Source organism: Ranitomeya variabilis, chromosome 1, assembly GCF_051348905.1.
Source record: "Ranitomeya variabilis isolate aRanVar5 chromosome 1, aRanVar5.hap1, whole genome shotgun sequence".
Lineage (NCBI taxonomy): Eukaryota > Metazoa > Chordata > Amphibia > Anura > Dendrobatidae > Ranitomeya > Ranitomeya variabilis.
In genome coordinates this window covers 1165952783-1166086684 of record NC_135232.1, presented here as the reverse complement: position 1 = coordinate 1166086684, position 133902 = coordinate 1165952783, and the positions used below count along the sequence as shown (strand labels likewise).

At 51.3% G+C, this 133902-nt stretch overlaps 1 protein-coding gene across 2 annotated transcripts; it reads right to left on the bottom strand.

Moving 5' to 3' along the window:
* Positions 1 to 22494: 22494 nt before the first annotated feature.
* On the bottom strand, positions 22495 to 122558 carry CCDC142 (coiled-coil domain containing 142). 2 transcript variants are annotated; one of them, XM_077280471.1, is made up of 12 exons: positions 122431 to 122484; positions 44058 to 44219; positions 42345 to 42454; positions 34497 to 35432; positions 34130 to 34252; positions 30383 to 30523; positions 30166 to 30311; positions 29971 to 30081; positions 29326 to 29440; positions 24994 to 25171; positions 23507 to 23712; positions 22495 to 22785 (listed from the first exon to the last, which is right to left on the bottom strand). In XM_077280471.1, exons 3-12 carry the CDS (start codon positions 42394 to 42396, stop codon positions 22592 to 22594), a joined length of 2202 nt encoding a protein of 733 aa, XP_077136586.1. In that variant the 5' UTR covers positions 42397 to 42454; positions 44058 to 44219; positions 122431 to 122484; the 3' UTR covers positions 22495 to 22591. The 2 variants fall into 2 exon arrangements, with proteins under 2 accessions (XP_077136586.1, XP_077136585.1); XM_077280470.1 differs by lacking the exon at positions 44058 to 44219 and having other exon boundaries at positions 122431 to 122558.
* Positions 122559 to 133902: the final 11344 nt, after the last annotated feature.

Here is a 133902-nt window from a genome sequence, read left to right as displayed (position 1 = left end):
TTACTGCTCTGACTGGCGTATGTGGCCCATATCGGGCCCCCTCTCCTCCTCACTGGGCCCCAGGGGCACGATTCTGCCGATGCAGTAACTGAACCTGAATCTGAGATGCAGGTTCAGTTAAACTATTGCCCTGCTGTCCCTGCATGGCAATAGTTAAAAGCCGCTAGCCAATCTGAGGCTGGCAGCTGACGTCACCGCACACTTCACTGGCGTATGACATCATTGTCATTCGCCAGCGAGTTTGCTTTTGAAATGCCTGGGATGGACGTCGGCGCTGGAGCGCAGCCAAGTAAGGAAAAAGGTTTTTTATTTTTATTGAAAGCGGCAAGCCGGGGACAGGATGGGAGACACGGGGCAGGATGGAGACACGGGGCTTGATGGAGAGATGGTGGGCAGGATGGGAGACACAGGGCTTGATGGAGACATGGGAGGCAGGATGAAGACAGGGCTTGATGGAGACACGGGGCAGGATGGAGACACGGGGCAGGATGGGGACACGGCGCAGGATGGGAGACACGAGCAGGATGGAGACACATTATGCAAGATGGAGACAAGGGGCTTGATGGAGACACGGGCAGTATGGAGACACGGGAAGGATGGAGCTACAGGGGGCAGGTTGGAGACGGGGCAGGATGGAAACATGGGGCAGGATGGAGACACATGGTACAGGATCATGGGGCAGGATGGAGACAGATGGGGCAGGATCATGGTGCAGGATGGAGACATGGGGCAGGATGGAGACAGATGGGGCAGGATGGGACATCACATGGGGCAGATTGGATACTCATGAGGGCAGGATGAGAGAACATATGGCTGGAGCCAGGAATGAGACACATGGGGGCCAGGATGGGGAATATTATTATCATAGGACCCAATTAAGGGATATTATTACTGCAGTGATGTATTTATTTCATTTCTTGAGGATACTGTTTTAAATGGGGGGTCCTTTTACTGTGCAGAGCGACACTATGTCGCCTTGTTTTCTTAATTTGGTGTTGTGTAGAAGTTGGGAAAAAATTAAGTAATGTGTTCTGCAAGCGGAGCTCTAGATAACTGTTATTTCCTGCAGAGACGAGCCCTGGCTGGAAGAAGTGATGCGGTCTGTGCTGGATGAAGATGAAAAGTGAAGAGAAGTGACTTCACCTAGAGGTGTCACTCGTGAGTCAGTGTGTTACCTGTACACTGACACTAAACACTGTATACTAGATACAGAGGTCCTGTGTACAATGTCACCAGTGATCACTGTATTACCTTTACACTGACACTATATACAGAGCTCCTGTGTATAATGTCATTGATCACTGTATAACCTATACACTGATACTGTATGTAATGTCACCGGTAATCACTGTATTACCTGTACGAGGACACTGCATACTAAGTACCGATCTATATATAATGGCACGGTGATTTTAGTATTGTGTTTTTTTATTAATGATCAGTATTGTCATATTCTGTCACTATGTGGTGGTAATATGTTGACTGGCCATTGTGTGGTGGTATTTGTTCCTTGTATGTGGTATTATTGGTCACTATGTGGTGGTAATATGTGGTCTGGTCATGGTGTGGTGGTATTTGTCCCTTGTATGTGATATTATTGATCATTTTAAAAATTTAAAAATAAAAATATACCCAAATTGTATTGGATATTTTAACAAATGTTTAATAGGTTAGAATAGAGTAGAGCGCGGCCAAAAGAGTCGACCTTGTTGTGGTGGTGACTTAAAAAATCTTTTGGGCAAAACAAAAGCTGCTGGTTATATGTGATCTGGTGATGGGAACTGTTAATGTGTGACTGGTGAGGATGTGGTGCATAAATGGAGTTTTTCTATGAGCGGGCAGTGGGACTATGGAAGGTTCGTGGGGTGGAGGCAGGGCTGGGGTGGAGCCTGGTGTCATGAACTGGGGGTGTTTGGTTGCCCCCACTTCAGGGATTTATTTGTATCCCACTTTCCAGTTCCGGTTTGGAACTTGCAGCTCTCTGGCTTCCCCCTTACCCTCTGGTCAGTCAGGGAACTGCACATAGGATAATTAGTCGCCAGAAAGGCTGCCATTATATGTACTGGCTTTTGGGCACATTGTAGTGAAGGCGATATAACTACTCCCACTCAGGCGGGAAACACAATTATCAAACACCATCCATCGCTGCCAGTTTCCCCAAAAGCTCAGGACACTTTGCTGCCACCAGCTCCTATTACTATGATTAATAGCAGGTCAGGAGCCAACCCAATCAATAGCGATGACTTAGTTCAGAGGATGTTGGGGTACATTTTAGAGCAAGGAAAACAAAGCTAGTAAAGTTTTATGTTTTACTCCAAAAAGATTAGGCAGTGTTTACAAAAGTATAAAAAGTTGTTACAAAATGAGACAAATACAATATGTACACGATTACAAAATAAAAGGGATTACAGATGAAAAGCACTTACAGTTCTCTCAGACAATGGTAAACCATGTGGTGTTGTGGGAGAACCATGCTCTAAATCATCAGGTCAGATTGCACAGCCTCTTCTGACTGATTCCCCAGGCAAAAGATCCCATCTAAAATGAGGTGCAATATTTTATACCCTCTGATTCATGACCTCACTGAGTGGGCTGCACCATTGGTGCACTCCCCCTTTCCAAAGAGACTCAGAACACCATTAAAAACTTCTAACCATCATAACTTGAGCTGGAGACCTCGTAGAGTGACAATAATAGAATTACATGTCTTCTCACGAGGTTAGCTTACATTTAAGTCTAAACATGTGGTAGCCGTGTGACCCGGGTAAGTAGGAATCCATTTTTTGGATTCTGCTGAAGCTGGAATCTAGAAAACTAAAGGGTGGGTAGCTCTATCGAGGCAAATGCTAAAAGTGTAAGTTTCAAACCTATATCAATAATTGGTGCCAGGATATTTACGTTTAAAAAAAAAAAAAGACTAAGAAATGTGTTTCTGGCAGTCCGGATTTAACTGGTCACACTGGGGGTCTCAGGTTACACAGCTGCATAGCAGGAGATAGGGAGAAGTGTATTCACACACACAGTGTGGAGAATTACACAGGCAGACTGAGGGGGCTGTACGGGGTGGGGGAAGCAGCTGCAGTGTGTGTACTTTACACAGACCTAATGGGGGGTAGAGGGAGACAGGATTACATGCAGGCTTGTGCCAGTGAATGCAGCGGAAAGTTCCAGAAGTGTAATTGGAACAACCTGACATTCTTCATATTTCCTGACATTGTTTGTGCTGGATGAAGATGAAAAGTGAAGATGAAGGACTTCACTTAGAGACGTCACTGGTGAGTCAGTGTGTCACCTGTACACTGAGACTATACACTGTATACTATATACAGAGATCCTGTATACAATGTCACCAGTGATCACTGTATTACCTTTACACTGACACTATATACAGAGCTGTGTATAATGTCATTGATCACTGTATAACCTGTACATTGATACTCTATATAATGTCACCGTTAATCACTGTATTACCTGTAGCAGGACACTGCATACTAAGTACAGATCTCCTGTGTATAATGGCACTTATGGTGATATTAGTATTGTGTTTTTTTATTAATGATCAGTATTCTAGTATTCAGTCACTATGTGGTGGTAATACGTTGTCCGGTCATGGTGCGGTGGTATTTGTACCTTGTATGTGTTATTATTGATCACCATGTGGTGGTAATATGGTGTCTAGTCATGGTGCAGTGGTATTTGTTCCTTGTATGTGGTATTAAAGGTCACCATGTGGTGGTAATATGTGGTCTGGTCATGGTGCTGTGGTAGTTTTCCCTTGTATGTGATATTGTTCGGTCACTGTGGTGGTATTATGTGGTCTGGTCAGGGTGTCATGGTATTTGTTCCTTGTATGTGGTATTATAGGTTACTATGTCATGGGAATATGGTGTCTGGTCATGGTGTGGTGGTATTAGTCCCTTGCGTGTGATATTAAAGGTCATTTTAAAAATTGAAATATAAATATATACCTAAATTGTATTGAATATTTTAACAAATGTTTAATAGGTTAGAGTAGAGTAGGGCTGGGCCAAAAGAGTCGACCTTTTCGTGGTGGCGGCTTAAAAAATATTTTGGCCAAAACAAAACCTGCTGGATATATGTGATCTGGTGATGTCAACTGTTAATGTGTGATAGGTGAGGACGTGATGCAGAAATGGAGTTTTTTTTTATGAGTGGGCGGTGGGACTGTGGAAGGTTCGAGGGGTGGAGCCAGGGCGGAGTGTCAAGGGGGCCCTGAAAATTTTACCAGTATTTGGCCCAGAAATTCCTAGTGGCAGCCCTGTATCTATCTATGTAATATAAATACATATATGTGTGTGTGTCACTGACATCTATATATTCTATATGTACAGTACAGACCAAACGTTTGGACACACCTTCTCATTTAAAGATTTTTCTGTATTTTCATGACTATGAAAATTGTACATTCACACTGAAGGCATCAAAACTATGAATTAACACATGTGGAATTATATACTTAACAAAAAAGTGTGAAACAGCTGAAATTATGTCTTATATTCTAGGTTCTTCAAAGTAGCCACCTTTTGCTTTGATGACTGCTTTGCACACTCTTGGCATTCTCTTGATGAGCTTCAAGACGTAGTCACCAGAAATGGTCTTCCAACAATCTTGAAGGAGTTCGCAGAGATGCTTAGCACTTGTTGGCCCTTTTGCCTTCACTCTGTGGTCCAGCTCACCCCAAACCATCTCAATTGGGTTCAGGTCTGGTGACTGTGGAGGCCAGGTCATCTGGTGTAGCACCCCATCACTCTCCCTCTTGGTCAAATAGCCCTTATACAGCCTGGAGGTGTGTTTGGGGTCATTGTCCTGTTGAAAAATAAGTGATGGTCCAACTAAACGCAAACCGGATGGTTAGCCCTGTGTCTCTGCCGTTCCTGCCAGCCCTGTGTCTCTGCCATTCCTGCAAGCCCTGGGTCTCTGCCAGCCCTGTGTCTCAGCTGTGCCAGCCTACTCGTCTGAGTTTCATCCGTGCTCATCTGCCAGTCCTGCCTGACTGATGCCCACACCTGTCCTAGCGTTCCTGTCCTCCAAGTGGGATCAGCAGCCACAGCCAGACACCACCCTGTAGTGGTACCTGGCAGCTGCCTGCCGCACAAGCCTGACCTCACCATCAGAGGCTCCAGCGAAGACCAAGGCAGCTGTCATAGTTACACCCCTTCCAGGGTAGTCTGGTTCGTGGCACAGTGGGGCCACAAACCCCCCGAGCTCGCGCCCACCAGTCAGGAACTTTTTTCCTGCCCGTATGAGTAACCTGAAAAATTTGTTCCACCAAGGGTGGTTCAGATTGAAGAGACTTCTGACCCAATTATACTCTCTAACACTCTCTTCAAGCAACTTCAGGCCTATAAGGAGGAGCACGACCCAGGAGACCCGCCTAGGTTCTATGGGAATCCAGAAGAATGCCAAAGCTTCCTGGAACAGTGCTTGCGCTACATCCTGCAGAATGTAGCTTGTTTCCCCTCTGACTGGGTTAAGGTGGGTTACATTATGTCCTACCTAGCAGGAGATGCTTTATTATGGATTTGTCCCCTCTGGGAAGCAAGGGATCCTATCGTCATGAACCTAGGGGCCTTCCTGGTGGCCTTCCGTAGAGTCTTTGACATACCTCTTCCTGCTGCTCCTGTGAAGTCTTCCCCATTTAGATCCGAGAGGCGCTCCTGACGGGCAAAACCCGTGAAGAAACCTCCACGTCAAGCTATGATCATCTGTGATCCTCCAGTTCCTCTACTTGTTAAAGCAGCTACCCGAGTGAAGCCTAAGAAGGTTGATGAGAGTGGGCTGGCAAAGCAGCAGCCTGAAATCAGCCATAAAAAGGGCATACGGTGTTGCTGCAGTTGTGAGAAACACCTGGATAGTCTCTGTTCAGGGGATCTAAAGCTCCAAAACCTTGGGTCAGTAGGAGAGGCTGCCCTTGGTGAGAATAACTCCCGTCCGTTCAAGTCTGTGCCTGTTCTGGTGCCTTGTGGGAGCTTCGGCCCTGCAGATGTATTCAAGCTGCTAACCAGATGGAGTCTAAGTGTGGTTCCTGTTCCACTGCTCCAGAATCCTGTGAAGGTGTTTGGTGATGGCCAAGCCCTACTTATGAACAGTCCAGTGTTGAAGGGACAACTACAGCTCCAAATTGAAACATTATATTTAAAGAAATATGTTTTCCACTTGTTGACCAGTCTGCTCGTCGGTCGTTCTGAGCCGGATACTCTGCTGCCCGTTCCGGTCCGAAGAACCAGCGTGGTTCTGCGTTTGGAACTGTCAAGTCTCCAGAGTTTTCTTGTTCCTGAACTGCAAGGTCAATCTACAGTGTTGACATTCTCTCCACCTAATCAGCTTGCTATAGAGTCACAGTGTGCTGACCTTACTGAAGTAAAGGAAGCAGTGACACCCTCTCCGCACACCTCCAGTGACCAGTTCCCAGGAACATCCCTGTTGCTTAAAAATTTTTCTCTGAACTATGGGCAGAAGATGCTTCCTGTAAAGACGCCTTCAGACTCCATGTGGCAGGTGGATGAAGAAGTTGAAGCAGAAGCTCTTGTATCTCTGCTCTTCACCAATCCGGAGGAAGAGATGGTCCAGTTTTGTCAGAGTAACAGGCTGATGGGACTTCCTGTATGCCTCCAGCTTCCATCTGGCTGTTGGGTGAAGATCCCAAGACAGAAGTGTTCTCATTTCTGCTTTCCACCAGTCTAAAGGAGGTGGTTCGATTTTCTTGTGATGATGAGCTTAAGTTGGATCCAGTGAAGGTGTCTTCAGTTTCCAAAGAATCGGATTATGTTGAGGTCAAATCATAAGCTTCAAAGTCCCTGCTTTCAGTAAACCAGGAGAAAGAAGTCCTGGACCTCGTATCTTCAGTGTGGGTAGCTGATCTTGCTGGACTCAAAGAGACTGGGCAACCTGTGATCTCTAATGTTTCATCTACCTCATTCTACCAGAGGAATGTTGTTCTGACTGTGTGCTCCTATCCTTCTTCTACAAGTTATTCTGGCGGGCTAGAAGAAGAGGGTCCATAAACGGGGGGGGGGATACTGTAACAACTCTGCTGGCATCACGGCATGGCCTCTCATCTCTCACACTATCTTAACCACTGCTCCAGGTCATGGTGTGATTTCTGTTCCTTGCCAGCTCCATATTCCCATATTCTGTGCCTCTGCTCTCTGCATGCTTCCTGGCTCTGTGCATAGGGGGGCGGCGCCTGAACTCTCTGGTCCTTATAGGAATCAGGTGCACCTGTCTAATCTGTTGCTGACCAATTACCAAGAGGCCTCCAGTATTTAGTGCAGCTCCACCCAGTGGACTGGGCCTGTGCAACGTGTAAACTCTGTTTAGCTTCTGAGTTGCCAGGCCTTGCTCTGTGTTCCTCCATCTCTGGAGGCTCTACTCTTAGCCTTGCCTTGTTCTTGTTGGTCTGCCCTCCAGGAGGCTGTATATCCTGGTCTCTGTGTCTGTGTCCTTGCTTTGCCTTGTTTAGGTTTGCCCGCCCTCCAGGAGGCAAAATATCTTGGTCCCTGTGTCTTTGTTCTTGTACCGTGTCTTGTTCCATTACCTTGTCTGAACTTTGTCCTACCTGTTTCCTTGTCTGTGGTTTCCTTCCCTGCTGTCTTTCCTTGCGTCCTTTCTGTTTGCTTATGCTCTGCACTCTTGCGACTTTGCCTGTGCTCCGCTCTCTTGCAGCTTTACCTCGACTCCGCACTCCTGCAGTTCTGCTCCGTTCTACTCTGCTCTGGTTGCTGCAGGAATCTCTAGCTGCAGCTCCTCTCCACATTCCTTGCGGTTCCGCTCTGTTTAGCTTCTGTTGCTGCTCCATCTCCTGCTGTTCTGTCATTCCTATCCGCAGCCTTGCGGTTCTCTTCCTGTATGAACAGGTCCCAACCTGTTCCTTCATTCTCCTTTCCGTCTGGCTTGTTTCCGTACCTGCACCTCCTGTGTGAACAGGTCCCTACCTGTTCCTTCATACACCACACCTACCTGCCCTGTGTCTCTGCCATTCCTGCCAGCCATGTCTCTGCTGTTCCTGCAAGCCCTGTGTGTTGTAAATTCCGTTCTCGGGCTCCCTCTTGTGGTCATGAGTGGTACTTTGTGAGTTCTGTTCATGGGCTCCCTCTGGTGGCTTTTAGTGTTACGGCTGGTCTGTAGCTGGACTCCAGCTGCCTCGTTTCCTGCTAGGCCTGCTGCCTATTTAACTCCATCTGGACCTTTACTTGTTGCCTGCTGTCGTTGTATTCAGTACTGGTTCGATCTTTCTGGGACTTCCCTTGTGACCTGTCTCCTCGTGAGAAGCTAAGTTCATGCTAGTCCTTTTTTGCTCATTTCTATTTGAAAATGTTTCTCAGTATGTTAGGAGTTCAGTCCAGCTTGCTTATATGCTATTTGATTGCTAGCTGGAAGCTCTGGGGTGCGGAGTTGCGCCCCTCACATCGTGAGTCGGTGTGGGGGTCTTTTTGTATTCTCTGCGTGGATACTTTTGTAGTATTTTATACTGACCGCACAGATTCCTTGCTATCTTCTGACTTTTTAGTTATTAGCGGGCCTCATTTGCTAAAACCTATTTTCATTTCTATGTTTGCGTTTTCCCCTTAAACTCACCGTTATTATTTGTGGGGGGCTGCTTACACTTTGGGGAAAATTTCTCTGAGGCAAGTGAGGCTTTGTTTCTCTCTAGGGGTAGCTAGTTTCTAAGGCTGTGAACGAGGCGTCTAGGCCGAGTTAGGAACGCTCCACGGCTGCCTATAGTGTGGTTTGATAGGATCAGAATTGCGGTCAGTAAAGTTCCCACATTCCCAGAGCTTGTCCGTATTTTTGGGTTTACTTATCAGGTCAGTTCATGTGTTCTAACCACCAGGGTCATAACAGTACAGCAGGCCCGTAAAGTGTTAATGCATCGCAAAAGAGGGATAAGAGAAGCTCTGAGGTTTTTTTTTTTTCCCTCTGCAGTGTGTTTAGTGTTATGATCCTTAGTGGTTGAGGATCACAAATTACTCCAGCTAAGTAACAAACATAGGACAAGCTCTAGGGAGGTGGCAAACTGGACTGACCGCAAATCTGAACCTATCCAAACACACTAGAAGTAGCCGGTGAACGTGCCTAAAAATCCTAGACGTCTCAAGCCAGCCCGAGGAACTAACTACCCCTAGAGAGAAAGAAAAGACCTCTCTTGCCTCCAGAGAAATAATCCCCAAAGATATAGAAGCCCCCAACAGATAATAACGGTAAGGTAAGAGGAAGGCACATACACAGGGGTGAAAGCAGATTCAGCAAATGAGGCCCACTAATACTAGATAGCAGAAAATAGAAAAGGGAATCTATGCGGTCAGTAAAAAACCCTTACAAAATATCCACTCTGAGATTTCAAGAACCCCCGCACCAACTAACGGTGTGGGGGGAGAAACTCAGTCCCCTAGAGCAACCAGCAAGCGAGGAAATCACATTTTAGCGAGCTGGACTAAAAAACATAATGAACACTGATAATCAAAAAATGATCAAACAAAAACTTAGCTTGTCTTGGAGAGACTGGGAGCAAGGTAGACACAAGGAATCTGAAGAGCACTGAATACATTGATAGCAGGCAAGGAACTGAGTCTCCAGGTGAGCTAAATAGGAAACCAACCAAGGATAACGAACCAGCTGATGCAGCCAACCTGCAGAAAGACAACACTACACAGTACCGCTTGTGACCACTAGAGGGAGCCCAAAAATAGAATTCACAACAGTACCCCCCCCTGAGGAGGGGTCACCGAACCCTCATCAAGACCCCCAGGGCGATCAGGATGAGCCGCGTGGAAGGCACGAACCAAATCGGCCGCATGAACATCAGAGGCGACAACCCAGGAATTATCCTCCTGACCATAGCCCTTCCACTTAACCAAATACTAAAGCCTCCGTCTAGAGATACGAGAATCCAAAATCTTCTCCACCACGTACTCCAATTCGCCCTCGACCAGCACCGGAGCAGGAGGCTCAACAGAAGGAACCACAGGTACCACATACCTCCGCAACAAAGACCTATAGAACACATTATGAATGGCAAACGATGCTGGGAGATCCAAACAAAAAGACACCGGGTTAAGGATTTCCAGTATCTTATAAGGACCGATGAAGCGAGGCTTGAATTTAGGAGAGGAGACCTTCATAGGAACATACCGAGAAGACAGCCACACCAAATCCCCAACACGAAGTCGGGGACCCACACCGCGGCGGCGGTTGGCAAAGCGCTGAGCCTTCTCCTGTGACAACCTCAAATTGTCCACCACATGGTTCCAAATCTGCTGCAACCTATCCACCACAGAATCCACCCCAGGACAGTCAGAAGGCTCAACCTGACCCGAGGAAAAATGAGGATGGAAACCAGAATTGCAGAAAAAAGGCGAAACCAAAGTAGCAGAACTAGCCCGATTATTAAGGGCAAACTCGGCCAATGGCAAAAAAGTCACCCAATCATCCTGATCAGCAGAAACAAAACATCTCAAATAAGTTTCCAACGTCTGATTAGTTCGCTCGGTTTGGCCATTCGTCTGAGGATGGAAGGCCGACGAAAAAGACAAATCAATGCCCATCTTAGCACAAAAAGTCCGCCAAAACCTGGACACAAACTGGGATCCTCTATCAGACACAACATTTTCAGGAATGCCGTGCAAGGGAACCACATTCTGAAAAAACAGAGGAACCAAATCGGAGGAAGAAGGCAACTTAGGCAAGGGCACCAAATGGACCATCTTGGAAAAACGGTCACACACCACCCAGATGACCGACATTCTCTGAGAGACTGGAAGATCCGAAATAAAATCCATGGAAATGTGCGTCCAAGGCCTTTTCGGAACAAGCAAAGGCAAAAGCAAACCGCTGGCACGAGAACAGCAAGGCTTAGCCCGAGCACAAATCCCACAAGACTGCACAAAGGAACGCACATCCCGCGACAAGGAAGGCCACCAGAAGGACCTGGCCACCAAATCTCTGGTACCAAAAATCCCAGGATGACCCGCCAACATCGAAGAATGAACCTCGGAAATAACTCTGCTGGTCCATCTATCCGGGACAAACAGTCTCTCTGGTGGACAACGTTCAGGTCTATCCGCCTGAAATTTCTGCAGCACTCGTCGCAAATCTGGGGAAATGGCAGACAAAATCACTCCCTCTCTGAGAATACCAGCCGGCTCAGAAACTCCCGGAGAGTCAGGCACAAAACTCCTAGAAAGTGCATCAGCTTTCACGTTCTTCGAACCAGGCAGGTATGAGACCACGAAGTTGAAACGGGAGAAAAACAACGACCAACGAGCCTGTCTAGGATTCAGGCGCTTGGCAGATTCAAGGTAAATCAGATTTTTGTGATCAGTCAAGACCACCACACGATGTTTAGCTCCTTCGAGCCAATGTCGCCACTCCTCAAATGCCGACTTCATAGCCAACAACTCCCGATTACCAACATCATAATTCCGCTCGGCAGGCGAAAACTTTCTTGAAAAGAAAGCACATGGCTTCATCACAGAGCCATCAGAGCTTCTCTGCGACAAAACAGCCCCTGCTCCAATCTCAGAAGCATCAACCTCGACCTGGAAGGGGAGAGACACATCTGGCTGACATAAGACTGGAGCTGAAGAAAACCGGTGCTTCAGCTCCCGAAAGGCCTCCACGGCCGCAGGAGACCAATTAGTCACATCAGAACCCTTATTGGTCAAATCCGTCAAAGGTTTAACCACGCTAGAAAAATTAGCGATGAAACGACGGTAAAAATTAGCAAAACCCAAGAACTTCTGAAGACTCTTAACAGACGTGGGCTGAGTCCAGTCATGAATAGCCTGGACCTTGACTGGGTCCATCTCCACAGTAGAAGGAGAAAAAATAAAACCCAAAAAGGAGACCTTCTGTACTCCGAAGAGGCATTTTGAGCCCTTCACAAATAAAGCATTAGCACGCAGGACCTGAAACACCATCCTGACCTGCTTCACATGGGACTCCCAATCATCAGAAAAGACCAAAATGTCATCCAGATAAACAATCATAAATTTATCCAGATATTCTCGGAAGATGTCATGCATGAAGGACTGAAACACAAGGAGCATTAGAGAGTCCAAAAGGCATCACTAAGTACTCAAAATGGCCTTCGGGCGTATTAAATGCTGTTTTCCATTCATCTCCCTGCTTAATGCGCACAAGGTTATACGCACCACGGAGATCTATCTTGGTGAACCAACTGGCACCCTTAATCCGAGCAAACAAATCAGACAATAGAGGCAAAGGATACTGAAATTTGACTGTGATTTTATTCAGAAGACGATAATCTATACAAGGTCTCAAAGAACCGTCCGTCTTGGCCACAAAAAAAAAACCTGCACCAAGAGGGGAAGAGGATGGGCGAATGTGTCCCTTCTCCAGAGACTCCTTTATATAACTCCGCATCGCGGCATGCTCTGGTATAGACAAATTAAAAAGTCGTCCCTTAGGGAATTTACTACCAGGAATTAAATTTATAGCACAGTCACAATCCCTATGAGGAGGCAGGGCACAGGACCTGGGCTCATCAAATACATCCTGGTAGTCAGACAAAAACTCAGGGACCTCAGAAGGAGTGGAAGAAGCAATAGACACCAACGGAGTATCGCCATGAATTCCCTGACAACCCCAACTTGACACAGACATAGCTTTCCAATCTAAAACTGGATTATGAGCTTGCAGCCATGGCAGACCCAAAACGACAACATCATGCAAATTATGCAGAACAAGAAAGCGAATCACCTCCTGATGTACGGGAGTCATGCACATGGTTATTTGCGTCCAATACTGAGGCTTATTCTCAGCCAATGGTGTAGCATCAATTCCCCTCAGAGGAATAGGAAATTCCAAAGGCTCCAGGACAAAACCACAGCGCCTGGCAAACGACAAATCCATCAGATTCAGGGCAGCACCCGAATCCACAAAAGCCATAACCGGGTAGGACGACAAAGAACAAATCAAAGTAACAGACAAAATAAATTTAGGCTGTATAGTACCAATGGTGACAGGTTTAGATTTCTTTTTTAAGCGTTTAGAGCATGCTGAGATAACATGAGTAGAATCACCACAGTAAAAGCACAACCCATTTTGACGTCTATGACTTTGTCGCTCAATTCTGGTCAGAGTTCGGTCACATTGCATAGACTCAGGTCTCTGTTCGGAAAATACCGCCAAAGGATGAGCAGATTTGCGCTCCCGCAAACGCCGATCAACCTGAATGGCTAAAGCCATAGAATCACTCAGACTTGCAGGGGTGGGAAACCCCACCATAACATTCTTAACGGCCTCAGAAAGACCTTCTCTGAAATTTGCAGCCAGGGCACACTCATTCCATTGAGTAAGCACCGACCATTTCTGAAATTTTTGACAATACACCTCTGCTTCATCCTGACCCTGAGAGATAGCCAGCAACGCTTTTTCTGCCTGATTCTCAAGATTAGGCTCCTCATAAAGCAGTCCAAGAGCCAGAAAAAATGCATCCACATTAAGCAATGCAGGATCTCCTGGCGCCAGAGAGAAAGCCCAATCTTGAGGGTCGCCGCGCAACAAGGAGATAACAATTTTAACTTGCTTAGCGGAATCACCAGAGGAACGAGGTCTCAGAGATAGAAACAACTTACAATTATTCTTAAAATTTAGAAACCTAGATCTATCTACAGAAAACAACTCAGGAATGGGTATCTTTGGTTCTGACATAGGGCTATGAATAACAAAATCCTGAATACTTTGCACCCGTGCAGTAAGATGATCCACACTAGAAGTCAGAGTCTGAACATTCATGTCTGCAGCTGAGCTCAAAACCACCCAGAGTTCAAGGGGATGAAAGAAGCTAAACAGACTGCAGCAAAGGAAAAGCGGGAGGAAAAAAAAAAATGTACTCAGGTCTTCTTTTTATCCCACTTCTGCGATGCATTAAACACTTTTTGGCCTGCTATACTGTTATGATCCTTAGTGGTTGAGGATCACAAATTACTCCAGCTAAGTAACAAACATAGGACAAGCTCTAGGGAGGTGGCAAACTGGACTGACCGCAAATCTGAACCTATCCAAACACACTAGAAGTAGCCGGTGAACGTGCCTAAAAATCCTAGACGTCTCAAGCCAGCCTGAGGAACTAACTACCCCTAGAGAGAAAGAAAAGACCTCTCTTGCCTCCAGAGAAATAATCCCCAAAGATATAGAAGCCCCCAACAGATAATAACGGTGAGGTAAGAGGAAGGCACATACACAGGGGTGAAAGCAGATTCAGCAAATGAGGCCCACTAATACTAGATAGCAGAAAATAGAAAAGGGAATCTATGCGGTCAGTAAAAAACCCTTACAAAATATCCACTCTGAGATTTCAAGAACCCCCCGCACCAACTAACGGTGTGGGGGGAGAAACTCAGTCCCCTAGAGCAACCAGCAAGCGAGGAAATCACATTTTAGCGAGCTGGACTAAAAAACATAATGAACACTGATAATCAAAAAATGATCAAACAAAAACTTAGCTTGTCTTGGAGAGACTGGGGGCAAGGTAGACACAAGGAATCTGAAGAGCACTGAATACATTGATAGCAGGCAAGGAACTGAGTCTCCAGGTGAGCTAAATAGGAAACCAACCAAGGATAACGAACCAGCTGATGCAGCCAACCTGCAGAAAGACAACACTACACAGTACCGCTTGTGACCACTAGAGGGAGCCCAAAAATAGAATTCACAACAGTTTAGCCTCTCTTCTCCCCTTAATCTCTTGGTGGTTCAGGACTCAGCTGCAGATATGGACATTCAAGGTCTGTCCTCTTGTGTGGATCAGCTTGCTACAAGGATACAAAGCATTCAGGATTATGTAGTTCGCAGTCCTATGTCAGAACCTAAAATACCAATTCCTTAGCTGTTCTCTGGAGATAGATCTAGGTTTTTGAATTTCAAAAATAATTGCAAATTGTTTCTTTCTCTGAGACCTCATTCCTCTGGTGACCCTGCTCAGCAAGTTAAAATTATTATTTCTTTGTTGCGTGGTGACCCTCAAGATTGGTCATTCTCCCTGGCGTCAGGAGATCCTGCATTGCTAAATGTGGATGTGTTTTTTCTGGCGCTTGGATTGCTTTATGAGGAACCTAATCTAGTAGACCAGGCAGAAAAGATTTTGCTGGCTCTCTCTCAGGGTCAGGATGAAGCAGAGGTTTACTGTCAGAAGTTTAGGAAGTGGTCTGTGCTCACTCAATGGAATGAGTGTGCCCTGGCAGCGATTTTCAGAAAGGGTCTTTCTGAAGCCCTTAAGGATGTTATGGTGGGGTTCCCCACGCCTGCGGGTCTGAATGAGTCAATGTCTTTGGCCATTCAAATTGATCGGCGTTTGCGGGAGCGCAAACCTGTGCACCATCTGGCGGTGTTTTCTGAACAGAAGCCTGAGTCTATGCAATGTGACAGGATTCTGACCAGAATTGAACGGCAAAATCACAGACGGCAGAGTGCTTTTACTGTGGTGACTCCACTCATGTTATCTCTGATTGTTCTAAGCGCACAAAGAGGTCCGCTAAGTCTGTCACCATTGGTACTGTACAGCCTAAATTCATTTTGTCTGTTACTTTGATTTGCTCTCCTACTCTGTTATGGCTTTTGTGGATTCAGGCGCTGCCCTGAATTTGATGGATTTGTCATTTGCCAGGCGCTGTGGTTTTATCTTGGAGCCATTGCAATTCCCTATTCCACTAAAGGGAATTGATGCTACGCCATTGGCCAAGAATAAGCCTCAATACTGGACTCAAGTGACTATGTGCATGACTCCTGCACATCAGGAGGTTATTCGCTTTCTGGTGTTACATAATTTGCATGATGTTGTCGTGTTGGGTCTGCCATGGCTGCAGGTTCATAATCCAGTCCTTGATTGGAAAGCAATGTCTGTGTCAAGTTGGGGTTGTCAAGGGGTACATGGAGATGTTCCTTTGGTGTCAATTGCTTCTTCTACTCCTTCTGAAGTCCCTGAATTTTTGTCGGATTACCAGGATGTATTTGATGAGCCCAAATCCAGTGCCCTACCTCCTCATAGGGATTGTGATTGTGCCATAAATTTGATTCCTGGTAGTAAGTTCCCTAAGGGTTGACTTTTTAATTTATCTGTACCAGAACATACCGCTATGCGGAGCTATATAAAGGAGTCTTTGGAGAAAGGGCATATTCGTCCGTCCTCGTCACCTTTGGGTGCAGGGTTCTTTTTGTGGCCAAGAAGGATGGTTCTCTGAGACCCTGTATAGATTATCGCCTTCTAAATAAAATCACGGTCAAATTTCAGTACCCTTTGCCTCTGCTGTCCGATCTGTTTGCTCGGATTAGGGGGGCTAGTTGGTTCACCAAGATAGATCTTCGAGGAGCTTATAATCTTGTGCGTATAAAGCAGGGCGATGAATGGAAGACAGCATTTAATACGCCCGAAGGTCATTTTGAGTACTTGGTGATGCCTTTTGGGCTTTCTAATGCCCCTTCCGTGTTTCAGTCCTTCATGCACGACATCTTCCGAGAGTATCTGGATAGATTCATGATTGTGTACCTGGATGATATTTTGGTCTTTTCTGATAATTGGGAGTCTCATGTGAAGCAGGTCAGGATGGTGTTTCAGGTCCTGCATGCCAATGCCTTGTTTGTGAAGGGCTCTAAATGTCTCTTTGGAGTCCAGAAGGTTTCCTTTTTGGGCTTTATTTTTTCCCCTTCTACTATCGAGATGGATTCAGTTAAAGTTCGGGTCATCTATGACTGGACTCAACCTACATCGGTGAAGAGCCTTCAGAAGTTCTTGGGCTTTGCTAATTTTTACCGGCGCTTCATCACTAATTTTTCTAGTGTGGTTAAGCCTTTGACGGATTTGACTAGAAAGGGTGCTGATGTGACTAATTGGTCTTCTGCGGCCGTTGAGGCCTTTCAGGAGCTGAAACATCGGTTTTCTTCGGCTCCTGTCTTGCGTCAGCCTGATGTCTCTCTTCCCTTTCAGGTCGAGGTTGATGCTTCTGAGATTGGAGCAGGGGCTGTCTTGTCACAGAGAAGCTCTGATGGCTCGGTGATGAGACCATGTGCTTTCTTTTCTAGAAAGTTTTCGCCTGCCGAGCAGAATTATGATGTTGGTAATCGGGAATTGTTGGCAATGAAGTGGGCATTCGAGGAGTGGCGACATTGGCTTGAGGGAGCCAAGCATCGCGTGGTGGTCTTGACGGATCACAAGAATTTGATTTATCTCGAGTCTGCCAAGCGGTTAAATCCTAGACAAGCTCGATGGTTGCTGTTTTTCTCCCGTTTTGATTCTGTGGTTTCATACCTTCCGGGCTCAAAGAATGTGAAGGCTGATGCCCTTTCTAGGAGTTTTGTGCCTGACTCTCCGGGAGTTTCTGAGACGGCTGGTATCCTCAGAGAGGGGGTGATCTTGTCTGCCATCTCCCCTGATTTGCGGCGGGTGCTGCAGGAGTTTCAGGCCGATAGACCTGACCGTTGTCCACCGGAGAGACTGTTTGTCCCAGATAGATGGACCAGTAGAGTTATTTCCGAGGTTCATGCTTCAGTGTTAGCGGGTCATCCTGGGATCTTTGGTACCAGGGATTTGGTGGCTAGGTCCTTTTGGTGGCCTTCTTTGTCGCGGGATGTGCGTTCCTTTGTGCAGTCCTGTGGGATTTGTGCTCGGGCCAAGCCTTGCTGTTCTCGTGCCAGTGGATTGCTTTTGCCTTTGCCTGTCCCGAAGAGGCCTTGGATGCATATTTCCATGGATTTTATTTCGGATCTTCCAGTCTCTCAGAGGATGTCTGTCATCTGGGTGGTTTGTGATCGTTTTTCTAAAATGGTCCATTTGGTGCCTTTGCCTAAGTTACCCTCCTCCTCTGATTTGGTTCCGCTGTTTTTTCAGAATGTGGTCCGTTTGCATGGTATTCCGGAGGACATTGTGTCTGACAGAGGGTCCCAGTTTGTGTCCAGATTTTGGCGGTCCTTTTGTGCTAAGATGGGCATTGATGTCTTTTTCTTCGGCCTTCCATCCTCAGACGAATGGCCAAACCGAACGTACGAATCAGACCTTGGAAACTTATCTGAGATGTTTTGTTTCTGCTGATCAGGATGATTGGGTGACTTTTGCCATTGGCTGAGTTCGCCCTCAATAATCGGGCTAGTTCCGCTACTTTGGTTTCACCTTTTTTTTGTAATTCTGGTTTTCATCCTCGTTTTTCCTCAGGTCAGGTTGAACCTTCTGACTGTCCTGGGGTGGATTCTGTGGTGCATAGGTTGCAGCAGATTTGGAACCACGTAGTGGACAATTTGACGTTGTCACAGGAGAAGGCTCAGCGCTTTGCTAATCGCCGTCGCTGTGTGGGTCCCCGACTTCGTGTGGGGGATTTGGTATGGTTGTCATCTCGTTATGTTCCTATGAAGGTTTCCTCTCCTAAGTTCAAACCTCGTTTCATCGGTCCTTATAAGATTTTGGAAATCCTCAATCCGGTGTCATTTCGTTTGGACCTCCCAGCATCTTTTGCCATTCATAATGTGTTCCATAGGTCATTGTTGCGGAGGTATGTGGTGCCTGTGGTTCCGTCTGTTGACCCTCCTGCTCCGGTGTTGGTCGAGGGAGAATTGGAGTATGTGGTGGAGAAGATCTTGGATTCTCGTATTTCGAGACGGAAGCTTCAGTACTTGGTTAAATGGAAGGGCTATGGTCAGGAGGATAATTCCTGGGTTGTTGCCTCTGATGTCCATGCTGCCGATTTGGTTCGTGCCTTTCATTTGGCTCGTCCTGATCGGCCTGGGGGCTCTGGTGAGGGTTCGGTGACCCCTCCTCAAGGGGGGGTACTGTTGTGAATTCCGTTCTCGGGCTCCCTCCTGTGGTCATGAGTGGTACTTTGTGAGTTCTGTTCATGGGCTCCCTCTGGTGGCTTTTAGTGTTACGGCTGGTCTGTAGCTGGACTCCAGCTGTCTCGTTTCCTGCTAGGCCTGCTGCCTATTTAACTCCATCTGGACCTTTACTTGTTGCCTGCTGTCGTTGTATTCAGTACTGGTTCGATCTCTCTGGGACTTCCCTTGTGACCTGTCTCCTCGTGAGAAGCTAAGTTCATGCTAGTCCTTTTTTGCTCATTTCTATTTGAAAATGTTTCTCAGTATGTTATGAGTTCAGTCCAGCTTGCTTATATGCTATTTGATTGCTAGCTGGAAGCTCTGGGGTGCGGAGTTGCGCCCCTCACATCGTGAGTCGGTGTGGGGGTCTTTTTGTATTCTCTGCGTGGATACTTTTGTAGTATTTTATACTGACCGCACAGATTCCTTGCTATCTTCTGACTTTTTAGTTATTAGCGGGCCTCATTTGCTAAAACCTATTTTCATTTCTATGTTTGTGTTTTCCCCTTAAACTCACCGTTATTATTTGTGGGGGGCTGCTTACACTTTGGGGAAAATTTCTCTGAGGCAAGTGAGGCTTTGTTTCTCTCTAGGGGTAGCTAGTTTCTCAGGCTGTGAACGAGGCGTCTAGGCCGAGTTAGGAACGCTCCACGGCTGCCTATAGTGTGGTTTGATAGGATCAGAATTGCGGTCAGTAAAGTTCCCACATTCCCAGAGCTTGTCCGTATTTTTGGGTTTACTTATCAGGTCAGTTCATGTGTTCTAACCACCAGGATCATAACACCTGTGTCTCTGCCATTCCTGCAAGCCCTGTGTCTCTGCCAGCCCTGTGTCTCAGCCGTGCCAGCCTACTCGTCTGCGTTTCATCCGAGCTCATCTGCCAGTCCTGCCTGATGCCTGCACCAATCCTGGTGTTCCTGTTTCCCAAGTGGGATCAGCAGCCACAGCCAGACACCACCCTGGAGTAGCACCTAGCAGCTGCCTGCCGCACAAGTCTGACCTCACAATCAGAGGCTCCAGCGAAGACCAAGGCAGCTGTCATAGTTACACCCCTTCCAGGGCAGTCTGGTTCGTGGCACAGTGGGGCCACAAACCCCCCGAGCTCGCACCCACCAGTCAGGGCGTGAGCGTGACATCTTACACTGAGGAGTCTGTGCACGAGATACAGAAGAACAGGGGGGTGAGAGGGGAGCACTGTGGTGAGCTTACCTGCCAGAGTGCAGGACCTGAAACATGTGACCACCAGGGGAGGGGCCGGAGGCGGAGCCAGACGCCGAGCAGTGAAACCGTAAAGTAGTCTGAACATGTTAAAGTCAAGTAAGGAGGTCGATGAAGTACTAAAGGACGAGACGCTGAGAGTGGTCAGGACATAGAAAAAGATCAGGTAACCGGAGATAGTGGTGCAGTACAAACAGGGCAGACAGGAGATTAGTAAGAGTACCAAGCCGAAGGTCAGAGCCAGAAACAGACAGTAAGCACGGAATGACAAAGCAATGCACAGAACGAGAACACGGACCAGATGATACACGAGAAGGCAAACAGACTACACAGTATGCAAGCACACCAGGGGGTCAGACACACAGCCAGAATAGATGTATCACTGACAAGGATCCCCAGACGAAGAGGGGTAAATATAGCTCTCCCCAAACCAGGAGGAGGCTATACAAATTAACCCAGAGAGGACAGGGAAGGAACCCCGTCCACAACCATGACACACCCTAAAGCAGGGACGGCACACCGGGGAAAATAGTGGTGGCTGTGGACCGAGTACAGAGGGATGGTCGCCACCATGAGGTTGTGTAAAGCTTTCGTCTCCACAAGCCTAAACAGCAACATTACCAGGACAAGCAGTCTAGAAATGTAGTTTAGTATTGTGGCCTGTGGGTGGGTGGCTGGCTGTGTAATTATGCTTGCGTTCCAAGGACTGGGGTAGGGACAACTGAACACTGCACTGGTACAAGGACATGGACACTGACGGTGGTTGCAAGTGTGCAATGACAGGTGCAGGGTATGTCACCTTCCCAGGTTGGGTTAGTGACTTCATCGTCCACCACCTTGTCTTCCACTTCCGCACCCTGGTCCTCCTCCTGACTTGCTATCATAACAACATCACTTGTTGGCAATTGTGTCTCACCATCATCCACCTCTCAGTAATTGGATTTTCTCACTGTCGCCTGCTTGTGACTGTGGCTGCTCAAAAATTTGGTCATCGCTACCTTGGATCTCCTCATGTCCCGCTTGAAACGGGCAGAGCAAGAGGCCAAAATCCATAAATGGAAATGTGAACAGCTCTTCAGAGAGTCCAATTGTGGGATCACTTGTCTCCGGGCACTAAGCATGGTGGGAGGAAGGATGATCAGGATGAGGTTTATGTGGTCCAGAATTACATCTACTGATACTGGACCGTGTGGAAGACAGGGTGGTGCTGGCAAAGTGACTGGAAGCATTATATGCTATCAATCCAACAAACTTTTCACACTGGTCTAGCTTCAAGAGTGGTTTTTCGCACCCCCCTACAATAAGTGGGACAGGAAGACAGATCGACATGATGTGTGTGAGTGTTGTGCTCTCGCGGCAGGCAGTTTCACCTTGCTATTGCTAACCAAGCAAGTCTGGCTGTAACTTTTGATGCACAACTGCCGCAGTATAAATGGTGTATAATATTTCTCTGCTCAGAAAAATATGTTGGTTTAAGAGCAAAAAGAATATTCTTAGCCCTGAGAAGGGGTTTTGGTCTGAGTTGCAGCAGAAAGGACAAACAATTCCCTGTATCAAGTCCTACACAATCCCTTCAGCACAATCTCTCCTAAGTGCTGCTAACAGCAGTATTACTATTATCATTAGCCCTAAGAAGGATGGTTGTTCTGACTGAAATATGAATTGTGTTTTATCCCTACCTATATGCAGCTAACTCTGTCCTTCGTTCAAGCAGCATCTCTCCGTGCTCAGTCTGTTTCCATTGGTACACTGTGCCGAGCATAGCGTCACAGGTCTTATATAGACCCGATGACGCTATGCGGCCAGCCAATTACAGTAATGCCACTACCAACATGGCTACCACATAACAGTGACTGGCAGTCAATCCCACAAGTTTATTAGCTAACAATTGCCAAACATGTGAGGCACGGACTCGAGCTTGAACGCGAGCAATCAAAAATATTCGCAGAGTAACAAGAATCTCAAGCACCCTGATAGTCAAGTGATTAGCGAGCAGAGACCAGCACGCTCTCTCATCACTACTGAGCAGCATTTCTGCCCATACAATGGCCACTGATGGACGGTCTGGTCACACCTGAGCACGGGGCAGTGTGTGATGGAAGCTGCACTAACAGACAGTGAACGATGCCTTTAAAGTGCAACATCTGATAAATATGGAGTGACGTGAGCAGACTGGTGATACGGTGCAGATTACACAACGAGGGACATTGACTTTTTTCTTGTCATGATGTGAACCACAACGATGCAGGCTGCATGCGACCGTATTGTTATTGGAGACAGCTAGCTTTCGTGCCGACATGTGATTTGTCATTGCCAGTGGGAAGCACTCCGCCATCATCATACACCCTGCGGCTCTTCCTGCCCTTCTCACACCTTTTGGCCAGCATCAGCCATCCACGAGAGATGGGAAGACAGTGACAACAACGATGGTTATCAGAAATATAAGAAATATTTAATAAAATAGACTTTTGGGGTATAAAATAATAAGTTATTACAGGCGATTGTCTCCTTCGTCCACGGCCCCTACCACAGCTCAGCCCAGCCCTGTCCAGCTCTTGTGGAGGCGCAGCGAGAGCCACTGGCGCTGGTTATGCGGAAGGTAGGAGTCATGGCTGTGCCTTGGCCGATGTGCTGGATAATTATGGCTCCATACTCTGCGGCCCAGGCTGTCTAGGCTTTGCAGGCTGTCAGATACGCTCTCCACAGCGGTGCGACACAGGGGAGGACCTGCATAGGGAAAAAACAGAAATCAGAAATCAGTACCTTCTATGGTGGCAGGATCTGAGCCTCCATCATACCTGGGAGATGACGGCCATAACATGTAAGCATAGCCAGATCTGCCAGTAACACCTATAAATGCTGCTGGCAATCTCACAGTGGCATTTAATTTGTGAAGTTCTGAGGAGTAAAAGTAGCTCCACGAAATCGTGGCATGCCAATGCGTTGCCATGACACCTGGAAGCATGATGAGCATCCTGTGCTTGCTCTGCTGGTGGTCTTCTATGAAGTCCAGCCAGAGGCTAAAAATAAATAGAAAATGAATTCAAATCACTCCATTTCTCTAGAAAAAAAAAAACAACAACCTGACAAGAAGCGAGTAAAAGGTTGGACCCAAAATGGTATCACAACAATGGCAAAATGCAACTCCAGCGACAGAAAATGGACATGTTTCAGGTCTCAGGAGTTGGAGACTTTTTTTTTTTTTTAAAGAAAGAAAAAAAAAAATAAAACCCACACTACAAGTTCAGCAACATCACTGTGGTGTGGACGTAGACGTCCCCCATCCTCATGTATCATTTACCAGGACACTGTATGGAAAAACGTGTTCCACAAAACAAGCCCTTCTAAGGCTCCATTATCAGAAATATTAAAAATCAGACAGACAATATGTTAAGGATTAACAAAAAAATGACACGAGAGACACAAAGACGATGAGTGTCTTACTCACAGCAGAAGACAGAGCAGCCGGAAGACTGCAAGTACGCCTTATGAGACGGTTGCTGCAGGAGGCACACAATGGCATTATCTGCCTGCTGGAAAACTGGGAGAGACAGTGCCACCTGGACAACCTCCGGAGACATTCCCGATGCTGGAGACTTCAGCAGCTCGCGCACAAGCTCAAAGTCACACCGAAGCTGGAGCGCCCCCTGCAAACTAAGAGCACAACTTGTGAGGTGAAGAGACAGCGGACATGGAAAGAGTTAGCCTTCCCCAGAGCCAGCAGACAGCAAACACAGCGAGCCTTCCCCAGAGCCAGGAGATGCCAAACACAACAAGCCTTCCCCAAAGCCGGCAAACACGACAAGCCTTCGCCAGAGCTGGTAGATACCAAACAGGACGAACCTTCCTCAGAGTCCGCAGATGCCAATCATGACAAGCCTTCCCCAAAGCAAAACACGACAAGCCTTCCCCAGAGCCAGAAGCCACCAAACATGACAAGCCTTCCCCAAAACCAAGAGACACCAATCACGATGAGACTTCCCCAGAGCCAGCAAATGTCAAACATGAGCCTACCCCAGAGTCAGCAGACACGACAAGCCTTTCACAGCACCAGTAGACGCCAAACACAACGAGCCTTCCTTTCCCAGAGCCACCAGACGCCAAACACTAGCCTTCCTTTCCCAGAGCCAGCAGATCCCAAACACCCTAAGCCTATCCCAGAGCCAGCAGACACCAAACACGAGCCTTCCTTTCCCAGAGCCAGTAGACCCCAAACACGACAAGCCTTTCCCAGAGGCAGCAAACCCCAAACACAACAAGCCTTTCCCAGAGCCAGCAGACGCCAAACACAACAAGCCTTTCCCAGAGCCAGCAGACGCCAAACACAAGAAGCCTTTCCCAGAGCCAGCAGACGCCAAACACAAGAAGCCTTCCTTTCCCAGAGCCAGCAGACGCCAAACACAATGAGCCTTCCTTTCCCAGAGCCAGCAGACGCCAAACACAACAAGCCTTTCCCAGAGCCAGCAGACGCCAAACACAACAAGTCTTTCCCAGAGCCTGCAAACCCCAAACACAACAAGCCTTTCCCAGAGCCAGCAAACACTCCAAACATGACGAGCCTTTCCCAGAGCCATCAGACAACATAGACAAGACTTTCCCAGAGCTAGCAGACCCTAAACACGACGAGCCTTTCCCAGAGCCAGCAGACACTAAATACGACGAGTCTTTCCGAGAGCCAGCAGACGTGAAACACAACAAGCCTTTCCCAGAGCCAGCAGACGCCAAACACAATGAGCCTTTCCCAGAGCCAGCAGACGCCAAACACAATGAGCATTCTCAGAACTGGAAGACCTGTCTTCCCCAAACACAATGAGCCTTCTTCGGGACAGGACCCAGGATACACAGAATATAGCTGCTCTTCATACAACAAGGGAAACAAATTCCTGAGATGTATTTCCAGGGTCTCGGGACATGATGCTCCCACTCATTACATACCTGAATCTCATCCTCTCTTGCAGAATATGTCCCAGCCAGGCTTCCATAAAGGCCCCGACAGCACCAGACACCGCAGACATTTGCTCCTCTGATGTGAGTTTATGGACTCCTTCCAGAACTGGCACCAGCACGGAAGTAATGGCGGCTTCGGCATACTCACTGGGAACCAAGTCAGGAGCTAAGAGGAAAACATAGGAGGAAGATGTCAGCCAGTCTCATTCCACGGGTTATACAACAACCCATCTCCATGACACTTACCAGGGGCGGACTGGGCCGTGTGGCAGAAATGCATATGCCCCCCGGGCCGGTGTCTAAGCAACTCCACAGGGCCGCTGGAGGACTGGCAGTGACTGTAATACATAGCACACCTGTAGTGCGCGGTGGTGTCATCCCGCCAGCAGCCCTGACATGCAGGCTGCAGGGGTATGTGATGAGCAAGCTCCTATGCGCCACTGCCACTCTGAGGGAGAGAGCCAGCAGCCAAGATGAAAGGTCAGCACACCGGCCTGTGTGTGCACGGAGCTCCGGCTTCTCCTACTCTTATCTGCTATCCCGGCAGAGGAGAGACGGGGGAGGTGCCGGGACAGTGCAGAGCTGTGAGCAGGAGAAACTGAAGAGCTGCACACGGACATCAGCCGCCCCTGCACCAGAGGAGAGTGTGTGATGTGTGTATGAGGTAACTGGTGTGTATGAGCTGTGTGTGTGTGAGCTGTGAGCTGCATGTGTGTGAGCTTCGTGTGTGTGTAAGCTGCGTGCGTGTGTGAGCTGCGTCTGTGCGAGCTGTGTGTGTGAGCTGCATGCGTGTGAGCTGCATGTGTGTGTCATTATACAGTGGGGCTGTGTGTGCCTGTCATTATACAGTGGGGCTGTGTGTGTCATTATACAGTGGGGCTGTACATGTGCGTCATACAGTGGGGCTGTGCGTGTGTGAGCCGTGTGTGTGAGCTGCGTGTGTGTGAGCTGCGTGTGTGAGCTGCGAATGTGTGAGCTGTGTGCATGTGTGTGAGCTGCGTGTGTGAGCTGCGAGCGTCAGCTGTGTGTGAGCTGTGTGTGTGTGAGCTGTGTGCATGTGTGTGAGCTGCGTGTGTGTGAGCTGCGTGTGAGCTGTGTGTGTGAGCTGCGTGTGTGTGTGAGCTGCGTGCGTGTGAGCTGCATGTGTGTGTCATTATACAGTGGGGCCGTGCGTGTGCCTGTCATTATACAGTGGGGCTGTGCGTGTGTGTGTCATTATACAGTGGGGTTGTGCGTGTGCCTGTCATTATACAATGGGGCTGTGCATGTGCCTGTCATTATACAGTGGGGCTGTGTGTGTGTGTGTCATTATACAGTGGGGCTGTGCATGTGTGTCATTATACAGTGGGGCTCTACATGTGCATCATACAGTGGGGCTGTACATGTGCATCATACAGTGGGGCTGTGTGGGTATGTCATTATACAGTGGGGTTGTGCGTGTGTGTGAGCTGCGTGTGTGTGAGCTCCGTGTGTGTGAGCTGCGTGTGTGAACTGTGTGTGTGAGCTGTGTGTGTGAGCTGCGTGCGTGTGAGCTGCGTGTGTGTGTGAGCTGCGTGTGTGTGAGCTGCGTGTGTGAGCTGTGTGTGTGCGTGAGCTGCGTGTGTGCGTAAGCTGCGTGTGTGAGCTGTGTGTGTGTGAGCTGTGTGAGCTGCGTGTGTGTGAGCTGCGTGTGTGTGAGCTGCGTGTGTGTGAGCTGCGTGTGTGTGTGAGCTGCGTGTGTCATTATACAGTGGGGCCGTGCGTGTGCCTGTCATTATAAAGTGGGGCTGTGCGTGTGCCTGTCATTATACAGTGGGGCTGTGTGTGTGTCATTATACAGTGGCGCTATGCGTGTGTGTGTCAGTATACAGTGGTGTTGTACGTGTGTCATTATACAGTGGGGCTGTGTGGGTATGTCATTATACAGTGGGGCTGTGCGTGTGTCATACAGTAGTGCTGTGCGTATGTGTCATTATACAGTGGGGCTGTGCGTGTGCCTGTCATTATACAGTGGGGCTGTGTGTGTCATTATACAGTAGGGCTGTGCGTATGTGTCATTATACAGTGGGGCTGTGCATGTGCCTGTCATTATACAGTGGGGCTGTGCGTGTGCCTGTCATTATACAGTGGGGCTGTGTGTGTCATTATACAGTAGGGCTGTGCGTATGTGTCATTATACAGTGGGGCTGTGCATGTGCCTGTCATTATACAGTGGGGCTGTGCGTGTGTCATTATACAGTGGGGCTGTGCATGTGTGTCATTATACAGTGGGGCTGTGGTGCATGTGTGTCATTATACAGTGGGGCTGTGCATATGCCTGCCATTATACAGTGGGGCTGTGTGTGTATGTCATTATACAGTGTGGCTGTGCATGTGTGTGTGTCATTATACAGTGGGGCTGTGCGTGTGTGTCATTATACAGTGAGGCTGTGCGTGAGTGTCATTATGCAGTGGGGCTGTGCGTGTGTGTGTCATTATACAGTGGGGATGTGTGTGCCTGTCATTATATAGTGGGGTTGTGCGTGTGTGTGTCATTATACAGTGGGGCTGTGCGTGTGTGTGTCATTATGCAGTGGGGCTGTGGTGAGTGTGTGTCATTATACAGTGGGGATATGTGTGCCTGTCATTATACAGTGGGGCTGTGGGTGTGTGTATGTCATTATATGGTGGGGCTGTGTGTGTTTGTCATTATACAGTGGGGCTGTGCGTGTGCGTCATTATACAGTGGGGCTGTGCGTGTGCCTGTCATTATACAGTGGGGCTGTGTGTGTGGGTCATTATAAAGTGGGGCTGTGTGTGTGTCATTATAAAGTGGGGCTGTGTGTGTGTCATTATACAGTGGGGCTGTGCGTGTCATTATACAGTGGGGCTGTGCGTGTGTGTCATTATACAGTGGGGCTGTGCGTGTGCCTGTCATTATACAGTGGGGCTGTGCATGTGCCTGTCATTATACAGTGGGGCTGTGTGTGTGGGTCATTATAAAGTGGGGCTGTGTGTGTGTCATTATACAGTGGGGCTGTGCGTGTCATTATACAGTGGGGCTGTGCATGTGTGTCATTATACAGTGGGGCTGTGTGTGTGTCATTATGCAGTGGGGCTGTGCGTGTGTCTGTCATTATACAGTGGGGCTGTGCGTGTGTGTCATTATACAGTGGGGCTGTGAGTGTGTGTCATTATGCAGTGGAGCTGTGCGTGTGTCTGTCATTATACAGTGGGGCTGTGCGTGTGTGTCATTATACAGTGGGGCTATGAGTGTGTGTCATTATGCAGTGGAGCTGTGCGTGTGTCTGTCATTATACAGTGGGGCTGTGCGTGTGTGTCATTATACAGTGGGGCTGTGAGTGTGTGTCTGTCATTATACAGTGGAGCTGTGCGTGTCTGTCATTACACAGTGGGGCTGTGCGTGTGTGTGTCATTATACAGTGGAGCTGTGCGTGTCTGTCATTACACAGTGGGGCTGTGCGTGTGTGTGTCATTATACAGTGGGGCTGTGCGTGTGTGTCATTATACAGTGGAGCTGTGCGTGTGTGTGTCATTATACAGTGGGGCTGTGCGTGTGTGTGTCATTATACAGTGGGGCTGTGCGTGTGTGTGTGTCATTGGTGCATTCACTCTGTGTCATTATACAGTGGGGCTGTGCGTGTGTGTGTCATTATACAGTGGGGCTGTGCGTGTGTGTGTCATTATACAGTGGGGCTGTGCGTGTGTGTCATTATACAGTGGGGCTGTGGGTGTGATTATACAGTGGGGCTGTGCGTGTGTGTCATTATACAGTGGGGCTGTGAGTGCGTGTCATTATGCAGTGGAGCTGTGCGTGTGTGTGTCATTATACAGTGGAGCTGTGCGTGTCTGTCATTACACAGTGGGGCTGTGCGTGTGTGTGTCATTATACAGTGGGGCTGTGCGTGTGTGTGTGTCATTGGTGCATTCACTCTGTGTCATTCTATGGACTGAAGACTTGTGCTTCTCACATTGCTCGCAGAGCTGTGGTCATTTGGCGGGTGTGTGGTTGTAAGTTTGTGATTTGCATACATGCGGTCACATGTCGACTAGACTTGCATGGCCTAATGCAACTGTATTGAACAAGGCCCAAAACAGTCTAGTCGAAATGTGGCTGGGAATATATATATATCGCATGCTTGCAGTCACAAGACCACCTGTTGCCAGCACCAGAGAATCTTCACAGCGCACAGTGCGCACGATATGAGGATTCACACATAGTGTCTGTAGACATGTAGCATAAGATCCAACAACCCCTTCAAGGATGAGCCGCTACTCATGGGCCACTGCTGTGTGCTTGCCCCCCAGGCCAAAATTTGCCAGTCAGCCCCTGACACTTACCACGTGTAACCTTCCCTCTCCAGTGACGTCCGGCTGGCATCATGTGCTGGAAAGCCTCCTGAGCTTGATGAGAGCACATAGAGTCCAGAAGGCGGGGCAAACTCAAGGCCACACCCTACAAAGGAGAGGACATAATAGCGGCCCTAAATCACTAAAGACAGGCTCTGCCTTCTCATCATAATAGATGACATGGGCTGTCCATTTCCACAGCCACATGTCGGACCCTGGCGACTGTCGCTGCTCTCCTACATCAGTGCAGAAGGGACGTGTGAACGCCTGCTCTGATCATTTCATTGTGGACCCCAGTGTTCTCTAACATGGCAATAAATCCCCGGAGAGCTGCGGGAGGAAGAGCACAGACGTCTGTCCAGAATGCAGAACGCAGCTTTCCTTCTAATCTGTTGTCACTTAGAGCAGAGGTGTCAAACTGCATTCCTCGAGGGCCGCCAACAGGTCATGTTTTCAGGATTTCCTTGTATTGCACAGGTGATAATTTAATCACCTGCACAGAATGATTCCAGCACCTTGTGGAATGCTAAGGAAATCCTGAAAACATGACCTGTTGGCGGCCCTCGAGGAATGCAGTTTGACACCTCTGACTTAGAGGCAATGAGGGCACAAGTGCAGCAGGGGCCGGTCACTCACCTCCAGGCTCTCGGCCACGTCCTGCAGCCTCACGCACAGTTGTTGACACACAGAAGACCGATCCATGCTGTGTGCGGCAGCGGTTACTCTGCGCAGCTGCGCCTTTATCACCTGAGGTTACATCAGAACCACAAGATCACATCGAATATCAGGACCCAAGAGGAAACTACAGCACCCCCTCCCCAGACGTCTTACCGGCACGTCCCCATGACTGATCAGCAGCAGGTGACGGACGGAGCCGGAGCTCACATACAACTGAGAGCGGCTCCTCAGCCACAGATCGCAGAGCTGCAGAGACGTCACAGAGCGGCTGAGGACACCAAGATGACCAGAGACATCACCTGCCACAGAAACAATGAGGTCAGAGGCTCCAGGTGACACTGGCACAGACCTCGCAATGGTGGCATCTTACCGGAGCTCAGAGCGCGCAGCAGCACCGTCACCTCCTGACACACTGTGACGAGGGCTGCAGAGGTTCTGCTGTGCTTCCTGTCGTCTCCATCATCCATCACACATTTATCTGTAAGAGCCAAGCTCAATGCCCGACACATCCCTGTAGAGCACAAAGGTCAGAGCCTGTGGCAGCCACATGTAACACAATCCCCCCAGAGGCCTCTCCGCGTGCTGAAGACAGCCCAACACCCACAGATCTCAAATGCAGGCTGCACCCATCTCCCCGAACTAACCGCATGCTGTACCCCCCTTGAACTCACCGCATGCTGCACCCCCACACAAATCTCACCACATGCTGCCCCGCCAACAGATCTCACCACATGCTGCACCCCCAACAGATCTCACCACATGCTGCCACGACCTCTTTACTTCCCACCTTTCCTTCCTGGCCCTCACTGAGACCTGGCTGAGGCCCCCCAACACAGCCTCCCCTACTGCACTGAGTTACGGTGGCCTCCACTTTACCCACACTCCTCGCTCTGGCAACAGACATGGCTGAGGAGTGGGTTTTCTTCTTTCTAAAAACTGTTACTTCAACCCTATCCAACCCCCACCCTCCCTTATTTCGAGGCTCACTCTGTCCGTATCTACTCTCCCTCTAATCTCCAAATGGCTGTCATGTACCGACCACCGGGCTCAGCCACCGCCTTCATTTACCAATTCTCCACCTGGCTTCTTCACTTTCTCTATGCTGACATCCCCACCATCATTGTGGGCGACTTTAATATCCCTACTGACACCCGCCAGCCAGTAGCCTCCAAGATCCTGTCCTTTGGACTTACTCAGTGGTCCTCCACAGCCACCCACACAGACGGACATACACTAGACCTCATCTTCACCCGCCTCTGTTCCTTATCTAATCTCACAACCTCTCACTTCCCCTTATCTGACCACCATCTACTCACCTTCTCATCCCTGTCCTCCCCACCCACCCCCATATCCAGCCACTAACACATCCTCGCAGAAACCTTGCACACCTAGACATTCATAGACTCTCAGACTCTCTTCTACCTATGTCCTCCATATCTTCACTCCACGACACGGACAGTGCCACCACTTTCTATAATGCTACCCTCACATCAGCCATAGACTCAGTCGTCCCTCTCTTGCATGGTAAAGTGCGACAAATCAATAGCCAACCCTGGCACAACAATCTCACCAAAAAACTTCGACAAGCATCCAGGGATGCGGAGCAACATTTGTAAGAAAGCACACCTGCCAGACGACTTCACTGCTTTCAAACAAGCTACACTTGCCTTCAAATTAGCCCTCACCTCTGCTAAACAGACCTATTTCACAAACCTTGTATCTTCATTATCCCTCAACCCAAAATAACTGTTCTACACATTCAACTCTCTCCTCCGCCCACCACTGCCACCTCTAACTCCCCTCATCTCTGCCGAGGACTTTGCCACCTACTTCAAAAATAAGATCGAACAAAGGCGGCAAACCTTTACTGTTCCATCACCCCAACCACTCCATATACCAGACCTCTGCCCTTCCCTAATAACCTCCCTCTCCAACATCAGTGAAGGAGAGCTGAAGGAGAGCTTACTCCCCTCCTATCCAAATCACACCTCACCACCTGTGCACTTGACCTCATCCCTTCCCACCTGCTCCCCAACCTCACTAACATGTCATTCCAGCCCTAACCCATCTCTTCAACCTATCGCTGCTATCTTCTGGTACATTCCCCTTTGCCTTCAAACATGCCACCGTCACACCTATTCTCAAAAAAACTAATCTTTACCCAACTGCTATGCCAAGCTATCGCCCCATATCACTGCTCCCGTTTGCTTCCAAACTCCTTGAGCAGCATGTCCATGTTCAACTTTCCTCCCACCTCTCATCTAACTCTCTCCTTGACAACCTCCAATCTGGCTTCCACCCCCACCACTCCACCGAAACTGCCCTGACCAAAATTACTAAGGACTTACTCACAGCCAAAGCTAACAGACAGTTCTCCATCCTCCTCTTTCTCGACCTGTCCTCTGCTTTCGACACAGTCGACCACTGCCTACTGCTACAGATTCTTTCTTCCCTTGATATTAAAGACCTTGCCCTGTCCTGGATTGCTTCATACCTTTCTGACCGCACATTTAGCATTTCCCACTCCCACAATACCTCCTCATTCCGCCCTCTCTCTGTTGGCGTCCCTCAAGGCTGTCCTGGGACCCTACTTTTTTCCATCTATACCCTTGGCCTAGGACAACTCAAAGTCCCATGGCTTCTAGTACCACCTGTATGCTGATGACAATCAGATCTACCTCTCTGGCCCAGATGTCACCTCTCTGCTGTCCAGAATCCCGGAGTGTCTATCAGCCATATCCTCCTTCTTCAACTCTCGCTTCCTAAAACTCAATGTAGACAAAACTGAACTCATCATCTTTCCTCCATCTTGCGTATCCCCCCTACCTGATCTATCTATTATGGTAAACGGCATCACGTTCTCTCCTGCACCAGAAATCAGCGGCCTCGGAGTAACACTTGACTCTGCCCAGTCCTTCAAACCGCACGTCAAAACTCTTGCCACCTCCTGTCGCCTCCAACTCAAAAATATTTGAATCCGTCCCTTCCTCAGCCCTCCATCTACTAAAACTCTTGTGCATGCCCTCATCATCTCCTGCCTCGACTACTGCAACACCCTCCTCTGTGGCCTCCCCGCTAACTCTCTTGCACCACTCCAGTCCGTCCTCAACTCTGCTGCCCGACTAATCCATCTCGCTACTCCCCTGTTTCTCCCCTCTGCAAATCCCTCCAGTGGCTCCCAATTTCCCAACGAATCAGGTTCAAACTACTAACACTGATCTACAAAGCCATCCACAACCTGTCCCCTCCCTATATCTCTGAACTAATCTCCCAATATCTTCCCTCACGTAATCTTCGATCCTCCAAAGACCTCCTACTCTCCTCCACACTTATTCGTTCCTCACACAACCGCCTCTAAGATTTCTCCCGAATATCCCCCATCCTCTGCAATTCTGTGCCTCAACAAGTCCGATTATCCACCACTGTCAGATCCTTCAGACGGAACCTGAAAACCCATCTCTTCAGGAAAGCTTACAGCCTGAAATAACCATTCTGCCGCCTCACCAACCACTTGAGCTGCCACGTCACCAACCACCCGAGCTGCCGCATTCCCAACCTTTTGTCTCTTCCCCATTATCCCATAGAATTTAAGTCCGCAAGGACAGGGTCCTCTCTACCCTCTGTACCAGTCTGTCACTGTAAATTTGTTTACTGTAAATGATATCTATAACCCTGTATGTAACCCATTTCTCATGTACAGCACCATGGAATTAATGGTGCTATATAAATAAATAAATCAGTGTGCCCCTCACACTGATTTCACCGCATGCTGCACCCCCCCAAACTCACCATATGCTGTGCCCCCCTCACAGATCTCAATCTGTGCTTCCCCCATTTCACCACATGCGTTGTACACCCCCAACACGCAGATCTCACCGCATGCTGCATCCCCCCACAACAGATATGCCCGCATGCTGCACCCCGCACAGATCTAAGTGTGCTTCCCCCATCTCACCTCATGCGGTATACACTCCCCCAACAAACACGCAGATCTCACCGCATGCTGCATCCCCCCACAACAGATCTCAACGCATGCTGCATCCCCCCACAACGGATCTCACCGCATGCTGCGCCCCCACACACAACAGAGGTCACCATGTTCTGCACCCCCCCTTACCTCTGTCCCAGGAGATTAGGGCCGTGGTACAAAGTAGCTGATGGCAGAGGAGATGGCCCCACTCTCGGCTCTGCTCTCGGTCCAGCTCTCGGCTCTGCTCTCGGCCCCGCTCAGGGACAGCATCTGTGATAATCACCAGACATGACTCAAATCACAACCCAATATAAGAGATAATGACGGGTGGTGTGCTACTGCCCAGGTCCACTGCAATGAGAGAAGCCCCCCCACCCAACCTTGGGAGGGACTGACAATAGGGAGAAGGAGCCCCCCCCAGGACAGCTATATAGAGGGGCCCCTGACCTGTCAAAGACTACGATAGCCACATCAGAACCAGGACTCCGGCAAGTTCTCCTGTAACATCACCTACCGGTTTTCAGCAGGCGGATTAGTAGTTGGATGATGGTTCTAACCCCCACCGTACATGGCGTCAGGGCAGGCAGTGCATGGACTCCTCGTCTACCTGGGTACAAGGCCTGGTACAGATGGGCACATAGGAGGGGCCACAGGTAGCTGCAGTACTTCTCATACAGGAGGCTCCATACCACATGGTCCGGACCGGCCAGCATCTCCAGTAGAGGGGAGACCTGACCCAGATCTTCCCTGATGAGGGTCTTCAGGCAAGAGAAGAGAGTTTCTCCCACCTCTGAAGACCCCGTCTCTCCCTTCAGGACATCCACCAGCCAATGTCGCAGGCCAGCCTGTGAGGAGAAGCGTCCAGCCAGCAGCCACGCACGCTCCTCCGCCACAATCTCCAGGGATGTGGTGACAGATATTGGCAGCATCTCTGCCCCCGACGAGGCCCATGTTGATACATCAGCTATAACTTTGTTGTAAAGGGTCAGAGTGCGGAACAGACCCCCCGGGACCTCCTCAGGTAGACGGGCCGCACATCGCACTGCACTCAGCACCAGCTTCCCTGCCACAATGGTGGCCTTCACAGAAATGAGGTGCAGCTTTCTGTGCATGGTCTGAAGGGCCCGACGTACAGGGGCGGAGAGCGGGCACAGGAGCTGATTCGCTTGGACCCTCCTCTGCAGCACTGCACCGTCATGACACAGTTCCCGCAGCCTGAGACAAGCGGCCTCCAGTCCAGAGAGCGGCCTCCACACCACTGTCTTATAATACTCCAGTACTCGCATCTGATGGACCACAAACTCCCGCGACAAAGAGAGCAGGTGCCGCTGCTGGCGTAGGAACCGCAGTGATGCATCGTGTCTCCCGACAACACTCGATGTCAGCTCTTCCCCTTCACCGATGACATCACACCGAAACAGGACTGGAGACAGGGGCGAGGAGGCGAAACCTAAAAGGTAAAGGACGCAAACAGTTCACTGAGAAAACAAAGGGCCACTAAAGATCAGGACCCTCAATGGACATCAGAAGACCGCCCTTCTGTAGCGCTAAACACCGCCCCCAAAGAAACAAGATGATCCACAACCCTCCCCATCTCAAGAGAGCAAAGGAGCTGTGACGACACAGCATTTCTTCTTAATTATGGCAGACGTAAATTGTGTTGTCCCAGAATCATAAACTGTTCTCTAAAGTACTAACTCTTCTTGTAGGACGAATATTTAAGTCTAATATTATTTCCTACAGTTTATCTTCTGTTATCTTTGCTTAAACAGTAATTTGCATGGCCACTGAACAATGATGACGGCTGATGTGTTGATTACTTACATTGTTTATGCCAGCCAGTTTCTTGGCCTTCCCAAAAAGAGGAGGAAAAACTATGCAAATAGCTGACATAATGAAACAATGCAGGTTGGCCTCATTCACATCTCTCTCTGACATCTGGATGCTGGTTGTAGGCCAGTTGTGAACTACAGGTGCTTCTCACAAAATTCGAATATCATCATGACTTTTGGGTTTTCATTGGCTATCAGCCATAATCATCAACACGTGAAATAGATCACTCTGTGTGTAATGACTCTATAGAATATATGCGATTCACTTTTTGTATCGAAGAACTGAAATAAATTAACTTTTTGATGGTATTCTAATTTGGCGAGAAGCACCTGTATATAAAGACACTTTTTCTTCTGGTCGGGGTGACTCTTCAGGAAGTCCGCTTAGGGGACCACGGCCCCAGCTGGAAGAAAACAGGACTGCTTCATTGACCATCACTGAAACCTCAGAGACATCTTAAAGAATCCAGGTTGGGACAATCGGGTCACCTGGCCACATACCTCACCGCTCTCGGTTAGCTTCCTAAGCTTGTCATTACCTCTTTGCTGTGGGGTCCTGCCAAAAGCGAGGAGCCACTGGTGTGTGGGGTGGGGTATGCAACACGAAGCAGCTCTAATCCCGGCGAGCCAGCGGAAGGGTAAGACTCTGGTACTGTTCTGTTTGCTATTGTGTGTTGTGGTTCAATAAAGTATTGCCATATTGTGTTACCCTCACCCTGTGTTGTCTGAGCAGAGTGCTGCCCACGGGGAGATAGAGCGGGCATTCAGTGGTATGAGCCCTGGTCCATGCAGTCTTTCTAAAGACATCTGGGCTAGCGGACAAGAGCACCCACTGACCCCCGTATCTCCACAGGAGCCCTTAATCACCCCCTCCCCACAAAAGAGAGGAAAACCGGAAACAGCAAAGTTTCACCCCAACACCTCCTACACTGAAGGCCCAGAAAGGCTACAGGAAACCTCAGACAGTGCAGGTGAACCTGGGATGGCCCAGAAGAACACATCATCCAGAGCAGTGGATACTCTCCATCCCTCTCCCATTTATACTATGGGGAGTGCCCGACGCTGAGCCGAGGACTCTGGCGGGTGTATTATACTATGCGGAGGATTATGGGGTGTGCATTATACTATGCGGAGGACTATGGGGTGTGCATTACACTATGCGGAGGAATATGGGGTGTGCATTATACTATGCGGAGGATTATGGGGTGTGCATTATACTATGCGGAGGAATATGGGGTGTGCATTATACTATGCGGAGGATTATGGGGTGTGCATTATACTATGCGGAGGAATATGGGGCGTGCATTATACTATGCGGAGGATTATGGGGTGTGCATTATACTATGCGGAGGAATATGGGGTGTGCATTATACTATTCGGAGGATTATGGGGTGTGCATTATACTATGCGGAGGAATATGGGGTGTGCATTACACTATGCGGAGGAATATGGGGTGTGCAAAGGGTGAGAGAAACGCCACCTCCGGTACAGAGAGGCGAGAAGCCATCTCACCCCAGAGAGAAATGCCACCTCCGGTACAGAGAGGTGAGAAGCCATCTCCCCCCAGAGAGACACGCCACCTCAGGTACAGAGAGGTGAGAAGCCATCTCACCCCAGAGAAGCAGAGGGCGACACCACCTCCGTTACAGAGAGGCGAGAAGCCATCTCCCCCCAGAGAAGCAGAGGGCGACACCACCTCCGGTACAGAGAGGCGAGAAGCCATCTCCCCCCAGAGAAGCAGAGGGCGACACCACCTCAGGTACAGAGAGGCGAGAAGCCATCTCCCCCCAGAGAAGCAGAGGGCGACACCACCTCAGGTACAGAGAGGTGAGAAGCCATCTCACCCCAGAGAGACACGCCACCTCAGGTACAGAGAGGTGAGAAGCCATCTCACCCCAGAGAAGCAGAGGGCGACACCACCTCCGGTACAGAGAGGCGAGAAGCCATCTCCCCCCAGAGAAGCAGAGGGCGACACCACCTCCGGTACAGAGAGGCGAGAAGCCATCTCCCCCCAGAGAAGCAGAGGGCGACACCACCTCAGGTACAGAGAGGCGAGAAGCCATCTCCCCCCAGAGAAGCAGAGGGCGACACCACCTCAGGTACAGAGAGGTGAGAAGCCATCTCACCCCAGAGAGAAACGCCATCTCAGGTACAGAGAGGTGAGAAGCCATCTCCCCCCAGAGAAGCAGAGGGCGACACCACCTCCGGTACAGAGAGGCGAGAAGCCATCTCCCCCCAGAGAAGCAGAGGGCGACACCACCTCCGGTACAGAGAGGTGAGAAGCCATCTCCCCCCAGAGAGAAACGCCACCTCCGATACAGAGAGGTGAGAAGCCATCTCCCCCCAGAGAGAAACGCCACCTCCGGTACAGAGAGGCGAGAAGCCATCTCCCCCCAGAGAGAAATGCCACCTCCGGTACAGAGAGGTGAGAAGCCATCTCCCCCCAGAGAGACACGCCACCTCAGGTACAGAGAGGTGAGAAGCCATCTCCCCCAGAGAGACACGCCACCTCAGGTACAGAGAGGTGAGAAGCCATCTCCCCCCCAGAGAGAGCAGAGGGCGACACCACCTCCGGTACAGAGAGGAGAGGAGCCATCTCCCCCCAGAGCAGAGGGCGACGCCACCTCAGGTACAGAGAGGCAAGAAGCCATCTCCCCCCAGAGAAGCAGAGGGAGACGCCACCTCCGGTACAGAGAGGTGAGAAGCCATCTCCCCCCAGAGAAGCAGAGGGAGACGCCACCTCAGGTACAGAGAGGTGAGAAGCCATCTCCCCCCAGAGAGAAACGCCTCCTCAGGTACAGAGAGGTGAGAAGCCATCTCCCCCCAGAGAGAAACGCCACCTCAGGTACAGAGAGGTGAGAAGCCATCTTCCCCAGAGAGACACGCTACGTCAGGTACAGAGAGGTGAGAAGCCATCTCCCCCCAGAGAAATGCCACCTCCGGTACAGAGAGGCGAGAAGCCATCTCCCCCCAGAAAGAAACGCCACCTCCGGTACAGAGAGGCGAGAAGCCATCTCCCCCCAGAGAGAAATGCCACCTCTGGTACAGAGAGGTGAGAAGCCATCTCCCCCCAGAGAAGCAGAGGGCGACACCACCTCCGGTACAGAGAGGCGAGAAGCCATCTCCTCCCAGAGAAGCAGAGGGCGACACCACCTCAGGTACAGAGAGGCGAGAAGCCATCTCCCCCCAGAGAAGCAGAGGGCGACACCACCTCAGGTACAGAGAGGTGAGAAGCCATCTCCCCCCAGAGAGAAATGCCACCTCCGGTACAGAGAGGTGAGAAGCCATCTCCCCCCAGAAAAGCAGAGGGCGACACCACCTCCGGTACAGAGAGGCGAGAAGCCACCTACCCCCAGAGAGAAACGCCACCTCCGGTACTGAGAGGCGAGAAGCCATCTCCCCCCAGAGAGAAATGCCACCTCCGGTACAGAGAGGTGAGAAGCCATCTCCCCCCAGAAAAGCAGAGGGCGACACCACCTCCGGTACAGAGAGGCGAGAAGCCATCTCCCCTCAGAGAAGCAGAGGGAGACGCCACCTCCGGTACAGAGAGGCGAGAAGCCATCTCCCCCAGAGAAGCAGAGGGAGACACCACCTCCGGTACAGAGAGGCGAGAAGCCATCTCCCCCCAGAGAAGCAGAGGGAGACGCCACCTCCGGTACAGAGAGGCGAGAAGCCATCTCCCCCAGAGAAGCAGAGGGCGACACCACCTCAGGTACAGAGAGGTGAGAAGCCATCTCCCCCCAGAGAGAAACGCCACCTCCGGTACAGAGAGGTGAGAAGCCATCTCACCCCAGAGAAGCAGAAGGCGACGCCACCTCAGGTACTCTTTGTACTAAGAGAACTAAGTAATGTAATAGACAAGCCATTATTTCTTATTTTTAGGGACTCTATAAGGACGGGGTCTGTTCCACAGGACTGGCACATAGCAAATGTGGGACCAATATTCAAAAAGGTCTCTAAAAGTGACCCTGGAAATTATAGGCCAGTAAGTCTAACCTCTACTGTTGGTAAAATATTTGAAGGGTTTCTGAAGGATGTTATTCTGGATTATCTCAATGAGAATAACTGTTTAACTCCATATCAGCATGGGTTTATGAGGAATCGCTCCTGTCACACCAATCTAATCAGTTTTTATGAAGAGGTAAGCTATAGGCTGGACCACGGTGAGTCGTTGGATGTGGAATATCTTGACACCGTGTCACACAAGAGGTTGGTACACAAAATGAGAATGTTTGGTCTGGGGGAAAATGTGTGTAAATGGGTTAGTAACTGGCTTAGTGATAGAAAGCAGAGGGTGGTTATAAATGGTATAGTCTCTAACTGGGTCGCTGTGACCAGTGGGGAACCGCAGGGGTCGGTGTTGGGACTTCTTCTCTTCATTTATTAACGATCTGGTAGAAGGTTTACACAGTAAAATATTGATATCTGCAGATGATACAAAACTATGTGAAACAGTCAATACAAGAGAAGATAGTATTCTGCTGCAGATGAATCTGGATAAGTTGGAAACTTGGGCTGAAAGGTGGCAGATGAGGTTTAACAATGATAAATGTAAGGTTATACACATGGGAAGAAGGAATCAATATCACCATTACACACTGAACGGGAAACCACTGGGTAAATCTGACATGGAGAAGGACTTGGGGATCCTAGTTAATGATAAACTTACCTGGAGCAGCCAGTGCCAGGCAGCGGCTGCCAAGGCAAACAGGATCATGGGGTGCATTAAAAGAGGTCTGGATACACATGATGAGAGCATTATACTGCCTCTGTACAAATCCCTAGTTAGACCGCACATGGAGTACTGTGTACAGCTTTGGGCTGAGGAAGGATATAATGGAACTAGAGCGAGTACAAAGGAGGGCAACAAAATTAATAAAGGGGATGGGGGAACTACAATACCCAGAGAGAATTCCATCAGTGTCATCAAAAAGCTACAGACAGCAATGAGACCGAAAAAGCACAACATACATTTATCCCATGTATATTAAAACCACTTACAAAATAACAATAAACCAAACTATCTTAGATTGTGAGGGACCCAAAAGGTTACTATTCACATACAGCGTATGATACAAGCGTTGTAAAAATATTATCCAGATGGGCTATATAAATACCCAGTATCAAACCACTCTATACAAGCTGCCAATTAGCCTAATGAGGGTAGTGGATCTAATGCCCAATATATCTCAGGTTACGGACTATTGCAGCATAAACAACGCCTTCTAGTATGTCTACATATAGGTATATATTAGGGCTTACTACATGTCCTCATCTTAGTAGAACCAAAAAAACAGTAATGCAGAAATGTAAAAATACAACGCTATACTTACATGACTTAGTGAAGAGTCCCGGTCCCTCCAACCCCGACGCGCGTTTCGTAAGCACTTCTTCAGGGGGCGTGTCGGGGTAGAGGGAAGTCCGGTCTCTTATACTGCCCTCAATCCAAGCAGCGTGCCGCCTGAGATTTTGCTGCGCTCAATGGTCGTCATAGTGACTCGGCGTGCTGGCTCATTCCCCCGCCGCAACAAAGTGACTCATGATACTGGGTATTTATATAGCCCATCTGGATAATATTTTTACAACGCTTGTATCATACGCTCTATGTGAATAGTAACCTTTTGGGTCCCTCACAATCTGAGATAGTTTGGTTTATTGTTATTTTGTAAGTGGTTTTAATATACACGGGATAAATTAAATAATTATTTTTATATTATGAGTATGTTGTGCTTTTTGGATCTCATTGCTGTCTGTAGCTTTTTGATGACACTGATGGAATTTTGTAGTGTAGTCAGCACATATTGATTTTGGATCATAAAAATTGATTAAATACCCAGAGAGATTATCAAAATTAGGATTATTAATTCTAGAAAATAGACGACCTAGGGGCGATCTAATAACCATGTATAAGTATATAAGGGGACAATACAAATATCTCGCTGAGGATCTGTTTATACCAAGGAAGGTGACGGGCACAAGGGGGCATTCTTTGCGTCTGGAGGAGAGAAGGTTTTTCCACCAACATAGAAGAGTATTCTTTACTGTTAGGGCAGTGAGAATCTGGAATTGCTTGCCTGAGGAGGTGGTGATGGCGAACTCAGTTGAGGGGTTCAAGAGAGGCCTGGATGTCTTCCTGGAGCAGAACAATATTGTATCATACAATTATTAGGTTCTGTAGAAGGATGTAGATCTGGGGATTTATTCTGAGGGAATATAGGCTGAACTGGATGGACAAATGTCTTTTTATGGCCTTGCTAACTACGTTACTACTAGATGGTGGCCCGATTCTAACACATCGGGTATTCTAGAATATGTACGCAGTATAAATCTCTCGCCAATATCGCTGATTGGTCGCAGGCGGCTGGCGCGACCAATCAGTGATGCGGGATTTCCGTTACAGACAGACAGAATTAGACGATTATATAGTAGATGTTACCATGCGAGAAGCCATCTCCCCTCAGAGAAAGCAGAAGAGAAGAAAGCACCTCCAGTACAGAGGCGAGGAGCCAGGATCTGGGATTGTTACTTACCTTGTGGGGGGCCATGTCTGGGATCAGACCAGGGAGTGGCGCGTCTGCTCATGGGCTCAAGGTGATAAGAAGACCCCGCTCCTCCGCTGCAGAGGCTCACTCATCATCATCTGAGAAAGACAGCAGGACAGACATCAAATGACATATGGGAGGGGCCAAGGACAAACGGTTCACTATGTGTTATGTTATCACATCCATAAAGGCAATCCGCTAATACTATATAACAGGGGGGAGTATAATAATCTGCTAATACTACACTTGTGCTCAAATGTTTACATATCCCGGCAGAATTTGTGCTTTCTTGGCCTTTTTTCAGAGAATCTGAATGATAACACCAAAATGTTTCCTCCACTCATGGTTAGTGGTTGGGTGAAGCCATTTATTGTCAGACTACTGTGTTTTCTCTTCTTAAATCATAATGACAACCCAAAACATCCAAATGACCCTGATGAAAAGTTCACATACCCCATTTCTTAATACCGTGTATTGCCCCCTCTAACATCAATGACAGCTTCAAGTCTTTTGTGGTAGTTGCGGATGAGGTTCTTTATTTTCTCAGATGGTAAAGCTGCCCACTCTTCCTGGAATAAAGCCTCCAGTTCCTGTAAATTCCTGGGCTGTCTAGCATGAACTGCGCGCTTGAGATCTCCCCAGAGCGGCTCAATGACATTGAGGTCAGGAGACTGAGATGGCCACTCCAGAAACTTCACTTTGTTCTGCTGTAGCCAATGACAGGTTGATTTGGCCTTGTGTTTTGGATCGTTGTCATGTTGGAACGTCCAAGTACGTCCCATGCGCAGCTTCCAGGCTGATGATTGCAAATTTGCCTCCAGTATTTGCTGATAACGTGCTGCATTCATCTTTCCTTCTACTTTGACCAAGTTTCATGTGCCTTTGTAGCTCACACATCCCCAAAACCTCATCGATCCACCTCCATGCTTTACAGTAGGAATGGTGTTCCTTTCATCATAGGCCTTGTTGACCTCTCTCCAAATGTAACGTTTATGGTTGTGGCCAAAAAGTTCAATTTTGGTCTCATCACTCAAAACTACCTTGTTCCAGAAGTTTTCAGCCTTGTCTCTGTGCTGTTTTGTGTATTGTAGGTGAGATACTTTGTGGCATTTGCGCAGTAATGGCTTTCTTCTGGCGACTCGACCATGCAGCCCATTTTTCTTCAAGTGCCTCCTTATTGTGTATCTTGAACCAGCCACACCGCTAGTTTTCAGAGAGTCCGGTATTTCAGCTGATGTTATTTGTGGGATTTTCTTTGCATCCTGAACAATTTTCCTGGCAGTTGTGGATGTATAACATAACAATCCTTTTGCAGGATCAAGAAGTGCCATAAAACACAATTTGTATACAATATAACAATTTCTATATTTCAATATAAAACAGAGTAAGATATACATTAAAATTGGTGCCTCAAACCAAAACCAGAGGCTAGGTAGGCAAAGTGGAGTACAATTTGACTTCTTTAACAGAAATTGCACAATTTATGGGGACATATGCATTGAAAATCTACCACCTGATGTATTGCAATCTTATAGGAAGGAAAACACACAAAACCGGAAAAATAACCACAGATTTGTAACAGGTGCTGAGGTTATAATTAACCCAAATCAACCAGACACCCCTCATCCGTCTGATGCCAAATATTTCCTTCCACCCCTAGCAAAATATAAAGTGCATAAAATCAGATCCTCCTCATATTACCTAGCATGCAGTCCCCACACACAATTCCACTGCCAAGTGAGAAACCGAGCCTCCGGACCCCTACGCACGTTTCGCTGTCGCTTCTTCCTGGGGGTGTGTCTATGAGCAGGCGTCATGTGAGTTTATATGATCCCACATCCAATCAAATTGACCGGGAGGAGTCTTGTCAAAAAGGAACCAACACATGAATAAGGAACAAAAATATAGGAGGAGTTTAAATATTAAGGCCAGCATGCAATCAAAATAACAAAAAAGAAGGATCATCATGCACGCACATAAACGGATAATTGTGCATGCATAAATGTCCAGAAAATCTGGAAAACAGCATGTGCGATGGCATTATCATATGAGTACATGGATATCGCTGCCACGAGGGGTTGTGAAACAACACCGCAACATAGCCAATCACCACAAAGTGGGCGGAGCATCAACACACGCCCACATCATACAGCCAATTGCTTCAGAGTGGGAATGAAAAACAGCCCACAGAGTGGCCTATCGCAGCAGCGCCATCCACACCTAAAACTGAGTGTCTGGAGGTACACAGAGTGGCCTCTCGCAGCAGCGCCATCCACACCTAAAACTGAGTGTCTGTAGGTACAGAGTGGCCTATCGCAGCAGCGCCATCCACACCTAAAACTGAGTGTCTGTAGGTACACAGAGTGGCCTCTCGCAGCAGCGCCATCCACACCTAAAACTGAGTGTCTGTAGGTACACAGAGTGGCCTCTCGCAGCAGCGCCATCCACACCTAAAACTGAGTGTCTGTAGGTACACAGAGTGGCCAATCGCAGCAGCGCCATCCACACCTAAAACTTAGTGTCTGTAGGTACACAGAGTGGCCTATCGCAACAGCGCCATCCACACCTAAAACTGAGTGTCTGTAGGTACAGAGTGGCCTCTCGCAGCAGCGCCATCCACACCTAAAACTGAGTGTCTGTAGGTACACAGAGTGGCCTATCGCAGCAGCGCCATCCACACCTAAAACTGAGTGTCTGTAGGTACACAGAGTGGCCTATCGCAGCAGCGCCATCCACACCTAAAACTGAGTGTCTGTAGGTACACAGAGTGGCCTATTGCAGCAGCACCATCCACACCTAAAACTGAGTGTCTGTAGGTACAGAGTGGCCTCTCGCAGCAGCGCCATCCACACCTAAAACTGAGTGTCTGTAGGTACACAGAGTGGCCTATCGCAGCAGCGCCATCCACACCTAAAACTGAGTGTCTGTAGGTACACGGAGTGGCCTATCGCAGCAGCACCATCCACACCTAAAACTGAGTGTCTGTAGGTACAGAGTGGCCTCTCGCAGCAGTGCCATCCACACCTAAAACTGAGTGTCTGTAGGTACACAGAGTGGCCTATCGCAGCAGCGCCATCCACACCTAAAACTGAGTGTCTGTAGGTACACAGAGTGGCCTCTCGCAGCAGCGCCATCCACACCTAAAACTGAGTGTCTGTAGGTACACAGAGTGGCCTATCGCAGCAGCACCATCCACACCTAAAACTGAGTGTCTGTAGGTACAGAGTGGCCTCTCACAGCAGCGCCATCCACACCTAAAACTGAGTGTCTGTAGGTACACAGAGTGGCCTATCGCAGCAGCGCCATCCACACCTAAAACTGAGTGTCTGTAGGTACAGAGCGGCCTCTCGCAGCAGCGCCATACACACCTAAAACTGAGTGTCTGTAGGTACACAGAGTGGCCTATCGCAGCAGCGCCATCCACACCTAAAACTGAGTGTCTGTAGGTACACAGAGTGGCCTATCGCAGCAGCACCATCCACACCTAAAACTGAGTGTCTGTAGGTACAGAGTGGCCTCTCGCAGCAGCGCCATCCACACCTAAAACTGAGTGTCTGTAGGTACACAGAGTGGCCTATCGCAGCAGCGCCATCCACACCTAAAACTGAGTGTCTGTAGGTACACGGAGTGGCCTATCGCAGCAGCACCATCCACACCTAAAACTGAGTGTCTGTAGGTACAGAGTGGCCTCTCGCAGCAGTGCCATCCACACCTAAAACTGAGTGTCTGTAGGTACACAGAGTGGCCTATCGCAGCAGCGCCATCCACACCTAAAACTGAGTGTCTGTAGGTACACAGAGTGGCCTCTCGCAGCAGCGCCATCCACACCTAAAACTGAGTGTCTGTAGGTACACAGAGTGGCCTATCGCAGCAGCACCATCCACACCTAAAACTGAGTGTCTGTAGATACACAGAGTGGCCTATCGCAGCAGCACCATCCACACCTAAAACTGAGTGTCTGTAGGTACACAGAGTGGCCTATCGCAGCAGCGCCATCCACACCTAAAACTGAGTGTCTGTAGGTACAGAGTAGCCTCTCGCAGCAGCGCCATCCACACCTAAAACTGAGTGTCTGTAGGTACACAGAGTGGCCTATCGCAGCAGCGCCATCCACACCTAAAACTGAGTGTCTGTAGGTACACAGAGTGGCCTATCGCAGCAGCACCATCCACACCTAAAACTGAGTGTCTGTAGGTACAGAGTGGCCTCTCACAGCAGCGCCATCCACACCTAAAACTGAGTGTCTGTAGGTACACAGAGTGGCCTATCGCAGCAGCGCCATCCACACCTAAAACTGAGTGTCTGTAGGTACAGAGCGGCCTCTCGCAGCAGCGCCATCCACACCTAAAACTGAGTGTCTGTAGGTACACAGAGTGGCCTATCGCAGCAGCGCCATCCACACCTAAAACTGAGTGTCTGTAGGTACACAGAGTGGCCTATCGCAGCAGCGCCATCCACACCTAAAACTGAGTGTCTGTAGGTACACAGAGTGGCCTCTCGCAGCAGAGCCATCCACACCTAAAACTGAGTGTCTGTAGGTACACAGAGTGGCCTCTCGCAGCAGCGCCATCCACACCTAAAACTGAGTGTCTGTAGGTACAGAGTTGCCTCTCGCAGCAGCGCCATCCACACCTAAAACTGAGTGTCTGTAGGTACACAGAGTGGCCTCTCGCAGCAGCGCCATCCACACCTAAAACTGAGTGTCTGTAGGTACACAGAGTGGCCTCTCGCAGCAGCGCCATCCACACCTAAAACTGAGTGTCTGTAGGTACACAGAGTGGCCTCTCGCAGCAGCGCCATCCACACCCAAAACTGAGTGTCTGTAGGTACACAGAGTGGCCTATCGCAGCAGCGCCATCCACACCTAAAACTGAGTGTCTGTAGGTACACAGAGTGGCCTATCGCAGCAGCGCCATCCACACCCAAAACTGAGTGTCTGTAGGTACACAGAGTGGCCTCTCGCAGCAGCGCCATCCACACCTAAAACTGAGTGTCTGTAGGTACACAGAGTGGACTATCGCAGCAGCGCCATCCAAACCTAAAACTGAGTGTCTGTAGGTACACAGAGTGGCCTCTCGCAGCAGCGCCATCCACACCTAAAACTGAGTGTCTGTAGGTACACAGAGTGGCCTCTCGTAGCAGCGCCATCCACACCTAAAACTGAGTGTCTGTAGGTACACAGAGTGGCCTCTCGCAGCAGCGCCATCCACACCTAAAACTGAGTGTCTGCAGGTACACAGAGTGGCCTATCGCAGCAGCGCCATCCACACCTAAAACTGAGTGTCTGTAGGTACACAGAGTGGCCTCTCGCAGCAGCGCCATCCACACCTAAAACTGAGTGTCTGCAGGTACACAGAGTGGCCTATCGCAGCAGCGCCATCCAAACCTAAAACTGAGTGTCTATAGGTACACAGAGTGGCCTATCGCAGCAGCGCCATCCACACCTAAAACTGAGTGTCTGTAGGTACACAGAGTGGCTTATCGCAGCAGCACCATCCACACCTAAAACTGAGTGTCTGTAGGTACAGAGTGGCCTCTCGCAGCAGCGCCATCCACACCTAAAACTGAGTGTCTGTAGGTACACAGAGTGGCCTATCGCAGCAGCACCATCCACACCTAAAACTGAGTGTCTGTAGGTACAGAGTGGCCTCTCGCAGCAGCGCCATCCACACCTAAAACTGAGTGTCTGTAGGTACACGGAGTGGCCTATCGCAGCAGCACCATCCACACCTAAAACTGAGTGTCTGTAGGTACAGAGTGGCCTCTCGCAGCAGTGCCATCCACACCTAAAACTGAGTGTCTGTAGGTACACAGAGTGGCCTATCGCAGCAGCGCCATCCACACCTAAAACTGAGTGTCTGTAGGTACACAGAGTGGCCTATCGCAGCAGCGCCATCCACACCTAAAACTGAGTGTCTGTAGGTACACGGAGTGGCCTATCGCAGCAGCACCATCCACACCTAAAACTGAGTGTCTGTAGGTACAGAGTGGCCTCTCGCAGCAGTGCCATCCACACCTAAAACTGAGTGTCTGTAGGTACACAGAGTGGCCTATCGCAGCAGCGCCATCCACACCTAAAACTGAGTGTCTGTAGGTACACAGAGTGGCCTCTCGCAGCAGCGCCATCCACACCTAAAACTGAGTGTCTGTAGGTACACAGAGTGGCCTATCGCAGCAGCACCATCCACACCTAAAACTGAGTGTCTGTAGATACACAGAGTGGCCTATCGCAGCAGCACCATCCACACCTAAAACTGAGTGTCTGTAGGTACACAGAGTGGCCTATCGCAGCAGCGCCATCCACACCTAAAACTGAGTGTCTGTAGGTACAGAGTAGCCTCTCGCAGCAGCGCCATCCACACCTAAAACTGAGTGTCTGTAGGTACACAGAGTGGCCTATCGCAGCAGCGCCATCCACACCTAAAACTGAGTGTCTGTAGGTACACAGAGTGGCCTATCGCAGCAGCACCATCCACACCTAAAACTGAGTGTCTGTAGGTACAGAGTGGCCTCTCACAGCAGCGCCATCCACACCTAAAACTGAGTGTCTGTAGGTACACAGAGTGGCCTATCGCAGCAGCGCCATCCACACCTAAAACTGAGTGTCTGTAGGTACAGAGCGGCCTCTCGCAGCAGCGCCATCCACACCCAAAACTGAGTGTCTGTAGGTACACAGAGTGGCCTATCGCAGCAGCGCCATCCACACCTAAAACTGAGTGTCTGTAGGTACACAGAGTGGCCTATCGCAGCAGCGCCATCCACACCTAAAACTGAGTGTCTGTAGGTACAGAGTGGCCTATCGCAGCAGCGCCATCCACACCTAAAACTGAGTGTCTGTAGGTACACAGAGTGGCCTCTCGCAGCAGCGCCATCCACACCTAAAACTGAGTGTCTGTAGGTACACAGAGTGGCCTCTCGCAGCAGCGCCATCCACACCTAAAACTGAGTGTCTGTAGGTACACAGAGTGGCCAATCGCAGCAGCGCCATCCACACCTAAAACTTAGTGTCTGTAGGTACACAGAGTGGCCTATCGCAACAGCGCCATCCACACCTAAAACTGAGTGTCTGTAGGTACAGAGTGGCCTCTCGCAGCAGCGCCATCCACACCTAAAACTGAGTGTCTGTAGGTACACAGAGTGGCCTATCGCAGCAGCGCCATCCACACCTAAAACTGAGTGTCTGGAGGTACACAGAGTGGCCTATTGCAGCAGCACCATCCACACCTAAAACTGAGTGTCTGTAGGTACAGAGTGGCCTCTCGCAGCAGCGCCATCCACACCTAAAACTGAGTGTCTGTAGGTACACAGAGTGGCCTCTCGCAGCAGAGCCATCCACACCTAAAACTGAGTGTCTGTAGGTACACAGAGTGGCCTCTCGCAGCAGCGCCATCCACACTTAAAACTGAGTGTCTGTAGGTACAGAGTGGCCTATCGCAGCAGCGCCATCCACACCTAAAACTGAGTGTCTGTAGGTACACAGAGTGGCCTCTCGCAGCAGCGCCATCCACACCTAAAACTGAGTGTCTGTAGGTACACAGAGTGGCCAATCGCAGCAGCGCCATCCACACCTAAAACTTAGTGTCTGTAGGTACACAGAGTGGCCTATCGCAGCAGCGCCATCCACACCTAAAACTGAGTGTCTGTAGGTACACAGAGTGGCCTCTCGCAGCAGCGCCATCCACACCTAAAACTGAGTGTCTGTAGGTACACAGAGTGGCCTATCGCAGCAGCACCATCCACACATAAAACTGAGTGTCTGTAGGTACACAGAGTGGCCTCTCGCAGCAGCGCCATCCACACCTAAAACTGAGTGTCTGTAGGTACACAGAGTGGCCTATCGCAGCAGCACCATCCACACCTAAAACTGAGTGTCTGTAGGTACAGAGTGGCCTCTCGCAGCAGCGCCATCCACACCTAAAACTGAGTGTCTGTAGGTACACAGAGTGGCCTCTCGCAGCAGAGCCATCCACACCTAAAACTGAGTGTCTGTAGGTACACAGAGTGGCCTCTCGCAGCAGCGCCATCCACACCTAAAACTGAGTGTCTGTAGGTACAGAGTGGCCTATCGCAGCAGCGCCATCCACACCTAAAACTGAGTGTCTGTAGGTACACAGAGTGGCCTCTCGCAGCAGAGCCATCCACACCTAAAACTGAGTGTCTGTAGGTACACAGTGGCCTCTCGCAGCAGCGCCATCCACACCTAAAACTGAGTGTCTGTAGGTACAGAGTGGCCTATCGCAGCAGCGCCATCCACACCTAAAACTGAGTGTCTGTAGGTACACAGAGTGGCCTCTCGCAGCAGCGCCATCCACACCTAAAACTGAGTGTCTGTAGGTACAGAGTGGCCTATCGCAGCAGCGCCATCCACACCTAAAACTGAGTGTCTGTAGGTACACAGAGTGGCCTCTCGCAGCAGCGCCATCCACACCTAAAACTGAGTGTCTGTAGGTACACAGAGTGGCCTCTCGCAGCAGCGCCATCCACACCTAAAACTGAGTGTCTGTAGGTACACAGAGTGGCCAATCGCAGCAGCGCCATCCACACCTAAAACTTAGTGTCTGTAGGTACACAGAGTGGCTTATCGCAGCAGCGCCATCCACACCTAAAACTGAGTGTCTGTAGGTACACAGAGTGGCCTCTCGCAGCAGCGCCATCCACACCTAAAACTGAGTGTCTGTAGGTACACAGAGTGGCCTATCGCAGCAGCACCATCCACACATAAAACTGAGTGTCTGTAGGTACACAGAGTGGCCTCTCGCAGCAGTGCCATCCACACCTAAAACTGAGTGTCTGTAGGTACACAGAGTGGCCTATCGCAGCAGCACCATCCACACCTAAAACTGAGTGTCTGTAGGTACAGAGTGGCCTCTCGCAGCAGCGCCATCCACACCTAAAACTGAGTGTCTGTAGGTACACAGAGTGGCCTATCGCAGCAGCGCCATCCACACCTAAAACTGAGTGTCTGGAGGTACACAGAGTGGCCTATTGCAGCAGCACCATCCACACCTAAAACTGAGTGTCTGTAGGTACAGAGTGGCCTCTCGCAGCAGCGCCATCCACACCTAAAACTGAGTGTCTGTAGGTACACAGAGTGGCCTATCGCAGCAGCGCCATCCACACCTAAAACTGAGTGTCTGTAGGTACACAGAGTGGCCTCTCGCAGCAGCGCCATCCACACCTAAAACTGAGTGTCTGTAGGTACACAGAGTGGCCTATCGCAGCAGCGCCATCCACACCTAAAACTGAGTGTCTGTAGGTACACAGAGTGGCCTCTCGCAGCAGCGCCATCCACACCTAAAACTGAGTGTCTGTAGGTACAGAGTGGCCTCTCGCAGCAGCGCCATCCACACCTAAAACTGAGTGTCTGTAGGTACACAGAGTGGCCTCTCGCAGCAGCGCCATCCACACCTAAAACTGAGTGTCTGTAGGTACACAGAGTGGCCTATCGCAGCAGCGCCATCCACACCTAAAACTGAGTGTCTGTAGGTACACAGAGTGGCCTCTCGCAGCAGCGCCATCCACACCTAAAACTGAGTGTCTGTAGGTACACAGAGTGGCCTCTCGCAGCAGCGCCATCCACACCTAAAACTGAGTGTCTGTAGGTACAGAGTGGCCTCTCGCAGCAGCGCCATCCACACCTAAAACGGAGTGTCTGTAGGTACACAGAGTGGCCTATCGCAGCAGCGCCATCCACACCTAAAACTGAGTGTCTGTAGGTACACAGAGTGGCCTCTCGCAGCAGCGCCATCCACACCTAAAACTGAGTGTCTGTAGGTACACAGAGTGGCCTCTCGCAGCAGCGCCATCCACACCTAAAACTGAGTGTCTGTAGGTGCACAGAGTGGCCTATCGCAGCAGCGCCATCCACACCTAAAACTGAGTGTCTGTAGGTACACAGAGTGGCCTATCACAGCAGCGCCATCCACACCTAAAACTGAGTGTCTGTAGGTACACAGAGTGGCCTCTCGCAGCAGCGCCATCCACACCTAAAACTGAGTGTCTGTAGGTACACAGAGTGGCCTCTCGCAACAGCGCCATCCACACCTAAAACTGAGTGTCTGTAGGTACACAGAGTGGCCTCTCGCAGCAGCGCCATCCACACCTAAAACTGAGTGTCTGTAGGTACACAGAGTGGCCTCTCGCAACAGCGCCATCCACACCTAAAACTGAGTGTCTGTAGGTACACAGAGTGGCCTCTCGCAGCAGCGCCATCCACACCTAAAACTGAGTGTCTGTAGGTACACAGAGTGGCCTATCGCAGCAGCGCCATCCACACCTAAAACTGAGTGTCTGTAGGTACAGAGTGGCCTCTCGCAGCAGCGCCATCCACACCTAAAACTGAGTGTCTGTAGGTACAGAGTAGCCTCTCGCAGCAGCGCCATCCACACCTAAAACTGAGTATCTGTAGGTACACAGAGTGGCCTCTCGCAGCAGCGCCATCCACACCTAAAACTGAGTGTCTGCAGGTACACAGAGTGGCCTCTCGCAGCAGCGCCATCCACACCTAAAACTGAGTGTCTGTAGGTACACAGAGTGGCCTCTCGCAGCAGCGCCATCCACACCTAAAACTGAGTGTCTGTAGGTACACAGAGTGGCCTATCGCAGCAGCACCATCCACACCTAAAACTGAGTGTCTGTAGGTACACAGAGTGGCCTCTCGCAGCAGCGCCATCCACACCTAAAACTGAGTGTCTGTAGGTACACAGAGTGGCCTCTCGCAGCAGCGCCATCCACACCTAAAACTGAGTGTCTGTAGGTACAGAGTGGCCTATCGCAGCAGCGCCATCCACACCTAAAACTGAGTGTCTGTAGGTACACAGAGTGGCCTCTCGCAGCAGCGCCATCCACACCTAAAACTGAGTGTCTGTAGGTACACAGAGTGGCCTCTCGCAGCAGCGCCATCCACACCTAAAACTGAGTGTCTGTAGGTACACAGAGTGGCCAATCGCAGCAGCGCCATCCACACCTAAAACTTAGTGTCTGTAGGTACACAGAGTGCCTTATCGCAGCAGCGCCATCCACACCTAAAACTGAGTGTCTGTAGGTACACAGAGTGGCCTCTCGCAGCAGCGCCATCCACACCTAAAACTGAGTGTCTGTAGGTACACAGAGTGGCCTATCGCAGCAGCACCATCCACACATAAAACTGAGTGTCTGTAGGTACACAGAGTGGCCTCTCGCAGCAGTGCCATCCACACCTAAAACTGAGTGTCTGTAGGTACACAGAGTGGCCTATCGCAGCAGCACCATCCACACCTAAAACTGAGTGTCTGTAGGTACAGAGTGGCCTCTCGCAGCAGCGCCATCCACACCTAAAACTGAGTGTCTGTAGGTACACAGAGTGGCCTATCGCAGCAGCGCCATCCACACCTAAAACTGAGTGTCTGGAGGTACACAGAGTGGCCTATTGCAGCAGCACCATCCACACCTAAAACTGAGTGTCTGTAGGTACAGAGTGGCCTCTCGCAGCAGCGCCATCCACACCTAAAACTGAGTGTCTGTAGGTACACAGAGTGGCCTATCGCAGCAGCGCCATCCACACCTAAAACTGAGTGTCTGTAGGTACACAGAGTGGCCTATCGCAGCAGCGCCATCCACACCTAAAACTGAGTGTCTGTAGGTACACAGAGTGGCCTCTCGCAGCAGCGCCATCCACACCTAAAACTGAGTGTCTGTAGGTACAGAGTGGCCTCTCGCAGCAGCGCCATCCACACCTAAAACTGAGTGTCTGTAGGTACACAGAGTGGCCTCTCGCAGCAGCGCCATCCACACCTAAAACTGAGTGTCTGTAGGTACACAGAGTGGCCTATCGCAGCAGCGCCATCCACACCTAAAACTGAGTGTCTGTAGGTACACAGAGTGGCCTCTCGCAGCAGCGCCATCCACACCTAAAACTGAGTGTCTGTAGGTACACAGAGTGGCCTCTCGCAGCAGCGCCATCCACACCTAAAACTGAGTGTCTGTAGGTACAGAGTGGCCTCTCGCAGCAGCGCCATCCACACCTAAAACTGAGTGTCTGTAGGTACACAGAGTGGCCTATCGCAGCAGCGCCATCCACACCTAAAACTGAGTGTCTGTAGGTACACAGAGTGGCCTCTCGCAGCAGCGCCATCCACACCTAAAACTGAGTGTCTGTAGGTACACAGAGTGGCCTCTCGCAGCAGCGCCATCCACACCTAAAACTGAGTGTCTGTAGGTGCACAGAGTGGCCTATCGCAGCAGCGCCATCCACACCTAAAACTGAGTGTCTGTAGGTACACAGAGTGGCCTCTCACAGCAGCGCCATCCACACCTAAAACTGAGTGTCTGTAGGTACACAGAGTGGCCTCTCGCAGCAGCGCCATCCACACCTAAAACTGAGTGTCTGTAGGTACACAGAGTGGCCTCTCGCAACAGCGCCATCCACACCTAAAACTGAGTGTCTGTAGGTACACAGAGTGGCCTCTCGCAGCAGCGCCATCCACACCTAAAACTGAGTGTCTGTAGGTACACAGAGTGGCCTCTCGCAACAGCGCCATCCACACCTAAAACTGAGTGTCTGTAGGTACACAGAGTGGCCTCTCGCAGCAGCGCCATCCACACCTAAAACTGAGTGTCTGTAGGTACACAGAGTGGCCTATCGCAGCAGCGCCATCCACACCTAAAACTGAGTGTCTGTAGGTACAGAGTGGCCTCTCGCAGCAGCGCCATCTACACCTAAAACTGAGTGTCTGTAGGTACAGAGTAGCCTCTCGCAGCAGCGCCATCCACACCTAAAACTGAGTATCTGTAGGTACACAGAGTGGCCTCTCGCAGCAGCGCCATCCACACCTAAAACTGAGTGTCTGCAGGTACACAGAGTGGCCTCTCGCAGCAGCGCCATCCACACCTAAAACTGAGTGTCTGTAGGTACACAGAGTGGCCTCTCGCAGCAGCGCCATCCACACCTAAAACTGAGTGTCTGTAGGTACACAGAGTGGCCTATCGCAGCAGCACCATCCACACCTAAAACTGAGTGTCTGTAGGTACACAGAGTGGCCTCTCGCAGCAGCGCCATCCACACCTAAAACTGAGTGTCTGTAGGTACACAGAGTGGCCTCTCGCAGCAGCGCCATCCACACCTAAAACTGAGTGTCTGTAGGTGCACAGAGTGGCCTATCGCAGCAGCGCCATCCACACCTAAAACTGAGTGTCTGTAGGTACACAGAGTGGCCTCTCACAGCAGCGCCATCCACACCTAAAACTGAGTGTCTGTAGGTACACAGAGTGGCCTCTCGCAGCAGCGCCATCCACACCTAAAACTGAGTGTCTGTAGGTACACAGAGTGGCCTCTCGCAACAGCGCCATCCACACCTAAAACTGAGTGTCTGTAGGTACACAGAGTGGCCTCTCGCAGCAGCGCCATCCACACCTAAAACTGAGTGTCTGTAGGTACACAGAGTGGCCTATCGCAGCAGCGCCATCCACACCTAAAACTGAGTGTCTGTAGGTACAGAGTGGCCTCTCGCAGCAGCGCCATCCACACCTAAAACTGAATGTCTGTAGGTACACAGAGTGGCCTCTCGCAACAGCGCCATCCACACCTAAAACTGAGTGTCTGTAGGTACACAGAGTGGCCTCTCGCAGCAGCGCCATCCACACCTAAAACTGAGTGTCTGTAGGTACACAGAGTGGCCTATCGCAGCAGCGCCATCCACACCTAAAACTGAGTGTCTGTAGGTACAGAGTGGCCTCTCGCAGCAGCGCCATCCACACCTAAAACTGAGTGTCTGTAGGTACAGAGTAGCCTCTCGCAGCAGCGCCATCCACACCTAAAACTGAGTATCTGTAGGTACACAGAGTGGCCTCTCGCAGCAGCGCCATCCACACCTAAAACTGAGTGTCTGTAGGTACACAGAGTGGCCTCTCGCAGCAGCGCCATCCACACCTAAAACTGAGTGTCTGTAGGTACACAGAGTGGCCTATCGCAGCAGAGCCATCCACACCTAAAACTGAGTGTCTGCAGGTACACAGAGTGGCCTCTCGCAGCAGCGCCATCCACACCTAAAACTGAGTGTCTGTAGGTACACAGAGTGGCCTCTCGCAGCAGCGCCATCAACACCTAAAACTGAGTGTCTGTAGGTACACAGAGTGGCCTATCGCAGCAGCACCATCCACACCTAAAACTGAGTGTCTGTAGGTAAACAGAGTGGCCTCTCGCAGCAGCGCCATCCACACCTAAAACGGAGTGTCTGTAGGTACACAGAGTGGCCTCTCGCAGCAGCGCCATCCACACCTAAAACTGAGTGTCTGTAGGTACACAGAGTGGCATCTCGCAGCAGTGCCATCCACACCTAAAACTGAGTGTCTGTAGGTAAACAGAGTGGCCTCTCGCAGCAGCGCCATCCACACCTAAAACGGAGTGTCTGTAGGTACACAGAATGGCCTCTCGCAGCAGCGCCATCCACACCTAAAACTGAGTGTCTGTAGGTACAGAGTGGCCTCTCGCAGCAGCGCCATCCACACCTAAAACTGAGTGTCTGTAGGTACACAGAGTGGCCTCTCGCAGCAGCGCCATCCACACCTAAAACTGAGTGTCTGTAGGTACACAGAGTGGCCTATCGCAGCAGCGCCATCCACACCTAAAACTGAGTGTCTGTAGGTACAGAGTGGCCTCTCGCAGCAGCGCCATCCACACCTAAAACGGAGTGTCTGTACGTACACAGAGTGGCCTCTCGCAGCAGCGCCATCCACACCTAAAACTGAGTGTCTGTAGGTACAGAGTGGCCTCTCGCAGCAGCGCCATCCACACCTAAAACTGAGTGTCTGTAGGTACACAGAGTGGCCTATCGCAGCAGCGCCATCCACACCTAAAACTGAGTGTCTGTAGGTACACAGAGTGGCCTCTCGCAGCAGCGCCATCCAAACCTAAAACTGAGTGTCTGTAGGTACACAGAGTGGCCTCTCGCAGCAGCGCCATCCACACCTAAAACTGAGTGTCTGTAGGTAAACAGAGTGGCCTCTCGCAGCAGCGCCATCCACACCTAAAACTGAGTGTCTGTAGGTACAGAGTGGCCTCTCGCAGCAGCGCCATCCACACCTAAAACTGAGTGTCTGTAGGTACACAGAGTGGCCTCTCGCAGCAGCGCCATCCACACCTAAAACTGAGTGTCTGTAGGTGCACAGAGTGGCCTATCGCAGCAGCGCCATCCACACCTAAAACTGAGTGTCTGTAGGTACACAGAGTGGCCTATCGCAGCAGCGCCATCCACACCTAAAACTGAGTGTCTGTAGGTACACAGAGTGGCCTCTCGCAGCAGCGCCATCCACACCTAAAACTGAGTGTCTGTAGGTAAACAGAGTGGCCTCTCGCAGCAGCGCCATCCACACCTAAAACGGAGTGTCTGTAGGTACACAGAGTGGCCTGTTGTGAATTTGGATTCTGGGCTCCCCCGGTGGCTACTGGTGGAATTGAACTGGTGTCTTCATCTTCTCTGTTCACCTGTTCCCATCAAGATGTGGGAGTCGCTATATAACCTTGCTGCTCTGTTAGTTGCTTGCCGGTCAACAATGTTATCAGAAGCCTCTCTGTGCTTGTTCCTGCTCCTAGACAACTACTAGATAAGTTGGACTCTTGTCCATGTTTGTTTTTGCATTTTGTTCCAGTTCACAGCTGTAGTTTCGTTACTGTGTCTGGAAAGCTCTTGTGAACGGGAATTGCCACTCTGGTGTTATGAGTTAATGCCAGAGTTTTAAAGTAATTTCTGGATGGTGTTTTTTGATAGGGTTTTCAGCTGACCATGAAAGTGTCCTTTCTGTCTTCTGCTATGTAGTAAGTGGACCTCAAATTTGCTAAACCTATTTTCATACTACGTTTGTTATTTCATCTCAACTCACCGCCAATACATGTGGGGGGCCTCTGTCTCCTTTCGGGGTATTTCTCTAGAGGTGAGCTAGGACTAATATTTTCCTCTGCTAGCTTTATTTAGTCCTCCGGCTGGGCTGGGCATCTAGAATCAACGTAGGCATGCTACCCGGCCACTGCTAGTTGTGCGTTAGGTTTAGTTCATGGTCAGCTCAGTTCCCATCTTCCAAGAGCTAGTTCCTATATATGCTTATGCTATGTTCTCTTGCCATTGAGATCATGACAGTTTGACCGGCCCGCAAAGTGTTAATTGTTTGGGCTGAAGCAGGAGAAAAAGAAGTGTTGAAGGGAAATTTTTTTTTTTTTTCCCCTCAGAGTTTTGCTGCCTAGCCCTTAATTGCTGTCTAGCTGCTTCTTACCTCCTCTTAACCCTTGAATGGCTCTGTGTCCACCTGTTTGTAATGGATCTTCAGAGTGTAACTGCAGGTTTGAATAATCTCGCCACGAAGGTACAAAATTTGCAAGATTTTGTTTGTCATGCACCTGTATCTGAGCCGAGAATTCCTTTGCCGGAATTTTTCTCGGGGAATAGATCCGGGTTTCAGAATTTTCGAAATAATTGCAAATTATTTTTGTCTCTGAAATCTCGCTCTGCCGGAGACCCTGCACAGCAGGTCAGGATTGTGATTTCCTTGCTCCGGGGCGACCCTCAAGACTGGGCTTTTTCATTGACACCAGGAGATCCTGCGTTGCTCAATGTGGATGCGTTTTTTCTGGCCTTGGGGTTGCTTTATGACGAACCTCATTTGGAGCTTCAGGCAGAAAAAACTTTGATGTCCCTATCTCAGGGGCAAGATGAAGCGGAAATTTACTGCCAAAGATTCCGTAAATGGTCTGTGCTTACTCAGTGGAATGAGTGCGCCCTGGCGGCGACTTTCAGAGAGGGTCTCTCTGATGCCATTAAGGATGTTATGGTGGGGTTCCCTGTGCCTGCGGGTCTGAATGAGTCCATGACAATGGCTATTCAGATCGATAGGCGTTTGCGGGAGCGCAAACCAGTGCACCATCTGGCGGTGTCCACTGAGAAGTCGCCAGAGAGTATGCAGTGTGATAGAATTCTGTCCCGAAGCGAGCGGCAGAATTTTAGACGGAAAAATGGGTTGTGTTTCTATTGTGGTGATTCTACTCATGTTATATCAGCATGCTCTAAGCGCACTAAAAAGCTTGGTAAATCTGTTTCCATTTGCACCTTACCGTCTAAATTTATTCTATCTGTGACCCTGATTTGCTCTTTGTCATCTATTACCACGGACGCCTATGTCGACTCTGGCGCCGCTTTGAGTCTTATGGATTGGTCCTTTGCCAAACGCTGTGGGTATGATTTAGAGCCTTTGGAGACTCCTATTCCTCTGAAGGGGATTGACTCCACCCCATTGGCTAATAATAAACCACAATACTGGACACAAGTAACTATGCGTATTAATCCGGATCACCAGGAGATTATTCGCTTTCTGGTGCTGTATAATCTACATGATGATTTGGTGCTAGGATTGCCTTGGCTGCAATCTCATAACCCAGTCCTTGACTGGAAAGCTATGTCTGTGTTAAGCTGGGGATGTCAGGGGACGCATGGGGACGTACCTGTGGTTTCCATTTCATCATCCATTCCCTCTGAAATTCCTGAGTTCCTGTCTGACTATCGTGATGTCTTTGAAGAATCCAAGCTTGGTTCGTTACCTCCGCACCGAGAGTGCGATTGTGCCATAGATTTAATCCCGGGTAGTAAATACCCAAAGGGTCGTTTATTTAATCTGTCTGTGCCTGAACATGCTGCTATGCGAGAATATATAAAGGAGTCCTTGGAAAAGGGACATATTCGTCCATCGTCATCTCCCTTAGGAGCCGGTTTTTTCTTTGTGTCAAAAAAAGACGGCTCTTTGAGACCATGTATTGATTATCGGCTTTTGAATAAAATCACTGTTAAATATCAATACCCATTGCCGTTGCTGACTGATTTGTTTGCTCGCATAAAGGGGGCCAAGTGGTTCTCTAAGATTGACCTTCGTGGGGCGTATAATTTGGTGCGAATCAGGCAGGGGGATGAGTGGAAAACCGCATTTAATACGCCCGAGGGCCACTTTGAGTATTTAGTGATGCCTTTTGGTCTTTCTAATGCTCCGTCAGTTTTCCAGTCCTTTATGCATGATATTTTTCGCGATTATTTGGATAAATTTATGATTGTGTATCTGGATGATATTCTGATTTTTTCGGATGACTGGGACTCTCATGTCCAGCAAGTCAGGAGGGTTTTTCAGGTTTTGCGGTCTAATTCTTTGTGTGTGAAGGGTTCTAAGTGTGTTTTTGGGGTACAGAGGATTTCCTTTTTGGGATATATTTTTTCCCCCTCTTCCATTGAAATGGATCCTGTCAAGGTTCAAGCTATTTGTGATTGGACGCAGCCCTCTTCTCTTAAGAGTCTTCAGAAATTTTTGGGCTTTGCTAACTTTTATCGTCGATTTATTGCTGGTTTTTCGGATATTGCTAAGCCATTGACCGATTTGACTAAGAAGGGTGCTGATGTTGCTGATTGGTCCCCTGATGCTGTGGAGGCCTTTCGGGAGCTTAAGCGCCGTTTTTCCTCTGCCCCTGTGTTGCGTCAGCCTGATGTTGCTCTACCTTTTCAGGTTGAGGTCGACGCTTCTGAGATCGGAGCTGGGGCAGTGTTGTCGCAGAAAAGTTCTGACTGCTCCGTGATGAGGCCTTGTGCCTTCTTTTCCCGTAAATTTTCGCCCGCTGAGCGGAATTATGATGTTGGGAATCGGGAGCTTTTGGCCATGAAGTGGGCTTTTGAGGAGTGGCGCCATTGGCTTGAGGGGGCCAGACATCAGGTGGTGGTATTGACTGACCACAAAAATTTGATTTATCTTGAGACCGCCAGGCGCCTGAATCCTAGACAGGCGCGCTGGTCATTATTTTTCTCTCGGTTTAATTTTGTGGTGTCATACCTACCGGGTTCTAAGAATGTTAAGGCGGATGCCCTTTCTAGGAGTTTTGAGCCTGACTCGCCTGGTAACTCTGAGCCCACAGGTATCCTTAAGGATGGAGTGGTATTGTCAGCCGTTTCTCCAGACCTGCGGCGGGCCTTGCAGGAGTTTCAGGCGGAGAGACCTGATCGTTGCCCACCTGATAAACTGTTTGTTCCTGATGATTGGACCAGTAGAGTCATCTCTGAGGTTCATTCTTCTGCGTTGGCAGGTCATCCTGGCATTTTTGGTACCAGGGATTTGGTGGCAAGGTCCTTCTGGTGGCCTTCCCTGTCACGAGATGTGCGAGGCTTTGTGCAGTCTTGTGACGTTTGTGCTCGGGCCAAGCCTTGTTGTTCTCGGGCTAGTGGATTATTGTTGCCCTTGCCTATTCCTAAGAGGCCTTGGACGCACATCTCGATGGATTTTATTTCAGATCTGCCTGTTTCTCAGAAGATGTCTGTCATCTGGGTGGTGTGTGACCGTTTTTCTAAGATGGTCCATTTGGTTCCTCTGCCCAAGTTACCTTCTTCTTCCGAGTTGGTTCCTCTGTTTTTTCAAAATGTTGTTCGTTTGCATGGTATTCCTGAGAATATCGTTTCTGACAGAGGGACCCAATTCGTGTCTAGATTTTGGCGGGCATTCTGTGCTAGGATGGGCATAGATTTATCTTTTTCGTCCGCTTTCCATCCTCAGACGAATGGCCAGACCGAGCGGATTAATCAGACCCTGGAGACATATCTGAGGTGTTTTGTGTCTGCTGACCAGGATGATTGGGTTGCTTTTTTGCCATTGGCGGAGTTCGCTCTCAATAATCGGGCCAGCTCTGCCACTTTGGTGTCCCCGTTTTTCTGTAATTCGGGGTTTCATCCTCGATTTTCCTCTGGTCAGGTGGAATCTTCGGATTGTCCTGGAGTGGATGCTGTGGTGGAGAGATTGCATCAGATCTGGGGGCAGGTGGTGGACAATTTGAGGTTGTCCCAGGAGAAGACTCAGCTTTTTGCCAACCGCCACCGTCGTGTTGGTCCTCGGCTTTCTGTTGGGGATTTGGTGTGGTTGTCTTCTCGTTTTGTCCCTATGAGGGTCTCTTCTCCTAAGTTTAAGCCTCGGTTTATCGGCCCGTATAAGATTTTGGAGATTCTTAACCCTGTTTCCTTCCGTTTGGACCTCCCTGCATCCTTTTCTATTCATAACGTTTTTCATCGGTCATTATTGCGCAGGTATGAGGTACCGGTTGTGCCTTCCGTTGAGCCTCCTGCTCCGGTGTTGGTTGAGGGTGAGTTGGAGTACGTTGTGGAGAAAATCTTGGACTCTCGTGTTTCCAGACGGAGACTCCAGTATCTGGTCAAGTGGAAGGGATACGGCCAGGAGGATAATTCTTGGGTGAATGCATCTGATGTTCATGCCTCCGATCTGGTTCGTGCCTTTCATAGGGCCCATCCTGATCGCCCTGGTGGTTCTGGTGAGGGTTCGGTGCCCCCTCCTTGAGGGGGGGGTACTGTTGTGAATTTGGATTCTGGGCTCCCCCGGTGGCTACTGGTGGAATTGAACTGGTGTCTTCATCTTCTCTGTTCACCTGTTCCCATCAAGATGTGGGAGTCGCTATATAACCTTGCTGCTCTGTTAGTTGCTTGCCGGTCAACAATGTTATCAGAAGCCTCTCTGTGCTTGTTCCTGCTCCTAGACAACTACTAGATAAGTTGGACTCTTGTCCATGTTTGTTTTTGCATTTTGTTCCAGTTCACAGCTGTAGTTTCGTTACTGTGTCTGGAAAGCTCTTGTGAACGGGAATTGCCACTCTGGTGTTATGAGTTAATGCCAGAGTTTTAAAGTAATTTCTGGATGGTGTTTTTTGATAGGGTTTTCAGCTGACCATGAAAGTGTCCTTTCTGTCTTCTGCTATGTAGTAAGTGGACCTCAAATTTGCTAAACCTATTTTCATACTACGTTTGTTATTTCATCTCAACTCACCGCCAATACATGTGGGGGGCCTCTGTCTCCTTTCGGGGTATTTCTCTAGAGGTGAGCTAGGACTAATATTTTCCTCTGCTAGCTTTATTTAGTCCTCCGGCTGGGCTGGGCATCTAGAATCAACGTAGGCATGCTACCCGGCCACTGCTAGTTGTGCGTTAGGTTTAGTTCATGGTCAGCTCAGTTCCCATCTTCCAAGAGCTAGTTCCTATATATGCTTATGCTATGTTCTCTTGCCATTGAGATCATGACAGTGGCCTCTCGCAGCAGCGCCATCCACACCTAAAACTGAGTGTCTGTAGGTACACAGAGTGGCCTCTCGCAGCAGCGCCATCCACACCTAAAACTGAGTGTCTGTAGGTACACAGAGTGGCCTCTCGCAGCAGCGCCATCCACACCCAAAACTGAGTGTCTGTAGGTACACAGAGTGGCCTATCGCAGCAGCGCCATCCACACCTAAAACTGAGTGTCTGTAGGTACACAGAGTGGCCTATCGCAGCAGCGCCATCCACACCCAAAACTGAGTGTCTGTAGGTACACAGAGTGGCCTCTCGCAGCAGCGCCATCCACACCTAAAACTGAGTGTCTGTAGGTACACAGAGTGGCCTCTCGCAGCAGCACCATCCACACCTAAAACTGAGTGTCTGTAGGTACAGAGTGGCCTCTCGCAGCAGCGCCATCCACACCTAAAACTCAGTGACTGTAGGTACACAGAGTTGCCTCTCGCAGCAGCGCCATCCACACCTAAAACTGAGTGTCTGTAGGTACACGGAGTGGCCTATCGCAGCAGCACCATCCACACCTAAAACTGAGTGTCTGTAGGTACAGAGTGGCCTCTCGCAGCAGTGCCATCCACACCTAAAACTGAGTGTCTGTAGGTACACAGAGTGGCCTATCGCAGCAGCGCCATCCACACCTAAAACTGAGTGTCTGTAGGTACACAGAGTGGCTTATCGCAGCAGCACCATCCACACCTAAAACTGAGTGTCTGTAGGTACAGAGTGGCCTCTCGCAGCAGCGCCATCCACACCTAAAACTGAGTGTCTGTAGGTACACAGAGTGGCCTATCGCAGCAGCACCATCCACACCTAAAACTGAGTGTCTGTAGGTACAGAGTGGCCTCTCGCAGCAGCGCCATCCACACCTAAAACTGAGTGTCTGTAGGTACACAGAGTGGCCTCTCGCAGCAGCGCCATCCACACCTAAAACTGAGAGTCTGTAGGTACACGGAGTGGCCTATCGCAGCAGCACCATCCACACCTAAAACTGAGTGTCTGTAGGTACAGAGTGGCCTCTCGCAGCAGTGCCATCCACACCTAAAACTGAGTGTCTGTAGGTACACAGAGTGGCCTATCGCAGCAGCGCCATCCACACCTAAAACTGAGTGTCTGTAGGTACACAGAGTGGCCTATCGCAGCAGCACCATCCACACCTAAAACTGAGTGTCTGTAGATACACAGAGTGGCCTATCGCAGCAGCACCATCCACACCTAAAACTGAGTGTCTGTAGGTACACAGAGTGGCCTATAGCAGCAGCGCCATCCACACCTAAAACTGAGTGTCTGTAGGTACAGAGTAGCCTCTCGCAGCAGCGCCATCCACACCTAAAACTGAGTGTCTGTAGGTACACAGAGTGGCCTCTCGCAGCAGCGCCATCCACACCTAAAACTGAGTGTCTGTAGGTACACAGAGTGGCCAATCGCAGCAGCGCCATCCACACCTAAAACTTAGTGTCTGTAGGTACACAGAGTGGCCTATCGCAACAGCGCCATCCACACCTCAAACTGAGTGTCTGTAGGTACACAGAGTGGCCTCTCGCAGCAGCGCCATCCACACCTAAAACTGAGTGTCTGTAGGTACACAGAGTGGCCTATCGCAGCAGCACCATCCACACATAAAACTGAGTGTCTGTAGGTACACAGAGTGGCCTCTCGCAGCAGCGCCATCCACACCTAAAACTGAGTGTCTGTAGGTACACAGAGTGGCCTATCGCAGCAGCACCATCCACACCTAAAACTGAGTGTCTGTAGGTACAGAGTGGCCTCTCGCAGCAGCGCCATCCACACCTAAAACTGAGTGTCTGTAGGTACACAGAGTGGCCTATCGCAGCAGCGCCATCCACACCTAAAACTGAGTGTCTGGAGGTACACAGAGTGGCCTATTGCAGCAGCACCATCCACACCTAAAACTGAGTGTCTGTAGGTACAGAGTGGCCTCTCGCAGCAGCGCCATCCACACCTAAAACTGAGTGTCTGTAGGTACAGAGTGGCCTCTCGCAGCAGCGCCATCCACACCTAAAACTGAGTGTCTGTAGGTAAACAGAGTGGCCTCTCGCAGCAGCGCCATCCACACCTAAAACTGAGTGTCTGTAGGTACACAGAGTGGCCTATCGCAGCAGCGCCATCCACACCTAAAACTGAGTGTCTGTAGGTACAGAGTGGCCTCTCGCAGCAGCGCCATCCACACCTAAAACGGAGTGTCTGTAGGTACACAGAGTGGCCTCTCGCAGCAGCGCCATCCACACCTAAAACTGAGTGTCTGTAGGTACAGAGTGGCCTCTCGCAGCAGCGCCATCCACACCTAAAACTGAGTGTCTGTAGGTACACAGAGTGGCCTATCGCAGCAGCGCCATCCACACCTAAAACTGAGTGTCTGTAGGTACACAGAGTGGCCTCTCGCAGCAGCGCCATCCAAACCTAAAACTGAGTGTCTGTAGGTACACAGAGTGGCCTCTCGCAGCAGCGCCATCCACACCTAAAACTGAGTGTCTGTAGGTAAACAGAGTGGCCTCTCGCAGCAGCGCCATCCACACCTAAAACTGAGTGTCTGTAGGTACAGAGTGGCCTCTCGCAGCAGCGCCATCCACACCTAAAACTGAGTGTCTGTAGGTACACAGAGTGGCCTATCGCAGCAGCACCATCCACACCTAAAACTGAGTGTCTGTAGATACACAGAGTGGCCTATCGCAGCAGCACCATCCACACCTAAAACTGAGTGTCTGTAGGTACACAGAGTGGCCTATAGCAGCAGCGCCATCCACACCTAAAACTGAGTGTCTGTAGGTACAGAGTAGCCTCTCGCAGCAGCGCCATCCACACCTAAAACTGAGTGTCTGTAGGTACACAGAGTGGCCTCTCGCAGCAGCGCCATCCACACCTAAAACTGAGTGTCTGTAGGTACACAGAGTGGCCAATCGCAGCAGCGCCATCCACACCTAAAACTTAGTGTCTGTAGGTACACAGAGTGGCCTATCGCAACAGCGCCATCCACACCTAAAACTGAGTGTCTGTAGGTACACAGAGTGGCCTCTCGCAGCAGCGCCATCCACACCTAAAACTGAGTGTCTGTAGGTACACAGAGTGGCCTATCGCAGCAGCACCATCCACACATAAAACTGAGTGTCTGTAGGTACACAGAGTGGCCTCTCGCAGCAGCGCCATCCACACCTAAAACTGAGTGTCTGTAGGTACACAGAGTGGCCTATCGCAGCAGCACCATCCACACCTAAAACTGAGTGTCTGTAGGTACAGAGTGGCCTCTCGCAGCAGCGCCATCCACACCTAAAACTGAGTGTCTGTAGGTACACAGAGTGGCCTATCGCAGCAGCGCCATCCACACCTAAAACTGAGTGTCTGGAGGTACACAGAGTGGCCTATTGCAGCAGCACCATCCACACCTAAAACTGAGTGTCTGTAGGTACAGAGTGGCCTCTCGCAGCAGCGCCATCCACACCTAAAACTGAGTGTCTGTGGGTACACGGAGTGGCCTCTCGCAGCAGCGCCATCCACACCTAAAACTGAGTGTCTGTAGGTACAGAGTGGCCTATCGCAGCAGCGCCATCCACACCTAAAACTGAGTGTCTGTAGGTACAGAGTGGCCTCTCGCAGCAGCGCCATCCACACCTAAAACTGAGTGTCTGTAGGTACACAGAGTGGCCTCTCGCAGCAGCGCCATCCACACCTAAAACTGAGTGTCTGTAGGTACACAGAGTGGCCAATCGCAGCAGCGCCATCCACACCTAAAACTTAGTGTCTGTAGGTACACAGAGTGGCCTATCGCAGCAGCGCCATCCACACCTAAAACTGAGTGTCAGTAGGTACACAGAGTGGCCTCTCGCAGCAGCGCCATCCACACCTAAAACTGAGTGTCTGTAGGTACACAGAGTGGCCTATCGCAGCAGCACCATCCACACATAAAACTGAGTGTCTTTAGGTACACAGAGTGGCCTCTCGCAGCAGCGCCATCCACACCTAAAACTGAGTGTCTGTAGGTACACAGAGTGGCCTATCGCAGCAGCACCATCCACACCTAAAACTGAGTGTCTGTAGGTACAGAGTGGCCTCTCGCAGCAGCGCCATCCACACCTAAAACTGAGTGTCTGTAGGTACACAGAGTGGCCTCTCGCAGCAGAGCCATCCACACCTAAAACTGAGTGTCTGTAGGTACACAGAGTGGCCTCTCGCAGCAGCGCCATCCACACCTAAAACTGAGTGTCTGTAGGTACAGAGTGGCCTATCGCAGCAGCGCCATCCACACCTAAAACTGAGTGTCTGTAGGTACACAGAGTGGCCTCTCGCAGCAGAGCCATCCACACCTAAAACTGAGTGTCTGTAGGTACACAGAGTGGCCTCTCGCAGCAGCGCCATCCACACCTAAAACTGAGTGTCTGTAGGTACAGAGTGGCCTATCGCAGCAGCGCCATCCACACCTAAAACTGAGTGTCTGTAGGTACACAGAGTGGCCTCTCGCAGCAGCGCCATCCACACCTAAAACTGAGTGTCTGTAGGTACACAGAGTGGCCTCTCGCAGCAGCGCCATCCACACCTAAAACTGAGTGTCTGTAGGTACACAGAGTGGCCAATCGCAGCAGCGCCATCCACACCTAAAACTTAGTGTCTGTAGGTACACAGAGTGGCCTATCGCAGCAGCGCCATCCACACCTAAAACTGAGTGTCTGTAGGTACACAGAGTGGCCTCTCGCAGCAGCGCCATCCACACCTAAAACTGAGTGTCTGTAGGTACACAGAGTGGCCTATCGCAGCAGCACCATCCACACATAAAACTGAGTGTCTGTAGGTACACAGAGTGGCCTCTCGCAGCAGCGCCATCCACACCTAAAACTGAGGGTCTGTAGGTACACAGAGTGGCCTATCGCAGCAGCACCATCCACACCTAAAACTGAGTGTCTGTAGGTACAGAGTGGCCTCTCGCAGCAGCGCCATCCACACCTAAAATGGAGTGTCTGTAGGTACAGAGTGGCCTCTCGCAGCAGCGCCATCCACACCTAAAACTGAGTGTCTGTAGGTACACAGAGTGGCCTCTCGCAGCAGCGCCATCCACACCTAAAACTGAGTGTCTGTAGGTACACAGAGTGGCCAATCGCAGCAGCGCCATCCACACCTAAAACTTAGTGTCTGTAGGTACACAGAGTGGCCTATCGCAACAGCGCCATCCACACCTAAAACTGAGTGTCTGTAGGTACACAGAGTGGCCTCTCGCAGCAGCGCCATCCACACCTAAAACTGAGTGTCTGTAGGTACACAGAGTGGCCTATCGCAGCAGCACCATCCACACATAAAACTGAGTGTCTGTAGGTACACAGAGTGGCCTCTCGCAGCAGCGCCATCCACACCTAAAACTGAGTGTCTGTAGGTACACAGAGTGGCCTATCGCAGCAGCACCATCCACACCTAAAACTGAGTGTCTGTAGGTACAGAGTGGCCTCTCGCAGCAGCGCCATCCACACCTAAAACTGAGTGTCTGTAGGTACACAGAGTGGCCTATCGCAGCAGCGCCATCCACACCTAAAACTGAGTGTCTGGAGGTACACAGAGTGGCCTATTGCAGCAGCACCATCCACACCTAAAACTGAGTGTCTGTAGGTACAGAGTGGCCTCTCGCAGCAGCGCCATCCACACCTAAAACTGAGTGTCTGTAGGTACACAGAGTGGCCTCTCGCAGCAGCGCCATCCACACCTAAAACTGAGTGTCTGTAGGTACACAGAGTGGCCAATCGCAGCAGCGCCATCCACACCTAAAACTTAGTGTCTGTAGGTACACAGAGTGGCCTATCGCAGCAGCGCCATCCACACCTAAAACTGAGTGTCAGTAGGTACACAGAGTGGCCTCTCGCAGCAGCGCCATCCACACCTAAAACTGAGTGTCTGTAGGTACACAGAGTGGCCTATCGCAGCAGCACCATCCACACATAAAACTGAGTGTCTTTAGGTACACAGAGTGGCCTCTCGCAGCAGCGCCATCCACACCTAAAACTGAGTGTCTGTAGGTACACAGAGTGGCCTATCGCAGCAGCACCATCCACACCTAAAACTGAGTGTCTGTAGGTACAGAGTGGCCTCTCGCAGCAGCGCCATCCACACCTAAAACTGAGTGTCTGTAGGTACACAGAGTGGCCTCTCGCAGCAGAGCCATCCACACCTAAAACTGAGTGTCTGTAGGTACACAGAGTGGCCTCTCGCAGCAGCGCCATCCACACCTAAAACTGAGTGTCTGTAGGTACAGAGTGGCCTATCGCAGCAGCGCCATCCACACCTAAAACTGAGTGTCTGTAGGTACACAGAGTGGCCTCTCGCAGCAGAGCCATCCACACCTAAAACTGAGTGTCTGTAGGTACACAGAGTGGCCTCTCGCAGCAGCGCCATCCACACCTAAAACTGAGTGTCTGTAGGTACAGAGTGGCCTATCGCAGCAGCGCCATCCACACCTAAAACTGAGTGTCTGTAGGTACACAGAGTGGCCTCTCGCAGCAGCGCCATCCACACCTAAAACTGAGTGTCTGTAGGTACACAGAGTGGCCTCTCGCAGCAGCGCCATCCACACCTAAAACTGAGTGTCTGTAGGTACACAGAGTGGCCAATCGCAGCAGCGCCATCCACACCTAAAACTTAGTGTCTGTAGGTACACAGAGTGGCCTATCGCAGCAGCGCCATCCACACCTAAAACTGAGTGTCTGTAGGTACACAGAGTGGCCTCTCGCAGCAGCGCCATCCACACCTAAAACTGAGTGTCTGTAGGTACACAGAGTGGCCTATCGCAGCAGCACCATCCACACATAAAACTGAGTGTCTGTAGGTACACAGAGTGGCCTCTCGCAGCAGCGCCATCCACACCTAAAACTGAGTGTCTGTAGGTACACAGAGTGGCCTATCGCAGCAGCGCCATCCACACCTAAAACTGAGTGTCTGTAGGTACACAGAGTGGCCTATCGCAGCAGCGCCATCCACACCTAAAACTGAGTGTCTGTAGGTACACGGAGTGGCCTATCGCAGCAGCACCATCCACACCTAAAACTGAGTGTCTGTAGGTACAGAGTGGCCTCTCGCAGCAGTGCCATCCACACCTAAAACTGAGTGTCTGTAGGTACACAGAGTGGCCTATCGCAGCAGCGCCATCCACACCTAAAACTGAGTGTCTGTAGGTACACAGAGTGGCCTCTCGCAGCAGCGCCATCCACACCTAAAACTGAGTGTCTGTAGGTACACAGAGTGGCCTATCGCAGCAGCACCATCCACACCTAAAACTGAGTGTCTGTAGATACACAGAGTGGCCTATCGCAGCAGCACCATCCACACCTAAAACTGAGTGTCTGTAGGTACACAGAGTGGCCTATCGCAGCAGCGCCATCCACACCTAAAACTGAGTGTCTGTAGGTACAGAGTAGCCTCTCGCAGCAGCGCCATCCACACCTAAAACTGAGTGTCTGTAGGTACACAGAGTGGCCTATCGCAGCAGCGCCATCCACACCTAAAACTGAGTGTCTGTAGGTACACAGAGTGGCCTATCGCAGCAGCACCATCCACACCTAAAACTGAGTGTCTGTAGGTACAGAGTGGCCTCTCACAGCAGCGCCATCCACACCTAAAACTGAGTGTCTGTAGGTACACAGAGTGGCCTATCGCAGCAGCGCCATCCACACCTAAAACTGAGTGTCTGTAGGTACAGAGCGGCCTCTCGCAGCAGCGCCATCCACACCCAAAACTGAGTGTCTGTAGGTACACAGAGTGGCCTATCGCAGCAGCGCCATCCACACCTAAAACTGAGTGTCTGTAGGTACACAGAGTGGCCTATCGCAGCAGCGCCATCCACACCTAAAACTGAGTGTCTGTAGGTACAGAGTGGCCTATCGCAGCAGCGCCATCCACACCTAAAACTGAGTGTCTGTAGGTACACAGAGTGGCCTCTCGCAGCAGCGCCATCCACACCTAAAACTGAGTGTCTGTAGGTACACAGAGTGGCCTCTCGCAGCAGCGCCATCCACACCTAAAACTGAGTGTCTGTAGGTACACAGAGTGGCCAATCGCAGCAGCGCCATCCACACCTAAAACTTAGTGTCTGTAGGTACACAGAGTGGCCTATCGCAACAGCGCCATCCACACCTAAAACTGAGTGTCTGTAGGTACAGAGTGGCCTCTCGCAGCAGCGCCATCCACACCTAAAACTGAGTGTCTGTAGGTACACAGAGTGGCCTATCGCAGCAGCGCCATCCACACCTAAAACTGAGTGTCTGGAGGTACACAGAGTGGCCTATTGCAGCAGCACCATCCACACCTAAAACTGAGTGTCTGTAGGTACAGAGTGGCCTCTCGCAGCAGCGCCATCCACACCTAAAACTGAGTGTCTGTAGGTACACAGAGTGGCCTCTCGCAGCAGAGCCATCCACACCTAAAACTGAGTGTCTGTAGGTACACAGAGTGGCCTCTCGCAGCAGCGCCATCCACACCTAAAACTGAGTGTCTGTAGGTACACAGAGTGGCCTATCGCAGCAGCACCATCCACACCTAAAACTGAGTGTCTGTAGGTACAGAGTGGCCTATCGCAGCAGCGCCATCCACACCTAAAACTGAGTGTCTGTAGGTACACAGAGTGGCCTCTCGCAGCAGCGCCATCCACACCTAAAACTGAGTGTCTGTAGGTACACAGAGTGGCCTCTCGCAGCAGCGCCATCCACACCTAAAACTGAGTGTCTGTAGGTACACAGAGTGGCCAATCGCAGCAGCGCCATCCACACCTAAAACTTAGTGTCTGTAGGTACACAGAGTGGCCTATCGCAGCAGCGCCATCCACACCTAAAACTGAGTGTCTGTAGGTACACAGAGTGGCCTCTCGCAGCAGCGCCATCCACACCTAAAACTGAGTGTCTGTAGGTACACAGAGTGGCCTATCGCAGCAGCACCATCCACACATAAAACTGAGTGTCTGTAGGTACACAGAGTGGCCTCTCGCAGCAGCGCCATCCACACCTAAAACTGAGTGTCTGTAGGTACACAGAGTGGCCTATCGCAGCAGCACCATCCACACCTAAAACTGAGTGTCTGTAGGTACAGAGTGGCCTCTCGCAGCAGCGCCATCCACACCTAAAACTGAGTGTCTGTAGGTACACAGAGTGGCCTCTCGCAGCAGAGCCATCCACACCTAAAACTGAGTGTCTGTAGGTACACAGAGTGGCCTCTCGCAGCAGCGCCATCCACACCTAAAACTGAGTGTCTGTAGGTACAGAGTGGCCTATCGCAGCAGCGCCATCCACACCTAAAACTGAGTGTCTGTAGGTACACAGAGTGGCCTCTCGCAGCAGAGCCATCCACACCTAAAACTGAGTGTCTGTAGGTACACAGTGGCCTCTCGCAGCAGCGCCATCCACACCTAAAACTGAGTGTCTGTAGGTACAGAGTGGCCTATCGCAGCAGCGCCATCCACACCTAAAACTGAGTGTCTGTAGGTACACAGAGTGGCCTCTCGCAGCAGCGCCATCCACACCTAAAACTGAGTGTCTGTAGGTACAGAGTGGCCTATCGCAGCAGCGCCATCCACACCTAAAACTGAGTGTCTGTAGGTACACAGAGTGGCCTCTCGCAGCAGCGCCATCCACACCTAAAACTGAGTGTCTGTAGGTACACAGAGTGGCCTCTCGCAGCAGCGCCATCCACACCTAAAACTGAGTGTCTGTAGGTACACAGAGTGGCCAATCGCAGCAGCGCCATCCACACCTAAAACTTAGTGTCTGTAGGTACACAGAGTGGCTTATCGCAGCAGCGCCATCCACACCTAAAACTGAGTGTCTGTAGGTACACAGAGTGGCCTCTCGCAGCAGCGCCATCCACACCTAAAACTGAGTGTCTGTAGGTACACAGAGTGGCCTATCGCAGCAGCACCATCCACACATAAAACTGAGTGTCTGTAGGTACACAGAGTGGCCTCTCGCAGCAGTGCCATCCACACCTAAAACTGAGTGTCTGTAGGTACACAGAGTGGCCTATCGCATCAGCACCATCCACACCTAAAACTGAGTGTCTGTAGGTACAGAGTGGCCTCTCGCAGCAGCGCCATCCACACCTAAAACTGAGTGTCTGTAGGTACACAGAGTGGCCTATCGCAGCAGCGCCATCCACACCTAAAACTGAGTGTCTGGAGGTACACAGAGTGGCCTATTGCAGCAGCACCATCCACACCTAAAACTGAGTGTCTGTAGGTACAGAGTGGCCTCTCGCAGCAGCGCCATCCACACCTAAAACTGAGTGTCTGTAGGTACACAGAGTGGCCTATCGCAGCAGCGCCATCCACACCTAAAACTGAGTGTCTGTAGGTACACAGAGTGGCCTCTCGCAGCAGCGCCATCCACACCTAAAACTGAGTGTCTGTAGGTACACAGAGTGGCCTATCGCAGCAGCGCCATCCACACCTAAAACTGAGTGTCTGTAGGTACACAGAGTGGCCTCTCGCAGCAGCGCCATCCACACCTAAAACTGAGTGTCTGTAGGTACAGAGTGGCCTCTCGCAGCAGCGCCATCCACACCTAAAACTGAGTGTCTGTAGGTACACAGAGTGGCCTCTCGCAGCAGCGCCATCCACACCTAAAACTGAGTGTCTGTAGGTACACAGAGTGGCCTATCGCAGCAGCGCCATCCACACCTAAAACTGAGTGTCTGTAGGTACACAGAGTGGCCTCTCGCAGCAGCGCCATCCACACCTAAAACTGAGTGTCTGTAGGTACACAGAGTGGCCTCTCGCAGCAGCGCCATCCACACCTAAAACTGAGTGTCTGTAGGTACAGAGTGGCCTCTCGCAGCAGCGCCATCCACACCTAAAACGGAGTGTCTGTAGGTACACAGAGTGGCCTATCGCAGCAGCGCCATCCACACCTAAAACTGAGTGTCTGTAGGTACACAGAGTGGCCTCTCGCAGCAGCGCCATCCACACCTAAAACTGAGTGTCTGTAGGTACACAGAGTGGCCTCTCGCAGCAGCGCCATCCACACCTAAAACTGAGTGTCTGTAGGTGCACAGAGTGGCCTATCGCAGCAGCGCCATCCACACCTAAAACTGAGTGTCTGTAGGTACACAGAGTGGCCTATCACAGCAGCGCCATCCACACCTAAAACTGAGTGTCTGTAGGTACACAGAGTGGCCTCTCGCAGCAGCGCCATCCACACCTAAAACTGAGTGTCTGTAGGTACACAGAGTGGCCTCTCGCAACAGCGCCATCCACACCTAAAACTGAGTGTCTGTAGGTACACAGAGTGGCCTCTCGCAGCAGCGCCATCCACACCTAAAACTGAGTGTCTGTAGGTACACAGAGTGGCCTCTCGCAACAGCGCCATCCACACCTAAAACTGAGTGTCTGTAGGTACACAGAGTGGCCTCTCGCAGCAGCGCCATCCACACCTAAAACTGAGTGTCTGTAGGTACACAGAGTGGCCTATCGCAGCAGCGCCATCCACACCTAAAACTGAGTGTCTGTAGGTACAGAGTGGCCTCTCGCAGCAGCGCCATCCACACCTAAAACTGAGTGTCTGTAGGTACAGAGTAGCCTCTCGCAGCAGCGCCATCCACACCTAAAACTGAGTATCTGTAGGTACACAGAGTGGCCTCTCGCAGCAGCGCCATCCACACCTAAAACTGAGTGTCTGCAGGTACACAGAGTGGCCTCTCGCAGCAGCGCCATCCACACCTAAAACTGAGTGTCTGTAGGTACACAGAGTGGCCTCTCGCAGCAGCGCCATCCACACCTAAAACTGAGTGTCTGTAGGTACACAGAGTGGCCTATCGCAGCAGCACCATCCACACCTAAAACTGAGTGTCTGTAGGTACACAGAGTGGCCTCTCGCAGCAGCGCCATCCACACCTAAAACTGAGTGTCTGTAGGTACACAGAGTGGCCTCTCGCAGCAGCGCCATCCACACCTAAAACTGAGTGTCTGTAGGTACAGAGTGGCCTATCGCAGCAGCGCCATCCACACCTAAAACTGAGTGTCTGTAGGTACACAGAGTGGCCTCTCGCAGCAGCGCCATCCACACCTAAAACTGAGTGTCTGTAGGTACACAGAGTGGCCTCTCGCAGCAGCGCCATCCACACCTAAAACTGAGTGTCTGTAGGTACACAGAGTGGCCAATCGCAGCAGCGCCATCCACACCTAAAACTTAGTGTCTGTAGGTACACAGAGTGCCTTATCGCAGCAGCGCCATCCACACCTAAAACTGAGTGTCTGTAGGTACACAGAGTGCCTTATCGCAGCAGCGCCATCCACACCTAAAACTGAGTGTCTGTAGGTACACAGAGTGGCCTCTCGCAGCAGCGCCATCCACACCTAAAACTGAGTGTCTGTAGGTACACAGAGTGGCCTATCGCAGCAGCACCATCCACACCTAAAACTGAGTGTCTGTAGGTACAGAGTGGCCTCTCGCAGCAGCGCCATCCACACCTAAAACTGAGTGTCTGTAGGTACACAGAGTGGCCTATCGCAGCAGCGCCATCCACACCTAAAACTGAGTGTCTGGAGGTACACAGAGTGGCCTATTGCAGCAGCACCATCCACACCTAAAACTGAGTGTCTGTAGGTACAGAGTGGCCTCTCGCAGCAGCGCCATCCACACCTAAAACTGAGTGTCTGTAGGTACACAGAGTGGCCTATCGCAGCAGCGCCATCCACACCTAAAACTGAGTGTCTGTAGGTACACAGAGTGGCCTATCGCAGCAGCGCCATCCACACCTAAAACTGAGTGTCTGTAGGTACACAGAGTGGCCTCTCGCAGCAGCGCCATCCACACCTAAAACTGAGTGTCTGTAGGTACAGAGTGGCCTCTCGCAGCAGCGCCATCCACACCTAAAACTGAGTGTCTGTAGGTACACAGAGTGGCCTCTCGCAGCAGCGCCATCCACACCTAAAACTGAGTGTCTGTAGGTACACAGAGTGGCCTATCGCAGCAGCGCCATCCACACCTAAAACTGAGTGTCTGTAGGTACACAGAGTGGCCTCTCGCAGCAGCGCCATCCACACCTAAAACTGAGTGTCTGTAGGTACACAGAGTGGCCTCTCGCAGCAGCGCCATCCACACCTAAAACTGAGTGTCTGTAGGTACAGAGTGGCCTCTCGCAGCAGCGCCATCCACACCTAAAACTGAGTGTCTGTAGGTACACAGAGTGGCCTATCGCAGCAGCGCCATCCACACCTAAAACTGAGTGTCTGTAGGTACACAGAGTGGCCTCTCGCAGCAGCGCCATCCACACCTAAAACTGAGTGTCTGTAGGTACACAGAGTGGCCTCTCGCAGCAGCGCCATCCACACCTAAAACTGAGTGTCTGTAGGTGCACAGAGTGGCCTATCGCAGCAGCGCCATCCACACCTAAAACTGAGTGTCTGTAGGTACACAGAGTGGCCTCTCACAGCAGCGCCATCCACACCTAAAACTGAGTGTCTGTAGGTACACAGAGTGGCCTCTCGCAGCAGCGCCATCCACACCTAAAACTGAGTGTCTGTAGGTACACAGAGTGGCCTCTCGCAACAGCGCCATCCACACCTAAAACTGAGTGTCTGTAGGTACACAGAGTGGCCTCTCGCAGCAGCGCCATCCACACCTAAAACTGAGTGTCTGTAGGTACACAGAGTGGCCTCTCGCAACAGCGCCATCCACACCTAAAACTGAGTGTCTGTAGGTACACAGAGTGGCCTCTCGCAGCAGCGCCATCCACACCTAAAACTGAGTGTCTGTAGGTACACAGAGTGGCCTATCGCAGCAGCGCCATCCACACCTAAAACTGAGTGTCTGTAGGTACAGAGTGGCCTCTCGCAGCAGCGCCATCCACACCTAAAACTGAGTGTCTGTAGGTACAGAGTAGCCTCTCGCAGCAGCGCCATCCACACCTAAAACGGAGTGTCTGTAGGTACACAGAGTGGCCTCTCGCAGCAGCGCCATCCACACCTAAAACTGAGTGTCTGCAGGTACACAGAGTGGCCTCTCGCAGCAGCGCCATCCACACCTAAAACTGAGTGTCTGTAGGTACACAGAGTGGCCTCTCGCAGCAGCGCCATCCACACCTAAAACTGAGTGTCTGTAGGTACACAGAGTGGCCTATCGCAGCAGCACCATCCACACCTAAAACTGAGTGTCTGTAGGTACACAGAGTGGCCTCTCGCAGCAGCGCCATCCACACCTAAAACTGAGTGTCTGTAGGTACACAGAGTGGCCTCTCGCAGCAGCGCCATCCACACCTAAAACTGAGTGTCTGTAGGTGCACAGAGTGGCCTATCGCAGCAGCGCCATCCACACCTAAAACTGAGTGTCTGTAGGTACACAGAGTGGCCTCTCACAGCAGCGCCATCCACACCTAAAACTGAGTGTCTGTAGGTACACAGAGTGGCCTCTCGCAGCAGCGCCATCCACACCTAAAACTGAGTGTCTGTAGGTACACAGAGTGGCCTCTCGCAACAGCGCCATCCACACCTAAAACTGAGTGTCTGTAGGTACACAGAGTGGCCTCTCGCAGCAGCGCCATCCACACCTAAAACTGAGTGTCTGTAGGTACACAGAGTGGCCTATCGCAGCAGCGCCATCCACACCTAAAACTGAGTGTCTGTAGGTACAGAGTGGCCTCTCGCAGCAGCGCCATCCACACCTAAAACTGAGTGTCTGTAGGTACACAGAGTGGCCTCTCGCAACAGCGCCATCCACACCTAAAACTGAGTGTCTGTAGGTACACAGAGTGGCCTCTCGCAGCAGCGCCATCCACACCTAAAACTGAGTGTCTGTAGGTACACAGAGTGGCCTATCGCAGCAGCGCCATCCACACCTAAAACTGAGTGTCTGTAGGTACAGAGTGGCCTCTCGCAGCAGCGCCATCCACACCTAAAACTGAGTGTCTGTAGGTACAGAGTAGCCTCTCGCAGCAGCGCCATCCACACCTAAAACTGAGTATCTGTAGGTACACAGAGTGGCCTCTCGCAGCAGCGCCATCCACACCTAAAACTGAGTGTCTGTAGGTACACAGAGTGGCCTCTCGCAGCAGCGCCATCCACACCTAAAACTGAGTGTCTGTAGGTACACAGAGTGGCCTATCGCAGCAGAGCCATCCACACCTAAAACTGAGTGTCTGCAGGTACACAGAGTGGCCTCTCGCAGCAGCGCCATCCACACCTAAAACTGAGTGTCTGTAGGTACACAGAGTGGCCTCTCGCAGCAGCGCCATCAACACCTAAAACTGAGTGTCTGTAGGTACACAGAGTGGCCTATCGCAGCAGCACCATCCACACCTAAAACTGAGTGTCTGTAGGTAAACAGAGTGGCCTCTCGCAGCAGCGCCATCCACACCTAAAACGGAGTGTCTGTAGGTACACAGAGTGGCCTCTCGCAGCAGCGCCATCCACACCTAAAACTGAGTGTCTGTAGGTACACAGAGTGGCATCTCGCAGCAGTGCCATCCACACCTAAAACTGAGTGTCTGTAGGTAAACAGAGTGGCCTCTCGCAGCAGCGCCATCCACACCTAAAACGGAGTGTCTGTAGGTACACAGAATGGCCTCTCGCAGCAGCGCCATCCACACCTAAAACTGAGTGTCTGTAGGTACAGAGTGGCCTCTCGCAGCAGCGCCATCCACACCTAAAACTGAGTGTCTGTAGGTACACAGAGTGGCCTCTCGCAGCAGCGCCATCCACACCTAAAACTGAGTGTCTGTAGGTACACAGAGTGGCCTATCGCAGCAGCGCCATCCACACCTAAAACTGAGTGTCTGTAGGTACAGAGTGGCCTCTCGCAGCAGCGCCATCCACACCTAAAACGGAGTGTCTGTACGTACACAGAGTGGCCTCTCGCAGCAGCGCCATCCACACCTAAAACTGAGTGTCTGTAGGTACAGAGTGGCCTCTCGCAGCAGCGCCATCCACACCTAAAACTGAGTGTCTGTAGGTACACAGAGTGGCCTATCGCAGCAGCGCCATCCACACCTAAAACTGAGTGTCTGTAGGTACACAGAGTGGCCTCTCGCAGCAGCGCCATCCAAACCTAAAACTGAGTGTCTGTAGGTACACAGAGTGGCCTCTCGCAGCAGCGCCATCCACACCTAAAACTGAGTGTCTGTAGGTAAACAGAGTGGCCTCTCGCAGCAGCGCCATCCACACCTAAAACTGAGTGTCTGTAGGTACAGAGTGGCCTCTCGCAGCAGCGCCATCCACACCTAAAACTGAGTGTCTGTAGGTACACAGAGTGGCCTCTCGCAGCAGCGCCATCCACACCTAAAACTGAGTGTCTGTAGGTGCACAGAGTGGCCTATCGCAGCAGCGCCATCCACACCTAAAACTGAGTGTCTGTAGGTACACAGAGTGGCCTATCGCAGCAGCGCCATCCACACCTAAAACTGAGTGTCTGTAGGTACACAGAGTGGCCTCTCGCAGCAGCGCCATCCACACCTAAAACTGAGTGTCTGTAGGTAAACAGAGTGGCCTCTCGCAGCAGCGCCATCCACACCTAAAACGGAGTGTCTGTAGGTACACAGAGTGGCCTGTTGTGAATTTGGATTCTGGGCTCCCCCGGTGGCTACTGGTGGAATTGAACTGGTGTCTTCATCTTCTCTGTTCACCTGTTCCCATCAAGATGTGGGAGTCGCTATATAACCTTGCTGCTCTGTTAGTTGCTTGCCGGTCAACAATGTTATCAGAAGCCTCTCTGTGCTTGTTCCTGCTCCTAGACAACTACTAGATAAGTTGGACTCTTGTCCATGTTTGTTTTTGCATTTTGTTCCAGTTCACAGCTGTAGTTTCGTTACTGTGTCTGGAAAGCTCTTGTGAACGGGAATTGCCACTCTGGTGTTATGAGTTAATGCCAGAGTTTTAAAGTAATTTCTGGATGGTGTTTTTTGATAGGGTTTTCAGCTGACCATGAAAGTGTCCTTTCTGTCTTCTGCTATGTAGTAAGTGGACCTCAAATTTGCTAAACCTATTTTCATACTACGTTTGTTATTTCATCTCAACTCACCGCCAATACATGTGGGGGGCCTCTGTCTCCTTTCGGGGTATTTCTCTAGAGGTGAGCTAGGACTAATATTTTCCTCTGCTAGCTTTATTTAGTCCTCCGGCTGGGCTGGGCATCTAGAATCAACGTAGGCATGCTACCCGGCCACTGCTAGTTGTGCGTTAGGTTTAGTTCATGGTCAGCTCAGTTCCCATCTTCCAAGAGCTAGTTCCTATATATGCTTATGCTATGTTCTCTTGCCATTGAGATCATGACAGTTTGACCGGCCCGCAAAGTGTTAATTGTTTGGGCTGAAGCAGGAGAAAAAGAAGTGTTGAAGGGAAATTTTTTTTTTTTTTCCCCTCAGAGTTTTGCTGCCTAGCCCTTAATTGCTGTCTAGCTGCTTCTTACCTCCTCTTAACCCTTGAATGGCTCTGTGTCCACCTGTTTGTAATGGATCTTCAGAGTGTAACTGCAGGTTTGAATAATCTCGCCACGAAGGTACAAAATTTGCAAGATTTTGTTTGTCATGCACCTGTATCTGAGCCGAGAATTCCTTTGCCGGAATTTTTCTCGGGGAATAGATCCGGGTTTCAGAATTTTCGAAATAATTGCAAATTATTTTTGTCTCTGAAATCTCGCTCTGCCGGAGACCCTGCACAGCAGGTCAGGATTGTGATTTCCTTGCTCCGGGGCGACCCTCAAGACTGGGCTTTTTCATTGACACCAGGAGATCCTGCGTTGCTCAATGTGGATGCGTTTTTTCTGGCCTTGGGGTTGCTTTATGACGAACCTCATTTGGAGCTTCAGGCAGAAAAAACTTTGATGTCCCTATCTCAGGGGCAAGATGAAGCGGAAATTTACTGCCAAAGATTCCGTAAATGGTCTGTGCTTACTCAGTGGAATGAGTGCGCCCTGGCGGCGACTTTCAGAGAGGGTCTCTCTGATGCCATTAAGGATGTTATGGTGGGGTTCCCTGTGCCTGCGGGTCTGAATGAGTCCATGACAATGGCTATTCAGATCGATAGGCGTTTGCGGGAGCGCAAACCAGTGCACCATCTGGCGGTGTCCACTGAGAAGTCGCCAGAGAGTATGCAGTGTGATAGAATTCTGTCCCGAAGCGAGCGGCAGAATTTTAGACGGAAAAATGGGTTGTGTTTCTATTGTGGTGATTCTACTCATGTTATATCAGCATGCTCTAAGCGCACTAAAAAGCTTGGTAAATCTGTTTCCATTTGCACCTTACCGTCTAAATTTATTCTATCTGTGACCCTGATTTGCTCTTTGTCATCTATTACCACGGACGCCTATGTCGACTCTGGCGCCGCTTTGAGTCTTATGGATTGGTCCTTTGCCAAACGCTGTGGGTATGATTTAGAGCCTTTGGAGACTCCTATTCCTCTGAAGGGGATTGACTCCACCCCATTGGCTAATAATAAACCACAATACTGGACACAAGTAACTATGCGTATTAATCCGGATCACCAGGAGATTATTCGCTTTCTGGTGCTGTATAATCTACATGATGATTTGGTGCTAGGATTGCCTTGGCTGCAATCTCATAACCCAGTCCTTGACTGGAAAGCTATGTCTGTGTTAAGCTGGGGATGTCAGGGGACGCATGGGGACGTACCTGTGGTTTCCATTTCATCATCCATTCCCTCTGAAATTCCTGAGTTCCTGTCTGACTATCGTGATGTCTTTGAAGAATCCAAGCTTGGTTCGTTACCTCCGCACCGAGAGTGCGATTGTGCCATAGATTTAATCCCGGGTAGTAAATACCCAAAGGGTCGTTTATTTAATCTGTCTGTGCCTGAACATGCTGCTATGCGAGAATATATAAAGGAGTCCTTGGAAAAGGGACATATTCGTCCATCGTCATCTCCCTTAGGAGCCGGTTTTTTCTTTGTGTCAAAAAAAGACGGCTCTTTGAGACCATGTATTGATTATCGGCTTTTGAATAAAATCACTGTTAAATATCAATACCCATTGCCGTTGCTGACTGATTTGTTTGCTCGCATAAAGGGGGCCAAGTGGTTCTCTAAGATTGACCTTCGTGGGGCGTATAATTTGGTGCGAATCAGGCAGGGGGATGAGTGGAAAACCGCATTTAATACGCCCGAGGGCCACTTTGAGTATTTAGTGATGCCTTTTGGTCTTTCTAATGCTCCGTCAGTTTTCCAGTCCTTTATGCATGATATTTTTCGCGATTATTTGGATAAATTTATGATTGTGTATCTGGATGATATTCTGATTTTTTCGGATGACTGGGACTCTCATGTCCAGCAAGTCAGGAGGGTTTTTCAGGTTTTGCGGTCTAATTCTTTGTGTGTGAAGGGTTCTAAGTGTGTTTTTGGGGTACAGAGGATTTCCTTTTTGGGATATATTTTTTCCCCCTCTTCCATTGAAATGGATCCTGTCAAGGTTCAAGCTATTTGTGATTGGACGCAGCCCTCTTCTCTTAAGAGTCTTCAGAAATTTTTGGGCTTTGCTAACTTTTATCGTCGATTTATTGCTGGTTTTTCGGATATTGCTAAGCCATTGACCGATTTGACTAAGAAGGGTGCTGATGTTGCTGATTGGTCCCCTGATGCTGTGGAGGCCTTTCGGGAGCTTAAGCGCCGTTTTTCCTCTGCCCCTGTGTTGCGTCAGCCTGATGTTGCTCTACCTTTTCAGGTTGAGGTCGACGCTTCTGAGATCGGAGCTGGGGCAGTGTTGTCGCAGAAAAGTTCTGACTGCTCCGTGATGAGGCCTTGTGCCTTCTTTTCCCGTAAATTTTCGCCCGCTGAGCGGAATTATGATGTTGGGAATCGGGAGCTTTTGGCCATGAAGTGGGCTTTTGAGGAGTGGCGCCATTGGCTTGAGGGGGCCAGACATCAGGTGGTGGTATTGACTGACCACAAAAATTTGATTTATCTTGAGACCGCCAGGCGCCTGAATCCTAGACAGGCGCGCTGGTCATTATTTTTCTCTCGGTTTAATTTTGTGGTGTCATACCTACCGGGTTCTAAGAATGTTAAGGCGGATGCCCTTTCTAGGAGTTTTGAGCCTGACTCGCCTGGTAACTCTGAGCCCACAGGTATCCTTAAGGATGGAGTGGTATTGTCAGCCGTTTCTCCAGACCTGCGGCGGGCCTTGCAGGAGTTTCAGGCGGAGAGACCTGATCGTTGCCCACCTGATAAACTGTTTGTTCCTGATGATTGGACCAGTAGAGTCATCTCTGAGGTTCATTCTTCTGCGTTGGCAGGTCATCCTGGCATTTTTGGTACCAGGGATTTGGTGGCAAGGTCCTTCTGGTGGCCTTCCCTGTCACGAGATGTGCGAGGCTTTGTGCAGTCTTGTGACGTTTGTGCTCGGGCCAAGCCTTGTTGTTCTCGGGCTAGTGGATTATTGTTGCCCTTGCCTATTCCTAAGAGGCCTTGGACGCACATCTCGATGGATTTTATTTCAGATCTGCCTGTTTCTCAGAAGATGTCTGTCATCTGGGTGGTGTGTGACCGTTTTTCTAAGATGGTCCATTTGGTTCCTCTGCCCAAGTTACCTTCTTCTTCCGAGTTGGTTCCTCTGTTTTTTCAAAATGTTGTTCGTTTGCATGGTATTCCTGAGAATATCGTTTCTGACAGAGGGACCCAATTCGTGTCTAGATTTTGGCGGGCATTCTGTGCTAGGATGGGCATAGATTTATCTTTTTCGTCCGCTTTCCATCCTCAGACGAATGGCCAGACCGAGCGGATTAATCAGACCCTGGAGACATATCTGAGGTGTTTTGTGTCTGCTGACCAGGATGATTGGGTTGCTTTTTTGCCATTGGCGGAGTTCGCTCTCAATAATCGGGCCAGCTCTGCCACTTTGGTGTCCCCGTTTTTCTGTAATTCGGGGTTTCATCCTCGATTTTCCTCTGGTCAGGTGGAATCTTCGGATTGTCCTGGAGTGGATGCTGTGGTGGAGAGATTGCATCAGATCTGGGGGCAGGTGGTGGACAATTTGAGGTTGTCCCAGGAGAAGACTCAGCTTTTTGCCAACCGCCACCGTCGTGTTGGTCCTCGGCTTTCTGTTGGGGATTTGGTGTGGTTGTCTTCTCGTTTTGTCCCTATGAGGGTCTCTTCTCCTAAGTTTAAGCCTCGGTTTATCGGCCCGTATAAGATTTTGGAGATTCTTAACCCTGTTTCCTTCCGTTTGGACCTCCCTGCATCCTTTTCTATTCATAACGTTTTTCATCGGTCATTATTGCGCAGGTATGAGGTACCGGTTGTGCCTTCCGTTGAGCCTCCTGCTCCGGTGTTGGTTGAGGGTGAGTTGGAGTACGTTGTGGAGAAAATCTTGGACTCTCGTGTTTCCAGACGGAGACTCCAGTATCTGGTCAAGTGGAAGGGATACGGCCAGGAGGATAATTCTTGGGTGAATGCATCTGATGTTCATGCCTCCGATCTGGTTCGTGCCTTTCATAGGGCCCATCCTGATCGCCCTGGTGGTTCTGGTGAGGGTTCGGTGCCCCCTCCTTGAGGGGGGGGTACTGTTGTGAATTTGGATTCTGGGCTCCCCCGGTGGCTACTGGTGGAATTGAACTGGTGTCTTCATCTTCTCTGTTCACCTGTTCCCATCAAGATGTGGGAGTCGCTATATAACCTTGCTGCTCTGTTAGTTGCTTGCCGGTCAACAATGTTATCAGAAGCCTCTCTGTGCTTGTTCCTGCTCCTAGACAACTACTAGATAAGTTGGACTCTTGTCCATGTTTGTTTTTGCATTTTGTTCCAGTTCACAGCTGTAGTTTCGTTACTGTGTCTGGAAAGCTCTTGTGAACGGGAATTGCCACTCTGGTGTTATGAGTTAATGCCAGAGTTTTAAAGTAATTTCTGGATGGTGTTTTTTGATAGGGTTTTCAGCTGACCATGAAAGTGTCCTTTCTGTCTTCTGCTATGTAGTAAGTGGACCTCAAATTTGCTAAACCTATTTTCATACTACGTTTGTTATTTCATCTCAACTCACCGCCAATACATGTGGGGGGCCTCTGTCTCCTTTCGGGGTATTTCTCTAGAGGTGAGCTAGGACTAATATTTTCCTCTGCTAGCTTTATTTAGTCCTCCGGCTGGGCTGGGCATCTAGAATCAACGTAGGCATGCTACCCGGCCACTGCTAGTTGTGCGTTAGGTTTAGTTCATGGTCAGCTCAGTTCCCATCTTCCAAGAGCTAGTTCCTATATATGCTTATGCTATGTTCTCTTGCCATTGAGATCATGACAGTGGCCTCTCGCAGCAGCGCCATCCACACCTAAAACTGAGTGTCTGTAGGTACACAGAGTGGCCTCTCGCAGCAGCGCCATCCACACCTAAAACTGAGTGTCTGTAGGTACACAGAGTGGCCTCTCGCAGCAGCGCCATCCACACCCAAAACTGAGTGTCTGTAGGTACACAGAGTGGCCTATCGCAGCAGCGCCATCCACACCTAAAACTGAGTGTCTGTAGGTACACAGAGTGGCCTATCGCAGCAGCGCCATCCACACCCAAAACTGAGTGTCTGTAGGTACACAGAGTGGCCTCTCGCAGCAGCGCCATCCACACCTAAAACTGAGTGTCTGTAGGTACACAGAGTGGCCTCTCGCAGCAGCACCATCCACACCTAAAACTGAGTGTCTGTAGGTACAGAGTGGCCTCTCGCAGCAGCGCCATCCACACCTAAAACTCAGTGACTGTAGGTACACAGAGTTGCCTCTCGCAGCAGCGCCATCCACACCTAAAACTGAGTGTCTGTAGGTACACGGAGTGGCCTATCGCAGCAGCACCATCCACACCTAAAACTGAGTGTCTGTAGGTACAGAGTGGCCTCTCGCAGCAGTGCCATCCACACCTAAAACTGAGTGTCTGTAGGTACACAGAGTGGCCTATCGCAGCAGCGCCATCCACACCTAAAACTGAGTGTCTGTAGGTACACAGAGTGGCTTATCGCAGCAGCACCATCCACACCTAAAACTGAGTGTCTGTAGGTACAGAGTGGCCTCTCGCAGCAGCGCCATCCACACCTAAAACTGAGTGTCTGTAGGTACACAGAGTGGCCTATCGCAGCAGCACCATCCACACCTAAAACTGAGTGTCTGTAGGTACAGAGTGGCCTCTCGCAGCAGCGCCATCCACACCTAAAACTGAGTGTCTGTAGGTACACAGAGTGGCCTCTCGCAGCAGCGCCATCCACACCTAAAACTGAGAGTCTGTAGGTACACGGAGTGGCCTATCGCAGCAGCACCATCCACACCTAAAACTGAGTGTCTGTAGGTACAGAGTGGCCTCTCGCAGCAGTGCCATCCACACCTAAAACTGAGTGTCTGTAGGTACACAGAGTGGCCTATCGCAGCAGCGCCATCCACACCTAAAACTGAGTGTCTGTAGGTACACAGAGTGGCCTATCGCAGCAGCACCATCCACACCTAAAACTGAGTGTCTGTAGATACACAGAGTGGCCTATCGCAGCAGCACCATCCACACCTAAAACTGAGTGTCTGTAGGTACACAGAGTGGCCTATAGCAGCAGCGCCATCCACACCTAAAACTGAGTGTCTGTAGGTACAGAGTAGCCTCTCGCAGCAGCGCCATCCACACCTAAAACTGAGTGTCTGTAGGTACACAGAGTGGCCTCTCGCAGCAGCGCCATCCACACCTAAAACTGAGTGTCTGTAGGTACACAGAGTGGCCAATCGCAGCAGCGCCATCCACACCTAAAACTTAGTGTCTGTAGGTACACAGAGTGGCCTATCGCAACAGCGCCATCCACACCTCAAACTGAGTGTCTGTAGGTACACAGAGTGGCCTCTCGCAGCAGCGCCATCCACACCTAAAACTGAGTGTCTGTAGGTACACAGAGTGGCCTATCGCAGCAGCACCATCCACACATAAAACTGAGTGTCTGTAGGTACACAGAGTGGCCTCTCGCAGCAGCGCCATCCACACCTAAAACTGAGTGTCTGTAGGTACACAGAGTGGCCTATCGCAGCAGCACCATCCACACCTAAAACTGAGTGTCTGTAGGTACAGAGTGGCCTCTCGCAGCAGCGCCATCCACACCTAAAACTGAGTGTCTGTAGGTACACAGAGTGGCCTATCGCAGCAGCGCCATCCACACCTAAAACTGAGTGTCTGGAGGTACACAGAGTGGCCTATTGCAGCAGCACCATCCACACCTAAAACTGAGTGTCTGTAGGTACAGAGTGGCCTCTCGCAGCAGCGCCATCCACACCTAAAACTGAGTGTCTGTAGGTACAGAGTGGCCTCTCGCAGCAGCGCCATCCACACCTAAAACTGAGTGTCTGTAGGTAAACAGAGTGGCCTCTCGCAGCAGCGCCATCCACACCTAAAACTGAGTGTCTGTAGGTACACAGAGTGGCCTATCGCAGCAGCGCCATCCACACCTAAAACTGAGTGTCTGTAGGTACAGAGTGGCCTCTCGCAGCAGCGCCATCCACACCTAAAACGGAGTGTCTGTAGGTACACAGAGTGGCCTCTCGCAGCAGCGCCATCCACACCTAAAACTGAGTGTCTGTAGGTACAGAGTGGCCTCTCGCAGCAGCGCCATCCACACCTAAAACTGAGTGTCTGTAGGTACACAGAGTGGCCTATCGCAGCAGCGCCATCCACACCTAAAACTGAGTGTCTGTAGGTACACAGAGTGGCCTCTCGCAGCAGCGCCATCCAAACCTAAAACTGAGTGTCTGTAGGTACACAGAGTGGCCTCTCGCAGCAGCGCCATCCACACCTAAAACTGAGTGTCTGTAGGTAAACAGAGTGGCCTCTCGCAGCAGCGCCATCCACACCTAAAACTGAGTGTCTGTAGGTACAGAGTGGCCTCTCGCAGCAGCGCCATCCACACCTAAAACTGAGTGTCTGTAGGTACACAGAGTGGCCTATCGCAGCAGCACCATCCACACCTAAAACTGAGTGTCTGTAGATACACAGAGTGGCCTATCGCAGCAGCACCATCCACACCTAAAACTGAGTGTCTGTAGGTACACAGAGTGGCCTATAGCAGCAGCGCCATCCACACCTAAAACTGAGTGTCTGTAGGTACAGAGTAGCCTCTCGCAGCAGCGCCATCCACACCTAAAACTGAGTGTCTGTAGGTACACAGAGTGGCCTCTCGCAGCAGCGCCATCCACACCTAAAACTGAGTGTCTGTAGGTACACAGAGTGGCCAATCGCAGCAGCGCCATCCACACCTAAAACTTAGTGTCTGTAGGTACACAGAGTGGCCTATCGCAACAGCGCCATCCACACCTAAAACTGAGTGTCTGTAGGTACACAGAGTGGCCTCTCGCAGCAGCGCCATCCACACCTAAAACTGAGTGTCTGTAGGTACACAGAGTGGCCTATCGCAGCAGCACCATCCACACATAAAACTGAGTGTCTGTAGGTACACAGAGTGGCCTCTCGCAGCAGCGCCATCCACACCTAAAACTGAGTGTCTGTAGGTACACAGAGTGGCCTATCGCAGCAGCACCATCCACACCTAAAACTGAGTGTCTGTAGGTACAGAGTGGCCTCTCGCAGCAGCGCCATCCACACCTAAAACTGAGTGTCTGTAGGTACACAGAGTGGCCTATCGCAGCAGCGCCATCCACACCTAAAACTGAGTGTCTGGAGGTACACAGAGTGGCCTATTGCAGCAGCACCATCCACACCTAAAACTGAGTGTCTGTAGGTACAGAGTGGCCTCTCGCAGCAGCGCCATCCACACCTAAAACTGAGTGTCTGTGGGTACACGGAGTGGCCTCTCGCAGCAGCGCCATCCACACCTAAAACTGAGTGTCTGTAGGTACAGAGTGGCCTATCGCAGCAGCGCCATCCACACCTAAAACTGAGTGTCTGTAGGTACAGAGTGGCCTCTCGCAGCAGCGCCATCCACACCTAAAACTGAGTGTCTGTAGGTACACAGAGTGGCCTCTCGCAGCAGCGCCATCCACACCTAAAACTGAGTGTCTGTAGGTACACAGAGTGGCCAATCGCAGCAGCGCCATCCACACCTAAAACTTAGTGTCTGTAGGTACACAGAGTGGCCTATCGCAGCAGCGCCATCCACACCTAAAACTGAGTGTCAGTAGGTACACAGAGTGGCCTCTCGCAGCAGCGCCATCCACACCTAAAACTGAGTGTCTGTAGGTACACAGAGTGGCCTATCGCAGCAGCACCATCCACACATAAAACTGAGTGTCTTTAGGTACACAGAGTGGCCTCTCGCAGCAGCGCCATCCACACCTAAAACTGAGTGTCTGTAGGTACACAGAGTGGCCTATCGCAGCAGCACCATCCACACCTAAAACTGAGTGTCTGTAGGTACAGAGTGGCCTCTCGCAGCAGCGCCATCCACACCTAAAACTGAGTGTCTGTAGGTACACAGAGTGGCCTCTCGCAGCAGAGCCATCCACACCTAAAACTGAGTGTCTGTAGGTACACAGAGTGGCCTCTCGCAGCAGCGCCATCCACACCTAAAACTGAGTGTCTGTAGGTACAGAGTGGCCTATCGCAGCAGCGCCATCCACACCTAAAACTGAGTGTCTGTAGGTACACAGAGTGGCCTCTCGCAGCAGAGCCATCCACACCTAAAACTGAGTGTCTGTAGGTACACAGAGTGGCCTCTCGCAGCAGCGCCATCCACACCTAAAACTGAGTGTCTGTAGGTACAGAGTGGCCTATCGCAGCAGCGCCATCCACACCTAAAACTGAGTGTCTGTAGGTACACAGAGTGGCCTCTCGCAGCAGCGCCATCCACACCTAAAACTGAGTGTCTGTAGGTACACAGAGTGGCCTCTCGCAGCAGCGCCATCCACACCTAAAACTGAGTGTCTGTAGGTACACAGAGTGGCCAATCGCAGCAGCGCCATCCACACCTAAAACTTAGTGTCTGTAGGTACACAGAGTGGCCTATCGCAGCAGCGCCATCCACACCTAAAACTGAGTGTCTGTAGGTACACAGAGTGGCCTCTCGCAGCAGCGCCATCCACACCTAAAACTGAGTGTCTGTAGGTACACAGAGTGGCCTATCGCAGCAGCACCATCCACACATAAAACTGAGTGTCTGTAGGTACACAGAGTGGCCTCTCGCAGCAGCGCCATCCACACCTAAAACTGAGGGTCTGTAGGTACACAGAGTGGCCTATCGCAGCAGCACCATCCACACCTAAAACTGAGTGTCTGTAGGTACAGAGTGGCCTCTCGCAGCAGCGCCATCCACACCTAAAATGGAGTGTCTGTAGGTACAGAGTGGCCTCTCGCAGCAGCGCCATCCACACCTAAAACTGAGTGTCTGTAGGTACACAGAGTGGCCTCTCGCAGCAGCGCCATCCACACCTAAAACTGAGTGTCTGTAGGTACACAGAGTGGCCAATCGCAGCAGCGCCATCCACACCTAAAACTTAGTGTCTGTAGGTACACAGAGTGGCCTATCGCAACAGCGCCATCCACACCTAAAACTGAGTGTCTGTAGGTACACAGAGTGGCCTCTCGCAGCAGCGCCATCCACACCTAAAACTGAGTGTCTGTAGGTACACAGAGTGGCCTATCGCAGCAGCACCATCCACACATAAAACTGAGTGTCTGTAGGTACACAGAGTGGCCTCTCGCAGCAGCGCCATCCACACCTAAAACTGAGTGTCTGTAGGTACACAGAGTGGCCTATCGCAGCAGCACCATCCACACCTAAAACTGAGTGTCTGTAGGTACAGAGTGGCCTCTCGCAGCAGCGCCATCCACACCTAAAACTGAGTGTCTGTAGGTACACAGAGTGGCCTATCGCAGCAGCGCCATCCACACCTAAAACTGAGTGTCTGGAGGTACACAGAGTGGCCTATTGCAGCAGCACCATCCACACCTAAAACTGAGTGTCTGTAGGTACAGAGTGGCCTCTCGCAGCAGCGCCATCCACACCTAAAACTGAGTGTCTGTAGGTACACAGAGTGGCCTCTCGCAGCAGCGCCATCCACACCTAAAACTGAGTGTCTGTAGGTACACAGAGTGGCCAATCGCAGCAGCGCCATCCACACCTAAAACTTAGTGTCTGTAGGTACACAGAGTGGCCTATCGCAGCAGCGCCATCCACACCTAAAACTGAGTGTCAGTAGGTACACAGAGTGGCCTCTCGCAGCAGCGCCATCCACACCTAAAACTGAGTGTCTGTAGGTACACAGAGTGGCCTATCGCAGCAGCACCATCCACACATAAAACTGAGTGTCTTTAGGTACACAGAGTGGCCTCTCGCAGCAGCGCCATCCACACCTAAAACTGAGTGTCTGTAGGTACACAGAGTGGCCTATCGCAGCAGCACCATCCACACCTAAAACTGAGTGTCTGTAGGTACAGAGTGGCCTCTCGCAGCAGCGCCATCCACACCTAAAACTGAGTGTCTGTAGGTACACAGAGTGGCCTCTCGCAGCAGAGCCATCCACACCTAAAACTGAGTGTCTGTAGGTACACAGAGTGGCCTCTCGCAGCAGCGCCATCCACACCTAAAACTGAGTGTCTGTAGGTACAGAGTGGCCTATCGCAGCAGCGCCATCCACACCTAAAACTGAGTGTCTGTAGGTACACAGAGTGGCCTCTCGCAGCAGAGCCATCCACACCTAAAACTGAGTGTCTGTAGGTACACAGAGTGGCCTCTCGCAGCAGCGCCATCCACACCTAAAACTGAGTGTCTGTAGGTACAGAGTGGCCTATCGCAGCAGCGCCATCCACACCTAAAACTGAGTGTCTGTAGGTACACAGAGTGGCCTCTCGCAGCAGCGCCATCCACACCTAAAACTGAGTGTCTGTAGGTACACAGAGTGGCCTCTCGCAGCAGCGCCATCCACACCTAAAACTGAGTGTCTGTAGGTACACAGAGTGGCCAATCGCAGCAGCGCCATCCACACCTAAAACTTAGTGTCTGTAGGTACACAGAGTGGCCTATCGCAGCAGCGCCATCCACACCTAAAACTGAGTGTCTGTAGGTACACAGAGTGGCCTCTCGCAGCAGCGCCATCCACACCTAAAACTGAGTGTCTGTAGGTACACAGAGTGGCCTATCGCAGCAGCACCATCCACACATAAAACTGAGTGTCTGTAGGTACACAGAGTGGCCTCTCGCAGCAGCGCCATCCACACCTAAAACTGAGGGTCTGTAGGTACACAGAGTGGCCTATCGCAGCAGCACCATCCACACCTAAAACTGAGTGTCTGTAGGTACAGAGTGGCCTCTCGCAGCAGCGCCATCCACACCTAAAATGGAGTGTCTGTAGGTACAGAGTGGCCTCTCGCAGCAGCGCCATCCACACCTAAAACTGAGTGTCTGTAGGTACACAGAGTGGCCTCTCGCAGCAGCGCCATCCACACCTAAAACTGAGTGTCTGTAGGTACACAGAGTGGCCAATCGCAGCAGCGCCATCCACACCTAAAACTTAGTGTCTGTAGGTACACAGAGTGGCCTATCGCAACAGCGCCATCCACACCTAAAACTGAGTGTCTGTAGGTACACAGAGTGGCCTCTCGCAGCAGCGCCATCCACACCTAAAACTGAGTGTCTGTAGGTACACAGAGTGGCCTATCGCAGCAGCACCATCCACACATAAAACTGAGTGTCTGTAGGTACACAGAGTGGCCTCTCGCAGCAGCGCCATCCACACCTAAAACTGAGTGTCTGTAGGTACACAGAGTGGCCTATCGCAGCAGCACCATCCACACCTAAAACTGAGTGTCTGTAGGTACAGAGTGGCCTCTCGCAGCAGCGCCATCCACACCTAAAACTGAGTGTCTGTAGGTACACAGAGTGGCCTATCGCAGCAGCGCCATCCACACCTAAAACTGAGTGTCTGGAGGTACACAGAGTGGCCTATTGCAGCAGCACCATCCACACCTAAAACTGAGTGTCTGTAGGTACAGAGTGGCCTCTCGCAGCAGCGCCATCCACACCTAAAACTGAGTGTCTGTGGGTACACGGAGTGGCCTCTCGCAGCAGCGCCATCCACACCTAAAACTGAGTGTCTGTAGGTACAGAGTGGCCTATCGCAGCAGCGCCATCCACACCTAAAACTGAGTGTCTGTAGGTACAGAGTGGCCTCTCGCAGCAGCGCCATCCACACCTAAAACTGAGTGTCTGTAGGTACACAGAGTGGCCTCTCGCAGCAGCGCCATCCACACCTAAAACTGAGTGTCTGTAGGTACACAGAGTGGCCAATCGCAGCAGCGCCATCCACACCTAAAACTTAGTGTCTGTAGGTACACAGAGTGGCCTATCGCAGCAGCGCCATCCACACCTAAAACTGAGTGTCAGTAGGTACACAGAGTGGCCTCTCGCAGCAGCGCCATCCACACCTAAAACTGAGTGTCTGTAGGTACACAGAGTGGCCTATCGCAGCAGCACCATCCACACATAAAACTGAGTGTCTTTAGGTACACAGAGTGGCCTCTCGCAGCAGCGCCATCCACACCTAAAACTGAGTGTCTGTAGGTACACAGAGTGGCCTATCGCAGCAGCACCATCCACACCTAAAACTGAGTGTCTGTAGGTACAGAGTGGCCTCTCGCAGCAGCGCCATCCACACCTAAAACTGAGTGTCTGTAGGTACACAGAGTGGCCTCTCGCAGCAGAGCCATCCACACCTAAAACTGAGTGTCTGTAGGTACACAGAGTGGCCTCTCGCAGCAGCGCCATCCACACCTAAAACTGAGTGTCTGTAGGTACAGAGTGGCCTATCGCAGCAGCGCCATCCACACCTAAAACTGAGTGTCTGTAGGTACACAGAGTGGCCTCTCGCAGCAGAGCCATCCACACCTAAAACTGAGTGTCTGTAGGTACACAGAGTGGCCTCTCGCAGCAGCGCCATCCACACCTAAAACTGAGTGTCTGTAGGTACAGAGTGGCCTATCGCAGCAGCGCCATCCACACCTAAAACTGAGTGTCTGTAGGTACACAGAGTGGCCTCTCGCAGCAGCGCCATCCACACCTAAAACTGAGTGTCTGTAGGTACACAGAGTGGCCTCTCGCAGCAGCGCCATCCACACCTAAAACTGAGTGTCTGTAGGTACACAGAGTGGCCAATCGCAGCAGCGCCATCCACACCTAAAACTTAGTGTCTGTAGGTACACAGAGTGGCCTATCGCAGCAGCGCCATCCACACCTAAAACTGAGTGTCTGTAGGTACACAGAGTGGCCTCTCGCAGCAGCGCCATCCACACCTAAAACTGAGTGTCTGTAGGTACACAGAGTGGCCTATCGCAGCAGCACCATCCACACATAAAACTGAGTGTCTGTAGGTACACAGAGTGGCCTCTCGCAGCAGCGCCATCCACACCTAAAACTGAGGGTCTGTAGGTACACAGAGTGGCCTATCGCAGCAGCACCATCCACACCTAAAACTGAGTGTCTGTAGGTACAGAGTGGCCTCTCGCAGCAGCGCCATCCACACCTAAAATGGAGTGTCTGTAGGTACAGAGTGGCCTCTCGCAGCAGCGCCATCCACACCTAAAACTGAGTGTCTGTAGGTACACAGAGTGGCCTCTCGCAGCAGTGCCATCCACACCTAAAACTGAGTGTCTGTAGGTAAACAGAGTAGCCTCTCGCAGCAGCGCCATCCACACCTAAAACGGAGTGTCTGTAGGTACACAGAATGGCCTCTCGCAGCAGCGCCATCCACACCTAAAACTGAGTGTCTGTAGGTACAGAGTGGCCTCTCGCAGCAGCGCCATCCACACCTAAAATTGAGTGTCTGTAGGTAAACAGAGTGGCCTATCGCAGCAGCGCCATCCACACCTAAAACTGAGTGTCTGTAGGTACAGAGTGGCCTCTCGCAGCAGCGCCATCCACACCTAAAACGGAGTGTCTGTAGGTACACAGAGTGGCCTCTCGCAGCAGCGCCATCCACACCTAAAACTGAGTGTCTGTAGGTACAGAGTGGCCTCTCGCAGCAGCGCCATCCACACATAAAACTGAGTGTCTGTAGGTACACAGAGTGGCCTATCGCAGCAGCGCCATCCACACCTAAAACTGAGTGTCTGTAGGTACACAGAGTGGCCTCTCGCAGCAGCACCATCCACACCTAAAACTGAGTGTCTGTAGGTACAGAGTGGCCTCTCGCAGCAGTGCCATCCACACCTAAAACTGAGTGTCTGTAGGTACACAGAGTGGCCTATCGCAGCAGCGCCATCCACACCTAAAACTGAGTGTCTGTAGGTACACAGAGTGGCTTATCGCAGCAGCACCATCCACACCTAAAACTGAGTGTCTGTAGGTACAGAGTGGCCTCTCGCAGCAGCGCCATCCACACCTAAAACTGAGTGTCTGTAGGTACACAGAGTGGCCTATCGCAGCAGCACCATCCACACCTAAAACTGAGTGTCTGTAGGTACAGAGTGGCCTCTCGCAGCAGCGCCATCCACACCTAAAACTGAGTGTCTGTAGGTACACAGAGTGGCCTCTCGCAGCAGCGCCATCCACACCTAAAACTGAGTGTCTGTAGGTACACGGAGTGGCCTATCGCAGCAGCACCATCCACACCTAAAACTGAGTGTCTGTAGGTACAGAGTGGCCTCTCGCAGCAGTGCCATCCACACCTAAAACTGAGTGTCTGTAGGTACACAGAGTGGCCTATCACAGCAGCGCCATCCACACCTAAAACTGAGTGTCTGTAGGTACACAGAGTGGCCTCTCGCAGCAGCGCCATCCACACCTAAAACTGAGTGTCTGTAGGTACACAGAGTGGCCTATCGCAGCAGCACCATCCACACCTAAAACTGAGTGTCTGTAGATACACAGAGTGGCCTATCGCAGCAGCACCATCCACACCTAAAACTGAGTGTCTGTAGGTACACAGAGTGGCCTATCGCAGCAGCGCCATCCACACCTAAAACTGAGTGTCTGTAGGTACAGAGTAGCCTCTCGCAGCAGCGCCATCCACACCTAAAACTGAGTGTCTGTAGGTACACAGAGTGGCCTCTCGCAGCAGCGCCATCCACACCTAAAACTGAGTGTCTGTAGGTTCACAGAGTGGCCAATCGCAGCAGCGCCATCCACACCTAAAACTTAGTGTCTGTAGGTACACAGAGTGGCCTATCGCAGCAGCGCCATCCAAACCTAAAACTGAGTGTCTGTAGGTACACAGAGTGGCCTCTCGCAGCAGCACCATCCACACCTAAAACTGAGTGTCTGTAGGTACACAGAGTGGCCTCTCGTAGCAGCGCCATCCACACCTAAAACTGAGTGTCTGTAGGTACACAGAGTGGCCTCTCGCAGCAGCACCATCCACACCTAAAACTGAGTGTCTGTAGGTACAGAGTGGCCTCTCGCAGCAGCGCCATCCACACCTAAAACTGAGTGTCTGTAGGTACACAGAGTTGCCTCTCGCAGCAGCGCCATCCACACCTAAAACTGAGTGTCTGTAGGTACACGGAGTGGCCTATCGCAGCAGCACCATCCACACCTAAAACTGAGTGTCTGTAGGTACAGAGTGGCCTCTCGCAGCAGTGCCATCCACACCTAAAACTGAGTGTCTGTAGGTACACAGAGTGGCCTATCGCAGCAGCACCATCCACACATAAAACTGAGTGTCTGTAGGTACACAGAGTGGCCTCTCGCAGCAGCGCCATCCACACCTAAAACTGAGTGTCTGTAGGTACACAGAGTGGCCTATCGCAGCAGCACCATCCACACCTAAAACTGAGTGTCTGTAGGTACAGAGTGGCCTCTCGCAGCAGCGCCATCCACACCTAAAACTGAGTGTCTGTAGGTACACAGAGTGGCCTATCGCAGCAGCGCCATCCACACCTAAAACTGAGTGTCTGGAGGTACACAGAGTGGCCTATTGCAGCAGCACCATCCACACCTAAAACTGAGTGTCTGTAGGTACAGAGTGGCCTCTCGCAGCAGCGCCATCCACACCTAAAACTGAGTGTCTGTGGGTACACAGAGTGGCCTCTCGCAGCAGAGCCATCCACACCTAAAACTGAGTGTCTGTAGGTACACAGAGTGGCCTCTCGCAGCAGCGCCATCCACACCTAAAACTGAGTGTCTGTAGGTACAGAGTGGCCTATCGCAGCAGCGCCATCCACACCTAAAACTGAGTGTCTGTAGGTACAGAGTGGCCTCTCGCAGCAGCGCCATCCACACCTAAAACTGAGTGTCTGTAGGTACACAGAGTGGCCTCTCGCAGCAGCGCCATCCACACCTAAAACTGAGTGTCTGTAGGTACACAGAGTGGCCAATCGCAGCAGCGCCATCCACACCTAAAACTTAGTGTCTGTAGGTACACAGAGTGGCCTATCGCAGCAGCGCCATCCACACCTAAAACTGAGTGTCAGTAGGTACACAGAGTGGCCTCTCGCAGCAGCGCCATCCACACCTAAAACTGAGTGTCTGTAGGTACACAGAGTGGCCTATCGCAGCAGCACCATCCACACATAAAACTGAGTGTCTGTAGGTACACAGAGTGGCCTCTCGCAGCAGCGCCATCCACACCTAAAACTGAGTGTCTGTAGGTACACAGAGTGGCCTATCGCAGCAGCACCATCCACACCTAAAACTGAGTGTCTGTAGGTACAGAGTGGCCTCTCGCAGCAGCGCCATCCACACCTAAAACTGAGTGTCTGTAGGTACACAGAGTGGCCTCTCGCAGCAGAGCCATCCACACCTAAAACTGAGTGTCTGTAGGTACACAGAGTGGCCTCTCGCAGCAGCGCCATCCACACCTAAAACTGAGTGTCTGTAGGTACAGAGTGGCCTATCGCAGCAGCGCCATCCACACCTAAAACTGAGTGTCTGTAGGTACACAGAGTGGCCTCTCGCAGCAGAGCCATCCACACCTAAAACTGAGTGTCTGTAGGTACACAGAGTGGCCTCTCGCAGCAGCGCCATCCACACCTAAAACTGAGTGTCTGTAGGTACAGAGTGGCCTATCGCAGCAGCGCCATCCACACCTAAAACTGAGTGTCTGTAGGTACACAGAGTGGCCTCTCGCAGCAGCGCCATCCACACCTAAAACTGAGTGTCTGTAGGTACACAGAGTGGCCTATCGCAGCAGCACCATCCACACATAAAACTGAGTGTCTGTAGGTACACAGAGTGGCCTCTCGCAGCAGCGCCATCCACACCTAAAACTGAGTGTCTGTAGGTACACAGAGTGGCCTATCGCAGCAGCACCATCCACACCTAAAACTGAGTGTCTGTAGGTACAGAGTGGCCTCTCGCAGCAGCGCCATCCACACCTAAAATGGAGTGTCTGTAGGTACAGAGTGGCCTCTCGCAGCAGCGCCATCCACACCTAAAACTGAGTGTCTGTAGGTACACAGAGTGGCCTCTCGCAGCAGTGCCATCCACACCTAAAACTGAGTGTCTGTAGGTAAACAGAGTAGCCTCTCGCAGCAGCGCCATCCACACCTAAAACTGAGTGTCTGTAGGTACACAGAGTGGCCTCTCGCAGCAGAGCCATCCACACCTAAAACTGAGTGTCTGTAGGTACACAGAGTGGCCTCTCGCAGCAGCGCCATCCACACCTAAAACTGAGTGTCTGTAGGTACAGAGTGGCCTATCGCAGCAGCGCCATCCACACCTAAAACTGAGTGTCTGTAGGTACACAGAGTGGCCTCTCGCAGCAGAGCCATCCACACCTAAAACTGAGTGTCTGTAGGTACACAGAGTGGCCTCTCGCAGCAGCGCCATCCACACCTAAAACTGAGTGTCTGTAGGTACAGAGTGGCCTATCGCAGCAGCGCCATCCACACCTAAAACTGAGTGTCTGTAGGTACAGAGTGGCCTCTCGCAGCAGCGCCATCCACACCTAAAACTGAGTGTCTGTAGGTACACAGAGTGGCCTCTCGCAGCAGCGCCATCCACACCTAAAACTGAGTGTCTGTAGGTACACAGAGTGGCCAATCGCAGCAGCGCCATCCACACCTAAAACTTAGTGTCTGTAGGTACACAGAGTGGCCTATCGCAGCAGCGCCATCCACACCTAAAACTGAGTGTCAGTAGGTACACAGAGTGGCCTCTCGCAGCAGCGCCATCCACACCTAAAACTGAGTGTCTGTAGGTACACAGAGTGGCCTATCGCAGCAGCACCATCCACACATAAAACTGAGTGTCTGTAGGTACACAGAGTGGCCTCTCGCAGCAGCGCCATCCACACCTAAAACTGAGTGTCTGTAGGTACACAGAGTGGCCTATCGCAGCAGCACCATCCACACCTAAAACTGAGTGTCTGTAGGTACAGAGTGGCCTCTCGCAGCAGCGCCATCCACACCTAAAACTGAGTGTCTGTAGGTACACAGAGTGGCCTCTCGCAGCAGAGCCATCCACACCTAAAACTGAGTGTCTGTAGGTACACAGAGTGGCCTCTCGCAGCAGCGCCATCCACACCTAAAACTGAGTGTCTGTAGGTACAGAGTGGCCTATCGCAGCAGCGCCATCCACACCTAAAACTGAGTGTCTGTAGGTACACAGAGTGGCCTCTCGCAGCAGAGCCATCCACACCTAAAACTGAGTGTCTGTAGGTACACAGAGTGGCCTCTCGCAGCAGCGCCATCCACACCTAAAACTGAGTGTCTGTAGGTACAGAGTGGCCTATCGCAGCAGCGCCATCCACACCTAAAACTGAGTGTCTGTAGGTACACAGAGTGGCCTCTCGCAGCAGCGCCATCCACACCTAAAACTGAGTGTCTGTAGGTACACAGAGTGGCCTATCGCAGCAGCACCATCCACACATAAAACTGAGTGTCTGTAGGTACACAGAGTGGCCTCTCGCAGCAGCGCCATCCACACCTAAAACTGAGTGTCTGTAGGTACACAGAGTGGCCTATCGCAGCAGCACCATCCACACCTAAAACTGAGTGTCTGTAGGTACAGAGTGGCCTCTCGCAGCAGCGCCATCCACACCTAAAATGGAGTGTCTGTAGGTACAGAGTGGCCTCTCGCAGCAGCGCCATCCACACCTAAAACTGAGTGTCTGTAGGTACACAGAGTGGCCTCTCGCAGCAGTGCCATCCACACCTAAAACTGAGTGTCTGTAGGTAAACAGAGTAGCCTCTCGCAGCAGCGCCATCCACACCTAAAACTGAGTGTCTGTAGGTACACAGAGTGGCCTCTCGCAGCAGAGCCATCCACACCTAAAACTGAGTGTCTGTAGGTACACAGAGTGGCCTCTCGCAGCAGCGCCATCCACACCTAAAACTGAGTGTCTGTAGGTACAGAGTGGCCTATCGCAGCAGCGCCATCCACACCTAAAACTGAGTGTCTGTAGGTACACAGAGTGGCCTCTCGCAGCAGAGCCATCCACACCTAAAACTGAGTGTCTGTAGGTACACAGAGTGGCCTCTCGCAGCAGCGCCATCCACACCTAAAACTGAGTGTCTGTAGGTACAGAGTGGCCTATCGCAGCAGCGCCATCCACACCTAAAACTGAGTGTCTGTAGGTACACAGAGTGGCCTCTCGCAGCAGCGCCATCCACACCTAAAACTGAGTGTCTGTAGGTACACAGAGTGGCCTATCGCAGCAGCACCATCCACACATAAAACTGAGTGTCTGTAGGTACACAGAGTGGCCTCTCGCAGCAGCGCCATCCACACCTAAAACTGAGTGTCTGTAGGTACACAGAGTGGCCTATCGCAGCAGCACCATCCACACCTAAAACTGAGTGTCTGTAGGTACAGAGTGGCCTCTCGCAGCAGCGCCATCCACACCTAAAATGGAGTGTCTGTAGGTACAGAGTGGCCTCTCGCAGCAGCGCCATCCACACCTAAAACTGAGTGTCTGTAGGTACACAGAGTGGCCTCTCGCAGCAGTGCCATCCACACCTAAAACTGAGTGTCTGTAGGTAAACAGAGTAGCCTCTCGCAGCAGCGCCATCCACACCTAAAACGGAGTGTCTGTAGGTACACAGAATGGCCTCTCGCAGCAGCGCCATCCACACCTAAAACTGAGTGTCTGTAGGTACAGAGTGGCCTCTCGCAGCAGCGCCATCCACACCTAAAATTGAGTGTCTGTAGGTAAACAGAGTGGCCTATCGCAGCAGCGCCATCCACACCTAAAACTGAGAGTCTGTAGGTACAGAGTGGCCTCTCGCAGCAGCGCCATCCACACCTAAAACGGAGTGTCTGTAGGTACACAGAGTGGCCTCTCGCAGCAGCGCCATCCACACCTAAAACTGAGTGTCTGTAGGTACAGAGTGGCCTCTCGCAGCAGCGCCATCCACAACTAAAACTGAGTGTCTGTAGGTACACAGAGTGGCCTATCGCAGCAGCGCCATCCACACCTAAAACTGAGTGTCTGTAGGTACACAGAGTGGCCTCTCGCAGCAGCGCCATCCACACCTAAAACTGAGTGTCTGTAGGTACACAGAGTGGCCTCTCGCAGCAGCGCCATCCACACCTAAAACTGAGTGTCTGAAGGTGCAGAGAGTGGCCTATCGCAGCAGCGCCATCCACACCTAAAACTGAGTGTCTGTAGGTACACAGAGTGGCCTATCGCAGCAGCGCCATCCAAACCTAAAACTGAGTGTCTGTAGGTACACAGAGTGGCCTCTCGCAGCAGCGCCATCCACACCTAAAACTGAGTGTCTGTAGGTACACAGAGTGGCCTCTCGTAGCAGCGCCATCCACACCTAAAACTGAGTGTCTGTAGGTACACAGAGTGGCCTCTCGCAGCAGCACCATCCACACCTAAAACTGAGTGTCTGTAGGTACAGAGTGGCCTCTCGCAGCAGCGCCATCCACACCTAAAACTGAGTGTCTGTAGGTACAGAGTGGCCTCTCGCAGCAGTGCCATCCACACCTAAAACTGAGTGTCTGTAGGTACACAGAGTGGCCTATCGCAGCAGCGCCATCCACACCTAAAACTGAGTGTCTGTAGGTACAGAGTGGCCTCTCGCAGCAGCGCCATCCACACCTAAAACTGAGTGTCTGTAGGTACACAGAGTGGCCTATCGCAGCAGCACCATCCACACCTAAAACTGAGTGTCTGTAGGTACAGAGTGGCCTCTCGCAGCAGCGCCATCCACACCTAAAACTGAGTGTCTGTAGGTACACAGAGTGGCCTCTCGCAGCAGCGCCATCCACACCTAAAACTGAGTGTCTGTAGGTACACGGAGTGGCCTATCGCAGCAGCACCATCCACACCTAAAACTGAGTGTCTGTAGGTACAGAGTGGCCTCTCGCAGCAGTGCCATCCACACCTAAAACTGAGTGTCTGTAGGTACACAGAGTGGCCTATCGCAGCAGCGCCATCCACACCTAAAACTGAGTGTCTGTAGGTACAGAGTGGCCTCTCGCAGCAGCGCCATCCACACCTAAAACTGAGTGTCTGTAGGTACACAGAGTGGCCTATCGCAGCAGCACCATCCACACCTAAAACTGAGTGTCTGTAGGTACAGAGTGGCCTCTCGCAGCAGCGCCATCCACACCTAAAACTGAGTGTCTGTAGGTACACAGAGTGGCCTCTCGCAGCAGCGCCATCCACACCTAAAACTGAGTGTCTGTAGGTACACGGAGTGGCCTATCGCAGCAGCACCATCCACACCTAAAACTGAGTGTCTGTAGGTACAGAGTGGCCTCTCGCAGCAGTGCCATCCACACCTAAAACTGAGTGTCTGTAGGTACACAGAGTGGCCTATCGCAGCAGCGCCATCCACACCTAAAACTGAGTGTCTGTAGGTACACAGAGTGGCCTCTCGCAGCAGCGCCATCCACACCTAAAACTGAGTGTCTGTAGGTACACAGAGTGGCCTATCGCAGCAGCACCATCCACACCTAAAACTGAGTGTCTGTAGATACACAGAGTGGCCTATCGCAGCAGCACCATCCACACCTAAAACTGAGTGTCTCTAGGTACACAGAGTGGCCTATCGCAGCAGCGCCATCCACACCTAAAACTGAGTGTCTGTAGGTACAGAGTAGCCTCTCGCAGCAGCGCCATCCACACCTAAAACTGAGTGTCTGTAGGTACACAGAGTGGCCTCTCGCAGCAGCGCCATCCACACCTAAAACTGAGTGTCTGTAGGTACACAGAGTGGCCAATCGCAGCAGCGCCATCCACACCTAAAACTTAGTGTCTGTAGGTACACAGAGTGGCCTATCGCAACAGCGCCATCCACACCTAAAACTGAGTGTCTGTAGGTACACAGAGTGGCCTCTCGCAGCAGCGCCATCCACACCTAAAACTGAGTGTCTGTAGGTACACAGAGTGGCCTATCGCAGCAGCACCATCCACACCTAAAACTGAGTGTCTGTAGGTACAGAGTGGCCTCTCGCAGCAGCGCCATCCACACCTAAAATGGAGTGTCTGTAGGTACAGAGTGGCCTCTCGCAGCAGCGCCATCCACACCTAAAACTGAGTGTCTGTAGGTACACAGAGTGGCCTCTCGCAGCAGTGCCATCCACACCTAAAACTGAGTGTCTGTAGGTAAACAGAGTAGCCTCTCGCAGCAGCGCCATCCACACCTAAAACGGAGTGTCTGTAGGTACACAGAATGGCCTCTCGCAGCAGCGCCATCCACACCTAAAACTGAGTGTCTGTAGGTACAGAGTGGCCTCTCGCAGCAGCGCCATCCACACCTAAAATTGAGTGTCTGTAGGTAAACAGAGTGGCCTATCGCAGCAGCGCCATCCACACCTAAAACTGAGTGTCTGTAGGTACAGAGTGGCCTCTCGCAGCAGCGCCATCCACACCTAAAACGGAGTGTCTGTAGGTACACAGAGTGGCCTCTCGCAGCAGCGCCATCCACACCTAAAACTGAGTGTCTGTAGGTACAGAGTGGCCTCTCGCAGCAGCGCCATCCACACCTAAAACTGAGTGTCTGTAGGTACACAGAGTGGCCTATCGCAGCAGCGCCATCCACACCTAAAACTGAGTGTCTGTAGGTACACAGAGTGGCCTCTCGCAGCAGCGCCATCCACACCTAAAACTGAGTGTCTGTAGGTACACAGAGTGGCCTCTCGCAGCAGCGCCATCCACACCTAAAACTGAGTGTCTGAAGGTGCAGAGAGTGGCCTATCGCAGCAGCGCCATCCACACCTAAAACTGAGTGTCTGTAGGTACACAGAGTGGCCTATCGCAGCAGCGCCATCCAAACCTAAAACTGAGTGTCTGTAGGTACACAGAGTGGCCTCTCGCAGCAGCGCCATCCACACCTAAAACTGAGTGTCTGTAGGTACACAGAGTGGCCTCTCGTAGCAGCGCCATCCACACCTAAAACTGAGTGTCTGTAGGTACACAGAGTGGCCTCTCGCAGCAGCACCATCCACACCTAAAACTGAGTGTCTGTAGGTACAGAGTGGCCTCTCGCAGCAGCGCCATCCACACCTAAAACTGAGTGTCTGTAGGTACAGAGTGGCCTCTCGCAGCAGTGCCATCCACACCTAAAACTGAGTGTCTGTAGGTACACAGAGTGGCCTATCGCAGCAGCGCCATCCACACCTAAAACTGAGTGTCTGTAGGTACAGAGTGGCCTCTCGCAGCAGCGCCATCCACACCTAAAACTGAGTGTCTGTAGGTACACAGAGTGGCCTATCGCAGCAGCACCATCCACACCTAAAACTGAGTGTCTGTAGGTACAGAGTGGCCTCTCGCAGCAGCGCCATCCACACCTAAAACTGAGTGTCTGTAGGTACACAGAGTGGCCTCTCGCAGCAGCGCCATCCACACCTAAAACTGAGTGTCTGTAGGTACACGGAGTGGCCTATCGCAGCAGCACCATCCACACCTAAAACTGAGTGTCTGTAGGTACAGAGTGGCCTCTCGCAGCAGTGCCATCCACACCTAAAACTGAGTGTCTGTAGGTACACAGAGTGGCCTATCGCAGCAGCGCCATCCACACCTAAAACTGAGTGTCTGTAGGTACAGAGTGGCCTCTCGCAGCAGCGCCATCCACACCTAAAACTGAGTGTCTGTAGGTACACAGAGTGGCCTATCGCAGCAGCACCATCCACACCTAAAACTGAGTGTCTGTAGGTACAGAGTGGCCTCTCGCAGCAGCGCCATCCACACCTAAAACTGAGTGTCTGTAGGTACACAGAGTGGCCTCTCGCAGCAGCGCCATCCACACCTAAAACTGAGTGTCTGTAGGTACACGGAGTGGCCTATCGCAGCAGCACCATCCACACCTAAAACTGAGTGTCTGTAGGTACAGAGTGGCCTCTCGCAGCAGTGCCATCCACACCTAAAACTGAGTGTCTGTAGGTACACAGAGTGGCCTATCACAGCAGCGCCATCCACACCTAAAACTGAGTGTCTGTAGGTACACAGAGTGGCCTCTCGCAGCAGCGCCATCCACACCTAAAACTGAGTGTCTGTAGGTACACAGAGTGGCCTATCGCAGCAGCACCATCCACACCTAAAACTGAGTGTCTGTAGATACACAGAGTGGCCTATCGCAGCAGCACCATCCACACCTAAAACTGAGTGTCTCTAGGTACACAGAGTGGCCTATCGCAGCAGCGCCATCCACACCTAAAACTGAGTGTCTGTAGGTACAGAGTAGCCTCTCGCAGCAGCGCCATCCACACCTAAAACTGAGTGTCTGTAGGTACACAGAGTGGCCTCTCGCAGCAGCGCCATCCACACCTAAAACTGAGTGTCTGTAGGTACACAGAGTGGCCAATCGCAGCAGCGCCATCCACACCTAAAACTTAGTGTCTGTAGGTACACAGAGTGGCCTATCGCAACAGCGCCATCCACACCTAAAACTGAGTGTCTGTAGGTACACAGAGTGGCCTCTCGCAGCAGCGCCATCCACACCTAAAACTGAGTGTCTGTAGGTACACAGAGTGGCCTATCGCAGCAGCACCATCCACACCTAAAACTGAGTGTCTGTAGGTACACAGAGTGGCCTCTCGCAGCAGCGCCATCCACACCTAAAACTGAGTGTCTGTAGGTACACAGAGTGGCCTATCGCAGCAGCACCATCCACACCTAAAACTGAGTGTCTGTAGGTACAGAGTGGCCTCTCGCAGCAGCGCCATCCACACCTAAAACTGAGTGTCTGTAGGTACACAGAGTGGCCTATCGCAGCAGCGCCATCCACACCTAAAACTGAGTGTCTGTAGGTACACAGAGTGGCCTCTCGCAGCAGAGCCATCCACACCTAAAACTGAGTGTCTGTAGGTACACAGAGTGGCCTATCGCAGCAGCACCATCTACACCTAAAACTGAGTGTCTGTAGGTACAGAGTGGCCTCTCGCAGCAGCGCCATCCACACCTAAAACTGAGTGTCTGTAGGTACACAGAGTGGCCTATCGCAGCAGCGCCATCCACACCTAAAACTGAGTGTCTGTAGGTACACAGAGTGGCCTCTCGCAGCAGAGCCATCCACACCTAAAACTGAGTGTCTGTAGGTACACAGAGTGGCCTCTCGCAGCAGCGCCATCCACACCTAAAACTGAGTGTCTGTAGGTACAGAGTGGCCTATCGCAGCAGCGCCATCCACACCTAAAACTGAGTGTCTGTAGGTACAGAGTGGCCTCTCGCAGCAGCGCCATCCACACCTAAAACTGAGTGTCTGTAGGTACACAGAGTGGCCTCTCGCAGCAGCGCCATCCACACCTAAAACTGAGTGTCTGTAGGTACACAGAGTGGCCAATCGCAGCAGCGCCATCCACACCTAAAACTTAGTGTCTGTAGGTACACAGAGTGGCCTATCGCAGCAGCGCCATCCACACCTAAAACTGAGTGTCAGTAGGTACACAGAGTGGCCTCTCGCAGCAGCGCCATCCACACCTAAAACTGAGTGTCTGTAGGTACACAGAGTGGCCTATCGCAGCAGCGCCATCCACACCTAAAACTGAGTGTCTGTAGGTACAGAGTGGCCTCTCGCAGCAGCGCCATCCACACCTAAAACTGAGTGTCTGTAGGTACAGAGTAGCCTCTCGCAGCAGCGCCATCCACACCTAAAACTGAGTATCTGTAGGTACACAGAGTGGCCTCTCGCAGCAGCGCCATCCACACCTAAAACTGAGTGTCTGTAGGTACACAGAGTGGCCTCTCGCAGCAGCGCCATCCACACCTAAAACTGAGTGTCTGTAGGTACACAGAGTGGCCTATCGCAGCAGAGCCATCCACACCTAAAACTGAGTGTCTGCAGGTACAGAGTGGCCTCTCGCAGCAGCGCCATCCACACCTAAAACTGAGTGTCTGTAGGTACACAGAGTGGCCTCTCGCAGCAGCGCCATCCACACCTAAAACTGAGTGTCTGTAGGTACACGGAGTGGCCTATCGCAGCAGCACCATCCACACCTAAAACTGAGTATCTGTAGGTACACAGAGTGGCCTCTCGCAGCAGCGCCATCCACACCTAAAACTGAGTGTCTGTAGGTACACAGCGTGGCCTCTCACAGCAGCGCCATCCACACCTAAAACTGAGTGTCTGTAGGTAAACAGAGTGGCCTCTCGCAGCAGCGCCATCCACACCTAAAACGGAGTGTCTGTAGGTACACAGAGTGGCCTCTCGCAGCAGCGCCATCCACACCTAAAACTGAGTGTCTGTAGGTACACAGAGTGGCCTCTCGCAGCAGTGCCATCCACACCTAAAACTGAGTGTCTGTAGGTAAACAGAGTGGCCTCTCGCAGCAGCGCCATCCACACCTAAAACGGAGTGTCTGTAGGTACACAGAATGGCCTCTCGCAGCAGCGCCATCCACACCTAAAACTGAGTGTCTGTAGGTACAGAGTGGCCTCTCGCAGCAGCGCCATCCACACCTAAAACTGAGTGTCTGTATGTAAACAGAGTGGCCTCTCGCAGCAGCGCCATCCACACCTAAAACTGAGTGTCTGTAGGTACACAGAGTGGCCTATCGCAGCAGCGCCATCCACACCTAAAACTGAGTGTCTGTAGGTACAGAGTGGCCTCTCGCAGCAGCGCCATCCACACCTAAAACGGAGTGTCTGTAGGTACACAGAGTGGCCTCTCGCAGCAGCGCCATCCACACCTAAAACTGAGTGTCTGTAGGTACAGAGTGGCCTCTCGCAGCAGCGCCATCCACACCTAAAACTGAGTGTCTGTAGGTACACAGAGTGGCCTCTCGCAGCAGCGCCATCCACACCTAAAACTGAGTGTCTGTAGGTGCACAGAGTGGCCTATCGCAGCAGCGCCATCCACACCTAAAACTGAGTGTCTGTAGGTACACAGAGTGGCCTATCGCAGCAGCGCCATCCACACCTAAAACTGAGTGTCTGTAGGTACACAGAGTGGCCTCTCGCAGCAGCGCCATCCACACCTAAAACTGAGTGTCTGTAGGTAAACAGAGTGGCCTCTCGCAGCAGCGCCATCCACACCTAAAACGGAGTGTCTGTAGGTACACAGAGTGGCCTCTCGCAGCAGCGCCATCCACACCTAAAACTGAGTGTCTGTAGGTAAACAGAGTGGCCTCTCGCAGCAGCGCCATCCACACCTAAAACTGAGTGTCTGTAGGTACAGAGTGGCCTCTCGCAGCAGCGCCATCCACACCTAAAACTGAGTGTCTGTAGGTACACAGAGTGGCCTCTCGCAGCAGCGCCATCCACACCTAAAACTGAGTGTCTGTAGGTGCACAGAGTGGCCTATCGCAGCAGCGCCATCCACACCTAAAACTGAGTGTCTGTAGGTACACAGAGTGGCCTATCGCAGCAGCGCCATCCACACCTAAAACTGAGTGTCTGTAGGTACACAGAGTGGCCTCTCGCAGCAGCGCCATCCACACCTAAAACTGAGTGGCTGTAGGTAAACAGAGTGGCCTCTCGCAGCAGCGCCATCCACACCTAAAACGGAGTGTCTGTAGGTACACAGAGTGGCCTCTCGCAGCAGCGCCATCCACACCTAAAACTGAGTGTCTGTAGGTACAAAGAGTGGCCTCTCGCAGCAGCGCCATCCACACCTAAAACTGAGTGTCTGTAGGTACACAGAGTGGCCTCTCACAGCAGCGCCATCCACACCTAAAACTGAGTGTCTGTAGGTACACAGAGTGGCCTATCGCAGCAGCGCCATCCACACCTAAAACTGAGTGTCTGTAGGTACACAGAGTGGCCTCTCGCAGCAGCGCCATCCACACCTAAAACTGAGTGTCTGTAGGTACACAGAGTGGCCTATCGCAGCAGCGCCATCCACACCTAAAACTGAGTGTCTGTAGGTACAGAGTGGCCTCTCGCAGCAGCGCCATCCACACCTAAAACTGAGTGTCTGAAGGTGCACAGAGTGGCCTATCGCAGCAGCGCCATCCACACCTAAAACTGAGTGTCTGTAGGTACACAGAGTGGCCTATCGCAGCAGCGCCATCCACACCTAAAACTGAGTGTCTGTAGGTACACAGAGTGGCCTCTTGCAGCAGCGCCATCCACACCTAAAACTGAGTGTCTGTAGGTAAACAGAGTGGCCTCTCGCAGCAGCGCCATCCACACCTAAAACGGAGTGTCTGTAGGTACACAGAGTGGCCTCTCGCAGCAGCGCCATCCACACCTAAAACTGAGTGTCTGTAGGTACACAGAGTGGCCTATCGCAGCAGCGCCATCCACACCTAAAACTGAGTGTCTGTAGGTACACAGAGTGGCCTCTCGCAGCAGCGCCATCCACACCTAAAACTGAGTGTCTGTAGGTACACAGAGTGGCCTCTCACAGCAGCGCCATCCACACCTAAAACTGAGTGTCTGTAGGTACACAGAGTGGCCTATCGCAGCAGCGCCATCCACACCTAAAACTGAGTGTCTGTAGGTACACAGAGTGGCCTCTCGCAGCAGCGCCATCCACACCTAAAACTGAGTGTCTGTAGGTACACAGAGTGGCTTATCGCAGCAGCGCCATCCACACCTAAAACTGAGTGTCTGTAGGTACAGAGTGGCCTCTCGCAGCAGCGCCATCCACACCTAAAACTGAGTGTCTGAAGGTGCACAGAGTGGCCTATCGCAGCAGCGCCATCCACACCTAAAACTGAGTGTCTGTAGGTACACAGAGTGGCCTATCGCAGCAGCGCCATCCACACCTAAAACTGAGTGTCTGTAGGTACACAGAGTGGCCTCTCGCAGCAGCGCCATCCACACCTAAAACTGAGTGTCTGTAGGTAAACAGAGTGGCCTCTCGCAGCAGCGCCATCCACACCTAAAACTGAGTGTCTGTAGGTACACAGAGTGGCCTCTCACAGCAGCGCCATCCACACCTAAAACTGAGTGTCTGTAGGTACACAGAGTGGCCTCTCGCAGCAGCGCCATCCACACCTAAAACTGAGTGTCTGTAGGTACACAGAGTGGCCTCTCGCAACAGCGCCATCCACACCTAAAACTGAGTGTCTGTAGGTACACAGAGTGGCCTCTCGCAGCTGCGCCATCCACACCTAAAACTGAGTGTCTGTAGGTACACAGAGTGGCCTATCGCAGCAGCGCCATCCACACCTAAAACTGAGTGTCTGTAGGTACAGAGTGGCCTCTCGCAGCAGCGCCATCCACACCTAAAACTGAGTGTCTGTAGGTGCACAGAGTGGCCTCTCGCAACAGCGCCATCCACACCTAAAACTGAGTGTCTGTAGGTACACAGAGTGGCCTCTCGCAGCAGCGCCATCCACACCTAAAACTGAGTGTCTGTAGGTACACAGAGTGGCCTATCGCAGCAGCGCCATCCACACCTAAAACTGAGTGTCTGTAGGTACAGAGTGGCCTCTCGCAGCAGCGCCATCCACACCTAAAACTGAGTGTCTGTAGGTACAGAGTAGCCTCTCGCAGCAGCGCCATCCACACCTAAAACTGAGTATCTGTAGGTACACAGAGTGGCCTCTCGCAGCAGCGCCATCCACACCTAAAACTGAGTGTCTGTAGGTACACAGAGTGGCCTCTCGCAGCAGCGCCATCCACACCTAAAACTGAGTGTCTGTAGGTACACAGAGTGGCCTATCGCAGCAGAGCCATCCACACCTAAAACTGAGTGTCTGCAGGTACACAGAGTGGCCTCTCGCAGCAGCGCCATCCACACCTAAAACTGAGTGTCTGTAGGTACACAGAGTGGCCTCTCGCAGCAGCGCCATCCACACCTAAAACTGAGTGTCTGTAGGTACACAGAGTGGCCTATCGCAGCAGCACCATCCACACCTAAAACTGAGTGTCTGTAGGTACACAGAGTGGCCTCTCGCAGCAGCGCCATCCACACCTAAAACTGAGTATCTGTAGGTACACAGAGTGGCCTCTCGCAGCAGCGCCATCCACACCTAAAACTGAGTGTCTGTAGGTACACAGCGTGGCCTCTCGCAGCAGCGCCATCCACACCTAAAACTGAGTGTCTGTAGGTAAACAGAGTGGCCTCTCGCAGCAGCGCCATCCACACCTAAAACGGAGTGTCTGTAGGTACACAGAGTGGCCTCTCGCAGCAGCGCCATCCACACCTAAAACTGAGTGTCTGTAGGTACACAGAGTGGCCTCTCGCAGCAGTGCCATCCACACCTAAAACTGAGTGTCTGTAGGTAAACAGAGTGGCCTCTCGCAGCAGCGCCATCCACACCTAAAACGGAGTGTCTGTAGGTACACAGAATGGCCTCTCGCAGCAGCGCCATCCACACCTAAAACTGAGTGTCTGTAGGTACAGAGTGGCCTCTCGCAGCAGCGCCATCCACACCTAAAACTGAGTGTCTGTAGGTAAACAGAGTGGCCTCTCGCAGCAGCGCCATCCACACCTAAAACTGAGTGTCTGTAGGTACACAGAGTGGCCTATCGCAGCAGCGCCATCCACACCTAAAACTGAGTGTCTGTAGGTACAGAGTGGCCTCTCGCAGCAGCGCCATCCACACCTAAAACGGAGTGTCTGTAGGTACACAGAGTGGCCTCTCGCAGCAGCGCCATCCACACCTAAAACTGAGTGTCTGTAGGTACAGAGTGGCCTCTCGCAGCAGCGCCATCCACACCTAAAACTGAGTGTCTGTAGGTACACAGAGTGGCCTATCGCAGCAGCACCATCCACACCTAAAACTGAGTGTCTGTAGGTACACAGAGTGGCCTCTCGCAGCAGCGCCATCCACACCTAAAACTGAGTGTCTGTAGGTACACAGAGTGGCCTCTCGCAGCAGCGCCATCCACACCTAAAACTGAGTGTCTGTAGGTGCACAGAGTGGCCTATCGCAGCAGCGCCATCCACACCTAAAACTGAGTGTCTGTAGGTACACAGAGTGGCCTCTCGCAGCAGCGCCATCCACACCTAAAACTGAGTGTCTGTAGGTACACAGAGTGGCCTCTCGCAGCAGCGCCATCCACACCTAAAACTGAGTGTCTGTAGGTAAACAGAGTGGCCTCTCGCAGCAGCGCCATCCACACCTAAAACTGAGTGTCTGTAGGTACAGAGTGGCCTCTCGCAGCAGCGCCATCCACACCTAAAACTGAGTGTCTGTAGGTACACAGAGTGGCCTCTCGCAGCAGCGCCATCCACACCTAAAACTGAGTGTCTGTAGGTACACAGAGTGGCCTATCGCAGCAGCGCCATCCACACCTAAAACTGAGTGTCTGTAGGTACACAGAGTGGCCTCTCGCAGCAGCGCCATCCACACCTAAAACTGAGTGTCTGTAGGTACAGAGTGGCCTCTCGCAGCAGCGCCATCCACACCTAAAACTGAGTGTCTGTAGGTACACAGAGTGGCCTCTCGCAGCAGCGCCATCCACACCTAAAACTGAGTGTCTGTAGGTGCACAGAGTGGCCTATCGCAGCAGCGCCATCCACACCTAAAACTGAGTGTCTGTAGGTACACAGAGTGGCCTATCGCAGCAGCGCCATCCACACCTAAAACTGAGTGTCTGTAGGTACACAGAGTGGCCTCTCGCAGCAGCGCCATCCACACCTAAAACTGAGTGTCTGTAGGTAAACAGAGTGGCCTCTCGCAGCAGCGCCATCCACACCTAAAACGGAGTGTCTGTAGGTACACAGAGTGGCCTATCGCAGCAGCGCCATCCACACCTAAAACTGAGTGTCTGTAGGTACACAGAGTGGCCTCTCGCAGCAGCGCCATCCACACCTAAAACTGAGTGTCTGTAGGTACACAGAGTGGCCTCTCACAGCAGCGCCATCCACACCTAAAACTGAGTGTCTGTAGGTACACAGAGTGGCCTCTCACAGCAGCGCCATCCACACCTAAAACTGAGTGTCTGTAGGTACACAGAGTGGCCTATCACAGCAGCGCCATCCACACCTAAAACTGAGTGTCTGTAGGTACACAGAGTGGCCTCTCGCAGCAGCGCCATCCACACCTAAAACTGAGTGTCTGTAGGTACACAGAGTGGCCTCTCACAGCAGCGCCATCCACACCTAAAACTGAGTGTCTGTAGGTACACAGAGTGGCCTCTCACAGCAGCGCCATCCACACCTAAAACTGAGTGTCTGTAGGTACACAGAGTGGCCTATCACAGCAGCGCCATCCACACCTAAAACTGAGTGTCTGTAGGTACACAGACACACAGTAAATGTGAAAGAGCCCGGCGATGTCAGAAGGCCTAATGCATGCCGCGCTGTTAACCACTAAAGGCCCAAAACAATTGTGCATTAGCGCCGTAGCGCAGCCAATCAGAACACAGTATGTGAAGTGGGCGAAACACACCCACATTATGCGGCCAATCGCTCAACAGTGGGAGGGATTTTTCACACCCTGGCAACACCAATCCAGGTAAAGCCATTCACACATCAGAAAAACTATCTTGTGCGCAAACATGAATCAGATGGACCTATATAGGGACGGCGATGTCAGAGAGATATCATAAATGGCCCCCAGATAAATGTATTTCTTTCCAAAAGGGTTGTATCCACATTGCAACCCAGCCAATCAATGTCGGATGGGCGGAGCAACAAAACACACCCACATCATACACCCAATTACTGATGGAAAGAGACAAGCAATCAACTGGAGATCATCCACACATCAGACCGGGTATCCATGAACAGACAGGCAACAGACAAATGCATAAAGGCACAGCGATATCAGATAATCATCATCTGAATTGCAAAACGGGCATGTAGAAGCCCAGAAGAGTTGAAACTCAACACCACGACACAGCCAGTCAATAAAGAGTAGGCAGAGCCCAGACATACGCTCACACCGCTCAGCCAGTGACTCAGAAATGGGAGGAAATTTCAAGCAATAAAGTAGCCAATCAGATCAAAAACATCTACCAATAGGGCCGTGCGTAAGCAAATTTGACATATTTGTTGGTCTACCTGACCGTGGTTGTGTTTTTACAGAGCCCCTGATTTTCCATTTGTTAATCACAGTGTGAACACTGCTGACTGGCATTATCAATTCCTTGGATATCTTTTTGTATCCCTCTCCTGTTTTATACAGTTCAACTACCGTTTCCTGTAGATCCGTTGACCATTGTTTTGCTTTCCCCATGACTCACAATCTAGACACGTCACTGGCTGGATGAAAGATGCAAGAGTCTGTCTGGATCCCAGAAACTCACTCAGCTTTTATGCACACACACTGATTACAGGCAAACAGGTCACAGGTGAGGATGTTACCTTTAGTAGCCATTCACACCCATTTGTGTCAACTTCTGTGCATGTTATCAGGCCTAAATCACCAGGGGATGTAACCTTCTGATCAGGGTCATTTGGATGTTTTGGGTTGTCATTATGACTTACAAAGAGAAAACACAGTAGTCTGACAATAAATGGCTTCACCCGACCACTGACCATGAGTGGAGAAAAAGGTTTGGTGTTATCATTCATATTCTCTGAAAAAAAAAGGCCAAGAAAGCAAAAATTCTGCCGGGGTGTGTAAACTTTTGGGCACAACTGTATATAACAGGGAGGAGTATAATAATCGGCTAATCTATATGTATAATTGCCTAAGGGGTACTTCCGTCTGTCTGTAACGGAAATCCTGGGTCGCTGATTGGTGGCGGCCGGCCGCGACCAATCAGCGATATTGGGGCGGGATTTAAACACAGCTTCACTTTTTACTATTGATGCTGCCTATGGAGCATCAATAGTAAAAACATAGAATGTTAAAAATAATAATAAAAAAAACACAAAAACATTATATTCTCACCTTCCGAAGTCTGCGCCAGCCTTTCCCGCTCCTCGCGCTCCGGTCCCAAGAATGCATTGCGGCAATGACCGGAGATGACATAGCGGTCTCGCGAGATGACATAGCGGTCTCGCGAGACCGCTAAATGATCACGGGATATTGCCGCTAGGCATTACTGAGACTGGAGCGTCGGTAAAGGCCTCGGCTGGATCCGGGGGCCGACGGAAGGTGAGTATATAACTATTTTTTATTTTAATTTTTTTTTTTAACAGGGATATGGTGCCCACATTGCTATATACAGCGTGGGCTGTGTTATATACTACGTGGGCTGTGCTATATACTACATGGGCTGTGTTATATACTGCGTGGGCTGTGTTATATACTGCGTGGGCTGTGTTACATACTGCGTGGGCTGTGTTATATACTGCGTGGGCTGTGTTATATACTGCGTGGGCTGTGTTATATACTGCGTGGGCTGTGTTATATACTGCGTGGGCTGTGTTATATACTGCGTGGGCTGTGTTATATACTGCGTGGGCTGTGTTATATACTGCGTGGGCTGTGTTATATACTGCGTGGGCTGTGTTATATACTGCGTGGGCTGTGTTACATACTGCGTGGGCTGTGTTACATACTGCGTGGGCTGTGTTACATACTGCGTGGGCTGTGTTATATACTGCGTGGGCTGTGTTATATACTGCGTGGGCTGTGTTATATACTGCGTGGGCTGTGTTATATACTGCGTGGGCTGTGTTATATACTGCGTGGGCTGTGTTATATACTGCGTGGGCTGTGTTATATACTGCGTGGGCTGTGTTATATACTGCGTGGGCTGTGTTATATACTGCGTGGGCTGTGTTATATACTGCGTGGGCTGTGTTATATACTGCGTGGGCTGTGTTATATACTGCGTGGGCTGTGTTATATGCTGCGTGGGCTGTGTTATATACTGCGTGGGCTGTGTTACATACTGCGTGGGCTGTGTTACATACTGCGTGGGCTGTGTTACATACTGCGTGGGCTGTGTTACATACTGCGTGGGCTGTGTTACATACTGCGTGGGCTGTGTTATATACTGCGTGGGCTGTGCTATATCCTACGTAACTGTGTTATATACTGCGTGGGCTGTTATATACTACGTGGCTGTGTTATATCCTACGTGGCTGTGTTATATCCTACGTGGCTGTGTTATATACTACGTGGCTGTGCATTCTAGAATACCAGATGCGTTAGAATCGGGCTACCATCTAGTACTATATAATGGGGAGTATAATAAATAATAATTAATTATGTAGAAATCCTCCAATGCGATTTTCTGGATTTTATCTTTACATTGTCTCTCACAGTTGAAGTGAACCAACGCTACAAATGACAGAACTCTCCATTCTTTGTAGGTGGGAAAACTACAAAATGGGGCAGGAGACAGCTATGGGGGGCAGGAGACAGCTATGGGGGGCAGGAGACAGCTATGGGGGGCAGGAGACAGCTATGGGGGGCAGGAGACAGCTATGGGGGGCAGGAGACAGCTATGGGGGACAAGAGACAGCTATGGGGGACAAGAGACAGCTATGGGGGACAAGAGACAGCTATGGGGGACAAGAGACAGCTATGGGGGGCAAGAGACAGCTATGGGGGCAGTAGACAGCTATGGGGGCAGGAGACAGCTATGAGGGACAGGAGACAGCTATGGGGGCAGGAGACAGCTATGGGGGGCAGGAGACAGCTATGGGGGGCAGGAGACAGCTATGGGGGGCAAGAGACAGCTATGGGGGCAGGAGACAGCTATGAGGGACAGGAGACAGCTATGGGGGGCAGGAGACAGCTATGGGGGCAGGAGACAGCTATGGGGGCAAGAGACAGCTATGGGGGCAGGAGACAGCTATGAGGGGCAGGAGACAGCTATGGGGGCAGGAGACAGCTATGGGGGCAGGAGACAGCTATGGGGGCAAGAGACAGCTATGGGGGGCAAGAGACAGCTATGGGGGGCAAGAGACAGCTATGGGGGCAGGAGACAGCTATGGGGGCAGGAGACAGCTATGGGGGGCAGGAGACAGCTATGGGGGGCAGGAGACAGCTATGGGGGGCAGGAGACAGCTATGGGGGGCAGGAGACAGCTATGGGGGGCAGGAGACAGCTATGAGGGGCAGGAGACAGCTATGGGGGCAGGAGACAGCTATGGGGGCAGGAGACAGCTATGGGGGGCAGGAGACAGCTATGGGGGGCAGGAGACAGCTATGGGGGGCAGGAGACAGCTATGGGGGGCAGGAGACAGCTATGGGGGGCAGGAGACAGCTATGGGGGGCAGGAGACAGCTATGGGGGGCAGGAGACAGCTATGGGGGGCAGGAGACAGCTATGGGGGGGCAGGAGACAGCTATGGGGGGCAGGAGACAGCTATGGGGACAGGAGACAGCTATGGGGACAGGAGACAGCTATGGGGGCAGGAGACAGCTATGAGGGACAGGAGACAGCTATGGGGGGCAGGAGACAGCTATGGGGGCAGAAGACAGCTATGGGGGCAGGAGACAGCTATGGGGGGCAGGAGACAGCTATGGGGGCAGGAGACAGCTATGGGGGGCAGGAGACAGCTATGGGGGGCAGGAGACAGCTATGGGGGGCAGGAGACAGCTATGGGGGGCAGGAGACAGCTATGGGGGGCAGGAGACAGCTATGGGGGGCAGGAGACAGCTATGGGGGGCAGGAGACAGCTATGGGGGGCAGGAGACAGCTATGGGGGGCAGGAGACAGCTATGGGGGGCAGGAGACAGCTATGGGGGCAAGAGACAGCTATGGGGGGCAGGAGACAGCTATGGGGGGCAGGAGACTGCTATGGGGGCAGGAGACAACTATGGGGGCAGGAGACAGCTATGGGGGGGGCAGGAGACAGCTATGGGGGGCAGGAGACAGCTATGGGGGGCAGGAGACAGCTATGGGGGACAAGAGACAGCTATGGGGGACAAGAGACAGCTATGGGGGGCAAGAGACAGCTATGGGGGCAGGAGACAGCTATGGGGGCAGGAGACAGCTATGAGGGACAGGAGACAGCTATGGGGGCAGGAGACAGCTATGGGGGGCAGGAGACAGCTATGGGGGGCAAGAGACAGCTATGGGGGCAGGAGACAGCTATGGGGGCAGGAGACAGCTATGAGGGACAGGAGACAGCTATGGGGGGCAGGAGACAGCTATGGGGGGCAGGAGACACCTATGGGGGCAGGAGACAGCTATGGGGGGCAAGAGACAGCTATGGGGGGCAGGAGACTTATATGGGGGCAGAAGACAGCTATGGGGGCAGGAGACAGCTATGGGGGGCAGGAGACAGCTATGGGGGGCAGGAGACAGCTATGGGGGGCAGGAGACAGCTATGGGGGGCAGGAGACAGCTATGGGGGGCAGGAGACTTATATGGGGGCAAGAGACAGCTATGGGGGGCAGGAGACAGCTATGGGGGGCAGGAGACAGCTATGGGGGGCAGGAGACAGCTATGGGGGCAGGAGACAGCTATGGGGGCAGGAGACAGCTATGGGGGGCAGGAGACAGCTATGGGGGCAAGAGACAGCTATGGGGGCAGGAGACAGCTATGGGGGCAGGAGACAGCTATGGGGGGCAGGAGACAGCTATGGGGGGCAGGAGACAGCTATGGGGGGCAGGAGACAGCTATGGGGGCAGGAGACAGCTATGGGGGGCAGGAGACTTATATGGGGGCAAGAGACAGCTATGGGGGCAGGAGACAGCTATGGGGGCAGGAGACAGCTATGGGGGGCAGGAGACAGCTATGGGGGGCAGGAGACAGCTATGGGGGGCAGGAGACTGCTATGGGGGCAGGAGACAACTATGGGGGCAGGAGACAGCTATGGGGGGGGGCAGGAGACAGCTATGGGGGGGCAGGAGACAGCTATGGGGGGCAGGAGACTTATATGGGGGCAAGAGACAGCTATGGGGGCAGGAGACAGCTATGGGGGGCAGGAGACAGCTATGGGGGGCAGGAGACTGCTATGGGGGCAGGAGACAGCTATGGGGGGGCAGGAGACAGCTATGGGGGGGCAGGAGACAGCTATGGGGGGCAGGAGACAGCTATGGGGGGCAGGAGACAGCTATGGGGGGCAGGAGACAGCTATGGGGGCAAGAGACAGCTATGGGGGCAGGAGACAGCTATGGGGGGCAGGAGACAGCTATGGGGGGCAGGAGACTGCTATGGGGGCAGGAGACAACTATGGGGGCAGGAGACAGCTATGGGGGGGCAGGAGACAGCTATGGGGGGGCAGGAGACAGCTATGGGGGGCAGGAGACAGCTATGGGGGGCAGGAGACTTATATGGGGGCAAGAGACAGCTATGGGGGCAGGAGACAGCTATGGGGGGCAGGAGACAGCTATGGGGGGCAGGAGACTGCTATGGGGGCAGGAGACAACTATGGGGGCAGGAGACAGCTATGGGGGGGGCAGGAGACAGCTATGGGGGGGCAGGAGACAGCTATGGGGGGCAGGAGACAGCTATGGGGGGCAGGAGACTGCTATGGGGGGCAGGAGACTGCTATGGGGGGCAGGAGACAGCTATGGGGGGCAGGAGACAGCTATGGGGACAGGAGACAGCTATGGGGGGCAGGAGACAGCTATGGGGGCAAGAGACAGCTATGGGGGCAGGAGACAGCTATGGGGACAGGAGACAGCTATGGGGACAGGAGACAGCTATGGGGGCAGGAGACAGCTATGAGGGACAGGAGACAGCTATGAGGGACAGGAGACAGCTATGGGGGGGAGGGAGACAGCTATGGGGGCAGGAGACAGCTATTGGGGCTGGAGACAGCTATAGGGGGCAGGAGACAGCTATGGGGGGCAGGAGACAGCTATGGGGGGCAGGAGACAGCTATGGGGGGCAGGAGACACTGATGTGGGGCAGGAGACAGCGATGGGGGGCAGTGTATAGTTATAGGGGGCAGTACACAGTGATGGGGGCTGGAGACAGTGATGGGGCAGTATATAGTTATGGGGGGCAGAACACAGTGACGGGGCAGCATATAGTTATAGGGGCAGTACACAGTGATGGGGGCAGTATATAGATATGGGGGCAGTACACAGTGATGGGGTAGTATATAGTTATGAGGCAGTACATAGTTATGGGGGGGCAGTATATAGTTATGGGGGGCAGTAGACAGTGATGGAGGCAGTAGAAAGTGATGGGGCAGTATATAATTATGGGGGCAGTAGACAGTGATGGGGCAGTATATAGTTATGAGGGGTGGTACACAGTGATGGGGCAGTATATAATTATGGGAGCAGTACACAGTGATGGGGCAGTATATAGCTATGGGGAAGTACACAGTGATGGGGGCAGTATATAGTTATGGGGCAGTAGACTGATGGGGCAGTATATAGTTATGAGGGCAGTACACAGTGATGGGGCAGTATATAATTATGGGGGGCAGTACATAGTTATGGGGCAGTACAGTGATGGGGGCTGGAGACAGTGATGGGGCAGTATATAGTTATGGGGGCAGTAGACATTGATGGGGCAGTATACAGTTAAGGGGGCAGTACACAGTGATGGGGCAGTATATAGTTATGGGGGGGCAGTATATAGTTATGGGGGGCGGTATATACTTATAGTTATGGGGGCAGTATATAGTGATGGGGGCAGTATATAATTATGGAGGGCAGTATATATAATTATGAGGGCAGTATATAGTTATGGGGCAGTATATAGTGATGGGGGCAGTAGATAGTTATGGGGGCAATATATATAGCTATGGGGGCAGTATATAATTATGGGGGGCAGTATATAGTTATGGGGGGCAGTATATAGTTATGGGGGCAGTATATAGTGATGGGGGCAGAATATAGTTATGGGGGCAGTATATAGTTATGGGGGCAGTATTTAATTATGGGGGGCAGTATATAGTTATGGGGGCAGTATATAATTATGGAGGCAGTATATAATTATGGGGGGCAGTATATAGTGATGGGGGGGCAGTATATAGTGATGGGGGGCAGAATATAGTTATGGGGGGGCAGTATATAGTTATGGGGGCAGTATATAGTAATGGGGGCAGTATATAATTATGGGGGCAGTATATAGTTATGGGGGCAGTATATAATTATGGAGGCAGTATATAATTATGGGGGGCAGTATATAGTGATGGGGGGGCAGTATATAGTGATGGGGGGCAGAATATAGTTATGGGGGCAGTATATAGTTATGGGGGCAGTATATAGTAATGGGGGCAGTATATAATTATGGGGGCAGTATATAGTTATGGGGGGCAGTATATAGTTATGGGGGACAGTATATAGTTATGGGGGCAGTATATAATTATGGGGGCAGTATATAGTTATGGGGGCAGTATATAATTATGGGGGGCAGTACATAGTTATGGGGGGCAGTATATAATTATGGGGGCAGTATATAGTTATGGGGGGCAGTATATAGTTATGGGGACAGTATATAGTTATGGGGGCAGTATATAATTATGGGGGCAGTATATAGTTATGGGGGCAGTATATAGTGATGGGGGGGCAGTATATAGTGATGGGGGGCAGAATATAGTTATGGGGCAGTATATAGTTATGGGGGCAGTATATAGTTATGGGGGGCAGTATATAGTTATGGGGGGCAGTATATAGTTATGGGGGGCAGTATATAGTGATGGGGGGGCAGTATATAGTTATGGGGGGCAGTATATAGTGATGGGGGGGCAGTATATAGTTATGGGGGCAGTATATAATTATGGAGGCAGTATATAGTGATGGGGGCAGTATATAGTGATGGGGGGGCAGTATATAGTGATGGGGGGCAGAATATAGTTATGGGGGCAGTATATAGTTATGGGGGGCAGTATATAGTTATGGGGGGCAGTATATAGTGATGGGGGGCAGTATATAGTGATGGGGGGCAGAATATAGTTATGGGGGCAGTATATAGTTATGGGGGGCAGTATATAGTTATGGGGGGCAGTATATAGTGATGGGGGGGCAGTATATAGTGATGGGGGGCAGTATATAGTGATGGGGGGCAGAATATAGTTATGGGGGCAGTATATAGTTATGAGGGGCAGTATATATATAGACCATTAGTCTCTGTTGTTATTTCTCACCTTTCCCCGTCGTCTCCACAACACTCAGCACCGGAAGTGACCGCGCTGCACTCTGGGAGATGTAGTTTACAGAAGGAAATCTATGAAGTGACGCAATAACTAAAAGAGGGAGGAGCTTACAATGTCACATGATCGCAGAACAGCCGGAAACAATGCAGAGAGAGAGGAAGAGCGAACACTAACTATCCCATCATCTGCAGGAGCGTTGTGCCCCCTAGTGGTCACATCCTGGATATTCCCATCATCTGCAGGAGCATTGTGCCCCCTAGTGGTCACATCCTGGATATTCCCATCATCTGCAGGAGCATTGTGCCCCCTAGTGATCACATCCTGGATATTCCCATCATCTGCAGGAGCGTTGTGCCCCCTAGTGATCACATCCTGGATATTCCCATCATCTGCAGGAGCATTGTGCTCCTAGTGGTCACATCCTGGATATTCCATCATTTGCAGGAGCATTGTGCCCCCTAGTGGTCACATCCTGGATATTCCCATCATCTGCAGGAGCATTGTGCCCCCTAGTGGTCACATCCTGGATATTCCCATCATCTGCAGGAGCGTTGTGCCCCCTAGTGGTCACATCCTGGATATTCCCATCATCTGCAGGAGCATTGTGCCCCCTAGTGGTCACATCCTGGATATTCCCATCATCTGCAGGAGCGTTGTGCCCCCTAGTGGTCACATCCTGGATATTCCCATCATCTGCAGGAGCATTGTGCCCCCTAGTGGTCACATCCTGGATATTCCCATCATCTGCAGGAGCGTTGTGCCCCCTAGTGGTCACATCCTGGATATTCCCATCATCTGCAGGAGCATTGTGCCCCCTAGTGGTCACATCCTGGATATTCTCATCATCTGCAGGAGCATTGTGCCCCTAGTGGTCACATCCTGGATATTCCATCATCTGCAGGAGCATTGTGCCCCCTAGTGATCACATCCTGGATATTCCCATCATCTGCAGGAGCGTTGTGCCCCCTAGTGATCACATCCTGGATATTCCCATCATCTGCAGGAGCATTGTGCTCCTAGTGGTCACATCCTGGATATTCCATCATTTGCAGGAGCATTGTGCCCCCTAGTGGTCACATCCTGGATATTCCCATCATCTGCAGGAGCATTGTGCCCCCTAGTGGTCACATCCTGGATATTCCCATCATCTGCAGGAGCGTTGTGCCCCCTAGTGATCACATCCTGGATATTCTCATCATCTGCAGGAGCATTGTGCCCCCTAGTGATCACATCCTGGATATTCCCATCATCTGCAGGAGCATTGTGCCCCCTAGTGATCACATCCTGGATATTCCCATCATCTGCAGGAGCGTTGTGCCCCCTAGTGATCACATCCTGGATATTCCCATCATCTGCAGGAGCATTGTGCTCCTAGTGGTCACATCCTGGATATTCCATCATTTGCAGGAGCATTGTGCCCCCTAGTGGTCACATCCTGGATATTCCCATCATCTGCAGGAGCATTGTGCCCCCTAGTGGTCACATCCTGGATATTCCCATCATCTGCAGGAGCGTTGTGCCCCCTAGTGGTCACATCCTGGATATTCCCATCATCTGCAGGAGCATTGTGCCCCCTAGTGGTCACATCCTGGATATTCCCATCATCTGCAGGAGCGTTGTGCCCCCTAGTGGTCACATCCTGGATATTCCCATCATCTGCAGGAGCATTGTGCCCCCTAGTGGTCACATCCTGGATATTCCCATCATCTGCAGGAGCGTTGTGCCCCCTAGTGGTCACATCCTGGATATTCCCATCATCTGCAGGAGCATTGTGCCCCCTAGTGGTCACATCCTGGATATTCTCATCATCTGCAGGAGCATTGTGCCCCTAGTGGTCACATCCTGGATATTCCATCATCTGCAGGAGCATTGTGCCCCCTAGTGATCACATCCTGGATATTCCCATCATCTGCAGGAGCGTTGTGCCCCCTAGTGATCACATCCTGGATATTCCCATCATCTGCAGGAGCATTGTGCTCCTAGTGGTCACATCCTGGATATTCCATCATTTGCAGGAGCATTGTGCCCCCTAGTGGTCACATCCTGGATATTCCCATCATCTGCAGGAGCATTGTGCCCCCTAGTGGTCACATCCTGGATATTCCCATCATCTGCAGGAGCGTTGTGCCCCCTAGTGGTCACATCCTGGATATTCTCATCATCTGCAGGAGCATTGTGCCCCCTAGTGATCACATCCTGGATATTCCCATCATCTGCAGGAGCGTTGTGCCCCCTAGTGGTCACATCCTGGATATTCCCATCATCTGCAGGAGCATTGTGCCCCCTAGTGGTCACATCCTGGATATTCCCATCATCTGCAGGAGCGTTGTGCCCCCTAGTGGTCACATCCTGGATATTCTCATCATCTGCAGGAGCATTGTGCCCCCTAGTGGTCACATCCTGGATATTCCCATCATCTGCAGGAGCATTGTGCCCCCTAGTGATCACATCCTGGATATTCCCATCATCTGCAGGAGCGTTGTGCCCCCTAGTGATCACATCCTGGATATTCCCATCATCTGCAGGAGCATTGTGCTCCTAGTGGTCACATCCTGGATATTCCATCATTTGCAGGAGCATTGTGCCCCCTAGTGGTCACATCCTGGATATTCCCATCATCTGCAGGAGCATTGTGCCCCCTAGTGGTCACATCCTGGATATTCCCATCATCTGCAGGAGCGTTGTGCCCCCTAGTGGTCACATCCTGGATATTCTCATCATCTGCAGGAGCATTGTGCCCCTAGTGGTCACATCCTGGATATTCCATCATTTGCAGGAGCATTGTGCCCCCTAGTGGTCACATCCTGGATATTCCCATCATCTGCAGGAGCATTGTGCCCCCTAGTGGTCACATCCTGGATATTCCCATCATCTGCAGGAGCGTTGTGCCCCCTAGTGGTCACATGCTTGATATTCCCATCATCTGCAGGAGTATTGTGCCCCCTAGTGGTCACATCCTGGATATTCCATCATCTGCAGGAGCATTGTGCCCCCTAGTGATCACATCCTGGATATTCCATCATCTGCAGGAGCATTGTGCCCCCTAGTGGTCACATCCTGGATATTCCCATCATCTGCAGGAGCGTTGTGCCCCTAGTGGTCACATCCTGGATATTCCCATCATCTGCAGGAGCGTTGTGCCCCCTAGTGGTCACATCCTGGATATTCCATCATCTGCAGGAGCATTGTGCCCCATAGTGGTCACATCCTGGATATTCCATCATCTGCAGGAGCGTTGTGCCCCTAGTGGTCACATCCTGGATATTCCCATCATCTGCAGGAGCATTGTGCCCCCTAGTGGTCACATCCTGGATATTCCATCATCTGCAGGAGCATTGTGCCCCCTAGTGGTCACATCCTGGATATTCCCATCATCTGCGGGAGCGTTGTGCCCCCTAGTGGTCATATCTGGATATTCCCATCACTGCAGGAGTGTTGTGCCCCCTAGTGGTCACATCCTGGATATTCCATCATCTGTTGGAGCATTGCGCCCCCTAGTGGTCACATCCTGGATATTCCCACCATCTGCAGGAGTATTGTGCCCCCTAGTGGTCACATCCTGGATATTCCCATCATCTGCAGGAGCGTTGTGCCCCTAGTGGTCACATCCTGGATATTCCCATCATCTGCGGGAGCGTTGTGCCCCCTAGTGGTCACATCCTGGATATTCCCATCATCTGCGGGAGCATTGTGCCCCCTAGTGGTCACATCCTGGATATTCCCATCATCTGCGGGAGCATTGTGCCCCCTAGTGGTCACATCCTGGATATTCCCATCATCTGCAGGAGCATTGCGCCCCCTAGTGGTCACATCCTGGATATTCCATCATCTGCAGGAGCATTGCGCCCCCTAGTGGTCACATCCTGGATATTCCATCATCTGCAGGAGCATTGTGCCCCCTAGTGGTCACATCCTGGATATTCCCATCATCTGCAGGAGCATTGTGCCCCCTAGTGGTCACATCCTGGATATTCCCATCATCTGCAGGAGCGTTGTGCCCCCTAGTGGTCACATCCTGGATATTTCCATCATCTGCAGGAGCGTTGTGCCCCCTAGTGGTCACATCCTGGATATTCCCATCATCTGCAGGAGCATTGTGCCCCCTAGTGGTCACATCCTGGATATTCCCATCATCTGCAGGAGCATTGTGCCCCCTAGTGGTCACATCCTGGATATTCCCATCATCTGCAGGAGCATTGTGCCCCCTAGTGGTCACATCCTGGATATTCCCATCATCTGCAGGAGCATTGTGCCCCCTAGTGGTCACATCCTGGATATTCCCATCATCTGCAGGAGCATTGTGCCCCCTAGTGGTCACATCCTGGCTATTCCCATCATCTGCAGGAGCATTGCGCCCCCTAGTGGTCACATCCTGGATATTCCATCATCTGCAGGAGCATTGTGCCCCCTAGTGGTCACATCCTGGATATTCCCATCATCTGCAGGAGCATTGTGCCCCCTAGTGGTCACATCCTGGATATTCCCATCTTCTGCAGGAGCATTGTGCCCCCTAGTGGTCACATCCTGGATATTCCATCATCTGCAGGAGCATTGTGCCCCCTAGTGGTCACATCCTGGATATTCCCATCATCTGCGGGAGTATTGTGCCCCCTAGTGGTCACATCCTGGATATTCCCATCATCTGCAGGAGCATTGTGCCCCTAGTGGTCACATCCTGGATATTCCCATCATCTGCAGGAGCATTGTGCCCCCTAGTGGTCACATCCTGGCTATTCCCATCATCTGCAGGAGCATTGTGCCCCCTAGTGGTCACATCCTGGATATTCCCATCTTCTGCAGGAGCATTGTGCCCCCTAGTGGTCACATCCTGGATATTCCCATCATCTGCAGGAGCATTGCGCCCCCTAGTGGTCACATCCTGGATATTCCCATCATCTACAGGAGCATTGTGCCCCCTAGTGGTCACATCCTGGATATTCCCATCATCTGCAGGAGTATTGTGCCCCCTAGTGGTCACATCCTGGATATTCCATCATCTGCAGGAGCATTGTGCCCCTAGTGGTCACATCCTGGATATTCCATCATCTGCAGGAGCATTGCGCCCCCTAGTGGTCACATCCTGGATATTCCCATCATCTGCAGGAGCATTGTGCCCCCTAGTGGTCACATCCTGGATATTCCCATCATCTGCAGGAGCATTGTGCCCCTAGTGGTCACATCCTGGATATTCCCATCATCTGCAGGAGCATTGTGCCCCCTAGTGGTCACATCCTGGATATTCCCATCATCTACAGGAGCATTGTGCCCCCTAGTGGTCACATCCTGGATATTCCCATCATCTGCAGGAGCATTGTGCCCCCTAGTGGTCACATCCTGGATATTCCCATCTTCTGCAGGAGCATTGTGCCCCCTAGTGGTCACATCCTGGATATTCCATCATCTGCAGGAGCATTGTGCCCCCTAGTGGTCACATCCTGGATATTCCCATCATCTGCGGGAGTATTGTGCCCCCTAGTGGTCACATCCTGGATATTCCCATCATCTGCAGGAGCATTGTGCCCCTAGTGGTCACATCCTGGATATTCCCATCATCTGCAGGAGCATTGTGCCCCCTAGTGGTCACATCCTGGCTATTCCCATCATCTGCAGGAGCATTGTGCCCCCTAGTGGTCACATCCTGGATATTCCCATCTTCTGCAGGAGCATTGTGCCCCCTAGTGGTCACATCCTGGATATTCCCATCATCTGCAGGAGCATTGCGCCCCCTAGTGGTCACATCCTGGATATTCCCATCATCTACAGGAGCATTGTGCCCCCTAGTGGTCACATCCTGGATATTCCCATCATCTGCAGGAGCATTGTGCCCCCTAGTGGTCACATCCTGGATATTCCATCATCTGCAGGAGCATTGTGCCCCCTAGTGGTCACATCCTGGATATTCCCATCATCTGCAGGAGCGTTGTGCCCCCTAGTGGTCACATCCTGGATATTCCCATCATCGGCAGGAGCGTTGTGCCCCCTAGTGGACACATCTGGATATTCCCATCATCTGCAGGAGCATTGTGCCCCCTAGTGGTCACATCCTGGATATTCCCATCATCTGCAGGAGCGTTGTGCCCCCTAGTGGTCACATCCTGGATATTCCATCATCTGCAGGAGCGTTGTGCCCCCTAGTGGTCACATCCTGGATATTCCATCGTCTGCAGGAGCATTGTGCCCCCTAGTGGTCACATCCTGGATATTCCATCATCTGCAGGAGCATTGTGCCCCCTAGTGGTCACATCCTGGATACTACCATCATCTGCAGGAGCATTGTGCCCCCTAGTGGTCACATCCTGGATATTCTCATCATCTGCAGGAGCATTGTGCCCCCTAGTGGTCACATTCTAGATATTCCATCATCTGCAGGAGCATTGTGCCCCCTAGTGGTCACATCCTGGATATTCTCATCATCTGCAGGAGCATTGTGCCCCCTAGTGGTCACACCCTGGATATTCCCACCATCTGCAGGAACATTGTGCCCCCTAGTGGTCACATCCTGGATATTCCATCATTTGCAGGAGCGTTGTGCCACCTAGTGGTCACATCCTGGATATTCCATCATCTACAGGAGCGTTGTGCCCCCTAGTGGTCACATCCTGGATATTCCCATCATCTGCAGGAGCATTGTGCCCCCTAGTGGTCATATCCTGGATATTCCCATCATCTGCAGGAGCGTTGTGCCCCCTAGTGGTCACATCCTGGATATTCCATCATCTGCAGGAGCATTGTGCCCCCTAGTGGTCACATCCTGGATATTCCATCATCTGCAGGAGCATTGTGCCCCCTAGTGGTCACATCCTGGATATTCCCATCATCTGCAGGAGCATTGTGCCCCCTAGTGGTCACATCCTGGATATTCCCATCATCTACAGGAGCACTGTACCCCCTAGTGGTCACATCCTGGATATTCCCATCATCTGCAAGAGCATTGTGCCCCCTAATGGTCACATCCTGGATAGTCCCATCATCTGCAGGAGTATTGTGCCCCCTAGTAGTCACATCCTGGATATTCCCATCATCTGCAGGAGCATTGTGCCCCCTAGTGGTCACATCTGGATATTCCCATCATCTGCAGGAGCATTGTGCCCCCTAGTGGTCACATCCTGGATATTCCCATCATCTGCAGCAGCATTGTGCCCCCTAGTGGTCACATCCTGGATATTCCCATCATCTGCAGGAGCATTGTGCCCCTAGTGGTCACATCCTGGATATTCCATCATCTGCAGGAGCATTGTGCCCCCTAGTGGTCACATCCCTGATATTCCCATTATCTGCAGGAGCATTGTGCCCCCTAGTGGTCACATCCTGGATATTCCCATCATCTGCAGGAGTATTGTGCCCCCTAGTGGTCACATCCTGGATATTCCATCATCTGCAGGAGCATTGTGCCCCTAGTGGTCACATCCTGGATATTCCATCATCTGCAGGAGCATTGCGCCCCCTAGTGGTCACATCCTGGATATTCCCATCATCTGCAGGAGCATTGTGCCCCCTAGTGGTCACATCCTGGATATTCCCATCATCTGCAGGAGCATTGTGCCCCTAGTGGTCACATCCTGGATATTCCCATCATCTGCAGGAGCATTGTGCCCCCTAGTGGTCACATCCTGGATATTCCCATCATCTACAGGAGCATTGTGCCCCCTAGTGGTCACATCCTGGATATTCCCATCATCTGCAGGAGCATTGTGCCCCCTAATGGTCACATCCTGGATAGTCCCATCATCTGCAGGAGTATTGTGCCCCCTAGTAGTCACATCCTGGATATTCCCATCATCTGCAGGAGCATTGTGCCCCCTAGTGGTCACATCTGGATATTCCCATCATCTGCAGGAGCATTGTGCCCCCTAGTGGTCACATCCTGGATATTCCCATCATCTGCAGGAGCATTGTGCCCCCTAGTGGTCACATCCTGGATATTCCCATCATCTGCAGCAGCATTGTGCCCCCAAGTGGTCACATCCTGGATATTCCCATCATCTGCAGGAGCAATGTGCCCCCTAGTGGTCACATCCTGGATCTTCCCACCATCTGCAGGAACACTGTGCCCCCTAGTGGTCACATCCTGGATATTCCCATCATCTGCAGGAGTATTGTGCCCCTTAGTGGTCACATCCTGGATATTCCCATCATCTGCGGGAGCGTTGTGCCCCCTAGTGGTCACATCCTGAATATTCCATCATCTGCAGGAGCATTGTGCCCCCTAGTGGTCACATCCTGGATATTCCATCATCTGCAGGAGCATTGTGCCCCCTAGTGGTCACATCCTGGATACTCCCATCATCTGCAGGAGCATTGTGCCCCCTAGTGGTCACATCCTGGATATTCTCATCATCTGCAGGAGCATTGTGCCCCCTAGTGGTCACATTCTAGATATTCCATCATCTGCAGGAGCATTGTGCCCCCTAGTGGTCACATCCTGGATATTCTCATCATCTGCAGGAGCATTGTGCCCCCTAGTGGTCACATCCTGGATATTCCCACCATCTTCAGGAACATTGTGCCCCCTAGTGGTCACATCCTGGATATTCCATCATTTGCAGGAGCATTGTGCCCCCTAGTGGTCACATCCTGGATATTCCATCATCTGCAGGAGCGTTGTGCCCCCTAGTGGTAACATCCTGGATATTCCATCATCTACAGGAGCGTTGTGCCCCCTAGTGGTCACATCCTGGATATTCCCATCATCTGCAGGAGCGTTGTGCCCCCTAGTGGTCACATCCTGGATATTCCCATCATCTGCAGGAGCGTTGTGCCCCCTAGTGGTCACATCCTGGATATTCCATCATCTGCAGGAGCATTGTGCCCCCTAGTGGTCACATCCTGGATATTCCATCATCTGCAGGAGCATTGTGCCCCCTAGTGGTCACATCCTGGATATTCCCATCATCTGCAGGAGCATTGTGCCCCTAGTGGTCACATCCTGGATATTCCCATCATCTGCAGGAGCATTGTGCCCCCTAGTGATCACATCCTGGATATTCCCATCATCTGCAGGAGCATTGTGCCCCCTAGTGATCACATCCTGGATATTCCATCATCTGCAGGAGCATTGTGCCCCCTAGTGGTCACATCCTGGATATTCCCATCATCTGCGGGAGTATTGTGCCCCCTAGTGGTCACATCCTGGATATTCCATCATCTGCAGGAGCATTGTGCCCCCTAGTGGTCACATTCTGGATACTCCCATCATCTGCAGGAGCATTGTGCCCCCTAGTGGTCACATCCTGGATATTCTCATCATCTGCAGGAGCATTGTGCCCCCTAGTGGTCACATTCTAGATATTCCATCATCTGCAGGAGCATTGTGCCCCCTAGTGGTCACATCTGGATATTCCATCATCTGCAGGAGCATTGTGCCCCCTAGTGGTCACATCCTGGATATTCTCATCATCTGCAGGAACATTGTGCCCCCTAGTGGTCACATCCTTGATATTCCATCATCTGCAGGAGCGTTGTGCCCCCTAGTGGTCACATCCTGGATATTCCATCATCTGCAGGAGCATTGTGCCCCCTAGTGGTCATATCCTGGATATTCCCATCATCTGCAGGAGCGTTGTGCCCCCTAGTGGTCACATCCTGGATATTCCATCATCTGCAGGAGCGTTGTGCCCCCTAGTGGTCACATCCTGGATAGTCCCATCATCTGCAGGAGCGTTGTGCCCCCTAGTGGTCACATGCTTGATATTCCCATAATCTGCAGGAGCATTGTGCCCCCTAGTGGTCATATCCTGGATATTCCATCATCTGCAGGAGCATTGTGCCCCCTAGTGGTCACATCCTGGATATTCCATCATCTGCAGGAGCATTGCGCCCCCTAGTGGTCACATCCTGGATATTCCCATCATCTGCAGGAGCATTGTGCCCCCTAGTGGTCACATCCTGGATATTCCCATCATCTGCAGGAGCATTGTGCCCCTAGTGGTCACATCCTGGATATTCCATCATCTGCAGGAGCATTGCGCCCCCTAGTGGTCACATCCTGGATATTCCCATCATCTGCAGGAGCATTGTGCCCCCTAGTGGTCACATCCTGGATATTCCCATCATCTGCAGGAGCGTTGTGCCCCCTAGTGGTCACATCCTGGATATTCCATCATTTGCAGGAGCATTGTGCCCCCTAGTGGTCACATCCTGGATATTCCCATCATCTGCAGGAGCATTGTGCCCCCTAGTGGTCACATCCTGGATATTCCCATCATCTGCAGGAGCGTTGTGCCCCCTAGTGGTCACATCCTGGATATTCCCATCATCTGCAGGAGCATTGTGCCCCCTAGTGGTCACATCCTGGATATTCCATCATTTGCAGGAGCATTGTGCCCCCTAGTGGTCACATCCTGGATATTCCCATCATCTGCAGGAGCATTGTGCCCCCTAGTGGTCACATCCTGGATATTCCCATCATCTGCAGGAGCGTTGTGCCCCCTAGTGGTCACATCCTGGATATTCTCATCATCTGCAGGAGCATTGTGCCCCTAGTGGTCACATCCTGGATATTCCATCATTTGCAGGAGCATTGTGCCCCCTAGTGGTCACATCCTGGATATTCCCATCATCTGCAGGAGCATTGTGCCCCCTAGTGGTCACATCCTGGATATTCCCATCATCTGCAGGAGCGTTGTGCCCCCTAGTGGTCACATGCTTGATATTCCCATCATCTGCAGGAGTATTGTGCCCCCTAGTGGTCACATCCTGGATATTCCATCATCTGCAGGAGCATTGTGCCCCCTAGTGATCACATCCTGGATATTCCATCATCTGCAGGAGCATTGTGCCCCCTAGTGGTCACATCCTGGATATTCCCATCATCTGCAGGAGCGTTGTGCCCCTAGTGGTCACATCCTGGATATTCCCATCATCTGCAGGAGCGTTGTGCCCCCTAGTGGTCACATCCTGGATATTCCATCATCTGCAGGAGCATTGTGCCCCATAGTGGTCACATCCTGGATATTCCATCATCTGCAGGAGCGTTGTGCCCCTAGTGGTCACATCCTGGATATTCCCATCATCTGCAGGAGCATTGTGCCCCCTAGTGGTCACATCCTGGATATTCCATCATCTGCAGGAGCATTGTGCCCCCTAGTGGTCACATCCTGGATATTCCCATCATCTGCGGGAGCGTTGTGCCCCCTAGTGGTCATATCTGGATATTCCCATCACTGCAGGAGTGTTGTGCCCCCTAGTGGTCACATCCTGGATATTCCATCATCTGTTGGAGCATTGCGCCCCCTAGTGGTCACATCCTGGATATTCCCACCATCTGCAGGAGTATTGTGCCCCCTAGTGGTCACATCCTGGATATTCCCACCATCTGCAGGAGCATTGTGCCCCTAGTGGTCACATCCTGGATATTCCCATCATCTGCAGGAGCGTTGTGCCCCTAGTGGTCACATCCTGGATATTCCCATCATCTGCGGGAGCGTTGTGCCCCCTAGTGGTCACATCCTGGATATTCCCATC

What these genes read in the sequence shown, in the direction of transcription:
- CCDC142 (XM_077280470.1), bottom strand. Translation starts at nt 42,396, where the DNA reads ATGAGCAGACGCGCCACTCCCTGGTCTGATCCCAGACATGGCCCCCCA. An exon ending in ACGTGGCCGAGAGCCTGGAG is followed by an intron (nt 29,441 to 29,970) that starts GTGAGTGACCGG and finishes TCTCCTTTGTAG; the next exon opens with GGTGTGGCCTTGAGTTTGCC. An exon ending in GAGAGGGAAGGTTACACGTG is followed by an intron (nt 25,172 to 29,325) that starts GTAAGTGTCAGG and finishes TTTTCCTCTTAG; the next exon opens with CTCCTGACTTGGTTCCCAGT.